The sequence below is a fragment of the Cupressus sempervirens genome, chromosome 9 (genome assembly GCF_028749045.1).
Source record: "Cupressus sempervirens isolate cs-2001-9-10 chromosome 9, ASM2874904v1, whole genome shotgun sequence".
In the NCBI taxonomy this organism is placed as follows: domain Eukaryota; kingdom Viridiplantae; phylum Streptophyta; class Pinopsida; order Cupressales; family Cupressaceae; genus Cupressus; species Cupressus sempervirens.
In genome coordinates, this window is record NC_143126.1 from 548,572,682 (window position 1) to 548,716,860 (window position 144,179).

General features: G+C 33.6%; 1 protein-coding gene across 1 annotated transcript; it reads left to right on the top strand.

Annotated features, from left to right (window-relative positions):
• The first annotated feature begins 32,464 nt into the window (after window positions 1-32,464).
• CRL (crumpled leaf) lies at window positions 32,465-119,702 on the top strand. The gene is made up of 9 exons (XM_089801008.1): window positions 32,465-32,802; window positions 45,609-45,658; window positions 53,858-53,918; window positions 54,030-54,065; window positions 67,940-67,990; window positions 112,861-112,953; window positions 117,238-117,342; window positions 119,094-119,186; window positions 119,318-119,702. Exons 1-9 carry the CDS (start codon window positions 32,623-32,625, stop codon window positions 119,462-119,464), a joined length of 816 nt encoding a protein of 271 aa, XP_089657134.1. The 5' UTR covers window positions 32,465-32,622; the 3' UTR covers window positions 119,465-119,702.
• Window positions 119,703-144,179: the final 24,477 nt, after the last annotated feature.

Sequence of the window (144,179 nt, forward strand, 5' to 3'; positions counted from 1 at the left end):
GATTTCAATGAGAACTTGATGAGTTATACTTTGATAGTATGATATTGATTTGATTGTTTTACATGATTTTATTAAGTGTTGAGATCATGAAGTGAGAAGACAAAGAGATAACTAGTTGCATTGAGCTAGTTAGTTTGGTTGGTGAATGAAGGATTAATGGTTACCGAGTTATTGCAATTGTTACCAAGCACATGTTAAGTAAGTAAAGGATGGGAAATATTAACCAAGAAAGAATAATTTTATCCAATCCTAGTGTCGATCGAGAAAATGCAGTGTTAGCCAAGAGAAGGTAAGAAAGAACACTTTGAAGAATAATTAATTTGAGGCTAACATTTGATGAAAATATGGATTTTTCAAGAAGTTTTGAAGATAAGAACAAAGTTTTTTTAAAGATCTATGGTTGGAGAAATTCAAAGATGGCCTAAAGAAGAATATTTAATGATTTGAATTAAAGCTCAAAGTTCAAGGTGAATGTGTGGTACTTGATTATCTAGATTCAATGAATCTAAACTATATGAAGATCAGACGATTGTGATTAAGTGACACATTGAGGAATCTAGTGAAGAAAATTTTTTTAAAATCTATTTAGGGGATGAATGAGATGTTAATTATTGATGATCAAGTTGTTTATTATGTCAATAGTGAAGTAGGAGAAAGAAGGATCACCGAGTAAAACTACATTATAAAGATCAAGCAAGAGAAGTGCTAACTTGATGTGTATGTGAGTGGATGATCCAAAAGGAAGAAAGAGGATGGATAAAGGACAAAGGATGACTGAAATAGAGATCTAACCAAGAAAAATGAGTTGCTAATATTAATAGATCACTTGTTGTTACTCTTTAATCATTATAGCAAAAAATCTCTTAACCGAGTGGATGTAACAATCTTAATTAGAAATCCATTTGTATAGTAGCATTAATTTGAATATTTTTAAGTCCTTTAGAAAAGGCCACTCTAAATAATGAGGAGTGATTATGTCTAGACAATATTTGGTGTAAATCCTATAACAAGGTCACATTTAACAATGTGTATGTAACCGTTAACAAGGTTGGCTCCTAACGAAGTTCACTTCAAAAGAGTGAAATTATTGGGTTGTTAGTCCTAGGTGGGTTTTCCCTTAGCAAGATTTCCATTTTATGTGTCAATACATAAGAATTATTTGGTTGAATGTCACTTCATGTTTCTTATTTCATGTTGCAACTCAGTATATACATGAAGTTTACTATGTTCTCAATATAAGAAGTTAATTGTCTTTTAGTAATAAATGATTAAGTTGTTATTGAGAAGTTTGATCTATTTACCAAACTTTGTACTGAGAAGGTAGAATTTTAAAGTTTCAAAAAGTGTTTGAAGGACATGTATGATAACAAGTGATAGATGGTTTAACCCCCCCCCAATGATCTAACAAGCTCTCCCTAAAACTATACTTCTTAATTTAAAAAAAAAAAAAAATCAAAAGTATTTTTGAATCATCCCCTTATATCGACCTCATATAGCCTTATATATTCATAATCTTGAAATAATACATATATTTCACACATTATAATACATATCCCCCTTTTTTTAATAGACTAATGCCAAAAATGGAACTATTATACATGATATATATACAATTTGTCAAACAAAACTTTATGTGAACTCTTTGCACTTTCTAGGGTGGTTTTCCATGCTTCTCTCAATGCTTCTAGTGCTATGTGTTGTGAATATATTTGTGAGAAAATATCTATCATGTGTTTAGCCACAAAAAATTCCCATGTTACTATGAGTTCTCTAGCTTTCTTAACATTCTTTTGTATGAGTTCCAAATGAGGTATGGTGAGTGTCTGAAACTTACTTATTTCTCTTCTTATCTTGTCCTTTTCTTTCCTCAAATCTAGTTGTAAGCTGATAGAACTCTTTATCTTCTTATTATAAACTTGGAATGACCAAGGTTCCTCAGATAACTTATCAACACTTTTCTTCAAATCCTCTTCAATATTTTTTAACTTATCTAAAATATCTTATATAAAAGGAACATCACATAATTGTTGGAATTACTTGATTATCTCCTTGAGTGTATTTTCAAACTCAGTAACAATACTATCAAGTTTATTCTTTTGAACTAAAATAGACTCATTTAGCCTCACCATAATATTTTGTTCCATTCTTTTCTCTATTTCCTGCATCAAATTTTTAGTAGCATCAACATCAGGTGCATTCACTTTCTCTACAAGTGTTCCTAATTGATCAATCATTGGTTATTTTTCATTCATTGGTGCATCTAGAACAATTTGTAGTAAGATGTCTTTTACATCTAATAACAGTTTCTTATGTTTTACTTCTTGTCTCAATTTTCCCTGTGAAAATTCTCTTTATACTAATTCTCCATATTCATCATAGCATCAAGATCTAATTTTGTAGGATCACAAACTAGAACTAGATTTCTTCATCTAATGTTACTTGATCTCTTCTCCTTCTTTTCTTTTTCTTCTTATCTTGGGATGTGACAGAGCATGTACTTGGGGATATCTTTGTTTGCATTGGAGCTTTTTTCTCCTCAAATTTCTTGTGTTACTCATCATTTGAAGGTTTATCCTCCTTTATTTCACTAACCTTTTGTTTCTTAGGGGCCTCAGTGCCTACAACTCGCTTATTATTTTCCTCTTGCTAAGGTTATTCCTTGGTATGTTTCTCTGGAATTTCTTTTGCATTCTCCTTTTACTTCTCTTTTTCTTTCTCTTTACTTTTCTCAATGTCCTGGGTAGATGAGCATGTTCCTATAGTAGATGTTTTTGTTGCATTTTTAGTAATTTCATCTTTACTTTGATCGATCACAGCATTTTATTTAGTTGTTTGCTCAGTAGCTTTTGGCTTGTCATTCTTATCTTTGTCTTTGGGTTGCTTAGTTTGTTTTTTTGTATTATCTTCATAAGTTGGAACATTAGTGCAAGAGAATCAATAGAAATATTTAAATTTTTAGTTGTTGTTGTAGGGGTTGTATATGCAGGAACTTGTTATAGAATTTTTTCTTCCTTCATTAGTTGTACAATGGCTAACTCGACAACTGGTGTTTCCTTAGGTGGTTTATCAATACTATCCATGATATCGTGATCCTTATTTACATTTTCATCTGGACCATTAACAATAATATCTACAATTTTAACCTTCTCTTAAGTTCCCTTTACCATCTGTGGTATGTTATCAATCACTTTGTTTATTGTGTCCTCGATGTCCTCACTATCTAATTGTATGTGTTCTTGTTGTTCAACATTTAATGCATCATCTTTTCCTTATTCCTCATCCAAGTGATAAATCATTTTCCATAGTTTTTCACTTTCTTCCTCAAATTATTGTGTCATTCCCATCATAATTCTCAATGATCAAGTTTTTTTCATAAATCTTCCCCTATATTTCTTTAATGGTTCATCAACTTCAAGTATTCTAAGGTTTCACATAGTCACTATTGGTGACCTTTCTCTCAACTGTCTCTTGGTATCTACAACATATCTCCATATTCCAAAAAATTATACAAATCATCAGAAATGTGGTTGGCGATTTCAATGGGTACATAACGATTTGTATACATTGTTTCAATTATAGATTCTTCAATTTTCATCTAATCTTAACCATTTAACTTGTGAAATTTTAAAACGTGCATTAAACCAAAACCTCCATATTTTTGTATAGATTCTTCAAGTTCATCAATGGTCTTTGGCACAAAGTTCTTCACAAGTCTAGATTGATCCTCATTTGATTCAATTTTCTTGTTATCATCACCTTTCACAGTCATTTGTTTCTTTGGTGGCTTGGTAACTAGTTCTTGAACATTTTTCCTTTTTTGATATGTCTAAGTTTTCTTCTTCTCGAGTTGTGTTTCCTTTTCTTTTCCTCTCTTGAAATGGGGTATAGATGTTGTGGCAACTCTATTCCTAGAATGAGTAACTTTAGGACTCTATGGTTTTATGACTTGTGTTTTCTTACCCTTCTTTGGTTTAGGTTCCTCAGCCTCTATTTAGTCCTCAAATTTTTCTTTACTCACTTCTTCCTCATTACCTTCTCTTTCCGCTTCAACTAACTAATCTTTATCATCATCAAATTTCTCCTCTAGTCTTCTTGTAATTTTCTTAGACTTTTTATTCATTTTAAGAACTAAGATTTCAAGTTATATCCTTTTCTTACCCTCCTTGAATGTACCAAACTATTTTTCTTTTTGATCTATTGGTTGTTCAAGAAAGAATTTAATGCTATGAGTAGCTTGGTCAATGTCAAGTTCATAGCCCTTTGGTTCTAACCATGATGTCCTTAGTTCTACAATTTTAATCAGGCATGGGTTAGTGCCTACTAAGAAAAAAATTGTCTTTTTAGCCCTCAACTAATTGTGGAGGAACTCCAAACCTCTGATGTATTCTAGACTTTAATTGTTCAAAGTATTTGTTCATCACTTTGTCAAAGTTCTCACCCAAACTATTGATAATCATTAATTTGAGAAATGATAGGCCTCTTAGTATTCCAATTAAATTCTCCTATTATAGCAAATAAATTATGTAAGTAAAAGAAGATACATACCAATAATGATCTATACTTTAGTGTATTGGTCTTTACAACTTGGATGTTCTTCATAGTATCTTCAAATTATTTTAGAAATAGCTTGACAAGATCAATCTTGAAACCTTTCTTCACAATTTTTTATGCTAAATCCACAACACCACATGGTAAAATGTTAGGTCTGATTGATTGGAATAGTTAATAGGATATAACACATGTAGCAAGCTTTGTCTCATGATCACTGATAGTTGATACTTGGAGGCTTTCACCATCCCAAGTTGCATCAGTGTGCTTCTTTGTCTTTTCCCTTGGTGCATCTCTCATTCCTTTGACTTTCATGGTAATAGGGTAGCCAGTAACCATATACATCATGTCTCTAGTGATATTTATAGGATCTTCTAGCCACATTGAATTCTCATGAACTCTACAAGTATAATTTTGATCCACTCATCTTTAAGTACCTTTGGAAAGTATAGGGCATGAGTTAATCTCTTGGTTTCTACGTTCTTATGCTCATCCTTTAATTCCCTTTTTATGCATAGTGCCATGTAAGATTCTTAACCCATATTTACAAATTTCTCCAATCTTATAGTGAATGTATCACCTAATCTCACAAACCAATAAAACCCTTAGAGGAAATTATGACAGTGGTCCTATCTCATCTATTTTGGTTGTAACTTCTAGATACAATATTTTATAGGTTAGCTCTTCACCAAATTTTATTTTACAACCTTGGATGACTTCAATAGTGTAGAGATGGATTCATTTTTTATAATTTTATAATTAGGGCTTCTTTGAGTAATACTTAAACTTCTCAGGAACATTTAAATCCTTAAACCAAATCACTCAGCTAGCTCAAATCTCTGACAAATTCACTAGTTTCATCCCAGATTTTAATTGCTCACACAAATCACTTGAAATCACTTAGAAAAAAATCTTGTATGCAAGGTGAACAATGAAGATTTGAATGCCCTATTTATAGGAAAAATTACTTTGTAGGCTAGGTAGGGTGCAATAAATGCCACTACTCAACCTTGGTTGGATACCAACCAACTTCCTTATCGACCTTAAAATTCTTGCTCAATTCATGATACATAACCACTGACTATCTAACTTACTCAGTTGAGCTTACTCATCATACTAACTTTCAATGATAAGTGAGTTATCTCATTACATCTTTACATATGCTAATTTGTATATCATTCCATGATTATAAAGAACTGATAAATGACCTAAAAATTCAAATGTAGTTCCCACACACACCTATATGGTCTAGTTTGTGATTGTGGAGTCACCCAATCCATAGGATGAGGTGTCATTGATTAATCTAGTTTTTGTTCCACTATCTTTTATCTTTCTTCTCCATGTCTTGTTCATCTAGTTATGAATATCATCAACACTTGATTTACCCTTTCCTTTGGTGTCTTCATCATTAGGTGCACATGCTCAGTACCTACAATTCTTGCTCAAGTGACCAACTTGATGTCAATGAAAACATGTCATGCCATAATTATTCCAAGTATTCAATCTTCCTCTCATGTGATTTTATGCAATGTGATCGTATCATCGACAGACTATACATGTAATCCTTGTGTTGTAATTATAGCTAACACTGTTCCCTTGTCTGTTGGTATCCACTTGTACTTTTTTGTGATCTACAATCTTTTGATTTGTGTTCATACTTAGTACATGTTTAACAATAACCATTAGACATTCTTTGGAGTCTTATTGAATTTAGATTTGCGATTGAATTCTTGATGACCATAATTGTTGTAGTTATAGCAATATCTATCAAATTTAGGAGTAACAAATGACTTTATAACCTTTCTCTAGTATACATTTTCTGTGTGATCTAGTTTTCCACAATGATAGCATGTTGGATTTTTAGGTTTCACAATGGTATACACATTTCTCTATTCTTCTTTCTTTGATGACTCTCCTTTCTTAGTTGTAGAGTGCTTGGTAAAGCCTAGTCCACTAGTATATGTTGGTCTTCTTTGATTTCTCAATTACTCATCCAATTTTCTTATACTTTCCTTAGATATATTGAGTCTTTCATTTTTTTATTTTTCATCTTTCATCGCATCCATCACTTTTTCATTTTCAAACCTTAATCCAACAATCTATTCTACTTTCCTTTTAATCGTATGATTAACATCAAGTAATTGATTTGTCATATCATAATATTTTGTGTCACCCTCTAATTTTCCACATATTTTTCAACCATTCTTGCACTCATCTATATTTTCTAATCTTCTTTCATTCTCTTATCATCTTTATCTATTCTCTTTTTTTCTCTAGGACTTCACACATTCTTACCAAGTGAGATTCTTGTTTCTTTTTCAATGATTTGATCTACTCGGTTAGGGTTTGGTTTTGTTCCATCATATCTGATATAGTAGCTTCAACTTCATCAGACAAGCTTCCCTTTACTTTTTTAGCAATTTTGTCAACCTAATCTTGAGTATCATTCAATTGTAGTACTAGTTCCTTCCTCTTGTTTTCTGAATATGTTAGCTTCTTTGTCTATTCACCTACCTGATCTTTTGCAACTTTCAGTTCCATGTTCAAATTCTCAATCACTTTTTTTACCTTTATATTTCCATATCTTTGGATTTTTTCTATCAAGTGGTTAGACTTATAAATAAGAGAACTAAGCTATGATACAAACTATTGGAAAGTTAAGAAATTGAGGGGGGGGTTGAATTTGTGCCTTCTAAAACTTTAACCCTCAAAACTAATTCAACCTTTAAACATTAGATCTTACTTTACATGCACTGACTTAATAACTTATTATTGAATGAAAGTAAATAAGTAATCTACTTTAGCCATAAATACATCACATGCATGACATATTTGACACATCATTTTGGTCATGCATAAACCCTTAGTTAGAGGGAAACTATGATTGGGATGGTACCAACAATCCTTCACTAATACAACATAAAGGTTAATTAGTTAGATGATGCAAGAGCATCCTTGTGTTATTGGGAATCTTGCATCACCCATGTGTGTGTGTGTGTGTGTGTGTGTGTGTGTGTGTGTATGTACATATACATGTATATGTACATATTGGGATGGTACCAACAATCCTTCGCTAATACAACATAAAGGTTAATTAGTTAGATGATGCAAGAGCATCCTTGTGTTATTGGGAATCTTGCATCACCCAAATATATATATATATATATATATATATATATATATATATATATATATATATATGTATGTATGTATGTATGTATGTATGTATGTATGTATGTATATGTACACACACACACACACACACACACACATATATATATATACACACACATGTATATATATACATACATACATATATATATGTATGTATGTATATATGTATATATATAGATATACATACATATATATATACATATGTATATATGTACATATACATATAGATATACATACATACATATATATATATATATATGTACATATACATATATATATATATATATATATATATATATATATATATATATATATATATATATATATATGTATATGTACATATATATATATATATGTATGTATGTACATATATATGTATGTATATCTATATATATGTAGGTACATATATATATAGTTTTATAGCTATTTGTTTGATGGTTTGTATTGGTAAACTCTTGTTGCTTATTTCTAGATTCTATAGTATTGGATTTATTTCGGAACATATAATGGAACATCTTTCTAAGTACACATAATCCTATGTGACATCTGTCAGAAGTTGTGTCATCTTGTCGGGTGTTTTTTTTCCCTTTTTTTCTCTCTGTGTGATGCCAGATATTTAATTTGGTGCAGTTCTATATTTAAGAGTCAGCTTGCGCACTTTTATATCTAGGTAGTTAGTTAACATGTGGACCTATACCTGAGGCCACATAAGGTTATTTGATGTATTATGTATTTGGTCATTAATTCATTAAGGGTTTGTCTGATAATGTAATACATGTTTCCTATTATTAGAGATTGTGAACTCAAAGCTGACCTGGGTGTTCTGATGGCTATTTATATAATGTCCCTAAGTCTTAGGAAGGGGATGAAAGTATTAAGAAGTAGTATCATCAAGGAGATACTTAGAGGAAGCTTGGATAGAAAACCTTAGTCTATAATCTATAACTATATGTAACGCCCCACTTGGAAACCCAAAATAAATAAACCTCATATGTTACAAAGTTTACTAAACTATTTTTTAAAAAAATATTTAAACAACATCAAAGAAATAGCAATGCGGAAGCAATATATACATACACATCAAGAACACATAATCAATTACAAATATAGTTTCAATTCCTTGAGGATTCCTTAATGTTGAGTCACATTTAAGAAAGTTCATAATAATTAGTTTAAGTCTCAAGTACAATGTCATGATCACAAGAAAATAAAAGATACATCATCACATAAGAAAATGTATAAGTGCAACTAATAATATAAAAGCATGTCTAATTAATAGCATCCACTGCACACGTCATAGGGTATGTGAAAATAGACACAAGTACATCGATATACAATACAATATCCCGTAGGATCTCAAAACACATGATACATAAATACATCAAATGACTAGAAGTTTTCAAGATAAGAGGAAGAATGTTAATGGTACCATTGTATCAAGGAGCATCCAACATCTGTCAATCTGAGGGGACCCAAATGGTAAGAATACACTACCTCTCAACCACGTGGTCATCTAACTAGGTCCCACTCCCACTGTGTAGGAGAGATAATGTACAATCCACACATAGATGATCAAATCATTAAATAATTCTAGGCAAGGAATCCTAATAGCCAAAATTACATCAAAAGTAACACAAACTACTCAAGAAGAAGAAATAATCAAAATTGAAAGGACACTCATTCCAATACTAACATCTCATACCAAGTCAACATACAAATGTCAAGACCAAAAATATACAACCACCTTGAAATTGATGTCAAGTGTCACAAGCACAATGACCAACAGATAACAACTGTCATCAATAAAAGTAAACTATCAATCACTAACTCCAATAATAAAAACACCACTAATGAATAACTGATCATTCATTAATAAAAGTCAACTGTCAATAATAAATGACATCCAATCAATGAGTAACAACTCACAATAAATATATCATCAAAAGTAATATTCAACAAGTACACCACTAGAGGCAAATATAAGAAAACCATGAAGGAGACTCAGGCTACATACTATGGAGTACCATCACATGAGCCAACTCTAAGGTTACCTTGGTAGTTTCTCAAGACCTCGACCCCCTAGTGACTTTATGCAAAACCAAAATACCCTCTTCTGATGATGAGAAAACTAGTCATACCTCTCAAGGTATTATCTTCATCTCATCCTTAGTCTATACAAGCACTAAAGGCATGGACGAGGAAAAATCTCTAACTTATCTTTTTAATGTATCTCAAGGAAAGGGCTAGGAAAGATATTTTAATTATTATGTTATCACTTGTTACACAACTTACAATGAGTTACCCTGGCAGCCACTTTGGGCCTCGGCTCCCATTGCAAGCCACTCCCATAGACATGCACCTAGACTATCTTCCCAAAAATCACAAACCACAATAGTCTCCCATACCACAAAAGTAATATTGATCAAATTTGGTTCCTTAACAGGCAACCCAAAAAATAACATTGGTTCTTGAAACTCAAGTTCTTATAAATGCTCAATAGCATAAAGCTCATTAAACATAAATCTCAATTCAAATCATAAAGTTTATCACGACATTTAGTCATATAATCATAAAAGAAATCTCAAAAATGCCTCTAGTTCACATTCTAACTTGGCCAACTAAACAACCCACAAAGAAAAACCATCATGAAAATAAACATCACAAGACTATAAATAGAATATTAGAAAACACATAGTTTTCAGCCACATGATTTAATTCCACCAATTTTTCTTATTTAATTTGGGTCATAAAGATGTGTTTAGAAATAAAGAATATACATGTTAATATAAATTGTTATGCTAATATACTTATTTAAAACAATAATTATTTAAATATCTAATATTTTTGTGCATATAAAATATCATGCAACATTATCATGTTATTAATTTAAATAATCTTAAATCATAAATGATTTAATTATTAACATAAATGTATATTATTAGATTAAATATTAATATCAATTTCATTTATGAAATATTAATTTGACTTCTATTTAAGTCCAATATTAACATTTACTTTTCCTTTAATTCATAATGCAACTAGAGATAAAAATATAAATTTAATTTAAATATTTATAATTTCTCTCAAAAAGTCAAATAGTTATTAACTAAATGATTGCAAAGTGAACTCTACCACAACTTCTTTTAAAATATAATACAATTATAAATAAATGTTTATTAACTTCCCTCTCGCATTAATAATTATAAAATCATTTATATGCAACTAAGAATTTAATTAGACTTAAATAATCACTAATACTAACATTCACTTTAACTAAAGGAATAATATTTATTTAATTTTAGAAATTAATAAATTTTAATTCATTTATTTAAATAAATAAATCTGAAAATTAAATTATATTTTTATAAAATAAAAATAAACATGCAATTAGTATTTTTGCATGTCTTTGATCTCTCAAATCATGTAACCATACTATATTTAATTTTCTATTTTTAGCATATTTGCTTTCACATGCAACCATACTAATATAGCTTTCTATTTTTAGCATAATTGTTTTCACATGCATGTAACCATACTATACTTAATTTTCTATTTTTAGTATATTTGTTTTCACATGCATGTAACCATACTATACATAGCTTCTATTTTTAGCATATTTGTTTTCACATGCATGCATAAGTTTAGTTACAACATGTTTTTCTCTCAATTAATTTTTTTCCTTTTTTAATAAATATTGCAATTAAATTATTTTAGATGTAAGAAGAATATTTATCTATATTTAAAAAATTCATGATAGTCACATAGTTCTAATGACAAATTTAAAGTTGAAATCTTAACTATTAAATTTATTATTTTCTTCCAATTTTCAATAATCAAAATTTTTGTTATATTAGAAAGGGGTTTATAAGAATATAGTCACAATAATTTTCTACATCTTTTTTATAATTTTTCTCAGTCAAATTTTCTTGATTAATAAGTTTTTCTTTTTCAAAATCTACAACATAATTCTTTATTCAACAATGAATACAGTAAATTAATAAGCAACATGCAAACACCTAGGAAGACATGAAGTAGACAAATCTTTCACTAAAATTTTACAATGGGTTTTCAAACCCTACTTCAAAACCACAACTAAAATCTAAGACAATCTGTGAATGCATGAAGATTCAAACCCTCTAAAATTTTCAACAATTCTTTCGATCCAATTGTGAATTTTCGCTCTGAAAACCTCAAAACCACAGCTAAAATCTGAAACAATTTGTGAATGCATGCAAATCCCAAAACCTCTAAAACTCTCAATAATTATTTTGATCCAATTCCAAATTTCGCTCTCCAAAACCTGTGTAATTGCAAAATGAGCTCTAGATCTAAAATAAAGAGTTCTCCCCTAAATTGGGGCTCTTATTGTGCAATCACGAGAGGGAACTCATTGATCAATTAATGTTTATTACTTTTTTACCTTTTACCTTTTCATGCACAACTCGTTTAGATAATTAATTACAAAATATCTTAATTTAAATAATTAGCTTTCTCTCTTTAATTAATTTTCAAAGCATTTTTAATAATATATTTATTAATTTAATTAATAACATTATTTAGAGTTTATTATTAAAATAAAACTCCTAAATAATTATCATTAAATTAAATACATATAATTACAGCACAATTAGAACTATAACTTTATCTTTAAATTTCATTCTTTTATATTTTATTTTCCTCTAGTTTATTAATCAATACAAGCACTAATTAAAGCATAGTTTATTATTTAAATTAATAATAATAATCAAAGCTCATTGTTTAAATGCAACTCTAATTTAATTATTATTAAATAAATAATTACAATAAAACAAAATGAAATCTTTAATATTTTAATATTTTAATTCTCTTTTTGTCCAACTTCTTAAATTAGGCTTTTAAATTGAATCTTTTAAACTGAAGTACATATTTAATTAATTAATACTTAATTAAATATCATCATATTCTAATTTCTCTTTAACCAATTTTCTAAATTTAAACTTCTAAATTTAGATTAATACTTTTAAATTAAAGCACATATTTAATTAGTTTTTTAATCAACTAAATAATCTCATACTTTAATATTTTCTTTTTAATCAAATAATATTTAATAATTTTCAATATTATATGATTAAATTAAATATTATAATTAAATAATTTACCAAACAAATCACATAGAAAAATCCACATAAAAGCAACATTACCAAAACAGACCAAAGCTCAAAATCAAACAACACAGACAAATATAAACTCACGAGTTTTAAAAAGGGTGAAAAGTCAGTTACGAGTCCTCCTTGCAAGACAAGTATTTAGGCTATGGCTGGGATTGGACCTAAATATTATCTCCCCATTCTTACCATTGAGTTATTGTGAAAGGGCATGCTCATCCTAGCAATCCATAGAAGTCGATGTCCGATACTTATATTTTGCATAAAAGATGAGCATGCACATGCATATAAATATATCTAAACTAAACAATCAATGGCAGGGAGTGGTATATCATGTAGATCCCAACTAGTAGGTGACTACAATTCCCTCCCTTAACCACATCAAACATGAAAAACAAAAAGATAAACAGATACACACACCATACACATGCAAGTATGAGGTAAGTATCTTAATAATTATAAGTCAAACATCAAATGCTCAGATAATATAATGCATCGTTACAAATATGAAGTAATTCTCATTAAAGCATCATCTGACATTGCTATGAAAGAAATCATATTTATTAACTATGAATCATTAAAGCATCATTAATGCACCAGTAACCATAATCATTAAACAACACATGAAATATAGTCAACTAATTAATCATCATTAATATATCTCTAGTCCAAGTTATGAAATAATATCCTTGAAACTAACACATCCATGAAATAGACATAAAAGAGTTTGGTAAATATAATGGAAAAGCAAACTATAGGTGGGGACTACACTATATTTGGTGGTAAAAAAGAAGGCCTTATAGCCTGGCATATAGTATATTTTATCATGTGAGTTGTGCTATCATCAATGGAATGTATGGTGAACATTGGATGTAGTTAAATCTTTGTTGTCAATAAAGTGGTTTCTTACAATTATATCTTGTGTATTTCGATTGTGTCGTATTTTTTAGGAGTTTGGTCATCTCCTTTAGAGATACACCTGCCTTGTACTACATCAAGTGGTATTAGAGCTAAAGGTTGTTTGATCTCATCATTAAAGCTTCATTGGATCTTATAGGAGTTAGTTTTTTTATCTAGTTGTTGATTTGGTTGTTTAAGAAAAGATTTATCTTACTAGCAACTTATTAGAAGTGTTTGGATTTGATAGTTGTTGATATGACCTTGGTTAAGCTTGGAGAGCTTGTGAAGACTTGAATCCTTGATTGTGAGGTAACAGATTGAAGTTCTAACTCACAACAGTAGAGGACCTGTTCAAGTTTTGTTTTCTTGTTACAAACTTGTTGATCCTTGTTGGCGTGTAGATCATCAAAGTTTGAGGTAGTTGCACCTTGTTGAAAGTCAAAATATCACCTAAAAGAATGAACCCTAAGAGGTTGGAGAATATGTTTGAAGAATTCAAGGCTGAGATGAGGAATGCAATTTGAAATGTCTTGAATGGCTTGAAAAGGAACCCTGAAGATGAACAAGAATATGTTGAGCTCAAGATTTTGAAGTACTTGAAGTAGAGATCACTACAAAAGAAGAAAAATTGTTTAAAGCTATAGGACAAATGGGTTATAGTAAAAAAGTAGAAGTTACAAATTATTATGGTTCTTTAGATCCTTATGAATTAATAGATTACATTAATGAACTGGAGGATTGTTTTGAGCTTTAAAAAATATTGTAGATTTACAAAGAGTTAGGCGAGCACAAACTAAGTTGAAAGGTTATGTTTCCTTATGGTGGAAAGAACTACAAAAGGATAAAGAAGATAATGATGAACCTAAGATTACTAGATGGGAACCCATGGTTTCTAGATTTAAGGCTAAGTTTACTCCTAAAGACTATGAACTTAAATTATTTAAGAAATCATAGAATTTGAAATACAAATATATGTCTACGAAAACTTATATTGAAGAATTTTATGAGAAACAAATCAAATCTAGACATCATGAATATTCTAACGAGAAATTTGAAAGGTATGTTAATGGTTTGAAATTAAATATTAAGGATGAATTTAGTATGTTGAAACATAGCTTAGTTGAAGATGCTTATCAGTATATATTAAAAGTTGAAGAAAAGCTAGGAAGAAAGCAAGGTAAGAAAGTTACTAAAGTTGATAAGGGTGAACAACTTGCTTTTGAAAAGAAATTTATTTCTAGAGGTAGTTGTTTTAAATGTTGTAAGGATGAATACCAAGATTTTGAATTTCCTAATGTGAAAGTTGACAAACATAATTTGGTAGCACAAGATGAACAAAAAGTGGAATCTTCTGATGTTGATTTAGCTTCACCAAAGTTGGAGAATCTCTTTTGATGAGGAGAATAATGTTGGAAAGGCATAAAGTTGAACTAGTTAAAAGAAGAAACTTATTTAAAACTATTTGTAAGTCTGGAGGTAAATGCTATAAAGTTATTATGGATGGAGGTAGTACTAATAATATTGTTTCTGAAGAAATGGTTAGGAAACTTGGTTGAAAATATTGAAACATCATACCCCTTATGGTTTCAGTTGGTTTTAAGATGATCATTGGGTGCAGGTTAGAGAACAACATCTTATTAATTCCAGTGTTGGGCCTTTTAAGGATGAAATCTTATGTTATGTAGTAGACACGAGTTCTTGTCATGTTTTATTTAGAAGACCCTAACAGTTTGGTAGAGGAGTTGTACATAAATTCAAAAAGAATATTGTTATAGTTGAAAGGAATGGTAAGAAACTTGTTTTACTTCCTTTTAAGGATGAATAAGTTATCAAAGAAAAGAATCTAAGCATTTTCAAGACTTTCAGTTTGGAGGTAACAAAACCTATGATTAAGGTGGTTAGTGAAGAAAAATAGTTTGTTTGAAGTTACCTAATCTTATGGTTAAGATAAGAGAGGTAAGAGAAAGAAATTTACTAATCACATGAAGATATGTAGCAGGTATGATTCATTTAATCCTGGAAGTTGTTGAGATTATTGATGACATAGTTGGTTGCAATAGTAAGTCTAGACATACTTCTATGTTGATTGATGAAGATAATTTGTGGATTAAACTTGAGCATGGGATTTATGTTTTAAATCCTTTCATATATTTATAAGTCCTTATGGAACATCTCTTTGTCACCTTGGGTTTTTTATGCATGAGCATCCTTGGCCTATTGGAAATCTTGCATCACCCAAAAATATGTTTGTTGTTTTTCATTTTACAGTTATATATCTAATTGTTTGTATCAAAAAACTCTTGTTGGTTGTTTCCACATTTTTCATTCTTGGCTTCATATTGGGGACATATCATGGATCATCACCCTAAGTGTGCATAATCCTATGTAACATTTGGCAAAAGTTATGTGTCATCTTCTTGGGTGTTGTTTTTCTTTATTGCTCTTAATGCAATGCCTAATATTTAATTTGGAACGATTCTATATTCAAGAGTTAGCTTATGTTCTCTTATATATCAATAGTTAGTTAACATGTGGACCTATAGTTGATGTCATGTAAGGTTATTGTTTTATTATGTATAAGGTCATTATTCATTGAGGGTCATTCGTATAATATAATACACATCCTATTATTGGAGATTGTGAACTCAAAGCTGACCTATGAGTCTTGTTGGCTATATATGTAATGTCCTTGAGTCTTAGGAAGGGGATGGAAGTATCAAGAAGTAGTATCATCAAAGAGATACTTAGAGGAAGCTTGGATAGCAAACTTTGGTCTGTAATCTAAAACTGTAATTGGTCGTAACTAGGAAGGCCTTACGACCTAGCATATATTATATTTTATCATGTGATTTGTGTCATCAATAGTGGAATGTATGGTGAACATTATATGTAATTGAATCTCTATTTTTAATAAAGTGGTTTCTTGCAATTATATCTTGTGTACTTCTATTTTTTTGTATTTTTTGGGGGCTTGATCATCTCCTTTGGAGGTACACCTACCTTGTGCTACATCAATACAAAAGTATCACTTCTGGTGATTTACCCTATTAGGAGTAATATAGTAAGACCTACTAAATTCTACCTTGTGAAAGGTTTCACAACACTCTTGAATCATGTACTCAATTAAGAGATTTATAATATTAGGATTGTTAAGGCCTACCTTAGACTAGGGATTTAAGAATACAAAACAATAATAACAATGTATTGAACAATTGACCTGGAATAATGCATCTACCTCAATGTTGTGTCAGATCCTTTATGTTATGTCCAGTCACATCATCTTTCTCAATTTGATTTTACCAACATTACTTTCCTTTTCTTCTTGGTAACATTATCTATCTTATCTATGTTCTTCACTCATTTCTTTCTTCACACGTGCATCATCAATCTCTTTCACAATCCATCCTTATATATAGAAACATTTTACTTAACCTAATTAGGGTTTTAGATCCTTCTAGAATGCTCAAATAGTTAGATTTACAATCTATATACATTCCCATTTACCAATAAACATTGTTTTATTTTCATTACCTTACACTTGGCCTTGGGATCCAAAAAAATCATGTACTAGTCCCAATACATCTCACTTATTCTTCTTCTCGATCTTCATAAATTATTTCGTTTCTTAGTAGGAATCAATTAGATATTATTTTGTGAATTTACAAATTCTTTTGTTCATCTTGTGTCACTCGGTAGCAATATTGATCTAATCAATTAATATGTTGTCCCTCAAGTAACAATATTCACTCGATGACATACTTTTCTCAGTAATCCCTGTGCTCAATTACATACACTACTTGGTATCCATATGTGTTTGGTAGTTTTATTCTTATTCTGTGTCTATCTCTATTTGCTAATAAGGTTCATCAACTTGAGTCTTCACTTCATCATGACTTATCATTTGCACTAATGACATCACTTGATGCATCTAGGAGTAACATGACTTGTATCATAGGAGGATACTCTTATCCCTTTGGCTACCTCTCCCTACTCTCATCCTAACTCCACCTCTAACTTTGATATGATTTTCATGTATCACCACCACCATTGTTACCTTTGCAATGTCCTTGTGCTAGCCCAACACCCTCAACCACTATCCTCCTCTTTTATCAATGTGGTCCCTCCTTCTCTTCTTCCAAGAACAAAGATATCTCATCTAATGTTATAAGCTATGAGAAGGGATGATCTATCATGTACCACTCATAGACTGATAGTCATACCAAGATTAATCACATCTTTCACCATGGTCTATGCCTAAAATGGTTTCAAATAACAACATGGTTTCCCTCTCCTTCTACTCCTCATACATCCTAGAAAATTTAGTAGTACCTTGGGGTATCCCTTGAGAATGACTAAACTATCAAAGCACACAAGTGATAACCTATATCTTTATGATATATAGAGTTCATCCAATGATCCATCTCATCTAAAAATAATACCCTAAATGTCTCTCATCATCCCACTAATCACAATCCAAGTTGGATCTCTATATAAATACCTCTTGTGTATCCAAATCATGTAGCCAATACTCTAGCTTTCCTATCTTAGGTCAAGACTAGATTGAATCATACAAAAAATATAAGGATTTAATGTGTCTTTGAATCTCATAAAAATAGGTCAATAATGGTGATGTTCTCCCATGCCCATACATGGAGTAATGCTACTCTTGCTAATAATAAAGTTGCCCCATCATAGACAAATTGATGCAAATTATAATAGAGTGAGCTGGTACACAGACTCCCCAAGAAAATTGTGTCCCCTCATCAACCATCTATCATAGGGTCCTACCCCATCTAACTGCAAATTCATGATACCTTTTGTCTAGGCATATATAACCTCCAATAAAACCATGCACAAATGATAATGGATCATATCACTTGACTATGTCCTCCCACTTAATCTTAGTGTACTATATATCATTACCACCAAACACCTCTCTACACTACCAATTTACCATAATGATCATATCACACTAACTCATCCATGATTGATAATTTGAGGATGGGGAACATATCCTCTAATGTCATTCTTGATAATTTTTGTCATCCTTTAGTCCATTACAAAAAAATGATTCATGGGTTAGGTTATGTTTGTTGTCAACACAGGAAATGTTGTATGTTTTCAACATATTCTTAGGTGCTTGGAAACATTGTGTGTTTTCAGTATCATAGGAGTTTGTTTTATTGTAAGAACACTTTATTTCTCCTTTGACATTCATAGGCAAAAATTATGATGTGTTTTCAACTTTTTGCATGGTCGCAAGTTAATCCGAGGAGATAGAAAATCTTGGTGCAATGATGCAAAAGTTGAAATTGTTGTGGGTATTTTACCTTTTGCATGATCCCATATCATTTGGAAAGAATGAATTTATTGGTGTGATGGTGTGCATGCCAAAAATATTGTGTCTTTTTGCCTACATTAATTTTTTTCTAGTGACTATACTAAGACCTGAGAGTTGAATACTTATTGTTGAATTGTTTTTTTGGGCTCTTACACACGACACAAATGCTTTTCCTTCCTATGTTACCACTTGGAGAGGGTATGAGCATACTTTTTTTGATTGGAAGGGAATTTATTGACCCATTTTATATTATTTCATGGATTAGATATGCATGAAATAAAATTTTGTTAGATTTATTCTACTTGGGCTATTTTTCCCTTCTGCAAAATTCCTTCATTTCTGATTGTTTCTTATCATTTCACAATCAAATGTGCACTAAAAATCATATTTTATTTGATACTTCTTGACTTGAAAGTATGTAACTTAACTCCAGTGTGGTTGGAGTTTGAAATTAAACTGAGTTATGTTTGATCTCTTTAAAAGGTCATTTTGCACATATTTTTTGGGTTCTTTTTCGGTTCTTTGTAGTAGGATTTAAGCTTCAGGTATATGTAATTTCTTTATGCCTTGCAGAAATAAAGATTGTAGTTTTACCTTTCCCCACATTCAATTATATGTGCATGTCTATTGCCTTGTGCTGAATGTTTCTTTTGTCTTCCTAGTTTATATGTTGTGTCAAATTTGCTCATGAATCTTATATTGTGAAAGTTACTTTTCCTTGTATTATTTCATTAGTTATGACCTATATGTGAGTCTTAGGATGGTTAAATATAGTTGATATTTGTGTATTTGATTTTTTAATTGATGTATAGCATATTCATAGGTAGAGAAAGTAATCAAATTTCAATCCAGTGCATCACCTTTCCCTTTCAATATTTAAATTTCATCAATCCTTCTCCCTTTTCCCTCAAAGTTATATTTAGGTGCATCTTGATTGTAAGGAAGATGACATTCTCCAAAAATTCAACCTCAAAGTGCAAGTCCCACACTTGGAGATTTTTTCCATATTACAAAAGGTTTCTTGAGGGTCATACCTCAAGCATGGGTGCAAAATTTTGTGTCAACAATTTTTGGCACGCTTGGGGCTACATAGTTTCAGCTATATAAGTCTGTTGATTAGCTAGTTTGAGATATTTATTCATTGAGAGTATGGGTGTTTTCTTGGTTACATTATCCTTTATAAGTATTGGGTCAAACACCATGGTAACTCTAAGTGTGAATCTACTAGTTTTGTACAGACAAAGTGCTAGTGTGTGTAAAGATCATCTTTAATCTTTTGTGTTTTCCAAGTTTTCTATAATTTTGAAACTTTTATGAAGATCTAATATGGACCCATTTAATATTAATTCCTATTGTGCCACACACCCCCCCCCCCCCCCCCCCCTTGCCAACCACTCCATATCATGAAAATACTATTCCTCAACCCTCATGCTATCAACCTCAGCCTTAACCTAGTGTTGCCTCATGTTTCCCTGCTAAGTCTTCTAAGACCTTGTCCTACACGAATGTAACTAATCTAGTGGTCAAGTAACTCCTTGACCATATTGATATAGGCCTTTATTTTATAGATAAAGTAATATTAATTGATCCTACTTATTGTCCATTTCTAGATATAGATAGTGAAGCTTACACTTTATTGAGTGTCATATGTTCACCTCGATCAAGGAGCTGTCTAAAGAGAAGGAGTAGTGTAAGCATTATCTTCATTTTTGTGGGATGGTATATAAGGCATATAACATTATTAATGAGGTTCACCAAGCCTATCTCAAGTTGCAGCAAATGGAATTTGAACAGGGTCAATATGAATAAGAGTATTCTTGTCGAGCTTGTCCTCAACAAAAAGAGTTAGATTATTAGGCTCTCTTTCACTCTCTAGAGTGGGAGGTGAGAAAGGTATAGTTTGATGAGGACCTTACAAGAAGGTTAGCTATTTCAAAAGAAGAGATAAGGCTCAAGTTTTCTCAAATGCAAGTAGCTAAATCAAAAGAGCCTCTAATAAGAAAATTTGCTAGCATCAAACAGAGTAGCCCTCTCATTTTGCAAAATTCCACACAAGAGCCTAAGGCCCACACACAAGACACATTTCCATATCCACTATTTAAAGAAGAACCACCCAAATGTAAGCTTTCTAGCTTCAGATGGAGTGAGCCTCCCCAAATTTCCATTCTAGGCTACAAGGATCTTTGACCTACAAGTCCTTAGCTTGATGTTGAGTGACTGCTAAAGGAGAAAAAGGAAAAAAAGGAGGATAAATTGTTTCCTATCTTAGAGGAACCAAAGATAGTTGGTCAAGCTTCAGATGGTGAAGAAATAACATACCTATTGTAAGAAAAAAGAAGAGAAAAGCCACTGGTTGTAGCATGAAGACAAGAAAGAGCACAGGGAAGAATAGAAGATGGATGTAAAGTATGAGTTGGAAGATAACATTTATAGCACCATAATGGATTTCTTCTAAAGGCTCAACATCATACTAGTAGCTCCAAGGAGATGGCTCATGAGAAACAAGAAGAAGAGGTGGAGATTATTTCTTTATAAGAAAAAGAGGAGTCACTTTAAACCAACATGATACCATAATTACAGAGCACAACAAAACAATCAAGGCTGATTACTTAGACCAAGTACCATCAAAAGGATGCCCCATAAGGCATCTAGCTCTACGTAAAATCAACTTGTTGCCCCTGGTCATGCATATTTCAAAGCATGAGGATGATTTTCACAAAGAGGAGCAAGTGTTTCTTGCTAAAAATTATAATGTTCTAGTATTGGAGAGCTTCTTTGTTCTCAACATTGGGAAGGTATTACTAAGTGCAACAATATGTTTTTCATGCTTGCTAATCTATTTAGTTGTCTACATGCATGAAAGGAACACGAAATTAGTAAGGAAGGGTAGCTACATCAACAAGCCAATTAATGAATTTGTTTAAATTCTTTTGTTGTAATTTTTTCTACATAGTAGGTTAGATATTTCTAACTTTCCAAGAAGTGCACGAGCATAATTATTTCCTTCCTAGAGATAGCAAATTTTGATGTTTTTCCAGGTTGTAGATTGTAGATTGTATATTGTGACATAGATGTGCATCATATTTTTGATGCTAATGAGTCTGTCCAATGGATTTCTTCAAGATTATTGATCATATGCTTAGCAAACAAGCATCCCCTTTCAGTTGCTAGAAATGTTGACATTTTTTTTCACCCTTTATCCCATTACGAAAAACTAATTCATGGGCTAATTTCTATCTTTTATCGACACATGAAGTGTTGTGTGTTTTCAACATATTCTCATTTGCTAAAAAATAATGCATGTTTTCAGTGTCGTAGGAGTTTGGCTTATAGTAGGAACACTTTATTGCTCCTTCGATGTTTGTAAATTGAAATTATGGCATGTTTTTTACTTTTTCACATGGTCACAAGTCAATATGAGGAGATAGAAAATTTTTGTGTGCTTTCAACCTTTTTGCATGATCGTGTATCATTTGGAAAAAAGGAATTTCTTGGTGTGATGGTACACAGACCAAAAATGTTGTCTATTTTTATGCTTTCTTTAATTTTTTCCAGTAACTTTTATAAGACCTGAGAGATGAATATTTATTATTGAACTACTTTTTTGGGTTTTTACACATGACACAAATGTTTTTTCTTCCTATGTTGCCACTTGTAGAGGGTATAGGCATGATTTTCTTGATAGTAGGGACATTTATTGACCTATTTTCTATCATTTCATGGATAAGATATGCAGGAAACTAGATTTTATCTGATTTATTCTATGTGGGCTATCTTTTCCTTCTACAGAGTTTCTTCATCTCTTGTTGCTACTTATCATTTCATGATCAAATATACATACATAATTAGATTTTATCTGATATTTCTTGACTTACAAGTCTATAACTTAACTCTAATGTTTTGGAGTTTAAACTTCAATGTTGTAACTAAGTTATGTCTGATTTCTTTAAAAGGCAGTTTTGTACATATTATCTACATTGTTCTCTAGGAGTTCTTCTCCAATTCTTTGCAATATCATTTGTACTCTATATATGCAATTTATTTATGCCTTGCAATAATAGAAATTTCAATTTTACCTTTTTTTCACATTCAGTTGTATGTGCATGTTTATTGCCTTGTGTTGAATGCTCCTGTTGTCTTCCTAGATTATATGTGTCGAATTTTCTCATGAATGCTACATTGTGAAAATTACTTTTCCTTGTATCATTTCATTAGTTATGACATATTTGTGAGACTTAGGGCAATTAGATAGAGTTGAGATTTTTGTAAATTTGGGTTTTTTTATTGATGCAGATCACAATCCTAGGCAAAGAGAGTAAGCAAATTTCAATCAGGTTCATCACCTTTCCCTTTCAACAATAAATTTCATACAATCCTTCTCCCTTTTCCTCAAAGTTGTAGTTAGGTGCATCTTGATTATAACGAAGCTAACCTTCTCTTGAGATTCAATCTCAAAGCACAAGTCCCACACTTAGAGGTTGTTTCCATATTACATAAGGCTGCTTGAGGGTCATACCTCAAGCATGGGTGCAAGCTTTTGTGTCAGCAATCATCATCATCTCTATTATAGCTAGGTGAAATGTATTGGTCTCTAAATGCCACATCTTTGTTGATGTGGTGAGCATCCCTAGGTTCACCCTAATCTTGGGCATGTATATGGCATATTTAACCTAACGCATCTTATCATGATCCCGTCCATCTTTGATAATGCCAATCTAGGACTCTATGTAGGAGTGTACCTCTCCCATGACATCTATTGGGTAAACTATTTAATCAATCTTAAAGTGCTATTTATCTATCTATCTTAAATATATGTTAATTCATATAAATTACATAATCTATCAGATGATTATATCAATTATCTAACTTAGTTGGTTAACTAAATAAATCAATTTCTTAAACATAAGACAAAAATAAAATAGATCTAATTTGATTATATTGACATATAATCTATCAATCACAAGTAATTTATCATATATACCTATCATTTTATATTATATGTTCAAATTTTCATCATACATGTGGAGATAACCCAAATGCACAACAAGTATCTATGTGCTAGTTTACAAAGTATATGTACATGCAATCTAAAACCGAATCATACATGGACATATATAACTTATTACTATGTCATAGTGCATAACTATGCATTTTATTTTGACTACTGGGATACCTAATTTTAACCTATGAAAAATTACAAAAAATTACCAAAAATCACTAAGAAAAACATGCTAAATCTATCAAAACACATATTGGGATCGACAAACTTACAAACTATCCATAGTCGGTTGGCCTATGATATTGACATATGTTCTTGAAATGATGGTTGTACAACAAAAATGACACCTCTCTAACTAATAGATTCCTTTCATTCTCAGTAATCACCAAATGCTAAGTGCACAAATGATACCCATTTGACACTTTCTTAAAATTTATAGCCCATGGTTACCTAATTGATTGCGTGAGTTGACCTTACACCTTGTTGAGTTTCCACAACCCCTTTTCTCTCTACATTTCCTCCAACATACATTGTTCTTTATCACGAGATTGCTTGAAAAAAAGAAAAAGGAAAAAAGAAAAATCTACCAATCAATCTCTTGAGAAGGAATGCTAATGCCTTATTTACCAGGGTAGTGGCAAGGTGTTCAAACTATTGTTTTCTTTGAAACAATGTAACACATGCATTATTTCAAAGTGAGGAAGAATGATTACTCTAAAAATTGGCTTGATAAACAATTAAATATTAATTTTTTATTTATTTTTAATTACTAAATAAATTATTTAGTTTATTTAGCTAATTCACTTAGCCCATTCTTCTAATCCCAAGTCTTCTATTTACTCCTATCAAGTAATTTACTTAAATTAGCTAATATCTCTCTCACAACATGACTAAATTATCTTAGTCCATGTTAGAATCTGATAAGATTAATAACCCAGAAAACTAGTGCAAAGAGTAAATATCTAAACTATGAATGCAAATGATACAAAATCAAAATAGCATCATAGAGTTAGTCTCCAAGAGAGTAATGCAAATGCTGGAAGCAAAATAGCATTAAGAGGATACAAAAACAAGAGATGTAAATACAAGCCAGGTAGCATGCTTATATAGGCTAGGAAGAGGGAGGAGGTGGCAACACCAACCAATGAGGAGCAACCATCTATTGGACTAAAGATAACAAAGTATCTTCCCAAGATAGCTAATGGATGCTCACATGTAGGAAGGTGACACCTCACAACCATTCACCTAATAAGACATGCTTTATTAACCTAAGCAAGATTATTAAAAGTGTAGGAAAAACCTATCAAAATAGGAAAAATAAAAAACTACACTAACACCCCCCCATAAGCGAAGCTTAGGTGGATGTAGAAATGGGTCCTGGCAAGTCAAGCCTGATGAGGTACCCATGTACATAAAATTCCCCCAAAAGAGAGAGAAAAGAGACTCCCCAAAGAAAATTAGGACTCCAAGTGAGTGGAAGCGCCCCCCCCAAAAGATGAAGCATCCCATACCCCCAGCAAAGCTTGCAAATTTTGTCTAGTAGATCCACTTACATCGAACACTTTTTCTTCCCTTAGAAAAAGGGACAAGTTCCCAAGTGTGGTTCCTCATCAAGGAACTATACTCTTCCTGCATAGCTGTATCCCACTCAGAAATACCAAAAGCCTCATGAAAGGACTGTGGATTTGAGGCAGTAGCAATGAAGATATGTAGAGCATCCTGGAATTGTGAACGAGTCTGCTTGGTGTCTGATGGATCCCCAACCCAATCACCTGCAAACTGCAAGGTCTATCTAGCCCAAAGTGGACCAGAAGATGGAGAATCTAGAGGAGAATCATCAACCTGTGAATGATGACTAGGAGAGGAAGGAGGTGAGCCCTCTGAATCACTCTCTGCATCAAAAGTGGAGGTAGAAGACTGCTCAAGTGAATCTGACCCATCAGAAGATCTATCATGTATTCCAAGTGACTCTAATGTCAAAGTAGAAGGCAAGCCTGTGACCATGCTCTGCTGGTTAAGCTGATGCAAGTAGTGAAAGTTAAGATGGCCAAACCGCTCATGCCATAATCTGCTCACATCATTAAAGTGAGTGAGCAAAACAGTCAAAGGAGGATCAGGAACAATGTGAGAAAACATATAGAGTCGTGATTGATGATCTGCTCTCCCAACTGCAACTGTAGAATCATTGTGCAACTCACATATCTCCACTAAACTAGGAGTGAACTCAACCCACTTGCCTAAACTTGTGTGAGTGATCTGGTGTACCGATTGGAGATTAGTTGACAATGAGGGTACATAAGGAACATCATGGAATGTACCATCCCCCACATCAATAGACCCTCTCCCACACACCTCAACAAGAGTGTTAACACCCATCAAAATAGAAGGCATAGTACACGGCTCCAAGGATGCAAGTTCTTCCTTAGATGAAGCCATTTGGTGTGAAGCACCCGAATCAAGAACCCAAGTGGATGGTGAGGAAGCAACTGCAAAAAGGGCCTTGCCCTTTCCTTTCCCCTTGTTGTTTTCTTTTTCCTTGTTAGACCCTTCATTAGAACTTTGTTTGATAGACTCAGGAACATTGATATTATTCTTCTCAAGAATGTATGTCAAGTGATCAAGTTGTTTCTGCAAACATTTATGTTCATCATGACCAGGTCTTTTACAATAATCACAGTTGACCTTTTCTTTCTTAGGCTTATCGCCCTTGGAAGATGGTGTATCAATAGTTGCTTTTGAAGAAACCGGCATCTGATCCTTCTTATCCTCGCTATTCTTTTGTTTCTTGTCCTTATTATTGTTGTTACTACTTTGTCCTTGTTGTTCTTTTGTGCCTTGGTTGGCAGCCAAGGCATGTGACTTAGAGGACTTAAGAATGCCCATCTGGATTAGCTCGTCCTGTTCTCGAGTGAGATTGACAGCAAAATCATCTAAAGATGGCATGGTGAATTAAGTACCAAGTGCACCCTTAGTAGCACAGAAGGTAGAGACAAACACAAAATATTCTGAACTTAGCTTAGAGAGAATACTAAGAATCAGTTGTTCATCTTTCTTTTCAATTCCACATTGTTTTAACTGCAGCCTTAGTGATTTCAATTTGGTGAAGAAATCTTGGCTTGTTGAGGTGTGTGGGAGAGGGTCTATTGATGTGGGGGTGGTACATTCCATGATGTTCCTTATGTACCCTCATTGTCAACTAATCTCCAATCGGTACACCAAATCACTCACACAAGTTTAGGCAAGTGGGTTAACACCCATCAAAATAGAAGGCATAGTACACGGCTCCAAGGATGCAAGTTCTTCCTTAGATGAAGCCATTTGGTGTGAAGCACCCGAATCAAGAACCCAAGTGGATGGTGAGGAAGCAACTGCAAAAAGGGCCTTGCCCTTTCCTTTCCCCTTGTTGTTTTCATTTTCCTTGTTAGACCCTTCATTAGAACTTTGTTTGATAGACTCAGGAACACTGATATTATTCTTCTCAAGAATGTATGTCAAGTGATCAAGTTGTTTCTGCAAACATTTATGTTCATCATGACCAGGTCTTTTACAATAAGCACATTTGACCTTTTCTTTCTTAGGCTTATCGCCCTTGGAAGATGGTGTATCAATAGTTGCTTTTGAAGAAACCGACATCTGATCCTTCTTCTCCTCGCTATTCTTTTGTTTCTTGTCCTTATTATTGTTGTTACTACTTTGTCCTTGTTGTTCTTTTGTGCCTTGGTTGGCAGCCAAGGCATGTGACTTAGAGGACTTAAGAATGCCCATCTGGATTAGCTTGTCCTGTTCTCGAGTGAGATTGACAGCAAAATCATCTAAAGATGGCATGGCGAATTAAGTACCAAGTGCACCCTTAGTAGCATAGAAGGTAGAGACAAACACAAAATATTTTGAACTTAGCTTAGAGAGAATACTAAGAATCATTTGTTCATCTTTCTTTTCAATTCCACATTGTTTTAACTGCAGCCTTAGTGATTTCAATTTGGTGAAGAAATCTTGGCTTGTTGAGGTGTGTGGGAGAGGGTCTGTTGATGTGGGGGGGGGGTACATTCCATGATGTTCCTTATGTACCCTCATTGTCAACTAATCTCCAATCGGTACACCAGATCACTCACACAAGTTTAGGCAAGTGGGTTAACACCCATCAAAATAGAAGGCATAGTACACGGCTCCAAGGATGCAGGTTCTTCCTTAGATGAAGCCATTTGGTGTGAAGCACCCGAATCAAGACCCCAAGTGGATGGTGAGGAAGCAACTACAAAAAGGGCCTTGCACTTTCCTTTCCCCTTGTTGTTTTCTTTTTCCTTATTAGACCCTTCATTAGAACTTTGTTTGATAGACTCAGGAACACTAATATTATTCTTCTCAAGAATGTATGTCAAGTGATCAAGTTGTTTCTGCAAACATTTATGTTCATCATGACCAGGTCTTTTACAATAAGAACATTTGACCTTTTCTTTCTTAGGCTTATCGCCCTTGGAAGATGGTGTATCAATAGTTGCTTTTGAAGAAACCGGCATTTGATCCTTCTTCTCCTCGCTATTCTTTTGTTTCTTGTCCTTACTATTGTTGTTACTACTTTGTCCTTGTTGTTCTTTTGTGCCTTGGTTGGCAGCCAAGGCATGTGACTTAGAGGACTTAAGAATGCCCATCTAGATTAGCTTGTCCTATTCTCGAGTGAGATTGACAGCAAAATCATCTAAAGATGGCATGGTGAATTGAGTACCAAGTGCACCCTTAGTAGCATAGAAGGTAGAGACAAACACAAAATATTCTGAACTTAGCTTAGAGAGAATACTAAGAATCAGTTGTTCATCTTTCTTTTCAATTCCACATTGTTTTAATTGCAGCCTTAGTGATTTCAATTTGGTGAAGAAATCTTGGATTGTGTTGAAATTGCCTGGACTCAAACTTATTAATTCATTTTCCAACATATGACCCCTCATTGAATCTTGTGTGCCAAATAGTGTTTCTAGCTTTGTCCATACTTCATATGGTGTATCCAAAGACTCAATGTGAAATAGCAAGTCAGGAGAAAGAGACAAACATAATGTTCCAAATGCCTCATCACATTTGTTAAACCACTTAGGCTTATCTTCATCTTTAGCAGGTTCAGTTTCAAGTGCCATAGTTATCCTATTTAATCTAGCTTTCCTTAAGTGAATTGTCATGCGTGATTTCCACTCAAAATAATTGTATGGAGTTAGTATGGGCATATTTGTTTGATCCATGATGAAGAAATGCAGAGAAGAAATGCTAGAAAGAAGAGAACCCAGCCACGACAATGCCCCCCCCTTTTTACTCAATCAAAGAACCCCCCCAAAGAAATATGATTTGGCACTTTATTTTAGTGCATTTACAACTACCACTAGAAAGAAATACTTAGTGGTCTTGATTTCAATGCATTACAAACCCTCATGAAGAGCATATGCTAAAAGTGAAACTTGGGCACAATAATCAAAGAAACAAATAGCACCACTGCGATCTACTCGAAAAATCATGCACTTTCAAAAAAAGAATCGCCTTGATACGAGATCGTATGAGAAAGTTATGATCCTCTGAAGTTTCCAAAACGAGAACTATGCATAGTCACGGTTGAGAATCTGCAATTTCTGAAGAATTTATGCATGAAAATCAAAAAACAACTCTACTAGTGGATAGAGCACAAAAAAATAGCCAAGTTCATAACAAGAATCATCAAAATCGGAGTCCGTATGAGCAAGAATGAGACATTTGAAAATTGTGTTCAAATCTGCGACTGCCAATGGAGAGGGGTATGGCTGTAGCTTTGCATGCTTGATTCTGCAAAATATACAGCTTGCATGCAAAATCTAAAAGATACCTAGATGGTTTTTCGAGGCTGCGAACAAAACCCAGAAAGAGATTTTCTTGTTGATGTATAGAAGATGCTGCTGTAGTGTAAATTAGATGCCTTTAATAGTAAAAAATGGCTCCAAAAATTAAAAAATGACCCCAACAACCAAAATATGACATGCAAATGCTGGATCAGCTTCCTAGGTCTATTAATGGCATGCTGGAACCTACAATACTGATTGAAAACTCCAAATATGCAAGTTGGTTGTCAGATTTGAGATTGAAACCCCCGAGAAAAATCGTTTTTGTCAAAACTTTTCAGATTCTTAGGATCATCCAAAGATGCAAAAGAAGAGCATACTTCGTTTTTCAAAAAAACTACAATAAAGTTTATTTGCCCCCCCCGAATCTCTCAAATAAGGAAACTAAAATCTACTCTTGCACATAGAAAAGCTCTGATACCATGTTAGAATCTGAGAAGATTAATAACCCAGAAAACTAGTGCAAAGAGTAAATATCTAAACTATAAATGCAAATGATACAAAATCAAAATAGCATCATAGAGTTAGTCTCCAAGAGAGTAATGCAAATGCTGGAAGCAAAATAGCATTAAGAGGATACAAAAACAAGAGATGTAAATACAAGCCAGGTAGCATGCTTATATAGGCTAGGAAGAGGGAGGAGGTGGCAACACCAACCAATGAGGAGCAACCATCTATTGGACTAAAGATAGCAAAGTATCTTCCCAAGATAGCTAATGGATGCTCACATGTAGGAAGGTGACACCTCACAACCATTCACCTAATAAGACATGCTTTATTAACCTAAGCGAGATTACTAAAAGTGTAGGAAAAACCTATCAAAATAGGAAAAATAAAAAACTACACTAACAGTCCACCTCACTTTACACCTCACCTAATGCCAGGATAATACTTTATGTCATTTATTAAATAACCTATTTATCCTCAACCACAAGTCTTATTCCTAAGAGGTCAAAAAGGGGTATGCCAACTTGTGAGACTTGGTCTCATGACCCCATGTCCTCAAAAGACTTAGTCCATGCCACCTTGCTTGTCTATTAGTGGCTTGTCTAACCACCTTATATAGTCAAGGATGTCTCATAAGGACACTTTTTCCTAGAGTCCTATTGAGCAAAAGGTCCTTCCTCTTTTCTCTCAAGGATCATTGAGAGACACTTGACGCGTGCCTTTCCTTCCCTTATCACCCTCGTTTCCATTGTAGGAGGAACATTCCTCCTATTCTTGCTCTCACATTATAGCTAATCCATCATTTCTCTTAACTTCTTCAACCAAGTCAATCCTAGCCATATGACTGTCCACCTTTCAATCTCAATGGTAGTATCTTGCCACATGGACTTGAGACATCCAAAAAACTATAAAAGGAGCACCACTTCCACCATTTCAAGCTAATTAACAATTGTAGAGAACTTAACATTTTGTGATTTTGAGCATTCTAGCAAACATTTTGTGAGCATTTTGAGAGCATTATCATAGTTTTAGCTACATCACAATCATAACATTTTAGAATCTTGGCTTCACCATTACCATATTTGCATCATCCATGTTAGGCATTGTAGGAATTTTACCTAGTTTACATCATATAGTCCACTATTTCCACACTTTGAAAGCATCTTGTAAGGGTGATTGAAGATTTGAGAGCTCAAACAAGAATTGAAAGGTAGGGGAACAATAAAGTCAAGCTAAACAGAGTAAGTGGAGGTAAATATTGTGTTTTTATTTGATTTTCTCTATTATACTTCACTATGTGTGCATCTTAATATAAGGTTTTTGGCTAATTAGTAGTTTAGGATTTCAATTCTATAGAAAGTAAAACAATCAACATACTGAATTAAGCTTGTATATTATCACCATCAAAAAGTTTATATAGAAACAAATATCATTATAACACACTTGAGGACAATTCCCATCCTCGTTGATATATTATGGATCGATGGAAGGAAAACAAAATAGAAAAAATAATACATATCTTTTGAACATCTAAGAAGATTGAACACAAAATATAAGTCACGACCAAAACAACCAACAAATAACAATGTTAAAAAATAATTAATTAGATAAACTATTTATTAAATTTCCTTTAATCTTTGAACATTGAAAATATTATATTATGTTTAAGATAAACACTGAATTAAATGAGAGAAAACACAATGATAAAATTTTATCATTTTACAATGTAAAATAAAACAAATAATATAAATATAATTACGAGATTCTAATTAAATATAATTTTTTTAAATTATATTTATAAAGCATAAATTAATATAATTATAACTAGACATTACTAGTAGAGAATAGAAAAAGTATTTATAGGCCGAGAAAGCTCTTCTCAATATAGGCTTATGGCCTACATTAAGAAATCATTAAAAAATCATTCATTCATTCAATATAAGAGAAAGCACAGTAGTAAAGAAAAGGGCATAGACGTGTGAAATGGGAAGTTGGTCTTCATTCTGGCCACGAATTATTTCTAGATACTAATAAGATTGTCAAATATTTTATACAAATCATATGCAATGGGCTAGGAAAGCTGATCGCGAAAGCAGAGGAGATTGCAGGGGATCAAATAATGCGAACAGGAGAAAAGGCTTCGGAAAGGCGAATCTGATGAAATGATAAGGTACTCAATTGAATATTCCGGTTGCAGTGAGAAGAAACATTAGATATATGGGAATGGGTGAGCATAGTAATGCCCCAGGGAGCTCAAGTGGGAGGAGCACAGCCAGAGATTGGTTCATCAAGACAATTTGTCTCGTGGGAGGAGTTCTTCTGGTCAGAAAACTCACAAAGAAAACAACCAGATGGGAACATGCCAGAATTGTTGCAGAAGCTCTCAGCGGGGAGAAGGTTCTAACAAAATCTTTAATTTTCTTGCATGCGCTTTTAAATAGAATTTGGTTCCTCTGGCTTTTAATCATCTTGTTGTATATAAAATATTCAATGATTGCTTGCCTGGGATTGTGTGCGGGAAAGACACTACTTGTGTTCCGTAATGATTCCTTCTTTTGTTCTGGTAAAGGTAGTTTGTAGGTCATATGGTTTTAGCCAAGATGACCTTAATTATGGAAGACTGTAAGGGAATCGATTTCATTTGTCTTACATATTGTATTCGACACCTATAGGCTACATCCATCTTGAATCGTCTCATCTTAGTGTCCAATTTATTTTATTTTATGAATAAATTCTCTCCTTTACTTTAGCGTAAGAGGATGTTCCAAACAAAGCTGAGTGAGACGAGGAACTTAATTACATCTGTAAACTTCCTCACTCTATAATGACATGCACTTTTCAACAGGATCAGAATTTTATGAGTGCCCTCTATGAGCATTGCACTACTACCTCTTGAAGTTGTTGCTTTCTTATACCCTTCTTAGGATCCAGGTTTTTGGTAGAACAAATAAAAATTACACCATTAAAACATTCAACAAAATTTACTGCTGTTTTCGGAAAAAAATGGTTATAAAAGACTGCCTTCTCGCTCCTTCAATTTTTTAAGTGTATCAATTGCTATATTATCTTCAGGCTGTCTTTTGGGCATCAAGTTGGCTTCTTGATAAGTCTGCCTGGCAGTGGTCAGTGCTAAATCTAAAGTTTGGGCACTTGCTTTGTAATGGGCTATTGTTACAGAATGGTGGATAAGTAAGGAATAAACAGTGATAATAAATCACAAAAATTGTAAAAACCACCCCTTAGTTACTAGTACTACTAATTTTTTTATCAACCACCAACTTAATCAACCCAGCATCTTCCAACTATCGTAGACATGTTGACTTCTAAACATTCCAAACTATGGTTGTGAGGACAGCTTTATGTCACCACTTGTTTACACTCAAATATGGTGGGCTTCCTCTGTTAGGGTCATCCTTAGAGTCAAACCTAAATCTTGCGAATTCATTCATAATGACGTCCTTACTTTTCCTGTTTTTTTTGGACTTAGAATTTTTGTAGTACATACATCAATGTTAGAGAGAGTTCATCTTCTCCTCTTGTACGGGATCTTTGATCTCTTTTTGAATGCGGACTGTTAATTAAATTTATGCTTTAAAATTAGTTTGCACTAGAATGAGAACAGCACATTTAGTTAAATGATGCTTCCAGACCAATCAATACCAATTATCAGTTTACAAGTACACATTCATATGGTGGTCATATCATTTAATAAAATCAAATTGACATAGTGACTGGATCTAACATGCATCATTTATATATAAGGTGAGTAGCCGCATACACAGATCGCAAGTACAACAGTGATAGGTCAAGTTTATATCACATATATCTAGTGTGAATGATCCACACAATGCATCACATGCACACATAAAGAACACTTGACGCCATGGAAGAGGGCGCAACCTACTATATTCATCATCCTAGTACTTAGTTTACTAATAAATAAGCCCGCAAACATACTTCATTTGTAAAAAGAATGTTGGTGCATTCCATAGTACACCATGATGCCCATGCTTTTTCCAAATCCATCACTATTTATGACGACAATCAAGCATCACATATTAGCCTGTAACAATCCTTAATCTCTGCAAGTGAATGCCAACTAGTCCTTAAACTACTATAGTAGCTCTATGCCAAGTAGTCCTTAAGATACAATAGTAGCACTAGGCATTTTTCATTGGCATGGTACAATGATGGCATGCTGCTGCTGCTGTATAAGACTTGGTTCTGACATGTGGGGGTCTTATAGCCATGTAGAGATAGTCTACATATCATGAGGGTTTACATGTGTTGGTTAAGCAGACCTAGATCAAGTGATTCAAGAGTTTATACATAGAGTCCTTGAAGTTTGGAGTTGAATTTTATGAACATATGAGAATCACATTGAAACTGCATGAGATGACTTCTATTCAATATGCACACATAAACAAAGACCAACTATAAAGTAGTCAAATCTGTTGATGCATAATAGCTTCGGTCAGATACAAGGATGACTGATTGTATTGATTATATTTATATGTGCATGTATGTATGTATATCAGTTAACTATGTGAACTGACATACATGCATACATACACACTTACACAGTTCTCATGCTCAATTAGAATTATGATATTATCATTCATATACCTTGGAGACAAGCAATTATCCCTGCATTCAATCGAAACTATATATACCAAATTAAGTATACTGAAATCTGCATTGACAGATTATAATACTATTCTTCATCTCTTGTTATAGATCGAATGATTATCTCATGCATAATATTGATCAAGTAATGATTGGACATTTTCACATTGAGTCATAATTGAACCGAGTGAATGATCCATTCATGTTTATGCAGATTGGCGATCCTTCCTAATAGTATTTGTTTATTGCAAATCATACCCGATTAGCATCGGGACTCTTGGAGAAGTTATTAGGAGTCTTTGTGTCTCTTTGTGAATGGACATATCATGAGAAGACATGTCCCATAAGACACTTATAAATGCCCACCAATGTCCAAGAGTTAAGCATTGAAGTTGATGAATACTTTCTCAAGTACAGATCGGTGATTTCAGAATTGAAGACAAAATCAAATATTCAGATTTGAACATATAGATTGCATTGCCATTGTAATTCAGATTCATTCTAGAACCAGTCCAATCATTCTACAATGTGCAAATTGCTAGTACTATACCAGTCTGATAAGAAATTTAATATACACTCACAAAATCCATTAGTTCATTCGAACTTTTAGCTAGAACACTATTCATAAACACATTCTCTATAAGAAAAATAGAAGGGCAAAATATGAAACCTTAATAATACTTATATTTCTTGTATGTAGGTGGCATAGACAATCCCAAGGAATGGCATTCTAAGTTCAAGATGAAATCAAGCACATAGCTAGAACAAGTAGCCATTTGTACTTGATAAACATCATCTGTGCCTATACATCATAATGATCCTTAGTCAATAATTTTTCATATGACAGCAATATGTTGACAAATCAACCCTTCACAAATTCATAGTACATTACCCAGTTTCCAACATTATATTACCAGAAAACAATTAGACACAACCACAATAAAGACACAAGCCCTTTAAACAAAATGAAAAATCCTCACGATTTAGAGAAGCAATACTTCCTTGACAGGGCCTACATACTAGTAGACACATAAGAGCTTAATAAAACTAAATACTTTGATCACTGTGATACTTAAGTAGTCAAAATACATAATTGCTGGGCAGGCATAAAAATGCACAACTTTCTTGTTTCTCTATGAAATTAATTTTTTTAGTTAAAATGTTTGAGAAAGTTTTGAAAGGAAAGTAATTAAACCCATAGAGGGACTAAAAAGATCAATCAAGATGGAAGTCCAGTTTTTAATTTTATTTTCTAGTACCAGCCAAATGTTCAGGGCTGTGGCGAAGCTTGCAAATAGTTAACACATTGAAGTACAGTAGGGTACTTGCGCAATTTATGTATCACCTTTGTTTTTTTCGATAGGTAATATTATGATTTTGTATTGATATTAAAGAGAGGAATTACAATGTTGCCATGTGCAAAGTTTGGCCAAAGACCTTACTAACATATATCTACCTATCCCCAAGGCCATACATATTTGTTTATACAAAATAAACAGAGTATTAATACCTTGCCACGAACACTATCTGCTCAAACCCAGTAAACCACCCAAAAAGAAGACATACAGGTGCCCAAAGATTTGACGCCGTCCACCACCATCAACATCCTGTGGCTAGTCCTTGAACCAACGAGCTGCCTCCTCTTATGTGAAGATTGGATGGATCGATCGTCCGACACAGATGTTGGTCTTGGCGTCCATGCAGAACTTGGCAACGCTTCCTGCTGCTATCTCCCTCCTCTTCTAACAATGAAGCATCCACTCACATGCCTTTTACCGTGGATTCACCCCCTTCCTTCTAATTCTTCCTCACGAGTTGATATTGCAACGGCTGTCCTGGAGCTAACACACTCTTACGCAGTGTTGCCTTTTTGAAACCACGCTTATCCTCAGCCGACACCCAAATCCTCCCCTGCAGGAAGTCCACTATCTTCCTCCATCCTTGCTTTGCCTTGGGGACGTGGACCCCTTTTGGACTCGCCGAAGACCACACTACCAGGGGTTGTACAAAAGACTCCCCGCCTCCAATCAATCTCCATGACGCTTGTCCCATCTCTATGCCCACACCCAACACAGCATGTTCCACTATCTCTTCCAACCCTAGCAGACACTGTTGGTCGACACAAGTTGCCATGACCCGACATATTTCCTCCTTTGATTTGCTCACCATTAGTGCCAGCGCCCCAAAAAGGGAGGCTACATCCAAATTGAGTGCTGCTTCCAGTAATCGTCCAAGTATTCCAAACCATACATCTGTTGTATGCCCTCCAAGAAATCCGGATCATCGAACATGAAAATGTTCTTCAAACGCAGGACTGTAATCTTTCCTTTGTAAGTTTGTGTCTGGTTCTCTGATCCTTGTGCAAAATTCGCCGCCATATCTACCTCCCTTTCATAAAACTCTGTGTATTGTCGTCTTTCCTCCTTATATTAACTTGCTTCGAACACACTGGAAGCAAGCACATGACGGGGTGCCAAAACATGATTTCACAATTTGACATGCACTGGAGATTGTGATCTTTACATACTGTAAATTGATGAATGCCATCAGGGGATGGAGTCATGATGAAAGTTGCATTCCCCAAATAATCAGCAAGGATGTTGTATTTTTAATTTTGGCCTCTTAGTACAAACTTTCTCTCTTCAATCTAAAACGAGAAGTCTAAGGTCTTCATATATTTCATTTTGAATCCCCAAAGCTGCAATCGCACCCATATTGGCCAGCTTGGCCGCCACCCTATTTGCCTCTCGGTAAGTATGTGAAACCTTAAAATCTTCAAATTCCATTCACAATCCTCTGATCTGCTGAATTTATTTGTTGAGATGCCACGCTTCCAACTTCCCTTTCTTAATTCCATTAATGATTATCTCCGAGTCCCCTTCAAGATGGACTCTTTGAATGCCTAGTTTAGCTCCTAAAACTAGAGCCTCTTTTGCTGCACAACATTCTGCCACATTATTCATACCATCGCTCAGTCGTTTGGCCATGAAGGCTAGAGTATTGCCCTTATGATCTCTCGCTATACAACCACACCCCAAGACCCATTCCCTCTAGCAGCCCCGTCAAAGTTTATTTTAAGCCATCCTTCCTCTAGTGGTGTCCAACATACCTCTTCCCTATTCAGATTAGGATTAGCCCTACCAAGCCCATTAACAAGATGTATCACCTTTGTTATTTTTGATTGTCTTGTCTTAATCTACAACTTTTTCAATCATGTGACAGGATACCAAGATGATCACACCATTTTTAAAACAGTACAACTCAATTTGAGGTCATGCTTCTACCTTATTCTAACTGTTTTGGAATTCAACTGATAGGCTTGCATTGGATAAATCAAAAACTTCTCACTATTGCTTTCTTAATGGAATCATTCATTGGCTACATCAAGTTTATACTGATATATAGGTGTGATAAACATCTTCTTTTTACCATGCATCATAAGTAATACCATCTCTGCCCATGCAAAATGTGATGTAATCATGCATCTAATATATAATAACAATTCTTATATAAAATCCTATGACTGAAGATTGTGAACATGGTGCAATGTAATTTGAGTTCACAAAGCGATAAAGAGTCATGGCCATACTGTGATTAGGGATGAAACAACCCTATATTGACTCAGGTCTTTGGTTATTAATAATACTGTATACATTCAACATACACTAACAAAAGTCAATTCAACTTTGAATAACTTATCTAACTAGTATTGGAACTTGTTTGAGTAAGGAAATAAATAATATTTCATCAATACTCTGTAGTTGTCATGCCCCTCCCATGATGCATCTCCACCGCACCCGAAAGAGAGTAGAATATTAAAAACATGCTGTATGTTGATAAACAGAAAATAGTCTTATCAATAGACTTCACTGTTTTCTATTTCCTAAACCGATCACTACACGAGTCTTTTCCCTAATTGATAATTTATGAGGTTAACAAACTACTCAACTAGATCAGATTCCGAAGGGCACACAATGATAAGGCATGAGGTCAAATGGTAAGAGGCATCCATGACATTGGAAGAGACAAAATGTTTTGGTGTCAGAGTAACTGAGATGTCTATTCATTTCCCTCAAAGGATATTTGAGGGGGATCTTTATTTGGAGGAAGGCATCAAAGAAGAGAGGATTCTCATACACATATATATCTGAGTATAAGCACCAGATCAGTTAGCTATAAGGAAAAAGTATTTGGTATGCAATAGGCATAATTTTATTATGCATCTATATTCCTTAATATATCTTTTTCCAAGATGTTAATAAACTTTGTAAATGTATTACGTTTCATTAATTAATAAACAAGTTTATCTATTCTTTATGTCTTAAAATGTTTCTGTCCAATTTTAATGAATTGCAAAGAAATGCTTTTTAAGAACATGAACAAAATATTTGCTCATTATTGTGATTAATTCAAAATTAAGAATTCCAAGCTGAAAGCAGAGTGAAGCAAAATACAATAATGAACTTATTGATCAGACTATGAACAGTAATGTGTACCTATTGCAGGGTTCATGGTTTATAATATAGTTACGTTGGAAGTCATGGATGTCAATAAACAGTGATAGGATGTGAATTTGTGTGTCGGATTGAAGAAAGTTCCCGTGGATAGAATGTTGGTCTGTGTAGGTATCTCTGCTTCTGAGACTTGATAATCATGGTAGCAGTATTGTTGCAATAGTGGTCTCTGAGAATCTGCATGAAATTTGATATTTGCGATAGTACTGATGCTCCATTTGCTGTCTCTGAGTAATGGTTGTTACAATTACTAATGCCGATTTGACTGTATTCTTCCACAGTGAAAGCTTCTGCCTTTGGCATTATAATATCCAGGTATTGTAGGGAATTCTATCTTGATTTACAACTCTTAGACATCAGCAATGCCTGATGGTGATTATGCGCTTCTACCCCACAACCAACCAATTCTCGATTCTGAGAACCAATGTGATGGAGACTTGTTAATGATGTGATGGTGGTGTTCCATTATTGTGATCCTTGCCTTTGTGCATCACACACCTGCCACAAACTGAAATTATTACTAGAGAAGCAATCATAGGGACCTCACTGTTTGAGGTGGCAGATTATTGTTGGTTATTTTGGAAGAATCACAATTCATAATTGTATCTCTTGTCTTTGGGCTCGAATAGTCTGGATCCCATTGAGTATTCAAATACAACTCAGTCGTAATCCTATAAATATTGTCTCAAAAGGGGGTCTCACGAATTTGGGCACTTGGCAAACTGGAGTGAGGAATCACTCCCATTGAAAATGTGATTGCTTCTCTAGTTAGCAACTCTTTGGTGAAAAGATGACAAACATAGAAGTCTTCAATGCCCTCCTTACATTCCATGCCTGACCAGCGAATATGGTAACTTAGTAATTTATATAAATGATCAACTAGCTATAGCCTAGATAGCTTTCCTACTTCTCAATGTGTGACAGAGTTAGGCCAACCATGGTCAGTTGGAAGGTATGTTGATTTTGCATCTGGATCTGCTTATGCTACATGCTTTGGATCTTGACTTGGTGCTGCTATGTCTGCCATTGGAGTCTTAACGCTCACCTTTCCAATTTGCCTGGAAGCTCTCGATCTGGAATAGACTGAGCGCAGGTATTAAAATTAGAAATATAAATGTAATTGGATGGTGGTCAATACACATCTGAAATAACAAATACCATTGAACAGTAATGTGTGACACATAATAACCGCTGAACAAAAAGACTGTTGAACAGAAATATTAATTTATAATGACCATTGAATAGAAAGATTGATTTTCATTGTTAAGCATCAACTCCCAAGCACCTCTACCTCCGCATCAGGAGGCATCTGCTTCCACATCCAACTTCCAAGTAAGCGCATCAGTATCGAAGCTTATACAAACAATTACATAAGATCTTTCCAAAACATAAACAATTGAGAACTAATGATTTTGAATGGAGTCTTAACGCTCACCCTTCCAATTTGCCTGGAAGCTCTCAATCTGGAATAGACTGAGCGCAGGTATTAAAATTAGAAATATAAACATAATTGGATGGTGGTCAATACACATCTGAAATAACAAATACCTTTGAACAGTAACATGCGTGACACATAATAACCGCTGAACGAAAAGACTGTTGAACAGAAATATTAATTTATAATGACCATTGAGTAGAAAGATTGATTTTTATTGTTAAGCATCAACTCCCAAGCACACCTCTGCCTCCGCATCAGGAGGCATCCGCTTCCACATCCGACTTCCAAGTAAGCGCATCAGTATCGAAGCTTATACAAGCAATTACATAAGATCTTTCCAAAACATAAACAATTGAGAACTAATGATTTTGAATAGAAAGATACTAAACACTGATTGACTTCATAATAGAAAGTTACTATAAACTAACTAAACAACTTAAATGACCATTATAAGCTAAATATTACTATATTAATAATTACTTCAATAAATATGCCTATGTACTATGCATGATGCAGCATTTCTTTTTTGACTCTATTAATTGTGTCTCATTCTATAATTGTGAGTCAATCTATCAGATGAATTATAGAATCAGTGAATTGTTATTCTATTTAATCTTTTAAATTCGAGCTTCTTTTGGATGGTTTATTTATTTATAGGTATTTTCATTTAATTGTATTTTAAAAATTCAAATGTAAATTGCTTATATGAATTTAATGGCTCATGTAGTCTCCAAATGTAACAAGCTATTTTTCCCTTCTCTAATTAAACAATTAAATATAAATAAAATATGCATTACTATTCATATTCACATGAATGAAAGACAATTATAACAACTACTTTGCATATTCATTTGAAAGAGTTTAAGGGATTAACTGAATTCTGGTTAAGCAAAAGAAATAACTTAATTAACTGCTTGCAAAATTAACATCTATCTAAACATAACTTCAGCTGAAATTGAAAATACATAAAGGTAAAATACCCGAGGAAAGAAGATAACATGAATGCAGATCCTTCTGTATTGTGCAAGTCTTGGCTTCTTGTAGAGAGGAAAAGCATTATCAAGGGCTTAACCTTGCAAGCGTGGATACTTGAGTATCTCCACACAATCTCAACTAAGAAAGACCCTCTCTACGTGGGATTAGGCATGGGACACCCTTGTCATGCCAGTGAGCATCCTGGTGTATGAGTGTCAGCTAGGCTATGGAGTCCTTCCCATCAACCCATCTATCTAACTGCTAGCAACCTTGAGCTCTAGTGATCACAACAAGCATGCCACTAAACCTACCCTGGCCAGGGATTTACATGGAATCTATGTGCACAATCACCCACTACTCGACTTGACAACAAGAATAGTACCATTTGATTACCATGAGTTGACTCAGTTTATATTTATTTGTTTAAGTTCATCAATTTCTTATTTTGTTTCTGATTTCTTCTCTGGTCTTGCAAGCATAACCCACTAATAATTTGATATCAGCCCACACTCTTCATCTTGACCTTGTTGTTAACTTTGATGAATCTCATTGTGGCTGTCTATATCCTTGAACAATCTTTGTTTATCACAGTGAAATACTTTCTGCCCAACTTGGGCTTAAGACAGACATTTATATAAAATAATCATGATATTTTATAACAGTTCCCTTAAATCTCTTAATGTGCCTTCTCTTATCTCAGAGGCATATGGAAGATGCCCCTATATAAGTATTGCATGGATTTGGGGATCCTTCCAAATTGATTAAGTTTTGAAAGAATAATCATAATAGTATGCAAAAAATAACTCAAACCCTTATGCATGTTTTATACAAACAAACTTATGTAAACAAGATAGTCAATTTGGAGCTAGTCTATCTGGCTCTCTATATTAATGTTTCTTTTAGATTTCCAAAATAGAAATTCAGAGCGTTATAATATAACGAAAATGGAAAAGGAAACGTACAAAGAATGCATGACCTGGTAGAGGTATTATCATCCTAATAGCTAGTGAAAATTGGAATGCCTACTATGGCTCCTTGCCTGTAGATTTTCACAATCGCTGGTACAAATAAATCGCAGTTGAGAAACAAAGGCTGTTATGTATGCAATCACAAATGTGAATCCATGACACTGTAGGTGCAATCACATAAGAGAACCAATGTTATATGGAGTGCAATCTCAAGTACGAATTTCGACACTGTATGTGCAAATCGCAAGAGATGACAAAATTAATATGGAATAGTATCACAAATAGGGAGCACAACACTATTAATGAAATCTGCAGATGGCAAATGAAATTTCTAAAAAACAAATGCGAATGTAATAACTGATATAGAATGAAATCACTGGTATGAATGTAGCTTCATAAAAAGAGATTGTCTTCTTGTTTCAAAAGCATGCTCATTTACGAGCAAGATAGGGAAAGGTGGCAACATCATGAGTTACGTTCAAGAGCCATTAAAAGGCCGACAAGACATATGGCTAATTCAACCATAATAAATAGGCCATTGGAAATATAGAGGGTTGATGACATGAATTAATAATATTAAAAACATTGTCAAGGTCGGAAATAATAATGAATTTACTCTCAATGTGTTAACATAAGGACACCATCTTGTATCTACCTATACTTGTATATGCATGTACACATACACACACATATATGTAATATTCTAAGCATATGTATCTTGTGTGTACACCATATTTTAAGTAGGCATATATGTTCATGTACGTCTTATTTGAATTTACACATATATACATATATATGTATGTGCATGTATAAGTAGATATAGGTACCATGGTATTGTTATATTGAGACATGTCTGATATTACAGGAAGTTCTGAGATCATCTGAATTTATAGAGGTAACAATTTATTCTTAGTTTGATTTTATGCTTAATAATTTCCTTTATTATTTAATTATATATATTGCCCTAGTTAGCTCATGGTGATCACTTGGTATACCCTTGCTTGCCTAGTCCAGTTTTCCCTTGACCAAGGTGGTTTAGGACCAATACCTGCTAGCTCAGTCATAGGTGGTGCCCTCATGCCCTTTCCTTTTTCGGCAATGCTTTCCCCCTTCGGCGTGTTCCTGCAAAAGAAGTTATTCAAGGTTATCACATATATCCCAACTGTTTAATCAAAATCAAATAGTCATAGTAGCTAAACCACTTGCCATTCATATAACATCATAGCGGAAACCATTATTTCAATTTCTCATGAAACATAACGATTAACCAACTCTTCAATTTCACATGAAATCATAGTGAACAACTAACACTTCATTTTCACATGTAATAAAAAATAAATAACAATTTAACGAACCAACTCAATACTGTTTGAAGTCTCAATGGCTATAATGGCATTTTAATTAAGCAAAGATTGGGATGTAGTCCAAGGGGTTTAGCTTGGTCGAAGCAATGAGTTCTCATTGTGGATACCCTAGTTCGAATCCCAAGAGGGACATCTTTGTGGAATCCTAAGTTGTGACTCTTGGTCTTCTATGGTTTTATTCGTCTCATTTGTAAAAAGTGGATTCTAAGTTGTGACTCTTGGTCTTCCAATTATTGTTTCTAGTGTGATTGCTTGAAAGGAGCTTGAATAAGTTGTAATTGTTGCTCTTAAGGAGCACCTGATATGTAAACGATCTTAATATTAAAGATTTGGGATGTAAAACCAAAATCTAGAATCTTTTTGCAGTTTCAAAAAACTATCCTCCCATCCACATTCTTCCATCCCCAAAAATAAAAAATGCAATTGTAAATAGACCTGCCTATTAGGCTCAATGCTATATATTTTTAAATTGCATTTCTAATGACCAGAACCTTTTTGCAAAGCTCAGAAATGGAGTAGTGAAAGACCTTTTATAATCAGCTCTTACTTGTCTTTGGAATCAGAGGGGGACTTGAAGTGTGCTAAAGTGTGTTGGAAAAGGCAATACCAGTCTAGTTGGAGGTAGGGAACTTTGTTCAGGATCAAAGTTTTGTTATGGTTAACACTCCACAAAGACAAGTTTTGAAAAGTTGGTGTTGCAGATTTTGTATGCAGTCTTTGGAGTAGAAAGGAAACTTTCAACATACTTTTTTAGATGCCTTTTTGCCAAATCTTTTTGGCTGTTATTTCAAGTTGACATTAATCTTCTATTCAGTTCCCCCTTTTTTGGAGATATTTCCTTTATGGGTCACTTGGATGATTAGGGACACAATTTGGATAACTGTTATTGGATGCAAGTCAAGTTGTAAGGCTTTTTAGAACCTCTTCCCTTAGTGTTATGGAGACGAGTAGGATTTGACTATGCATATGAATGTTAAATTCAAGTGTCTCCAAAAAGATATTGAATCAAACTTTTCTTCGGGCACAAGCTCAGATGTTAGCTTTTCTGGATTTCTTGGGGAGAATTTTTCTTTACAAGACTGCTGTTAGATTGATTTAACCTTTTTGTTTCTTCTAGTAGTATAAGATATATTTTTCACAAAAATGCAGTTTCATAAGAATTAATTAAATCAAATAATCTCATTGTGGCCAATATGAACTTGTAAAGAAAGCTACCATTGGCTTAATTTTCAGCACTTCAATAGTAAAAATCTAAGATTTTCCCTGCATTTTTAAGCATTTTGATAATTGTAACATATTCTGTCTTTTTCTTTGGCAGTTCTCCAGTGAACAAGCTTCTCGTGATCCCATGAATTACTTCAACATAAGGTATGCTTTTCCCCGTAATAGGTTACTTCCCTTTATGTTTTTTGTTTATATTGAAATGAGTACATTAAATTACTTATCTATTTCCATGGGAGAGCACAAAAGATCAAACTCCAGTGTACATCATGACTCAAGTTATATATTAAAGATACTATCTACAGCAAAGTGTATAGTAATTATGTAACCCTAGAAAGCATAAGTTTAGCTGATTTGCTCAGAGGCATACAACACAGTTTTCAAGAAATTGATTAGCTCCATTTGCAGTAATGCTTCATAATGTTTTTATATAAATGTTTGCATAGATTATTATTTGCGTAGAGTATTGTACAATTATTAGGATCCATTTGAGCTGGCCCCTTCTTCCTCTCTCTCCATCCATCTCCCATCTGTTCTTTGTTTGGAATCTTTCAGTTGACAACAATCCAACCAGGCCTAAATTACAAGAAAATTTCAGAGCTTCTGCTTAGGAATTAAATGACCTTTTCTCAGTCAAGAGTAATCACATTCAGAATCATGTGTAGAATGCATTAAATGGAAGCCATAACCAACCATTACACATCCGTCATCAAGAGGTTTTTAAATAATGCACTTGTTTCTGGATTCAATTGTGTAAGAATATTTAACGTCGACATTTCGGATCACACCCTGTGATCCTATTAAGATAATATCTTATACTTTCTATAATAGTCAACTACTTGTCTGTAGTCTGTCTTTCAGTCTAGATAGGAATGTTTCCTATCCCGTCTCTTTTTTCTTCAGTCCAGATAGGAATGTTTCCTATCCTGTCTCTAGTTTTGTTTCTAATTCCGTCTTCAGTCTACATTGTTTCTTTTAGAAACAACGTCCTTGTAATTCTTTATAAGGAACACATTTGTTCCTCTGTTAATCAATCAATCATCTGGAAATCCGTTAATCTGCCAACTCTTCTTGAATCTTGTAACATGGTATCAGAGCTATTACTTAAATTTTTTCGAAAAAAATTATAATTTCTTCGTGAAATTATTTGTTTAAATTTTTTCAAAATTATTTCTGTTGAATTTCTCTAAAACCTGCTTAGGGTTTTCGGCCTAGAGAAATTCCCGAACTCGGGTCTGCCTGTGTTTGTTCAGCACACTCTAGCCCCATTCGTCCATGCACATCGATCCTTGAAGAAAAATCTGCCATCGCTTATCAAGAAATTTGAAGTTTTTTCAAGCTTTTTTCAGCTAGGGCCGTTTTTTTCGAAACCCTAATTTTTGGGGTCAAAAAAATATTTTATTTGCAAATTCTTAGTGGGTTTTTCGAGAGCTCAACTGGGTTGTCGTCCGTTTGTTCTGGGTGCCTCAATTTTCGAGCTAGCGGATCCAGAAAACGACAGTAGATTCCTTCTGGGTTTTTCGAGCTCTCTTCTGGGTCATTCTCTGATTCTTTTGGGTCTTTCGTATTTTTGCCTTGAAGAACGTGCCTTCACAGATTTTCACAGTTTTTCATTGAAAAACGTGCCATGGCATCTCTGACAAATATTCTGCTCGAAAATAATTCCAAATTCAATGGTCGCAATTATGGAACCTGGAAGTAGCGCATCATCGCAATCTTCGAATATCGAAACACTGATTAACTTGTTTTGGGTGTTAGGCAGCGTCTGACTTCTCCGGGTCCTGATCAAGGCGAAGCTGCATTTTTCGCCTTCTGAATCTGTTTCTGTTTTTTATGGGTTTGTTGATTTTCTCCTCAAAAATCATTTCAAGTTGTTTGTAATACGCAAGGTTGTGTGAGATTCTGGGTTTGTTGATTTTCTCCTCAAAAGTCATTTCAAGTTGTCTGTAATATGCAAGGTTGTGTGAGATTCTGGGTTTTACCGTTTTTTCCACAAAAATGAAGTTTTGTAAATGCAACCTATTTTGAGTCATAGCACTCTTCTGGCAAAGCTTCTTGGTTTCAACATTCTGTAGATCCAGGGAGGTCTCAATTATCCCAGAATGTTCCGCCATTCGTATGTTGACCATTAAGGGAGGGTATTAAGATAATATCTTATACTTTCTATAATAGTCAACTACTTGGCTGTAGTCCGTCTTTCAGTCTAGATAGGAATGTTTCCTATCCCGTCTTTTTTTTCTTCAGTTCAAATAGGAATGTTTCCTATCCTGTCTCTAGTTTTGCTTCTAATTCCGTCTTCAGTCTACGTTGTTTCTTTTAGAAACAACGTCCTTGTAATTCTTTATAAGGAACACATTTGTTCCTCTGTTAATCAATCAATCATCCGGAAATCCGTTAATCTGCCAACTCTTCTTGAATCTTGTAACAGATCCATCATTCTTTTCGTGCTAGTCTCTTGCATCCTCTTGATGGGTCATAGAGTGTGATCGGAAACATTAATATTAAAAATTCTCACACAATCAAATCCAGAAATAAGAACATTATTTTGATGGATTGTGGAAATCTGATAGCTTTAGGTTTTCAAAATTTAGTTGATATATTGTATGATTAATATTGTTATATTTAGAATTTCCAAAATAATGTATTTAAATCTATATTTATCTATGTTCCCCCGAGTTTCCGAGATGGGGACGATGGGGGGCAGTGGGACAGGTTTCTGGGACAACAAATTGTTTTTCTGATTTTGGCGATGAGGGACTGGGGGGAATGGCAAATGGAGACAGCTATATAAATATAGGAAAATTTTAAAATATACATTGAAACTTGCAAATATACATACCATTCATATGAAACTAAGCACAAAGCATGTCATTTAAACATTATAGAACCTTAACATACACCATTTGAATGCCATCTATGAAATAATAACCAATTCAATACTCAATAATACAATATGTATTAAAATTTAACTCTAGTCTTTTATGCATTCATAAAACAGTTTAAATTGTCAATAAGCTTATCAATATGCAAACAAAAAGTCTAAGTTTAATAGTGAGAAATATCATAGAAATCTAAAAATCTAAATATGCCCAAAGGCTAGAGGGCTGCCATAAAATCTCATCATGATGTTCAAGTTCAACTTTATAGTGCCATAAATATATTTCAATTCTATTTTTGATCTAGTACTTATTAGCTCTCAATTTTAAAATTTGTTTTAACCATCATGTTTTATATTTGTTAATAACAACTGAGTAGATTACCTATCATAAATTTCTAGTGAAGCCCCTTTACATATTCAATCATGTCAATAAAATAAGGTTTCAACATTAAAATTTTTTTTTTTGTGCTTCAACGTTGGGGATGCCTATCTGTCCTTGTTATGGTTGGGTGACGTTTGTGATGTCTCTGGTGTACTGGGGACAACCGTCCCCCATTTTTTCTATCACATACCCCTATTTTTGAGATGTCTCCTGCAATTTTTGAAATTTTGGGACGTGGGGGGATGTCCCATACTTGTCTGCCCATCTCGGGGATGTTCTCATTTCTAAAACTTGGTGTTTTTGGGCTGGGACGCTTCCCTGAGTTATGTAGATATTTATATAATAATTTTATAATAAATTTAAAGAAATAAAATTATTTACATCAATGATTTTTATGTATTAGCAATCATTAATATTTAAAATATAAATATCATATATTTAATAAACACATTTCTAATATAATCTAATAAATATATATTCTCAAATGATTCAATAAATATGTATATTATTTTTTTTTGAAGAAAGGATCTTTTTTCAACTATCCAAGGAAAGACGAGTGCCTATCCCAAGCCTTCTATCTTTTCCCAGCTCAAGTGCCCCTAAGAACGGAGTAAGGCAATCTATGCCCCTTGCCTTCTCTCCTTTTAAGTTCTCTTCTCCATTGGCCTAAATATATTTCTAGCCTCTAGCTAAAAGTAAAGGTCCCAAAGATCTTACTTTATAGTTGGTTAGGAGAGTGGAAAGTTTGAAACTTCCTATCTAGTTGAAAGCCATTATTGTATTGTATATAATAAATAATTATGTATAGGATTAAGTATATTAAGTATTGATTTAGCTAACTATGCTATACAATTTAATAAAACATAAATATTTAATTATTGAAATGTATATCAAATAAATAATAATATTAATACTTTTTAAATTACTAACTATAAAAAATAATATATAGTCAATGGGCCCTTGGTCTATTGGCGAAGCTGAAAGGTTCTTGAAAGGGTCTACTGGCCACCATGTCTTATGTCTTACATCCCAAGCATTTCTCTACTAAATGCAATGGACAATACCCTCAACACATGGGACATTATTCTCTAGATCCTTATTGAAATTTCCATGCGCCCCCTATAAATTGTAGTGTACCTAGTAAACTTTTTAACGTCAATGTCCTCCGTTGCCATGTGGGCTTGGGGGAGACTAGGCCTCGTGATCTTGTGCTTTACCATAGGAAGCTCTTGCCAATCAAGCTAGGCCCCTAACATTTTGGCACTTGTTTTTTCTTCTAGATCAATAAGAAGTTGAAGCCGAAGCCAAAGCCACATTATAAAGAAATAGCAAAAGAAACTACCTTGATTTTCTTTTTACTCACTTCTATCAGTCTTGGCCTTCCACAATACAATCTCTAACCTATAATCTTGCAATCAAAATTGTTGTATTGTATTGGTTCTTAATGGAGTAGAATTTTAGCTTTACTTTTATCTTTCTAACAGGCTTCATTCCTATAAGCTTTTCCAGCCACAACTATTAATAAGCTCAAGTTTCATATCATTTACTATTTCTAACAAGAGGCAACTTAACTCAGCATTAGTAGGGGCTTTAAAGGCTGCCCCACAAATGGTTATGGCATCTATCGTGGCTTGCCAATAAGGAGACTTGCCACAAATAGATTATGATTAATCATTAGACAAAGCGAAGTTCAACTTCAAATTATAAATTTTAAAATTAAATTTTGAACGTAAAGCAATTAAATAAAAAAGAACCACCTGGCTACAACAAATGGAATGTTGCAAAAGTACCAAAATTTGCAATTTGTTTTCATGTAGCATTATGGACCTCCTTGTTACAACCCATGCTCAAGCAAGGGATGTGTACCAGGAGTAGTGCTTGTCACAAAGTAACTGCCCAACTTCGATTTCCACACTCTAGGGCCAAGTGTAATAGTGTCACTAGAAGGAGCAGCAGTAGAAGCACTAGCACTAGCACTAGGATGAAAGGGAGGCATGGAAGAACCCTCTCCAATGCAACTTACAGATGTAAATGCGGTTGCCACTGCGGATGAATGAGAGCCAATTGCATTTATCTCTTCTTGTTGCCTGTTTTTAGTTTCCTTATGTTCTGCATGTTTTTCCAACCGAGCATAACAAAAACCAAGGTTGCATGGGTGCATGTACCCAAACCCCTAGGATGCGTACCCAAGTGTACCCACGTACCCAAGTATTGGGTACACGTACCCACATACTGAGTACTTAGTGGAGAGCATCATAGCTGAGGACCTTGATTACGATTTCTGATTTTTGCTACATTTTTTTGTTTGCATATCAGTTTGTCATTTATCAAGCTGAATTCAATACATAATAAGTTTGAAACTTTGATACAATACTGATTAACAGTAAACTTTATTACTGTTCAAGTCAGATGTTTATCATTTGTAATATGTCATTGTTATATGATTTATGATCTTCTTCTTCATGATTAAAATTTGCTTTCTCTGCTATGCATGCAAACATTTAGCATATATTTTTATTACAAACATATTGCAAATTTGAACCTGGAAACAATATTATACATCTGCAAACTTTATCACTGTTCTTGTTTTGGACAACAATTGTCATGACTCAATTTTTTCAGATTTACTAGAAATATAAAATTATATTAAAAAACAGTTTGATGTACCCAATTACCCCGTCCCCTATTTTTAAAAATAGTCACACGTACCCAAAGTGTCCAAGTTCCACCATCCCCATGCAACTTTGACAAAAACCAATTGCCTCAGGTCAGTATCATTGCCAGGTATGCTGACAATATGGTATTTAAACCTATTGATGCCACCATGAAAAATATCTTTGCAAAATATGCATTTTGTTTGAATTTTTGGTCTACCAAGAAAGTCTTCACTATATTTCCAAGATTTGCACTTTGGAAGAATTGGGAAGAATTAATGTTTTCAAAACTTGAAGGCTACTGCAATAAGACAAAATTACAAATTTATGCATTGTATAATGTATTTTAGAAAAATCGGCAAAATATATGTTTACATTTTTTCTTAAAAAATCAAAGGTTTGCTATTGTTCTGCTTCTCTCATTAAGTATGCAATTTACATTTTAATTAAAACATTCAAGATTTGGAAAGGTAAACTTAATTTTTTTTTTAAAATGGAAGTTATAGACATACAAAAAAACCAACAAAGTCTACAATATTTAACACATAACTCTTTCAAATAAGTTGAGAAGCCTTACCTTGGATTCCTTGATGCTCTCAATGCAAACTTGTGACCTCCCCAATGTGACTTGTGGTCTCCTTGATGCTCTTCTTCTCTGCTGGTTGCAGACCTATGGCTTCCCTTTTTTCTTCCTCACTCTCAGTTTTCCTCTCTTCATCTCATAACAAGCAATTATAAATCCTTATAGGGAAAATTAGAAGGCATATGCAAAAAAGAAAGAGGAAAAAGTAAGTGTTTAAAAAAAAATAAAATTTACTGGCAATCCCTGGCTTCCGCAACGTGGGTCATGACCCACAGACCCAGTGGGTCATGGCATGACCCGCTTTCTCTGTGAGCCTTGCAGGTGATGGCTCATGACCCGCCGAGTCATTTGGCCGGGTCATGAAACCCTGTCAGAGCTAACCCGGCTTGCAGGCAGTTAATACCCGAATAACTTGCCGTAGGTTGGAGAACATGATACTAATAGATTTTTTCCCTGATCTTATCTATCTTCGTACTGCTTTATGATATTCATATTTCAAAATCAAATTTCATTATTAATAAGAAATTAGCTTGCCTTGTTTGAGCCATGATCTTCAATTTACCATTATTCCTCAAATTTATGAATGCACATTTAGACAATTTCTTGGGTTTAGTGGGAAGTATAATATATCTCCTAGGCTTGACATTTATGAAGGCATATACTCCTGCAATGTATATTTATATCGCAAGTTGTGCTAAGATAGCATCCAACGATGGCAATGGCTAGTAGTTGAGTCTTTTCAAACAATGTTTTTCTATTTGCTCTCCACATGTTAATGCCTCATTAATTCTATTCGAGTCCACTTATGACTATATCACATTTACAATGTCAATACAATGCCACATTTCCACAATCCATATATAATTGCCGTTGTTTCTGAATTAGACCGTGTGCGAGTTTTTTAATCAGTGTTTCAGATCACACACCATGTTCTATCATCAAGATAATAGAAAGCTGAGAGAGATAAAATATGAGAAGTTATAGATGGGGATTGAATCAAAAGGAGAGGGAGAGGGGTGTAGTATGAAGCTCCAAACAAAGGGGTATAAATAGAAAAATATAAGATAAAGATAAAATTGGGAATTATTTTGAAAAAATAATTCAAAGGAGGGAAGAAGAAGAGGAAGAAGCAAAAGCAGAAGGATACTAAAGTAAAACAGGAGAGGATAAAAACCAATTTAAAACTAAGTAAAACAGAAGAGAAGATAAAAACCAATTTAAAACTAAGTAAAACAGAAGAGAAGATAAAAACCAATTTAGAACTAACTTTAAAACCAGAATAAGAACCTGAATATTAATTAAAACACCAAATACTATAGGAATAAACATAAAAGAAAGTAAGATAATTTGAAGCTATATTTCCAATTATGGAAAAGGAACTTGGAAATATATATAATGCAAATCCCCAAGAAAAAGTGTAGGGATAGCATTAAAGGTATAGGTGTCAGTGTATCAACAACACTAATCCGTTTGCTACAATTAGACTTTGTTTACTCGTGGCCAATGACTATTCTTTTCAAATTATCATTTGTTCAAAATGGATCTCTAGCATTACACAACCTTTTGTTAGCTCTGATCTTAGTAAGCCTTATTTATTGGTGAAAAGAATAATTTTTACAAGTTAAAACTTAAATTAGGGCACTCTTTAGATATACGTTCCCTTTTTTATTAATGCATCATCTAGATCAACCAAATTGTAAAAGGCTTTGGAAGTCGGTTTTGTTAAGATAGTAATTGAGTTGTAGAGAATTGTTTCCATGCATGTTGATTTTGAGTTCATAAGAATTCTATGAACACAAAACCGATTGCTTTTATGTTGTCAATAAACTAGTGGTATGTTTTGTGGTAGGATGCTTACATGTCCTGCCACTACGATGACTGATGGATCAAGGGTTCTATATTTTGAGCAGGTAATTTTTACTTTTCTACAAGTTTAAGCAATTTAAAGTTATTTGACACTTCTATTGATGATAAACAGGTTTTGTAATTTCTAATATGTTGCTTGGTGTGATCACTTCTAGGCATTTTGGAGGACTCCAGAGAAGCCCTACCGTCAAGTATGATATCTTTAACTGCATTGATAATTTGAATATATTTTTGATAACATTGTTTGTGCATCACTACTTTTTAATTAAATTAAATAGCAGATTCAAGGCTAGCTTTGAAGAAAAATATAATTGCTTGATTATTTAATAGTTGACTTATTTCAACTTTCCATAGAAGCTATCTTCTAGCATTTTATTTGAGCTGTGATTGAACAAATGAATTAAACTTTGAACCAGCACTTTGATACATACAATACCTAAAGTGCATTCAATATTACCTATCAGTTTCTAAGTTTTCCTTTTTTTTTCTTCTAGCACTAGAACGGGAATTGAGAAATATGTGATAATTTTTATGTGTGCTACATCAAATTTCTATAATTGTAAGGAAAGGAAATCAAAATACATGGGTGGTCAATAGTCATTAGTTGGATCTCTAATTCCTACCACTTTATTGCTTCTTTTTATAAATGGATGTCTGATCAATGTCTGAAGATGCATACTGAACAAAATGGGTGGCAAACTTGCCATGGTGATGTGAGTGTGAGTTTGCAAGTCAATTGCCAGAATCGCTGAAGGTGACTGTTCAACTCTCAACTATGGCCATTTTCTGGCACAAAAACCAATCACATTGGGGTTACATTGTGATATTCACATTTTTATCTCAACAGTTATGGGTTTTTCTTTATCTGCATTGATGCTTTTTATGATGGTGGTGCCAAATACCTATAACTGAAATGTTATTACGGTGACATGATGCTAATTGATGTGCCTGATACGTATGTCAGGTTATATTATATGACAATGCATGTGACATATTTTGTGGCTATGTGGTTTGATAGGATTGCATGATAGGCACTTGTTTTTCATCCCCAAAGGCTCTTTAGTTAAGGATACAGAGTTGGTAAGCAGAAAATATAGAGTTTGATATGCTTGCAGCTACTTAAGATATTTATAATATAATCTTGGGTCAGACACATTTCCTCTTTATTGGAAATGACAGATTAATGAATCGGTGTAAGAATTTCTTAGACTTTATATCATTGTTGTGCATGGTTGAGATTGGCCTTTATGAATTTCTCCCCTGATGTTCAATGTTCAATGATGGATCTACCCAAACATGCTAGGAGAAAGGAGGGAAGGTCAATTTTGGCAGTTAAACAGAAGAACAGATGAGGATCCCAACTTGACTATGGGCTGCATCTTTTTGTAAACCTGTGTTTGGAGATATAAATTCTTATATTTCTATTCCATATCACATACTTTGTATTTCTATTTTTATACATGTTCAATATGTAATTATTTACATATTCTTTTTCCATACCTACATAGAGTTGGCTCTTCTTTGGCTTTCTCATTCATCCATTTTAGATTTTTTTTGCATGTTTGAAAGTTCTGCAATTAAGTCACAGAGCTCCCCAATAATGGGTATTTCTATGAAATAAATAATTGTATGGCAATAACAAAATCACTAGCTTGTCCTAGCAGTGCCTTTACAGACCCATTCAATCAACCTGCATTGATCTATATACCGATGCATGAATCAAAATGAGGCTGAAGTGATATATTTAGTAAAAGGCTATCAAACAGATGTTGCTATAAAATGAATTTTTTTGATAGATGAATGTGAGTCTAAATTGTTATTGATTGAACAAATGGAGGTAAGTGTAATGTGTCCTTTTGAGGAGTAGTTCAAGATGAACCATTTAGCCTAATTAGTTTCCATAGGTTAATTTTGGGCTACACTAGGGATTAATCATTAAATTGATTAATTAAGTAAAGTTGTCCAATAAAGAAAATTTTACGAATGATTAAATTTTGTAAATTGATTTGAGGGACATAAAAGAGGAGTATATAAAGTTACATTATATAGGTATTTTGATGAAATATTTTGAAGAAGGTTGAAAAAGCTGCTTGAGAATGTTAAAGGGAAATACGAAAAGAGGATTGGCAAATTATATTTTTATGGTTTATATCCGTTAATCAAGTTTATTAATGTTTTAAGATATTATTGTTCATGTTTACTTGGTTACTGGATTCGCCTGGAACAAGCTGGATTCAGATTTGGATCTGATTCGGATCCTGATTCAGGCGTAGGTTCATGAGGATCCGGGCAAGGTCCATGATCCTGCTTGTGGATCTATTGAGATCTCCAGCCCACAATTCCAGGTGGATCCATAGGTAGGATCACAGACCATATCCAGATCCCGCTCGAATATGGGCAACTGCTCAAGTATCATGCAAGAATCCAGGAGCAAGGGTGGGTAAAAAGTGGGCCCAACTTGCAAATTTTGGATTTTTTAATTGTTTTTTCCTCCAAACCCTAAAAATGACCCTTTTATTCAACATATAAATACATTTCATCTCACATTTGCTCTCTCTCATAGTTGCAAGTTTAAAGTGAAGTGCTTTGATTTGAAGGAGATCGATTGTGGAGCTGTAAATACCTTGCAAGAAGTGATTAACATATTCATTTCAACCTTTTTCATTAGTTCTTTCATAGATTATTGATTTATTTCAAGTTTTTCAACACTTATTAATGTTTTCAAGTTTTTGTATAAGTGTTGAAGCATGGTTTTCTTTCATTTTTTCCTAGATTACAAGTCATACAATGAGAAGTGAAGGCTCAGTAGGTGGGTCGAGATCACCAAAATTCAAAATTGATAAGGCTTCTCCTTTATGGAGACACACAATGAGGACTTCACAATGTCTTGGGGGGTGGTTCATACATATGGAAGTGTAATTATTGCCATGTACAATATATACAAACTACTGTACCCAAGTGGAAGGACATTTTTTGGGTCTTGGGGGTCAAGTAATTAACATGTGTGAGGGTAGTGGGGAAGTTAAGAATGGATTACCAGCTGCACAAATAGCATCTTTAGCAAAAGAGAGAGACGATGCAGATAGAGCACTTGCAAAAGGAAAACTTAGTGCTTCCAAACCAAAAAATAAACCAACACCACCATTTGATCAACCAAGCACAAGGTCACATCCTTTTTTGCCTATGTCATCTACAGATGATTAAGCTACAAAACCAACTCTTCTCACTTGTAAGAGAGGCCCATTAGATAGGGCATCCCAAAATGAATTGAGGGATATTGCTGATCATAAAGTGGGACGTTGTTTATTTGCAAATGGTGTTCCATTTAATTTAGTGAGATCACCTTATTGGAGGGAGATGGTGCAAGCAATAAATGAAGCACCTTTTGGTTATAGAGCACCTGGTTATGAAAAGTTGCGCACCACCATATTACATAATAAGAGGAAAAATTTAGAGGTGCAAATTTAACCAATAAGAGATTCTTGGGTTCAAATTGGTGTCTATTATTTCAGACGGATGGAAAGATTGTAAAAACTGCTTAGTGATCAATGTTATTACTGTATGCCCCAAGGGGGCAATTTTCGTGAAGGCAATTGATTTTGAAGGGCAAGTCAAAGATGCAAAATTTATTTCCCGCATTCTCATTGATGCCATAGAGTCAGTGGGTCTTGATTATTTTGTCCAAGTGGTCATGGACAATGCAAAAGTATGTAGGGCTGCAAGTTTAATTGTAGAGTCTAGAAATGACCTCATCTTTTGGACACTGTGCATTGTCCACTCTCGATTTTGTGATGAAAGCAATTGGCACTTAAATAGATTGGGTGAAATGGGTATATAAGGAGGCTTAAGAGATTCAAATGTTTGTGACAAATCACCACATGTCACAAGCAATTTCAGGAGTTTCTCAAACTTGGAATTATTGAAGGTAAACATTTAAATTTAAAATTAAATTTATATATATTGGATTACAGAGTATTGTTTTTTGTGTTCCCTACATTAACATATTTTAATTTTATTACTAACTTGAGTTAAAAAATTTCTTAAGTTGCTGAAACCCGCTTTGCCTCTCACGCAATTGTCTTGAGACGACATGTGAAGGTAAAGGATTCATTGACACAAATTGCCATTAGCTCCCATTGGGGCATTTGGAAGAATTACAATACAACAAGGGCTCAAAAAGTGAAATCAATGATACTATCTGTAGATGATGATTGGTGGGGTCGTGTAGATTATGTGTTGGAATTCATCAATCCAATCATGGCAATACTTTGCTTTCGGTCATTGATGAGCCATACCTCGAGAATATTAATGATTCCATGGACACTATGTTGGAAAAAATTAAAATGGTAAGTTCTACATTCTTCTACCATTGTTTATTTGAGAGATATTTGGATTCAAAGATTTAAATTGACATAATCTCTAATGATATTTATTATTCATATCTCATATCCCAAGCTGTACATGAGAGGGAGAATAATTGTGAGGAAACCTTTTACAAAAGGGTGAAAGCGATCTTGTTCCATTCATACCTTTGCACCTCCTTGCATATGCTCTATCCCAGAGGTATTGTAGTACTTATCAAATGTTTGTGCTTATGTTATCCATTATTTGTGCTATCGATATTTGATAATGTTGAATCGTATTACGTTATCCCCTCATTACTGTAGTGCAAAAGTACTTCGACTTCCAAGTAGAGTGGCACCATTTAGAGATGTGGAGGTTGCAAATAAATATAAGGGGCACTAGCTAAAATCTTCCAAGATTCGGGCGAATGTGAGGAATGAATTTGTTGCCTTCATCTCAAGAAATGATTTCTACCTTATTGCTATAGTAGACCAAAGCATGATGGATGCCATTAGATGGTGGCATCGTCACGGGCAAGACTTCATGTACCTCCAACTTCTTGCCATAAAGATCCTATCCCAAGTAAGTTTGTAAAATTTAACATGTAAACTTAAATTCTTAAAGTTAACACTCTCGATTCCTTGAATTTATCTTGATTCTTGTATTCTTTTAATTTCTCTCTAGGTTGCGAGCTCTTTTGCAGTTGAAAGCCGTTTAGGTTTGTGGATCTCAGCAATCATAGTTAGCCTTCCTTTGACTATAGACTGAAATGAATGGAGGTAATATATGTTTGATGTTATTATATTTGCTTAATTATAAACCCGACAACCATTAGTCCAATAACATGTAATGAGGCATGAATAATATATATATCTGCCCATAACAAATGGAGCCCGATCATAATGAATTTTGCCGATAAACATGATCTCAGTGATGCTGATAATACATATGTTGTTTCATGGACATATGCATATATATGTGTGTGTGTGTGTGTGTGTGTGTAAATAAATATATATACACACATATATATGCACATATCCCTGTGATATAAGGTATCAACAGTATTTTCAGTATATCAAGTAATTCATGTTTTGCTTCCTCTGACGCTAAACATTAACGCTTCCTCTTTAGCTAGGGAGAAGAAAAACATCAATAAGTCAGAATCATCATATAATCAACACAATATGAACAGTACATGGTATATCCAATGATCTCTACTTGTACTTAAGCAACGTCTAGAGATGTCCATGATACACATATAATCTCAAGAGTATTAATCTCCAGAATATCAACATATGATATTCATTAATTACTCAAACTAGGGTAAGATATCCCATTTGATATCAAGAGTCTTGATCTCCCAGAATATCGACATCCGATATTCATTAAGTACTAAAAAACAAGGTTTCATATCAAGAGTATTGGCCTCCCAGAATATTGACATCCGATATTCACCAAGTACTCCAAAATCATTTAGATATCACATTTGATATCTAGAGTATTGGCCTCCCAGAATATTAATGATATTCACCACTTACTCAAACCGTTTTAGACATCACATTTGACATCAAGAGTATTGGCCTCCCAGAATATCAATGATATTCACCACTTACTCAAAACGTTTAAGATATCACGTTTGACATCAAGAGTATTGGCCTCCCAAAATATCAATGATATTCACCAAGTACTCTAAGAGTAATGGCCTCCCAGAATGCTGAGATACAAGACATTCACCATTTACTCAATTTATTAGATCTCATAATACAAGTTGATTGTAAAATCGTCACCTTACAACAACTTCTCCCAAATACAAGTGATAATCATTTGGAAGTCGTCACCTCCTTATGATATACACAAGGGATAGGCCCAAACATAGTCACATGGTCACAGTCCTCTTGACTGTGACAACTTATTAATCATTAGAGAAGCCATCTCAGCATGGTCTACTCCCTCTTAATCAATAAGATAAGGTTTACTGAGGTTAACAAAATATCATCCTCATTCTCCCACTGAATGATAAATAAGACTCCTCATTTAATTCCCTCTTCCTGTAGTACATTTCAAAACAGAAAGGTCAAAGCACATAGCTTATATGAGAAGCAAATATTACATATAAAATTATGGTAATTTATTTCATATTCTAAGACTCTATCATAGAATTATAACAACTAAATTTACTTTTGAGAAGTATTTAACATTTATTTGCATTACATGAAAATAATAAAGAACTCCCTCTTAATATTTTTCTCATGTTAAGGATACTTAGAAATTCCTTTTAGAATGGTTGTTTCTCTGACTCTATATCATAATCATTGACTTTGACGAAAGCTGCTTGGTGTTTCAATCTATCAGGACATTTAAAGGCAGAGTGGCCATATTTGTCACATCTAAAGCATTGCATCTTAGAGTAATCCACATGCCTTCTTTTCCTTTTGAAATTTTGTTTCTTCTTTTTATCAACATGAGTTGAAAGAACATGAAGATCACTTCCAATTGAAGTATCATCTTGTAATATTAACATACTTTCCTCTTGAATACAATCATCTTTTAGTTGACCAAGCTTGGGAAGTTTGGATCGAGCACATACTCCTTGATGGAAGGTTTTCCATGATTGTGGCAATCCTCTTAGAGCTATCATGGTTAATTACTTTTCATCATAAACGTGACCATTTTTAGAGAGCTGGTTCCTTAGTTCAATTATCCTCATGAAATAGGATGCAATAGTTTCTCCTTTGTTCATCTTAATGTTGGAGACACTGTCTTTCAAATTTAGGGTTCTCATTGTATTGTTTATCTCAAACATTTCTTCAAGTGTTTGGAGCATTTCGTGTGCAGTCTCTAGTTCAGAAATAATAGGGAGTAGATGATCCTTAACTCCATCAACAATCAATTTCATGGCTCTAGCATTGTCTTTTTTCCCACTTATTCAATTCATCATTTCCTTTTTTTACTTGGTCAGATTTTTCAATGAATTGTTTGAGATCATTATCTTTTAAGGTTACCTTCATTTGTAATTTCCATGTTGTATAATTTGAGTCGCCTTCAAGTCTATCTTCAACTTTGATACCACTAACCATTTTGATTGGTAAAGATTTTTAGTGCACAAAATAAATGAATAAATCTAATCAAGATCTACCTTCAAGCTGTTTAGGCTTTATAGAAGGAACCTGGCTCTGATACCATGTTAAGGTTTGTGGATCTCAGTGATCACAGTTAGCCTTCCTTTGACTGTAGACTGAAATGAATGGAGGTAATATATGCTTGATGTTATTATATTTGCTTAATTATAAATCTGACAACCATTAGTCCGATAACATGTAATGAGGCATGAATAATATATATATCTGCCCAAAACAAATGGAGCCCGATCATAATGAATTCTGCCGATAAACATGATCTTAGTGATGCGGATAATACATATGTTGTTTCATGGACGTATGCATATATATATATATATATATATATATATATATATATATATGTATATGTATGTGTGTGTGTGTGTGTACGTATATTAATACACACACACACACACACACACACACACACACATATATGCATATATCCTTGTGATATAAGGTATCAACAGTATTTTCAGTATATCAAGTAATTCATGTTTTGCTTCTTCTGATGCTAAACATTAACAAAAGGAATTGGAGTACTTACCCCTTTATCCACTCAGTCAAACATAACCAGTTGGCTGCAAAAAAAGTAGAAGACCTTATGTTCATTTACAACAATTTGCGTTGGCAGGGAAGGATCCCAAGTACAAGAGGAAGTACAAGAAGCTTTGGGATGTAGAACCTGAGACTCCTAATTTAGATATGACCATCCAGGATCTTGCTAGAGCCACTTTAGCTGATGTGGATGATGAGGAGAACTATGGATTTACAATCCCCACTACTAGTAGTGGAACCAGTTTGGGTTCCTCTACTGATGTAGATATGGCACTTGCAGCTCATTAGTTGGCACTTGCAACTCATCAGTACCCTTTTGATGCGGATCTTCTTGAAAATCCATCAGATGATTGAAATAAAAAACTTTAGTCTTGACTCTTTTTTGAGTGAATCATTTTATAAACTTTAAGTCTAATAATCTATATTTTGAATTTTCATAATTTCATCTTGTAATTCAGTAATTCAATATGAATGTGTTGATTTTCTTTATAATCATTAAAATGGATCAATGATCAAGTGTACTAGATTCATAGATCCATACTAGAACCGTAGATTCATACTATGAAATGATTTAGTTTTAGAATTATGTATATTTCTCTCATTTTTTAGTGTGGGTGTATATATATTCATGAATCCTCCACGAAAGCTAATTGGGAAAAAAAATTGTGAATCAACGGATCCAATCCACATGCCCAAATCGGAGTCATATCCCGAATTGGCAACTAAGCATGTTTGTAAACACTCTGAGAGGTTTATCATATATTGTTAATGCTTGTAGTCTTAAAGTAATGAGTAGACCATATAAAATTTAATATTTGTTTATGTGATGTAATTTATATCAAAAAGTCCAAGTTGAGCAACATTTGGAAATATCATACAATGAAAGGTCATTCCAAGCTATAAAAGCGTGTATTATGATCTCTTATTGATATGGTGCCCCTCACTCTTTGACATATAGACTCAATTTCCTTATAGATAGCCTCAAGGTTTGGTTTGTTTATATTACATAGATATGCCAATGGATTCCAAGGACAAGTCTTTTGGAGATGATGAATTAGTTTTTGGGTACAATAAGGGTAATTCCTCTATGCCCAAGAAACCCCCCAAAAAGAAGCCTCATCTAGAGTGTTCTAATGGGTCCTTCTCTCAAGAAGAGAATTCTTCATCTAAGAAGAGAAGAAAACCTTTGCACATTGGTAAATGTGGTTATAAGAAGAAACATGAAACTGAGGGGTAAGGGAAAGGTCTACTTGAGGAAGAGGAGTCGGGGGGATGTTAGGGTTGAAGAAGATGAGTAGGAGGAATTTGAAGCTAACTACCCTTTGCAACATGTTCAAGGAGCTGATGTGGTGTTTGAAGAATAGGTTGGGGAGGATCATTACAATCATGAGGATGATGATTTTTTTGGGTAGAATGAGGATTGGGTTAAGGACACGATTGCTTTGACCAAGGATGGTTAGGGAAGACAAGGAATTATTTCCTCTTTGAAATCAACATTATCCATGAGAAGGTCATGATTTTTTAAATTAGGAAATAGGTGCTGGTCCTAAGAGGAGTAAGGAGGATAATTCTAAGATGTTATACATGTTAATGTCTAGCGTCAGAAGAAGCAAAACATGAATATCATATGCTACCACTGTTTGCTTTGCATCACAGAGAAATAAGCATTTGTATTTTCTTACTGATATCTGCTATACATTACAGAGATATAAATATGCTACCACTGTCTGATATGCATCACAGAGACATATGCATACATACATATATTCATACTGATGTATGCATGCATATACGTATACATATATCTCTGTCATACATCTGAAATATTGACAGTAAAATGTGCATGATGTTGACCAACTTATATTGGTCGGGCTTCATATTATCAGCGACTGATTATATTGCTTGTGTCGGGTTTCATACCCCGTGCCTTGCCTTTGTTATGATTATTATCGGGCCCTTGTGTTGTTATCGGGCAAGGCATATAAAACAAATTCTGGGCAGTTATTATGTTAACTAACATGCCTGCATGTCCCTACGTGGCTTTTGGGCCACGTAGAGACATGACTCTTCGGAGTCACGTCTCTCACCATTTATATATATGTGCTCATTCACCGCTGCAGAGAAAGGATTGATTCAAGGCTTCTGAGTACCTGCAGATAAATATATCAGTATTATTTATTATTGTTATCACCTTCACCTTTTGTTATACAGTGATCAGGAGCTTTAACCATTGCTGAAGGAGGAAGATTGTTAAAGGTTTTGCTGCAAATCACAGTCAAAGATAAGTACTTATATTCTGCTTGATTTAATTCAGAACTTATCTACAAGCATTATTTGTAATTGTTTATCTATCAGAGATCCACTATACTTAACAATACATCTTAGAGAAGGTGGCCACATACATTAAGGTCCTCAGAAATGACTCTGAAGCCAAGATTAAGAAATTGGATGATACTATCCACAATATGCACCAAAAGTTTGAGATTGTAGTCAAGGTGAGTCAGTCTTTAATGCTTGTGTAGGGTACCTAGACAAATAAGGATGTCTTTTGAGGTGCATTGATGTAATAAGGTCCAATAGTGATCAATTTGTTATTGCAATTATGGTATAAGGCCTATTGAGCCAATTGATTGCTTGTAAGGTCATAGGTCCTTGATGGTCAAATGTGGTAAAAAATCATGCTAGACATCTAGTAAGGAGTCTAATGTTGTCTAAGGCCTAAGTAGGTCATTTGTAACTTGTTGGGATGTTTCTAACCAGGTTTGCATAAGGAAGACTCCAAATGTTGTAAAAGTGCAATGTTGACAACATTGACAAAACATGCAATTAGGTCTCCCAATGGCTAGTTGGTGTGAATTTCAGTTTGGGTCAGTTGAGGGGGATGTCTAAAGTTGTTATAAGATCAGAATGGTTGAATGCTGATGTAACTTGGTGAATTGAGAAAGAATAACGAGATTGTGTTGCTGTTCCATTGTGTTGCAAATGCGATCTTTCCTATTGTCTAGGCTCATAAATTAACTCTGTAATGCTTTTGGTCAGATATAAACTGGTGAAGAAACAAGTGAGATCCAATCAGATTTCCAAAACTAGTCTGAAACCCTCATAAATCCTAAGGTTTTGGACAAAAATATTAATTTCGTAACATTTCACCGTGAGATTGTGCCAATTTCTTGGGAAATGTTAGGTTTTCTAATGTACAATAACATATGTAAAGTTGCAGGAGTAAGCTACATATCTTCTATTTCTAAGGTGATGCCCTAGGCTTGGCATAAGGATGTGAAAAGTGAGAAAAGAATACAATTTGTGTTGCAGAAGAAGAGATTAGATTGGTAGGTGTGAAGTAAGAGTTGATTGGGACTCCTTAAGAATGTACAAACATGCTTCAATAGTTATATTCTTTGACAAAGTCGACTGGTGAAGGTTTTCATTGAATTAGCTTTGGAAACACATATTAGGCCTTATTTGGGGGTATTCTGGTTGACCTGTTCAATGGTGGAACCTAGACACAAAATTGTGATATTTCAAAGGGGAGCCAAAACGGTATCCAAATATGCCATTAGATTGTACCCTTGTTCAAAAAGTTTGGGAGTTGTGACCAAAATGGAAGAATAAGAGGGCTAATTCTATTAGGTCTCCTAGTAGGTCAGTTTGGTGAATATCTATCCTGAGTCATCTTGGGTCTAATCTAAGGTGACATAATGGTTGCAATAGAATGTTAGAGGTATGAGAAACGCCAACAGTAATTCCAAGACATACATGGAGTAGAGATCCTGATTTTGGCAAAGGGCTAGGTTGCAATGAACCTTTAGGAAAGGTCAAGGTTTGGTGAGAGTTGCAAACTCTCAAACATTGATTAGTTTCTCAAGTTTTGGATCCCTAGGAGTTGAATCTAGGGCACCAATAAGGAAGGACAAGGCCTCTTGACAGTTTGGGGAAGGTGGAACGTAGGATGGTGCCTTGAAGAGGTCAAGGAAGAAGAGATTTTGGAAAGAAACTAAAGATAACTTAGGCCCTCTGCATCAATGCTGAATAGAGTTGAAGCATTCAAGGTTCTTAGTGATGAAATCAAGAACTTGAAGGTGTCTGCTTTAAAGAAAAGAGACTCTACTAATGGAGGAAATAATGATAATGTGAGCAAGGGTTTGAAGGATAACATGAATATTTTTGGAGCTATTAAAGAACGGTGTAATGTCACTTCCTAGATGTACGATCCTCCTACTAGGATGTGTAGCTATTCCAAGCAAGATGAGAACCAGTCTAAGATTATTAGGGAGGTGGTTGATCTTCATTTGATTAGTAAAGACTTGAAGTCAGGTCATACTCTGAAGGAGCTCAAGTAGTGTCTTTTTTGGTCAGTTTCTTATACTTTTCTTGTTTGTTTGTTGTTGGTTTGCTGTTTGTTTTCTGTTGAGTTTTTGATGCTTTTTGTTTAGGCAGCTTTTTTATTGTAAAGGGTTTCAGGGTCCCTTCAAAACCTATTTTACCTTGAATAATTTTTTTTTTTACATCTTCCTCTTTCCTAATCTAGTGAAAACTTAAGGCCAGGTTCTAATAATCACAACTAAATCTTTAAACCTGATTGTATGATAATCATTGATCAGTGATATTTTGATACTGATAAAATTAGTTGCCCAAGTTCTCGATTCTAGTCTCTAGTCCTAGACTTTCTTATTGTAATCAAATTTCTTATACAACAAAAGATTCCAATAACTAGTGGGGGTTTGGGAGTGGAGACCCTAATGGTTTTATGGACAACTACTGAGCTACACAAGGTGTTTGAGTGTGAGAAAAACCCAACAATTCATGGGGGTGTTGTTGTTTATGGATGATTGAAAAGATGAAGTAGAGAAGAAAGAAAAAACACATTTATAGAGCAAAATCATACTTGTTTTTGCACCTTTGTTGGCCCAACACTCTTTTATTCTTGTGCCGCCAGGTCTTAGTTTAGGACTTGAAAGTTTGAGCCCAAGAATCGACTAGGTTTGCTAGGACTTGGCAGTCCTTAGGATTTGTGATCCCACAAGTCCTCAATCAATGATTCTTGTGATTTCTCCTCCCAGCTTGGTCTTGAAATGAATTTTAGATTGCGATTTCGTCTAAATCTAATTTTTTTCTTTCTTAACCTTTCCTCGAGTTTGATGTTGCTGTAATTTCTATTATCCTCTTATTTTCTCTTTCTTTTGAATGCCCAAGTTTTCTTCTTTTCTTCTAGCATGTACTTTTGAGTGTTAAATTTTGGATGGTTAGAGGTTAAGTTAGGATTTATGTGGACTTATAATTATTTTAGTGCTTAGCATAAATAATTTGAAGAATTCAAAATAACAAAAATTCAATGCTAAAAGTAGCTGGAAACTTCTGTGCAGGCAAGAAATGGGTGGAACACTTCCACAATGTCATTTGAGTAAATTTTTTATCAGCTTCAGATTTAGAGCATCAAACCCCAAGGGTCTTAGAATAACAAAAGCTGGTGTCCCTCTTCATTTATTTTTAACTGGATAAAAAATGTTGTTACCTTGACATGCACACTAATGTGTTATTTTTAACAATTCAATGAGAGATAGAATTGTTTGTGACATTTTGGACACATTTTGTTTCATCACCAGACATGTCAAATAACACATTAGCTTATAAATGCTGGTTGGTGTACGTAAGTGTTTGAAGCTTCAACATCTTCCTCTTTTCTGGATGCATAATGTTTGATAGTCATTTGTTTGTAGAAAGTTACATTTTTAAAACTTTGTTGCATACAAATGTTAATACTATCTGAAATTTCTCTATTGGACAAGTGTTTATATTTATTTATATATTCAATTAGATTTCATATATTCTTCAAATGCAATGTGTCATATGAGAAATTTGTACAAATCCTTATATAATTGTGGCATTTAAAGTTTTATAGTAAATTAGAAAAAAAAAGATCTTTCAAAAAACATGGCACAAGCTTTACCAATAAAGTTTCAAATAGATTGTTAATAGTTAAAGGTTAAATGTATTGTGAAAGTGAATTTCAACATCTTTGTAATTGTTTAATTTTTTTTTTACAGAGGTTCTGCATGGTGAAGCCTTGTCCTAAAGAGTTGAAGTGTGATGTGGAGGTGAGTTGTATTTTTACAAACACCTTTTCTGGGTACAAAGCGTTATACATAACATCTTTATGTGCACATTCTTCTATAATAATGTTTTGTAGATATTGTCATTTACTTTGTCAATTTTCCCTTGAATTCTCTACACCTAATTAGAAAATAGTAGGAGCAGGATTGGAAATTGAACATGATATTCAAGGCATACAATATCGTCATAATTCATAATTATATGACCATGCAAAGTACATCACATTAAATGAAGTTAAACACTAATTTTATAAGGAAACTGTCTTATAGTGCTATTGTTGTAGGTAGCATTTTCTGTTGCACCAAAAGCTTGAACTATTAATGCCCAATACAAATGGTGAGACTTACCCGGATCCACAACATAAATCTCCAAGGAGGTGCTGACCACCAAGTCAACACTCTCAACAATCTCCCCCGCAGCACCGACTGAGCCTTCAGCTCCAACTAAAGGAAGACTCAAACCCGTGACCTAAGGGCTCTAATACCGTTTGTAGGTAGCATTTGCCGTTGCACCAAAAGCTTTAACTGTTGATGCCCGATACAAATGCTGAGACTTACCCGGATCTATGACATGAATCTCCAAGGAGGTGCTGACCACCAAGTCAACGCTCTCAACGATTATTCCATGGGAATGCCTTCCCCCTTGACTCCAAAATCCTTGTATTTCTGGGACAATGAAAATGTGGGGGAAATGATCTCATGCAGAGAAATTCCTAGGAATTTTTGAACAAATTTTCAACTATTCGAGCTCACATTCATTTTGTCAAACATTTGTGTTCAAGGCTTATTTCAAGGTTTACACTTCTTTTTGTTATTCCAATAAGATTCAATGAATATACTAACATTCTACAAAGGATCAAAATGCTGTTAAACAATACTGTTTAGTCATAATCATCCTGTATTGAAAATTACAATGCCAATTTAATTCTAATCTTAATACAATGCTGTCTACAAATTGATAAAAGAAGATATAACAGCCGATGAAGATATTAACATTTACTATGACATAGAGAAATGACTTGAAATGTCCTTAAGAACAAAAAGAGATAGTCTTCAAATCAACCCTTATAATGAGTTCAGCAATGGAAAATCACAATACACCAAATATTTGTGCCACTCTGATTGCTGTGATCTGATAAGGAAGATTATTCCAAATAACAATCAAATTGTACACTGTTAATGTCCTTTTTAGCTCTTAAACAATCAGCGCAAAAGTCCTCAACAAAACTCCATCTATGTCTAGAAAGTGGGTGGCAGTTATTGGTTTTCTGGGTCATACTTGGCAGAACCTGTAGGAGTCCTCATGCCATGCAAATGATGCTGGTTAAGTGGCCAAAAGACCACAAATTTCTGCGGTTAACTGTATGCCTGTTATTGTGCCTTACACACCTTTGGAAAACCTTCAACCTCCTCCTATTTGGTTCCACATACTATCATTTAGGTGATCAGCATTTCCATTGATTCCTACGATACAAGAACAAATGATGTTGTTGGAGTTTCATGCTGCTCACCAACAATGATTGTTAGCATGAATGCTGATGGTATTCCTTTGGGGGCGTATCCTAAGCATTGGAGAGACTGTGTACATGATTGACATGTTGCATTCATGATTGTGTTTGTCATTGATGTCAACACAGTATTGTTTCTGTGAAGATTGACAGAGTAATAGATAGAGAACGAGGTCGTACAAACTATTTATTGATAATCAGGTCAAGCGCAGTTAAGGATGTATTCTACATTGTGTTCTGATGAAGTGGACAAGTGCGCGTACAAAGAGTCGAAGACATGCAAAAGATATTCATGAATTACAGAAGACAGTAAGCAGATAGGATACTTGCTAAGTGGTTTCTGATGTTTGGATTGTATCTTTTAATAGGTATAGAATAGCGATGAGAGCAGTTAGACAGTGATAGTAGACAGCCTGATGATGACGTCGGTAAGTGCGCAAGGTCCGAAGTTGCGCGTGTGAGAAGTTGTGAAGACTGTGAGCTGACAGTATTGTACAATTGTAAAATTATTGTAATAATTTAATGAGGTCCTATTATAATTAATTGGGAAAGCCTCAAGGCTGATTGAAGGAATTATTTTGAGGATATGGTATAAAGTAAGGTTATTTTTTTTGATGTGAAGTGTGTGGTTGATGTGTGAGAAATTGTGAAGATTGTGAGCCAACAGTATTGTGTAATTGTAAAATAATTGTAATATTTTAATGAGGTCCTATTATAATTAATTGGGAAAGCCTCAAGGCTGACTCAAGGAATTATTTTGAGGACATGGTATAAAGTAAGGTTATTTTCTTTGTTTTGAAGTGTGTGGTTGATGTATGAAGTGCGAATTGTACAAGTGATATGCGAAGTTGGTGATCTAGTATTGAGATCAGAAGAGGATTGGTTTGGTCAAGATGACAGAAGAGTTCGAGATCATTCATTTCTATTATTCTGCAAGGAATAATACAAAGACCAATTGGACAATGAGTTCGGTGGTCTTGCCCCTAAAGTTGTTTGGGTAGTGGGTCCTTCTACCTTCTACAACTCCTAACAGGGTTGGAATCTCGTAACAGGGATTCAAAGTCTCCTAACAGGGACTAATATGTACTGAATGTATTTCATTGGCTCCTAACAAAGTCCATTCTCTTACAATGAACTTTTATCTTAGTGCATTTTTTTGTGGGTACCATCCCCACTGGGGTTTTCCCTCTCATCAAGGGTTTCCCTAATTAACATATCTGGTGTTATTGTTGTTGGAAATTTGGTCAGTGCTGCCCTTGGGATTCGTGACAAGAGCTTAACCGCCTTCCGTGTACTATAAATTGAGTGGTTGTATCAAGCATTGACAGATCATTCTTTTGGTGAAACGATAACCCCACTCTAACAAGTGGTATCAGAGCTTGGTCACAAGTTTGAATCCTTAGACCCTCAGGTAACGTTGAGGGGGAGATTGTTGGAAATTTGGTCAGCGCTCCCCTTGGGATTTGTGACAAGGGCTTAACCACCTCTTGTGTACTATAAGTTGAGTGGTTGTATCGAGCATTGACAGATAGGTCTTTTGGTGCAACGACAACCCCTCTTTAACAATTGTGTATGTGTATCTTCTTATGGTTGCTGGTTATATTGTTTACATGGTTATGGATGAATAAGGTTGATAAATGTTTTAATGATTGGATAAGTGATTCACTCCCCCCTCTTAGTTATCTTGGTGGACTTTACTTTCTAACAATGATGTCACATACATTTCTTGGGGTGAAAGATATGAGCTCCTCACATTGTGTTTATCATTCACTAATCAATCTATGGCCTATTCTTTTCTTGTTATGAACTGCTTCAATGCTAAACAATTGACATAACTCAAATAATTTCAAGGTGTTAAAGATTGTTGCCACGAAAGAGATCTTTATATCTATTTTTATGAATTAGAAATATGACTGTTCAGCTGAAGAAGACATTTATAACAATATTCGAGATGATATTATATGTAGAGACGTGTCATGCAAAGAGGAATGCATTTGGAAATATGAAGAGACTTGTTTTTGAAAATTGAATTGAACTTCGGTTGTGATGTGAAGAGTCTCTGAATTCTATATATTGGTGTGTATATGAATCGCATCAAGTGAAAAGCATTGTTCTCGAACATTTTTATTATCAATAAAGAGATATTTTTCTAGTGTGGTTGGTTTTTTCCCTTCAAGTTGAAGGATTTTCCCAGGATAATTTCTTGTGTCTTTTGTGCCTATTTTCTCTACTTTCGTTTACTGCTATTTATGTTTATTTCTATGCTAAACTTTAACATAATACTAGAGCCTAGTTAGATAACAACAATAAAGATGCCTCTGATGTTCTTTAATTTGTATATCTTCTCAGATTGCTTGAGTATCTTGTAGACAATTTGCAGCTAGCAGTCAAATCTTATCATTTTGATGATTACTCCTGCAATATTGGTTCCTATCTCATATCAAGTTCTCTTGTCTCTATTTTTTGATGGCTCAAATTAATTGCTCTTATTGTATCTTATTTGTATGCTTGCTAAAATCATAGATAATATTTGTCATGTGAAAGGATGTCCATTTAGTATTCCATGTTTGAAGGGTTTTCTCCATTTGTCAAGGGCACAAGTTTGGAAGGGGAGAGATTTTATATACTCATTTAGAAGGAGATACATTTACATTGTGTATTCTTTTTTGCAGAGACACGTAAAAGACTTTCAAGAGCTTGTGATCGAGGTAAATTCAGGGACAAAAGGGTGTTCAGTGGTGGTACTATTTTGATGAACTGAGAGATCGTAGGGGTTTTTAGAGAAAATTTGAGAGTGACAGAGGATGAAGAACAACAATGTTTGCGTTTGTTAGCATTTGAAGATCTGCTCACATCTTGAAGAGGCTTGGTTGCTCCTCTAGTGGTAGTTCACTAATCCACTCCTTTACACAAGCTTCTTCTCTAATGCCTCCTCCTGCTAGTGAGATAGACCTAGAAACAAAAATTGATGCACCTATTTATCTCAACATTCTCTATCTCACCACCATGTAACTCATGAATTATGCATCTTCATTTAATGAGGATTTTTAAGAATACCAACATTAAGAGGTGAAAGAAAAAAATTGATTGCAATCTTTGAACAACTGAGTGAATATAAGGCCCGTCAATGCATTAACAAAGTTTTGACGAATTTAGTGGAAATGGAGTTGCAAGAAGTACTAACTAAAGAGTCACGAGTAGGAGCGCGAGTTTGCTTATGACTCAAAGCCTTGTCAAGTTGGAGTTTAGTGAAGCTGACATTAGGTGTGCACGCATGATTGTAGGGATTCAAATGACACTGTCGGAGTAACATTCATGGGTTGTCAATGCATTAAGTTGTCTCTGAGAAGGCAACCAATGGAAGTTTCAAGCTTCATTGATAGTTCACGATGGTCCTCTTTATTTTAGTTATGCCCATTGGACTCCACATTTTCATTTGTTCTTTCTTGTAACTGATGATAGTTGGATTTATGTGCTTGAAAGTTCTTGATTGTTTGATGAAAGTGATTTGCAAGTTCCACATTCAATTTTGTTGTGCTCTCGGTGGATGATGCTGAGGAAACCTTAGCGATCTGCTGAAATTGAAATTGCAAGAGCCAATACATGAGGAAGAGTAATCCAGACAGTAGGAAGTGTTGCGAGGTCCTCTTGTAAGAGTTTTCTACTTGAATATTTCATTCTGTAACAATAGAAGCTTTACCTAACGCTATATGTAGAGAGATTTTTAGAGGGAGATGCTAGTGGAGCATGCAAATTGGCTAGGTGGAAGAAATGGATTTGAGTGTATTATGCGAAATTGAAGTAATTGTGAAATTCTGGGCTAGGGCAGAGATGGAAGAGATTTGATCTTCAAATTACAGTATGGGTGGCCCATACAAGAGGCAATACTTGAAGGATAACAATAATAGCTTCATTAGATAGGATCCTTACTCCAATTCAAGCCCCAACATTGACAACATGTCAGGTGATGGATAGATTCTTCAAAAGTGAAGGTTTGGAGGGGTAACAATTCTACAACAGATGGTGAAAATAAAAAAATAATATGTTTGTACATATTAATAACCCCAAACTTACAAATGATAAATATAAGTTTACTAGAAATGAGACTAGGACTTACCTTCTGTGAACAACCAGATAGAAACATATATGGTTTTATTGCAAACATGCAAATTAATGACCATATGACTCCCCTTGGGCCATCAAACATTGCGCTTCAAGGTTGCGAGCTGAAAAATATTGCATGGATAGTTGATGTGGTCAAGAGACCAAAGCAATGTTGCATAGCTTAGGAGCACCTTTAAAATGAAGCAGATTGGAAGGGCACATAAATTGAGAGACGGTATGGTTATCTATCTTTCTATTATGTGTGTTGTGGTGGCATTTGCAATACTGTTATGGCTTCTCAAGCACAATGGGTAACTTGATACTATAGGAAGATAATTTTTTACATATGGAAATAGGGGTGAAGAAGAATTCAATTATTATGGTATTGAAATGGAGGTTTTAAATTTCATTTTTGAGTTCTATCATACATCCAGATAATGATACCGATATCTCTATATATATCAATGGAGTTAGTTCTTTTGGGATTGTCCTATTTCATGATTGAGAATCAAGAGATGTATGATAGCAATTCAAATTCAAGGTTCTGATGTCGCTCATTAAACATAAATGAAGAATTAGGTCAGATCAGGGAAAGGGACTTTGATGAGTATAACAGAATCATAGGAAGGAGATTGCTTTCTACATTTTTAGGACCGGGCCTATTGGGTGGATATTTTGCATCTGACAGTTCTGGGTAAAAATCCAGTCGTAAAATAGGATGACCTGCCACAGCGTGTGAAACAGAGTCTCTTCTACCTTAAAGGGAAGGCTCCCCCTTCTCACCGTTCTTTGGATTAACTCAAAATTAGCAAGAAGTCGAGGGATTTTATAAAATGGCTATAATGTCCCTATTTTTAGTAGGTTCTTGCAATTGGCCAGGTTAATTCACCATCGCGACCTTCGTGAATAGACAATAATATTTAAGGGTTTTAGTTGTGTGGTTATAGGCTTTCCAACAGCCTATGGTGTGTTTTGGCTCCATTTGAGAGACTTACTATTTATAGTAAGTCAATCTATTTGTTCCGATGAGCTCAGTGGAGTCAGAGGAGTTGGAGGATGCTCTCAGTTTTTATTTCGGGCTTCCAATTTGGGCTCCAAGAATCTTGAAGGGAGCGTCTATTTATAGTAAGTCACCCCGTCAGGTTCATTCATCGTCTGTCATCATTGGGATCACTTTGGTCTTGTTAGATTTTGATTTTGATGCTTCCTCAGTTGTTTTCGCAAGATGGGTGAATTATTATTATTATTCATCTAAATACACTAAGTTTTCTATTTTTGTTACTATTGTTAGTTGGTCACCTCAGTATCATAGCTTGTTGGAACCGGGATGAAAAGTTTTAAGTCATGAGAACAAGAAACATTGGCTTTACATGTCAGAATTTGAAGTAATGGTGGAAAAGGTCATTTTTGGGCCCAAAAACAATTAATAAATTAGTTTATAATGGCACTTTATTATGTTTTAATGTTGTGTGTGGGAAGCTTCTTAAGTGAAGTTCATCTGGGAAACTTTGTGCCATTTGGAGATTATAAATATGAGCCCATTTGATGAGTAAAGCATTCGATTGATTATTTTCTTTTGTTCCCTTAAAAGAGTTTTTGAGTTGCCAATTTCTTTGCCCTTGTTGAAATATAAAGGTTTGGAATTAAGAAGTGTCTGGTAATTCACAACTAAGGTATTATGAATTAATTCTGGCTTAATTAAATTATAGTATTTCCCGACTGTTATGTACTATACCTGGGAATTTCATTGTGGCTGAAGAATTTATGATTTGGAACACCATTATCGTCTATTGTTTGTCGTGGTTAAAGAGAAATGTACTATGGCTGCTGTCCTTGTGTTTGGCAGCGATTTCAGACTTTGTGGAAGGCTGCAATCAATTATTGGGAGGCAGCAATCAAGTTTTAGGGCACCTGCGATTTTAAGCGAGGAGCATGTATTTCTGAACCTGTGAGTAAATTGGATTATTTCTTGAGAGCTGCAATCCATATTTCATTTGTTAGAAGTCAACTTCTAGGTTCATTATTGCATTCTTGTAAATTTCTAGAAGTCAATTTTAAAATTGGATATTAGTAGCATTGCCATCAATTATAGAATTACTTCTGAATTGTTTAGTGGTGTACATTTGTCCAAATTGATAAAGACTTAATCAACTAAAATTGTGAGCAGCTGGCTGTGAATTTAAAGAATTATTTATTGAGTGATAATAATTTGCCTGCGAAATGTTTGACAAAATATCAAACTGTTAATTAGCAAAAGCAAATTGATGTTTGTTAAGGATATAGCATGTTGAGGGTTTTTTACAGTGGCATCAGAGCGGTTTCTTGCCAGCCTGCAAGAATTGGGCTCAATCTTTATTTTGTTTGATGCTGACTTTGAAGATTTTCAGATCTGATTTCTAGAGTGACCAACACTTTATTTTCTCTAGCTATGGACAGAAATAGGACTGATAGTTCTAAAAGTCAAAGAAGTAATGAGGAAGTTAGCATAAAATTAAATGCCTTGTAGGAGAGTTTGGAGAAACTGAAGCTTCATCAATAGAGGTTGGTGGAGAGCTTGTTGGATCCCGCAAAACAGTTGAGAGGGCAGCGAGGTATATGGTTTCCGCTTTTAGAAGGCTGACATCGAAATTGCAGGTAAGGAAGCTTGAGTTTTCCTTGACAGGTGTCTATGATGTTGATGTATCTATATTTAGTACGATACCTGCTAGCCCCATCCATAGTGTTGATGACAGACTCATTTCACAAAGATCACTAGACGTTTCAGTACCCTTGGTGGATAGTGGCATTGAACTTCAATAGGTTGAGGCTCCTAGAGTTGTTGCAACTAGTGCAGAGACAATTGATGCAGCTGTTACTATTGACACTTTTAGCTCTCTTGAGGAGGGGATTATTATTAGATATTTGTATGTGAGTTATCGTAGTGTTGCTCCAATACAAGAGGTAGTTGCTTCCTTAGGTGGGACCAATGCATGTATGGAGTCACCCAGCTGTGATGTTGGTGATTTGTATGTTATAGTGAAGTCAGTAGATGTGGATGCAAATAGTATGGACATATCTAATGATACATTTGATGATGCTATGAGTTGCATCGAGTACGATATCCCTTGCCAGGTATCAGTTGATGACTCCGAGGAGGTTTTGGATGAGGTCCCAAGATCAGTGTTTACAGGATATATCCTTTGAGGTGGAAGCTGAGACATGTGGGGATATTGATATTGTGAGGGATTCCATTTCTTTAGATGAGGAGTTTACTGAGGTACATAGTAGTTGTATCTTGGATGTAGAGTTGTGCAAGGTCGATAACACTCATGCAATGAGTGATCTTGTGGTGGGTAGTCTTGATTTGGTTTCCTATCACAGTTAAGTCAGTGAGACAGAGCGCTTGCATAGGAGGTAGGGGTTACAAAGGCATCATGTGACTTGTCAATTAAAGGTGAGAAATAGTGACATTTCTTCAGCTCTTGAACATTATGATGCTATTCCTTAGATGCTAGGTACATTTGGTTGGGGTGCTCCTATGTTAGATGAGCACAATGTAGTAGTCTTTCCCTAGTAGAGGTTCATACGCTTCGAGAGGGTGTCAGAATCTTGAAGTATAGTTACTCCCAGTTAGTTGTTGACAGGGATTACCTTCTGGAGTGGGGTAACACCTATTATGAGACATTGTTAGGGAAAGAGGAAGAGGTAGCTGAGCTTATCTAGGAGTTTGAGGTGACTGTGGACTCTCTTCAATATACTCAGTTGGTTCTTCAAGAGTCACAGTCACAATTAGATGAGGTTACCGTGGAGTTAGAGTGGGTATAGTCGACATCAACCCTAGACCTTGTTCAGTTACATATTGTGGTTGGTGATGAGTTTGCTTCCACGGTTGGGGATGAGGGACGTGATGGTGTGGCCGACACCTCCGTCCAACATATGGGTGCAGTAGGTACAGAGGAGGTGAGAGTATCAGGGGAGACAAGCTCTCATGGTGATTTGCTTCCTTCTACCAGAAGCGGATTTATTTCTTCATTTGATATAGCTAGTACCATTAGATAGATGGTAGTGCCACATTTTTAGAGGGATCAATTGTGGGTCACAAGAGAGAAGGTTGATGCTTCCACATATAATTTCTATTGCATAGTCCTTCATGGAGTATCTATTGGAGAGTACAGATGTGAGGGAGGATTCATACAGAGTGTCTGAGGGTACTCTCATCCGAGGCTCTCGTGCTATTCAGAGGTTGGTGGAAAAGATTGTAGAGACTCTGTCTACTATGCTTCCCCATAAGGATTTTGAGGTTGGGTTTGCTGAGAGGGCTACCCAGGATCCTGCCCGACCAATAGTTCGGAGTCAAAGGTTGGAGTCATCTTCTGATTCCCAATTTGATAATGATGAGCCGTTGATGGGAGTTTGAGAGTTTTTATCGACATTACACTATGATGAGTGCTTATCATTTTTCTTTTGACCCACAGGTAGAGGATTTGGTTTCACGTCGGTGTGAGTTGGCTCTAGTTTCATGCCATCCGTATGGGATGGGTTAGCACCATCTTTTGCAGATGGGATTGATAACTGCAAATTGGACCCCTTGCAGTATCTACACACCTAGGACAATTTGGCAAAGGTTGGAGTTGGTGGTAGTGTTTTAGGTATCTATGGTTTTTACCATCTCCACAGTGCAGTTGGGTGTGAGTATCAGTTTGATGGGGACTTAGGTGTGGACAAAGTTGGTATTTCAGTTAGGTTGAGTTCTGATGAGTTGTTGCCTTCATCAGCGCCTTAGGTGAGTTTTCAAATGATTCGGATGTTGATGTTCGTTATTTGGGGGTTGGTGCTACAAGAGTTATTTGTACACAACAGGCATAGTATGTAGTTCTACCTTTGGGATCCAGGTGGATTGTGACGTCCATTTTGCTCTAGGATTGCTTGGGGACAAGCAATCTTAGGGAGGGAGAATTGTAATGTTCCCATTTTTAGCAGGTTTTTGCAGTTGGTCAGGTCAGTTCACCATTGCGACCCTTGTGAGCTGACAATAGGATTTGAGGGTTTTATTTGTGTGGTTATAGGTTTTCCAGTGGCCTATGGTGTGTTTTGGCTCAGTTTGAGGGACTTACTATTTATAGTAAGTCAATCTGTTGGTTTTGATGAGTTCAGTTGAGTCAAAGGAGTTGGAGGATGCTCTCAGTTTTTATTTCGGGCTTCCAGTTTGGGCTCTAGGAATCTTGGAGGGAGCATCTATTTATAGTAAGTCACCCCGTTAGGTTCATTCATCGTCTTTCATCATCAGGATCACTTTGGTGTTGTCAGATTTAGATTCTGATGCTTCTTCAGTTGTTTTTGCAAGACGGGTGAATTATTATTATTATTCATCTAAATACGCTGAGGTTGCTATTTTTGTTACTGTTGTTGGTTGGTCACCTCAGTATCATAGCTCGTTAGAACCGGGACGAAAAGTTTTAAATCATGGGAACAAGAAACAACGGCCTTACATGTCAAAATTTGAAGTTATGGTGGAAAAGGTCATTTTCGGAGCCAAAAGCAATAAATAAATTAGTTTACAATAACACTTTATTATGTTTTAATGGTGTGTATGGGAAGCTTCTTAAGTGAAGTTCATTTGGAAAACTTTGTGCCATTTGGAGATTATAAGTATGAGCTCATTTGATGAATAAAGCATTTGATTGATTATTTTCTTTTATTCCCTTCAAGGAGTTTTTGAGTTTGCCGATTTCTTTGCCCTTGCTGAAGTATAAGGGTTTGGAATTAAGAAGTGCTTGGTGATTTACAGTTGAGGTATTGTAAATTAATTCTTAGAATTGTCTTAATTAAATTATAGCATTTCTTGACTGTTATGTGCTGTACTTGGGAATTTCATTGTGGCTAGAGAATTTATGATTTGGAACGCCATTATTGTCTACTGTTTGGCATGGTTAAAGAGGAATTAATTGTAGTTATTGTCCCTGTCTTTGACAATTTCAGACTTTGTGGAATGCAATCAATTATTGAGGGGCAGCAATCAAGTTTTAGAGCACCTACGGTTAAGCGAGGAGCATGTATTTCTGAACCTGCAAGTAAATTGGGTTGTTTCTTGAGAGCTGCAATTTATATTTCATCTGTTAGAAGTCAACTTCCAGGTTCATTACATTCTTGTAAATTTCTAGAAGTCAATTTTAAAATTGGATATTAGTAGCATTGCCATCAATTATAGAATTACTTCTGAATTGTTTAGTGGTATTCATTTGTCCAAATTGATAAAGACTTTATCAATTAAATTGTGAGCAACTGGCTATGAATTTAAAGGATTATTTATTGACTGATAATAATTTGCCTAACAATTTTTTGACAAAATATCAAACTACTAATTAGCAAAAGCAAATTGATGTTTGTTAAGGATATAGCCTATTGAGGGTTTTTATAGTGGGTGTTACCAATATCCTTTTTTCTTATCTTTCAAGAAAGAATCCACTTACTGGTGGAGTGAGTAATGGGCAGGGTGAATCTCTAACTACACTTCTATCAAGAGCTGGAAACAGTGATACCGATAAACCTTCACTAACTCAAAGGCTAGCTGAAAATATACTGGTTTGGCTCTAAGTCCAGTTGTACTTGTATATGGAAAAACTTTACAATTAGGGCACAAAGATTCCTAAAAGTAAGAATAACTTAACTATTTTGCAAATTAAGAAAGAAGTATAAGCTACAGAAAAAACTTCTAGCTATATATTTCCACAACTGCTCCCCGTCAAAGCTTCGGCTTTGATTAGTTCTTAAGTCACAATGCTCTTTTATTGAACACACAATAATAACATGAATTAAGAAAATATGCACAGATTATAGTCAAAGCTTCTAATTTGCTCTATCATAATTGCTTTCAGTCAAAGCTTTGAATCGAATTGCTTCTTTTATTCACTTTTCTCCCAAATTCGTACTACACAATCAAAGTTATGCTTGCACAAATGTGGTAGAGCTTTCTTGCATACAGCAAAAGATGATTTTTACAATGAGGGGGCACTCCTTTATACAGGCATAGGAGTTGAGAGAAAGGTGGAAGAAAAAATGGGAGCAACTCAACCAACTTTGACCTAGTCAAACTAAAAGAAAAAATATAGGGTTACATGCAACTGTACGTGCATCTCGCATTACATTGTTTCATGTATATGCAAGTCGTATTACATGTAATTGCACATTTTCATGTAATACATTCTCTTCAATTACAAACATGAAAGAAGAAGAAGAAGAAAGATGGAAGAGAACTAAAACAATCCTAGTAATTGTACTCAAAGGCTTTGTATTTGGCGATGCTATTATAGATAATAATAGGATTGGGAGTTCCTGTATTTTGTGCTATTGCATTCACTTTGATAACCATGGTCTTGCATCTTTTGATAACCGTTGACTCTCTTTGATGATTGTTCAAGTTATCGTGAATTCTCCTTTGTAGATTGGCATTCTGGATTCTCTAACACTTTGAAAACCTTCTTGACGATGTCCGGATGTAAACTCAGAATAACTTTCCATCAGCACCTTTTAACTCTATTTTTTTTTATTCTTTTTTGAAATAAAGTGTGGCACATGAGAATGCGTGCAAATGGAGATTGCTGATTTTTAAAAAGTGACTTAGGGTTTTCAAGGCGTTATGGCATGAAAAATGATTACATGTAAGTGCAACATGTAACAAGGGATGGAAAGTGAGATAACGTGCAAATGTGGATGAAGGATGTGCTTTACATGTAAGTGTGGGTGATGGGATGAGGTGCAAAGCATGGAAAGATGCAGAAACATGGAATGTATGTATTTGCTCATGAAGGCATGAATGCATATGGAGAGGCGAAAATGGAAAATGGAAGAGGAAAATGAACTTTATAGTCATCTTTGGTGAAAAAGGTGAAGTCAAAGTATATGGAGGATGAAAATGACATCTTTTTGACTTTTCAAAAAGTGACTTTTAATCAAAATTGGACCTTTGAGATACAATTACAGTAAGGCTTTTCTTGTAATCGTGTTGTGCGAGTGGATACGGAAAGTGAGATGAGTGTGAATGGAAGTGGAAATTGGGGTTACATGCATGTGCAGATGGCGAATGAGATGGAAAACATGTAATCGCATTTGTCAAATGAGATGTGAAGTGTTGTGACATGGAAGATGGAAGTGGAATGTGACGATACTCTTGCATGAAATGGAAAGTGGAGTGAAGTGAAACATGCTCAAGTTCTTTTTTGGAAAAAAATTTGCAATATTTTCCAAAATGGAGAAAAAACCGAAATGCAAACAAGCACAAAACAAATACATGCCTTTGGCAAAAGACTCAAACATTTCAACAAGCAATTCACTTCAACATGCAAATTCGAATTTGGAATTTGGGGAAATTCCAAAAGTGTGAAAATGAGAGCTTTCATCATTTTTAAAGGCAAAATGCACTTTTCATAGTATATATATGGACAAGTGTGCAATAACAAGTCATAATATGCATGAAAATAACAAGATAAGCATGAATTGATGAGCAAGTTTGAAAATGTCTACTTACTTGGAGGTTAAAGAGCCAAAATAGCAAAGTTTTATAGACTTGAAGACCAATTCTTCCTCAAATCTGGATTTTCAAACAACTTTTTAACTTTTTCTGTACTTGCATTTAACAAAAATTAATGAGCAATGAACGGTCGAATTTGACGTGAAAGTGCCAAATACATGGTCTCCAAAGACAATATTATGCATTTAAAACTCAAAAACAATCCCTCTTGATCAAAGGTATGGGCTGGAAATGCATTTTTTTGAACAAAAACATGACACTTTAATGCAAAAATCTGGGTCATTTCTGCAAAAACGTGTCCAGAAATGCATGTTTTTGAGTCATTTATGACATGTGAATGGAAAAATGACTTCCCCAAATGCCAATACATGGATCCAAATGCAAAAAATTGACATCAAAACGCATAAAAGTGGATAAAAAGCTCAATTTAATGGGCATTGTAAGCAAAAACGTGATTCATAAAAGGCATGAAACAAAAACATTTTGGCTTTTAAACACCAAAACATGAGTCACAATGCAATGTAAAACACGTAAAAAGCCAAATCGATTCCTCTTTGGGCCAAAACTTGAGTCAAAAATGATGTATTTTGATTTTTTTTTTCCAAAAGTGTGCCCTTGGATAGAGCTTAGAAAAAATGTCTTTTAGCAAGATGAATCAATTTTTTATGTTAAAAAATCCATTGCCAAGCAAAAATGACCCTATTGGAAAAGATTTCATGCAAAACCATTAATTAAATCGCTCATAATCTTCAAAATTGGGTTCTTGGAGGCCAAAAGCATGCATTTCTTCAAAATTGGACTTTTTGGAGGTCAAGACACATTTTAAAACATGCTTTAAGCTAAAATTGGACCTTTTGAGGTCAATAGCATATTTTAAAATGTGCAAACAAGACAAATCAGACCTTTTTGGGTCAATAACATATTTTAAAATGTGCAAGCAATCAAAATCAAACTTTTTAGATGCAATTGCACATTTTAAGTTACATTTCACATTTTAGATTCAAAGACATAAAAATTTAACTTTTGATGCAGTGACATCAAAAAGGTCCACTTTAGATAACCTTTTGATGTAGTGACATTAAAAAGGTCCACCAAATTGAACTTTATATGCAGTGACATGTAAAATGTTCACTTTTGATGGAGTTTCCATGTAATTGCATATAAAATGTCCACTTTTGATAACTTAAAGTCATTTAATTCACTTAAATTTATAAAAATGTTACTAAATGGGTTATAAACAATATTTATCTATCATATTTAAAAATATAACATATAAATATCATTTAAAAAGTAACATTTAAATAAGCATTTGATTTAAAAATAAAAAATTATATTGGAACTATATAGTTATATAGTCACTTTAAGTGAAAAATTAAAAAGTAACTCAACTTAAAATTATAACATAAAGTGCACTATAGTCACTTTAAGTTAAAAATTTAAAGTTAAAATAACTTAAAAACATAATAAAAAGTGAATTTAAATTAATTTTTATCAGAAAGTGAAAGTGAAATTAAAAATATAACATCGTATTTTTAATTCGTGTTGTTGCACCAAAAAGGTCCACTTTTGAGGCACTAAAACAGACATATCTCTTGACTGACAACTCTGATTAAGCTGTAGGCTAGATCAAATCGAAGAGGAAACCGAAAGCCATGACTCGAGTAAGACCAAAAGACTAAAAAGCAATAAACACACACTCAAAAGCAAAGAAAAGGACGATGAAGGCTTAAAAAATCAAGCAAAGGCTCGATAGAAAACAAAATGAAAAAGACTTGACGAAAGCTTTTAGTAAAATGATTTGATATGCGAATTGAAATTGATCGATCGATCAACATTAAGCAATTGAATATCAAATTCAAACTTAGAGATATGCGAAACTAACATGAAAAAGTTTCGTGCTGTTACCAACATTTTGTGGTGACAAAATGTAGGACAATAGGGCCAACACAAATCATTTTGAGAGTCGTGTATTTTGACTCAATTAATGACGACATTGGTGACCTAGAATTTCCTTCCTTAATTTCTTCTTCTTAAGGTTGTGATTGAAGCAGTTCTTCAAGACTACTTTGACTAGTGGCAGTTGTAAATGATATTGTATACGACTGAAGAGGATGAAATTGGTCTGGGATTTTTCACCTTGAATTACGCAATTCGTTCTAGGATTTTTAAGTTCTATTCTATGATACATGTAACATAGCCAAGATCAAGACTATGTGAAAGAGACAAGTATTCTATGACTATATAAATGGAAATAGTTTTTTGAGCATTAATTTATAAATATCTCTCTATGATAGGTTGATTTATCTCTCTTGGTTGCAAGGTGCAACAAGAAATCAAACTTCCCAGTATAGGAAACTATGGAGTCCTGTGAAATTGTTTTAGTCTTTGTAGCCCTTTGCAAATCCCAAAAGCAACATTTGTCCAGCTGCAAGCTGACACAACAATAGGTTTATATTTGTGAAGATTCAAGGATGGTTCCAAGAGATCAGAACTTCGATCTGCAATGTGGTAGCTGTAGCTAGGCTTCTGAATGCTACCTTAGTAATTTCAGAACTTCAAGAGACAACAAGCACAAAGAGAATCAGTTTGAAATTCAAGAAGAGTAGTTTATTGCAGCACTCTTCAAGAACATACTAATCATGAATAGCCTTCCAAAAAAAAGGTTTAAGACTGCTAGGAATAACAATGACCTATAGGTTTTCTCACCTGAATATTCCATTTCCACTAACTTCTACCTTCAAGAAGTTTTACCTAGACTTAAAAAGAAAAAGGCAGTTGGGCTAGTGGTATCTGGAGGTGTCTGTTTGCAGGTCGCGTTAAGAAGTAATAACATGATTAGTGAACATGGAAACATTGTTTGCAGTCATGGGGCTGAATTTATATATATTTAGAGGGAGATCTTCAATTTTGAGGTAGGTTACGTAGGCCACATGATCCTAAATTTGCTCATTGGCTGATGAATAAATGCCTTATTCTGATTGGCCTATTTAGCACCAAGTGGCATAAGCCCACATGGCCTTTTTCTGATTGGCTCCTAGAAGCATTGAATTTTCTCATTGTTCTACTAGTTGGTGGTTTCTTCTATAAATGCTCTCTTCTCATTGTTCCACATGTCTTTGCACCTTATCTGGTTGTTATGGATTTGAATTTTCTCATTGGACCATTTTCTATTGGCACACATGGTGATGCTTAGTTGTAATTGGGTGGGCATTTAATATTTGTAGCCATGGTTATAGAAACCCTAATTAGGGCTTATGGCTTGGGACTTGATTTCAATAAATCTTTGTCATTCATTATACTTGACGCCCCTGTATAAAGGGTTTCTCACATCATTTGTAAGGGAGTTATGTTGGAGAATTGTTGCCAAAGTACAACCAAAATTGTTCTTTAATCACTGTTGGTCTTCATGGTAGATATATATGATCATTTCAGAGTATTGCATGGTTCTTTGCATCTTTCACTTAGATTAAGATTTCTTTTCATGTTAAAGTGGTGTAATTGATTGAAAGTAGTTGTGGATGTTTGCTTGATTGACTCAACAAATCTGGGTCACTAGCCTCTTGCTGATTGAAGTGTGCCTTGTGTGGTAAGTCGATGATTGAGTGTTCTTAAGTTCAACTGATTTTCAATCTCTACTTTGCATCCATTATATGGGATTAGAGAGGAGAAATTGATTTGAAAACCATTTGAGTGTCACTTAGAATCTTGCACTAGGTGGGTGGAGTCACTGATTATGCTGCATCTATTAGAGCAAGTTGATCCATGCTTTCTTTCATTCATAGTTAGAAGTAGAAGTAGAACTTGTTTGAGTTGAAGTGGAAGTTGAAGATCAAAACTATATTTTTATTGCACATTGTAAAGCCAAATCTTTTGAAACATTTGACGTTTATTGAATGAATAGCAGAAGTCCCCGAAGTGGGTGCCATAAAATGACATTATTTCACTCAACAAGTATCCAAAAATTGAAGGAATCTTGAAGTCATTTCCGTTAATGTTGTAGCTTCAGTTAATTTGATTTGATCAAGAGATAAACTGTTTTATTAAGTCATTATGGTTACTAGTTATTATCTGACAAATAATCATTAGATAATTAATATATACATATGCATACATACATACATACATACATACACATATTCTCATTCAAATCGTTTATTGCAAAAACTGATTGATATAATTATCATGCAGATCAGGTTCTTAATAAACAGCTCATCATTATTATTAAGCAGATCATATTGTAATGGAACAACACTTAGTGTTGTTATGAATCGATGGGAGTAATCCATTGGACTTGCCCATGTGGGGTCATGTCCCTATGTGACTTAGGCCACTAGAGACATGGGGCATGTCTATTTGTCTCATATAAATATTGTCAAGATCACTGCAAGTTGGAACATACAGAATACTAAACACTACTAATACAATTATATATATATATATATATATATATAAAATCTAAAAAGACATTAGATCTGATCCTATTTCCTTAATATGGTATCAGAGCCTAGTTATAGTAATACCAAGAGAAAATTTAATCTTAGAAAATCTAAAACATCATCAAAAGGAAATTTGCAATTATTTAGCATTCATGGTGAACGGAATTAGATTTGAAGATAGACTTGAGGGTGCTCTAAATTTTGTCTCATGGAAATTCAAATTAATGATGACACTTAGAGAAAAAGAGTTAGACTCATTTGTGGAAAACATTGTGCCTATACCAAAGGATGAGAATGAGAAAATTCAATGGAGAAAGAACAACATCAAAGCCTTCAAGATCCTAGTGGATGCAGTAAAGGACATATAGTTCCTGTAATATCAAAATTTGGACACGACACATGTCATGTTTACCATCTTTGAAAACATTTATGAGATAAACAATACCAGAAGGGCCCTAGCACTAAAACAACAACTGCACTATGTAAAAATGAACACGGGTGAATCCATCATGTCATATTTTATAGGAATAACTGAGTGAAGAGACCAATTATCTATAATGAAAACAAAAAATTAACGGCGCTGGCTCTCAACAGACTTCCCACATCTTGGGAATCATTCATACAAGGAATACATGCCCAATCTAAGCTTCCAATGTTTGACCATTCAAAAACTAATTGTATTCAAGAAGAATCAAGACTAATCACCGGAGGGATTGGATTAAATAGTTCTAGTGGAGAGATTCAAGTACTAAATACAAACTCTCACAAGAAAGGAAACTTTAAATGGAAGAGGGGAAAAGACAATGAGAAACACTCATTCAAAAGAAAGGACATCTCTAAGGCACAATGCTATAGATCTGACAACTATGGGCATCTCACATTAAAATGCCTAAAAAGATTCAAGAATCAAGCCTCACTAGTAGAAGTCAAGGATATAAAAAGAATGGCATTCTATTTAGCATTATCAAGTGAATTTATGACCAATAGAAATACTTGTGTCTTAGACAATGGAGCATCCGATTATATAACCGGATTCAAAGAACAGTTAGATAGTCTTGATGAAGATTCAAATGAAGCTGTCACTATTGGAGATAACTCCACCAATATAATCAAAATCTAGAGTTTCCTTACAACTGGCTGGAGTGCTACTTGTACTAGGAATCAAAAGAAATCTAGCATCTATCTCAGCCTTGGAAGACAAAGGGTATGATATCACCTTCTTGGATGGGAATGTCCTTACCTGGCCTTGAGAACTTTAACATCAAGAATGCATATACAATAGGATTTCGTGATGGATGTTTGCATAAACTATGGAATGTTAAAAACCAAGCCTTTGACTCATGATGTTTCCATTACAAATGAAATATGGCACAAAAGGATAGGACATCTTCACGTTTGTGCCCTACCTTCCATAGACAATTTGTTATAGGAGTGCCTAAATTAAATGTTACATCCCAATTTTTGACCTAACATAAAATATAGCCGTTGAGGTTCACATGAAGTCAGTTGACAGTTAATATGGTTATAATCCTATGAAATGGTAGATGGTTAGTCATTATAATTTCAAAATGAAGATAACAAGCTAGTTGATCATTTGTCACGAATCCATGGAATTGAGAAGATGGTTAACCATTATGATTAAATAATTTATTATGATAATATAATTTAACTGCGGAGAACTTCCTTGTAGGAAACACGTCGAAGGGGTGGAAGCATTTTCAGAGAAGAATTAGGTACAAGAGCATCACCATCATTGGGCAGATGGGTTGAGAACCTAGTGACTTGAAATAGGATACATCTGTGAGACTCGCATGAGCTATTTAAATAAATAAATTGAGAAACATAAAATAATTGAGTTAAAATATAAAACATATCTCAAAAGATTTTAATTTATCTTTCATCATATTATTTTAATAAATATTCATATACGTGCATATAATATAAAAATGATTTGGCACCATTATAATTTAATAATTTAATAAAGTGATGTTTACATGTACATATAAGATTATAATAATATTCAAATTATAATAACATTTGAATTATTATAATTTTCGAATTATAATTTTCCAACTCTCTTTCTATGCTTTTTATTTTAATATTCTTGCTTTTAACCAATTAACATTTGGCATGTTAAATCAAATTAATGATTGGAATTCGAATGGACTTCTTGAAACCGATGGTAGCCAAGAAGTCACGGCTAGACCTTTTAAATGGAAGTCGAGAGAGGAGTTGGGGGGAATTACCATTCCTTGTGTTCTCCATAACCCGTATTTCTTTATGCAATGTTGTTTCCAAATTCCTTTAAACCCGACTTCCTCTCAGTATCTCAGTAATTTTTACATCTGCCGGAAATTCCCTTCTTTCATTAATCTATCGATTTTTGTAAGCAGTAGTCTCGCTGAATTCACCCAGATATTAAGGATTAAGTTTTCTGGAACAGATACGTCTGTTACATCTTAAGGAGAGTAGACTTCCAATCGGATGCCCAGATCTCAAATTTCTTTATCACTACACACCCATATCAAGCCCTGTCAAATGACATTAACTTCTGCTCCTTGCTGTGCATTAATTCCGGCTAAAGAGTTGGGATCAAACATTTTGCAATTAACATCTCAACGCTATAAGAGAGGACCAAATAGAGTTTGAATCCTTCAATGCTATATCAAATACTTAACAGGTTATGAGTTTATCTTTCCAAGTTTTTAAATGCATTCTATAATAGTCGGATAGTATCAGAACTTTCTCGTGTCTATGCTCATGTTTCTTAAACTTGCTGAACGAACCTTGAAAATTATAGAGAACTTCTTCTTAATACTTTTACATCCAGTTGAGCAGTATTCCATAAAGAAAGTTTCTGAATACAATATGAATTTGTATGATTATTGCTGCTCTCAAGAATAATATGTCACAAATTCATATACATTCGCATTTCATAAATTTCTTCATTCTCTAAGTATATGACCGATTGCAGTCGGATACTCATTGCTAGGGTTGAATGAAATACAATATAAGTATTTGTAAGTCATTTTCTTCTTTCTCTGATTGCTGTCGGTTACATATTGTTAGAACTGAGAATAATGCAAAATATGTTATCATATTCATGACTCCTTCTTGATTTAAATGTCAGACTATAGCCGGCTATGCATTGTAGATTGTAATCAAGTCACAAACCATGCTATTGGTCTCTTAAAATACATAGAGCTCCTCTACAAGATTAAACAACATTCCGAATGGTAGCTGTTGATACTTAAATGAATGTGGGAACCTATTTTGAATAAGCATGCTAACATAATTTTTGAACAAGATCAAAATACTTATAGATTCTTTAACACCAAGGAATTCACTGGCAAAGAAGCCATTGAAATGGTGAAGAGGTGGAGTTAACTTGCAAAGAACCAAGAATGAAATCAGAGATGAATATCTAAGTAATGATTTATTAATAGCGCATGCATGAATCCTGTTAATTGTTTCCTCTTGTTGTCAAGTCGTATGGTGTGTTTAAAATACCAAGAAGCTCAGTAGATGATAGATGTTCCAAGTCCAATTCCGAGTAAGGAGGGCCTTTCTCATTGGAGATTGTGTGGGGAAATAAAGTTTGGTCTGAGGTTGGGTGGTTAAGCCCCTAATAGTGTTTCACCTCTCCCCAATATGTCGTACGTGCGTCAGACAGAGATAAGCTATGCATTTAATTGTTTATCGGAATCAGGTATTATCACTTTTATATATGAGAAAGTAAGATTAATTGTGTTATTTCATCATTATAGATATTTTACACCTAGATGCGAGAGATAGAGTTATGGATTGTTTTTCTTTTATATGAATATCGAATATAAGCATATTCTCTAATCTTGAATTATTGCCAGAGTTAAGAAATTGGAAGGAAATGAATGATACAGTGGTATTTGAAGTCCTGATTGATTTAGTGATAACTGGAACCCTAAATGATACAGTGGTATTGAAAGCCCTAATTGAATCAGTGGTATCGGAAGCCCTAAGTGATACAATGGTATTAGAAGCCCTAAATAATTCAATGGTAATTGATGCCCTAATTGATACTGTGGTTTGTGATGCCCTAATTTTATATAGTGGTTTTTAATAGTGATCCTCATTTGATTTTGATATAGCGGTATTGGATGGTAGTCGTTATATGACATTATTATAGTGGTATTTGTAGACTAATCTGAGTGATTGCAAAAGCCTTCTTACAATGATTTATCAGTTCAAATTTCACGGTATGTGGATTTTAATTTCTATGGTAAATTCATTAATGGTGTTTTAAGTTCTTAGTTAAGAAAAAAAATTTAATTGAATTTAACGCTAAATCTCATTCACATGAACATGACTGACATAACTGTCTTCCTATGAAATTGAAGTAATATCCGTATTCTATGAGAATGTTAATTGTTAATTTAGACCTGGGAAAATGAGATGTTACATTAAGCCCTAAACCTGATGAAATATTGTAAGGGATGTGCATTAGGTAAGAATTCTAAAGGGACTTTTCATTGTAGTGAACACAAATCTAAAAATTTACTTGAACTTATTTTCACATTGATCTATGTGGACTAATGACAGTACCCTCCTTAGGAGGCTTTTTGTACTATGTTATTTTTGTTGATGACTACTGCAAGAAAACCTTGATTTATAGTCTAAAACATTAAGAATCAAACAAAATACTAGCAAAATTTAAAAAATTTAAAGCCTTTGTTGAAGACATAATTGACAAAAGAATCAAAACTTTGAGGTTAGATAAGGGAAGAGAGTATATCTCCGAGAACTTTAAAGAATTTTGTAGTACTATTGGGATTAAAAGGGTATACAATGTTCCATAAAACCCTCAACAAAATGGGGTAGCAGAAAGGAAGAACAAGATCATAGTAGAAGCTGCTAAAGCTATGATGCATGCTTAGAACCTTTATACCTCATTTTGGACCGAAGCCTCTAATACCTTAGTTTACATACAAAACAGATGTCCTCACTCTAGTCTTCACAACATAATTTTTGAAGAAGCTTTTATTGGAAATAAGCCTAGCTTAAGTCACTTAGAATATTTGATTGCCCAGTCTATATTCACATTCCTAAGGAGAAAAGATCAAATCTAGAACCATCACAAAAGAAAGAGATATTTGTTGGATATAGTGAATCATCCAAAGTCTACATGATATATATTCTTGATCAAAAAATAATTGAATAAGCACAGATGTAGCTTTTGAAGAAGACATGGCATTTAAAATATCTAAGAACATTAGTGAGATAAATGATGAGTGGTCAAGAAATGGAAGAGGATCCTGATATTGAACTTTAGAGGGAGTTGCTTGTAGAAAATAATGAACCTATGAATTCTACTTTTGAACCTTTTGAACCTGCTAATAATAGAAAAAGACCACTCTGGTTTAGGAAAGTTATTGAAGCAAAAAACTATGCTCCACCTAAGGGTAAATTTAGAGAAAGCAAAAAATCGAGAGGTTACTCAAGTTATGTCGCTTTTATGAGTGAACTTATTTAAGTCTAAGCCTCCAAATGTTGAGGAAGCTCTAAAACATCAAACTTGGAAAAATGTCATAATCGAAGAGTATCAATTCATTTTGAAGAATGATGTATGGGACATTGTACCTAGGCCTAAAGGAAAATCAATTGTCTCATCCAAATGGCTATTTAAAATCAAACATGCATTAGATGAAAGGATTGAAAAATACAAAAGATTTTTTGCCAGAGGTTTCTCCCAAAAGGTAGGAATTGATTACGAAGAAACATTTGCCCCAGTTGCTATTTACACTTCAATAAGGACCATAATTGCTATCGCCGCCTCAAAAGGATGGAAGATACACTAGATGGATTTAAAGCTTACAATTTTGAATGGTATCATAGAAGAAGTATACTTGGAGCAACCTGAAGGTTTTATTATTCATGATAGTACTTTTCATGTTTGTAGATTGAAGAAGACTCTATATGGCCTCAAACAAGCCCCTAGAGCTTGGTATGAAAGGATAGACAATCACCTCACCAAGTTGGGATTCTCCAAAAATGAAATAGATCCTAATTTCTATTTCAAGGTCACAAATGGTGATATGTTAACTTTGTTCCTTGTGTTGATGATCTACCAGTTACAAGTGAAGATCATCTCATCCTAAAATGCAAACAAAATCTTGCTTCTAAATTTGATACGAAGGATCTAGGTCTCCTGCATTACTTCCTGGGGCTAGAAGTATGGCAAGAAGAAAATCATATCATTCTAAATCCACTATTGATATTTTAAACAGATTTGGAATGATTGATATGAAACCTATGTCAAACCCATGGAAACAAATCTACATAAACTAAAGGATGTAGCCTTTGAATTAGAATCAGTTGATCCTACTCTCAATCAACAGATAATTTGTAACTTAATATATCTGGTGAATACAAGTCCATACATTTGTTATACAACTAATGCTCTCAGTCAATTCATGTGTGAACCTAGGAAAATACACCTTGTAGCAGCAAAACACATTATGGGGTATCTATGTGGAACTCTTGGACTAGATTTAAAATATGATAATGTAGATATACATCTACATGGATATTTTAACTTAGATTGGGCTAGTACTGTTGTTGATCATAAAAGTACCTTAGGGTGTTGTTTCAACTTAGGATCTGCCATGATATTCTAGTTTAGCAAAAAGCAATCTTTAGTTGCATAGAGTTCTATAGAAGCCAAGTACATTGCAACATCCATGGGATAGTATGGTTGAGGAAACTATTAGTAGGGTTGTTTGGACAATCCTTGGACCCCACTATTATACTTTGTGATAATCATTTGAAGTTGTATAAAATTCTCAATAAATCCATTATTTCATAACAAATCAAAACACATTGAGATCCCCTGTCATTATATCAAGGACAGGGTGGAAAGAAATGTCATACAACTGACATATATTAGCATGAATGAACAATTTTCTGAGATTCTAAACAAGCCCCTCTCAAAATTAAAAGTGGAACAGTTTAGAGTTAAACTTGGTATGATAAAAATGTAATTATACTTTTGGAGGTTGAGTCTCAGTTTTAATGTTAATAGATATGTACGTATACTCTTTTCTTATCATTTGAGTTACTACATGAATATGCAGAAACATCATCAAATATGATGATCTTAACAATAGTTTAACCTACTATCATGATGGATATCATTTGGCTGATGTTAATGGAGATCATGATAGCACATAATCTCTTATGTAATTATTGAAGTTACATTACTGAGATATGACATGGTGGATACTATGAGATGTAGTATAATTGGAAACACCATGCACAAATATTTTCTCTGGTAGGCATCATGAGACTTGATGGCAATGCACATACCAAAGAAAATATAAGTATGGGGAATATCTTATGGTTGATATTCATGAATGTACCATACTTCTGATGATATCGTAAGGTAACATCTAAATGATGTATCTATGTCATTATTAGTCACACCATTTCCTAGAATATCACATTGAGATGATCTCTCTCATTTACTTGAGAGCATAGTGTGTTGATCTTATAAACAATCCTCCCTGGCTAAGAGGGAGTGTTAATGTTAGCTTTGGCTAGATTGATTTGATCTAGAGATAAATTGGTTTATTTAGTCATTATGGTTACTAGTTATTATCTATGTTTTTAATCTCTCTCTCTCTCTCTCTCTATATATATATATATATATATATATATATATATATATATATAGTCATTCTAGAATATCACATTGAGATGATATTTCTCTCATTTACTTAAGAGCACAGTGTGTTGTTCTTATAAATAATCTTCCTTGACTAAGAGGGAGTGTTAATGTTGGAGCTTGGGTTAGATTGATTTGATCAAGAGATAGACTGTTTTATTCAGTCATTATAGTTACTAGTTATTATCTCTGATTTTTAATTATTAGATAATAATACATACATACATGATGGGTAAAAACACAAACTTCTGTCACATTTTTATAAAGAAAAATGCTAACAAAAGTATTACTATTGAACTTCAATGACATAAAACTGATATTATTATTTAGAATTTGAAAATTAACTAAACTAATGAAATGTGTAGAAATTGACGAAGTTTAGTATTATTATTTTTAATGATTATTTGGAATAAGAATTGATATATTTTCCTAATTTTTAAGGATGATTTTTTAGTTGTTGAAAAACGTTGAAAATGAGGGGTCTAGTTCCCATCACAAAACTATATGGAAAGAAACATTTTTCCCTTTGATCTTAGATTATGTTATATATGACATATATAACTAGATCAATCAAAAATAAAAATTGGCTTTTGACCTATATTTTCTCTTTTATAACAATTCAAATTTCAACTCGCCTGAAATCCATAGATTTCATCTCCCACCACATTTTTCAAAACAAATATATTCTAACCAAAAGAGAAATTATATAGTTTGGAAGAGGAGTCTCTCCTCTACAACTTTATATTCTTTTTATTTATTTTTTGATAAGATTTGCTATCTTTTTCTTTTTCAAAATCAATATCTTCTCGAGTTTTAAAATACGTGCTTGAATATTTTTTAATTACAATATATTATATCTAAGTAAGACACTATAAACTCTATATGAGAATATTCTTGACTTTGAACTCTATAAAATTGTATTTATATGTTATTAAAAAAATATCATTAAAAAGAGTAAGAGTTATTGAAATGTCAGTTTTTTGAAATAATTTTATTTCTTTACTAATTGGACACAAACTATTATAAAACATGCATTTAATAGACATTTTCAATTGGGAAAGTGTGAGAACATATACAAGTTTGTCAGAACATATATAATTTAGCTAGAATGAAGTTATCTAGATCGTATGTTTGAACAACACTTATTTTTAGATAGAAATACTCAAATTTAGTCGTTTTGATAAGTCAGCTTGAAAAGTGACACAATTTTGCACTTTTACCTACATATATTCTTGCATACATACATACATACATACATACATACATATGTATATATATGTATGTATGTATGTATACATTTGTATTAAGTTAATATCATCTAATGATTATTAATCCATGTGTACTTATTGATCAATATCCAAATCTGATTGAATCGATAATCTGTATGGAACAATTGTCATTCAAATCATTTACTGCAAATACTGATTGGTATAATTCGGGTTCTTAAAAAACAGCGACCACTATTATTATACAAATCACATTGTAATGTAACGACACTTAGAATTGTTATGAACCGATGAGCGTAATCCATCAGACATGCCCCAAGTATGGCCATGCCCCTACGTGGCTTGGGTCACGTAGAGATATGTCCTTACATGGGACATGTCTGTTTGTCTCATATAAATATTTTCAAGATCACTGCAGGTTGGAACATACAGAATACTGCAGTACTAAGAGAATTGCAGCGATTTCTAACAAACACATTTGCAATTTATATTGAAAGTGATTTCAAGAATATACTTACAAGTTGGCAGCCATATAATATCCACAAAACCTGCAAGAATAATTTGGTTAATTGCATCAAGAATGTAAAGTTTCTGCAAATTCTGTTATAAAAATCAGACTTTTCTAATATCCTTTGACTGCTGTAGATAATCTTCTTTATTTCTGAATGTCGAAGGAGTTATCAGAATGTTGAATGCTGTTCTGAATTTAATTGTCTCTGCAATAAATTCGTATGGGATAGTATTGCTTGAAGGAGCAGACTTGTGATTATTGTGTGTCCTCAAACTACAATAATACCTACCCTTTATATCAAGATCATCAAGGGACATGACCTTTACTTGGTTGGCCCAAACACCACTTGAAGAAATCAGCGCCTAAAGGAATTAATTAAATGTTTAACTAACATAACAAATTGCTATGGTTAGTACAAGATGTAATTTCTTCGAAGGATTGCCGCCTATCTCATTGCCAAGTCTAGTGCATATCAAGGCTATCTTATGACATAATGTGAGAAGACTAAGGCGCGGTCTGCACTTTTCAGACCAGTATGACTATCAGGTTAATATTTAACACTCCCTCTTAACTTGATAATCATACTGAGAGAACATATTTAGCATCATCAATTACGATGAATAAGCATAGATTGATACTCTATATCTATTTGAATCTTTTGAGAAAAATGGTACCATGTAACATACGATACTGAGTCATATAACCATCTTGTGATATGACTTATCACTTTATACTAGTGATGTTAGTATTGCATGTAATGCAATACAGAGGATAAATCTTGAAGAATGATTAAGTTCTTCATTTATCCAGGTTGTGATTCATAGGAATTGGCAATCCTATATCACAACTTGATCTTGAGTTAAGATCTACCAGAACACAAGATAAAGTCTGAAGAATAAATTCTTCCTTTATCCAAGTTGTGATTCATAGACATGGAAATGCTTATGTCACAAATGATCTTGAACTCACCTAGATCTAACAGTAGTTGTATACTGTTCAATACATTATCTGAAGGATCGTCATCTCTCATAATGTCTTTAATACAAGTATTCATTACCTTAGAGATAGTCACCTCTTAAATAATGAATATAGATGGTGGAGCCCATAATAGTTAATAGCCTAACAAATAAAATTATTTCATTAATAATTTAAAGAATACAAATGAATTACAATTCAACCATACCAAGTCTTTTCCTGAAGTGATCGATCTTCACTCTAGATAGAGGTTGAGAATGTCTGTTGTCTGATCTGCAGTGCAAATGTATTCTAATTTTATAGTATTCTCGTCTACCATATCTCTTACATAATGGTAAGGAATTTCGATATGCTTGGACCTGTCATGAAAAATTGGATTCATCAAAAGCTTGATGGAACTCTAATTATCACAATGAATAATCGTAGGACTCATGGCTTTCCCAAATAATCCCACAAGTAGCTTTGTAAGCCAAACTGCTTCTCGAGAGGCCATCGCTATTGCAATGTATTCGGCTTCTATGGAACATTATGCTACTAAAGATTGCTTTTTGCATATCCAAGATATCTTTGCTGATCCTTAACTGAAACAACATTTTGAAGTACTTTTTCTAGTCTTTAACACTTCCACCCCAATCTGAGTTAGTGAATCCATGTAAATCTAAGTCAACTTTATCATATTTGAGCCTAAGATTAAGAGTGCCTTTTAAGTATCTCATAATGTGTTTGACTGCAACTAGGTGAATCTCCTCTGGCTCACAAATAAATTGACTTAAGGCATTAACAATATAACAAATATCAGGTCTTGTATTTACCAAATACATAAGGGACCCAATCATATGTCTGTGGAGAGTATAATCTATGGAAGGTGATTTTGCTGCTGCTTCTTTAAGTTTATGTAGATTAGTCTCCATTGGAGAAGACATAGACTTGCAATTCCACATTCCAAATCTCTTCAAAATATCTGATGTATATTTCCCTTGATTAAGTAATGTTGTCAGAATTCTGCCGTACTTCCGGTCCTAGGAAGTAATGAAGGAGTCCCAAGTCTTTCATCTCGAATTCTCTAATTAGATATTTCTTGCATTGATCTATGAGATGATCATCACCTGTTATTAGTAAATCATCAACATACAGTATCAGAATTACCATGTCATCTTTATCTCTTTTATAATATAAATTTGAATAGGCTTCATTTTTGGAGAATCTTAAGCCGGCGTGATACTATTAAGATAATATCTTATACTTTCTATAATAGTCAACTACTTATCTGTAGTTTGTCTTTCAGTCTAGATAGGAATGTTTCCTATCCCGTCTCTTTTTTCTTCAGTCCAGATAGGAATGTTTCCTATCCTGTCTCTAGTTTTGTTTCTAATTCCGTCTTCAGTCTCCTTGTAATTCTTTATAAGGAACACATTTGTTCCTCTGTTAATCAATGAATCATCCGGAAATCCGTTAATTTGCCAACTCTTCTTGAATCTTGTAACATGGTATCAGAGCTATTACTTAAATTTTTTCGAAAAAATTTATAATTTCTTCGTGAAATTATTTCTGTTGAATTTCTCTAAAACCCGCTTAGGGTTTTCAGCCTAGAGAAATTCTCGAACTCGGGTTTGCCTGTGTTTGTTCAGCACATTCTAGCCCCATTCGTCCATGCACATCGATCCTTGAAGAAAAATCTACCATTTTTTATCAAGAAATCTGAAGTTTTTTCAAGCTTTTTTCAGCTAGGGCCGTTTTTTTTCGAAACCCTAATTTTTGGGGTTGAAGAAATATTTTGTTTGCACATTCTTGGTGGGTTTTTCGAAAGCTCAACTGGGTTGTCGTCCGTTTTTTCTGGTTGCCTCGATTTTCGAGCCAGCAGATCTAGAAAACGACAACAGATTCTTTTTGGGTTTTTTGAGCTCTCTTCTGGGTCATTCTCTGATTCTTCTGGGTCTTTCGTATTTTTGCCTCGAAGAACGTGCCTTCACAAATTTTCACAGTTTTTCATTGAAAAACGTGCCATGGCATCTCTGACAAATATTCTGCTCAAGCATAATTCCAAATTCAATGGTCACAATTATGGAACCTGGAAGCAGCGCATCATCGCAATCTTCGAATATCGAAACACCGATCAACTTGTTCTGGGTGTTACGCAGCGTTCGACTTCTTCGGGTCCTGATCAAGGCGAAGCTGCATTTTTTGCCTTCTGAATCTGTTTCAGTTTTTATGGGTTTGTTGATTTTCTCCTCAAAAATCATTTCAAGTTGTCTGTAATACGCAAGGTTGTGTGAGATTCTGGGTTTGTTGATTTTCTCCTCAAAAGTCATTTCAAGTTGTCTGTAATACGCAAGGTTGCGTGAGATTCTGGGTTTTACCGTTTTTTCCACAAAAACGAAGTTTTGTAATTGCAACTTATTTTGAGTCATAGCACTCTTCTAGCAAAGCTTCTTGGTTTCAGCATTCTGTAGATCCAGGGAGGGTCTCAGTTATCACAGAATGTTCCGACATCCGTACGTTGACCATTAAGGGAGGGTATTAAGATAATATCTTATACTTTCTATAATAGTCAACTACTTGTCTGTAGTCTGTCTTTCAGTCTAGATAGGAATGTTTCCTATCCCGTCTCTTTTTTCTTCAGTCTAGATAGGAATGTTTCCTATCCTGTCTCTAGTTTTGTTTCTAATTCCGTCTTCAGTCTACGTTGTTTCTTTTAGAAACAACGTCCTTTTAATTCTTTATAAGGAACACATTTGTTCCTCTGTTAATCAATGAATCATCCGGAAATCCGTTAATCTGCCAACTCTTCTTGAATCTCGTAACAGATACTTATCAATTTTTTCATATCAAGCCCTTGGAGCCTACTTAAGACCATAGAGAGCTTTCTTGAGCCTACAAACAAAAACGTTAGGATTATGAGTTTCAAATCCTTCAAATTGCTCCAAATATACTTCTTCTGTAATCTTTTCATTTAGGAATGTTGTTTTTACATCTATCTGATGTACTTTCCATCCCATTGATGCTACAATGGCTAGGACTGCTCTTACAGAGGTGTATCTGGCAACAGGAGCAAAAGTTTCTTCATAATCAATCCCTTCTTTCTGAGAGAATCCTCTAGCTAGAAATCTGATTTCATTTTTCTCAATGCTACCATCAACAGATTGCTTTATTTTAAATGTTCACTTGGAAGAAACAACAGATTTCCCTTTAGGTCTTGGAACAATTTCCCAAACATCATTTTTCATAATAGATTGGTATTCTTTTGTCATAGCTTCTTTCCAAGCTGTATGTTTAATAGCATCTAAAGGATTGGTTGGTTTTGTTTTGGACAAATTATTCATGTTTGTTGTATAATAAGAAAATCTTTTGGGTCTTTTGCTTTCTTTGACTGTTCCAGAAGGTGCAGGAAAGTCTTGTGCTTCCTCAGCTGTTTTAATGGCCCAAAGTGGTCTTTTCTTAGAATTTTGAGTTTCTTCAAGATTGAGATTTTGAATTTCATCTTCAATTTCTTCCATGTTCTTCCTCTGAGACTTAAACTCAGTATTTCTTTCAGAACTAGGTAAAGGAGAGGGTTCTTCAGAACTTAGGGCCCTTTTGAATGCTAGATCTTCTTCAAAAATTACATCCCTACTATGTTCGATACTTTTTTGTCCAAGTATGAAAATCCTATATGCTTTAGATATTTCACTATACCCTACAAAAATATCTTTCCTCTTGGAGGGTTCTAACTTAGTTCTCTTTTAGAACATGGATATATATAGGGCATCCAAAAATCCTAAGATGACTTATATTGGGTTTAAGCTTAGTAAAGACTTCATTAGGAGTTTTATCTCTAAGGTAGGAGTGAGGGCTTCTGAATATAGACAGCAGTACACGAGGCTTCTACCCAAAGATAATATTCTAGATTTTGATCAAATATCATAGCTCTAACAACTTTTATAATTGTTCTATTCTTTCTTTCTACTACCTTGTTTTGTTAAGGATTATAAGGAACGGTATACTCCCTCTTAATTCATGTTTCTTTACAAAACCTTTTAAACAAATCTGAGGTGTGTTCCCCTCCATTACCAGTTCTAAGAGTTTTAATTTTATGTCTTGATAAGTTTTCAATTAACGTTTTGAATTCTTTAAATTTCTTTAGGATTTCTTTTGATTCTTTGCACTTTAAGAAGCAAATCCATGTTTTCCTAGCGGAGTCATCTATGAACAAAATATAGTACCAGAATCCTCGAAGAGAAGGAACAAACATAGGTCCACATAAATCTAAATGAATTAATTCCAAAACATTGTTGGTTTTTCTAGTGATATTATGAAATGGACTTTTGGTGTTCTTACCCAGAGCACACCTTTTGCATATGCTTGAGTGGTCTTTATTTAGTTTAGGTAAACCAATAACCATCTTCCCCATAGTTGATAAAGTTTTGAAATTTAGATGTCCTAACCTTCTGTGCCATATTTCATTTATGTCTGTAGCTTCATGAATTAAAGCTTGAATAGGTCGACTAGGTTTTGAATTTAATTCATACAAATACCCTTTTCTCTAACCAGTCAACTTTGCTTTCTTAATTGAGGAGTTCTTAGCCCAGATTATTACTTTGCCATCAATGAATGCAACATTATGTCCATCATCTTCAAGTGCTGTAATCGAGATTATATTTCTTTTTATTCCTGGTACATAGAGTACTCCTTTGAGAAGAAGAGAATTTCTTGATTTTAGTTTCAAGATGCAATTTTCAATTCCTTCGACGAAATGTGTTGAATTATCACCGATGGTGACTTCACCATTAATCTTTTCTGATATAGGGTCTAGTGCTTCTTTGTATCTAGTTATATGTCTAGATGATCCACTATCAATTACCCATGCTTTAGTTGAGACTTCATTTGATAGTGACGAATACAATGCACGATTCTCGGGATCATAGTTATCTTCTTTCCTAGTAACATTTGTACAGTTCACTTGTTTAAAATTCTCAGGGCAATTAGATCTATAGTGTCCAAATTTTTCACATTTGAAGCACTTTATTTTGGATAGATCTTTCTTAGATTTGTGATTCTTTGATTACCCCTTTTCTTCTTGAAATGCTTCTTCTTGCCTTTATAGGAGTTTGTATTAAGTACATGGAGTTCTTTCATCTTCCGTTTTCAATTTCCCTCATTTCTTTAGTTTTCTGGATTCTTCCTGAAGACAATCTTCCTTAAGTCTATTGAAGTCAGGAAGTTTTATTTCTAGCACTTACTCCTTGAGTGAAAGTTTCCCATGAATCTGGTAATCCGTCTATTGCCATTAGTGTTAGTTCCATGTCACTAATGATGGTTCCTATATTTGCAAGTTCATCTCTTAGGCTGGCAACTCTTAGGAAGTAGAAATTCATCAATTCTCCCTTCTTTGTTTGTATGTGATTTAGTTGCCTTTTTAGTGCTAGAACTCTGGTTGCAGTGTTAACCTCATATGCATTTAGTAGTGCATTCATCATAGAAAATGTTGTCTGATGTTTTGTTAGCATAGGTACGATATCATTTTTCACTCCATCTAATATGATCTGAATGACTTTCCTATTTCCTTTACTCCAGATAGATTTATGAGGTTCAACTGGGGGTTGTTTGGATGCTGAATCAACAAATTACATCATTTTCTTCAAGAAACATCATGATTATGAATTTCCAGGCTTCAAAGTGCTCTTTCCTATCAAATCTGTCCTCGGGTCTGATTGTGTATGCCATTGAAGATATGAGAATGATGCTAGATATAGATAAGGTTTGATTACTTAATTTGCAGAGCCGAGGTTCGACTACCAAAGCTCTGATACCATGTAAAGTTTCTACAAATTCTGTTATAAAAATCAGACTTTTCTAATATCCTTTGATTGCTGTAGATAATCTTCTTTATTTTTGAATGTAGAAGGAGTTATCAGAATGTTGAATGTTGTTCTAAATTTAATTGTCTCTGCAATAAATTCGTATGGGGCAGTATTGCTTGAAGGAGCAGACTTGTGATTATTCTGTGTCCTCAAACTACAATAATACCTACCCTTTATATCAAGACCAAAAGTCATGTCCCTTAAAGGGACATGACCTTTCCTAGGTCAGCCCAAACACCACTTGAAGAAATTGGTGCCTAAAGGAATTAATTAAATGTTTCACTATCATAACAAATTGTTATGGTTAGTACAAGATGTAATTTCTTCGAAGGATCTCCGCCTATCTCATTGCCAACTCTAGTGCATATAAAGGCTATCTTATGATATAATGGGAGAAGACTAAGGTGTGGCCTGCAATTCTTAGACCAGTATGACTATCAGGTTAATATTTAACAAAGAAGAAGATTCAAGTTAGTCAATCCATCACAATACACACACACACACACACAAAATTTAAAAAGGTATTAAATCTGAAGATCCTATCTCATTGCCAACTCTAGTGCATATAAAGGCTATCTTATGATATAATGGGAGAAGACTAAGGTGTGGCCTGCAATTCTTAGACCAGTATGACTATCAGGTTAATATTTAACAAAGAAGAAGATTCAAGTTAGTCAATCCATCACAATACACACACACACACACACACAAAATTTAAAAAGGTATTAAATCTGATCCTATTTCCTTAACATTTTCATTATCTTACATTGCAAGCCTAGCATAAGAGATGACCTTATTCAAGAGAGGATTGAATAATTGATATTCATTTTGAAACTTTGAGTATTTGATTATGTATGTTGTAGTGGAACAAAACTCACATCAACAAGACCCTCTAACCATCAAGCTTAGCCTATGAGGATCAATAATAGACTAATCCAATCATAACCTACATAATCTCAAAAGGGGACATTATAGTCCACCCTCCCTAAAATTGCTTGTCCCCAAGTAGTCTCAGAGATAATGTAACACCCTGGTCCAACCGCATCCCAAGGGTAGACCTATGTAATGTCCCCACTGATATCAACTAGCTTCTATAACACCAACATTGGAATAAATGATTGTACTTTGAGTATTTGCATATGTATGTTGTAGTGGAACAAAACTCACATCAACAAGACCCTCTAACCATCAAGCTTAGCCTATGAGGGTCAATAATAGACTAATCCAATCATAAACGACATAATCTCAAAAAGGGGACATTATAGTCCACCCTCCCTAAAATTGCTTGTCCCCAAGTAGTCTCAGAGATAATGTAACACCCTAGTCCACCCACATCCCAAGGGTAGACCTATGTAATGTCCCCACTCATACCAACTAGCTTCTATAACACCAACATCGGAATAAATGATTGTACTTGCTGAACCAAATCAATAGAAACAACTAGTGTTGCAAGAGGAAACAACTCAAAGGGAAGCAACTTAGAAGGTTGGCAAAGTTCACTTTCCTCAACTACATAAGTTGAATTTTCATATACACTATCTAACCCGTGCAACTGAACTATGCTTTTGAAAGAGGTCATGCACATGAGGACCAAAAGTAGAACCATAGGCACTACTCGCTGTGTAAACATTTGAAAACCCCTCAGTGAGCTCTGTTTGAAATCATGATGCACTGGTAGGTTCCCAAACATTATGAACACTCATCTCAAGAGAGTAATCGGCATCAACCTCAAAAAGTGGATTGTCATATGACCCTGCAGCATCTGTCACAACAAAGGATTGTTCATAAAGTGAACCTCACTAATGTGTTGATGTGAAATATACACCTCAGAATTTCTATAATCATGAAATGTGTCAGATGCATATTGAATGATATCATGATAAGCAACATCATGTGTGCTATTATCAGTGCACACATCAACAACGAGGGTACTACTGCTATGTACCTCATAGGATTGCTCAAAAGACACTGTAGAAACTGAAGATTTGTCAATGTCTTCACACACTTATTCCAAGGTAGCTGGATATCCATCCAAAACCAGATACTGGGACTGAGTGCCTACCAATAAATTTTGTGAATGTTTTCTAAGGTTTGATTTTTTCTCTCCATAGGATCAGTTGTATGTTGGTTACTAGCTGTTGAAAATTCATTATAAAGATTTCTAGATACTTCACCTATAGAGACCTCTTGTTTCTCCTTTTTGTTTTGTGAAGTAGACCCCTTAAAAATGGATTCCATACACCCTATTAATTTGTCTATGTTTGTCCGGTGTGAAAGCAATTCTTCCATTGTTTCCTGACTGTCATAACTTCTCCAATTCTTTCATCATGGCATTTGACTGCTCCCTGGAAATAGTCGAGTTCAATTGAACCATCAAACTATAGCTGAAACTTACCCCACAGGTTGGCAGGAAAACCCTCCTAAAAACCACTAATATGCAATCACAAGCACTAACATGCAACAATTGATACCACATATGCCACACTAATTATTGGCATGCAACCATTAAAACTAACATGCAAGTGCTGATCATTGACATGCAACCCTCATAATTGAACTTCCGAACTGCAGCTGAGACTAACTCCATAGTTTGGCAGAAAAACCCTCCCAAAAATCAGCGACATGCAATCACAAGCGCTAACATGCAACAATTGATACCACATATATCACCACTGAGCATTGACATGTAACAATTAAAACTAATGTTTAAGTGCTGATGACTAACATGCAACCTTCAGAATCAACATGCAAACATCCAGGTAGTCTCAAAACTAACATGAAAGTGAAAATCTCTGACATGCAACATAAAGTCCCTGACATGAAACTGAACATTTCTGATTAAACCCAACAGGATGGCAGGAAACCACTCTAATACCACCGTAAGAATACCAAATTCTCCTTCACATATATTTATACAAATCTTGCATGATATTGTAAATTATAACAGAAAACACATAAATCAGAAGTTCAATAGTCTGAAAAATCCGGATTTTATTTCCCACTTACACAATCAATTTTTCAATAAACAAAAGACAACCCAATACTTAAAAAGTGATTACATATCTAATTTCATCATACCCATTTTCTGATTTTTACTTTCCTAAAGTCTGATATTGAAAAAGTAGCACTAAATGGCTCCAAAAAGCAACTCAAAAATGAAATTTCCTCCTTGAAATCCATGCCAAGCTGAAAACTGCAATCACCTTTATTCAATTCACTAAACACTCTAAATCTACTTGAGTTTGGCACAAATATGACTTAAGAATGAAGCCAACACTGGTATGCAAAATTCAATGGGTCTTTCACCATTTTAAATTGCTGAAAACATTGATGAGTTGTCGCCCTCCAATGCTGATGATGTGCAAAAAACCTTGCCTGGTATACAATTCCCAAAATTTCCAAGAAAAAAATCAAAAAGCCCATATGCATAATGAATCCATTTTCACTTCAACTTTTTATAGTTCCTTCAGTAAGTTTGATTCATAAAGCTTCTCAAACAAGTCAGTTTAATGACTTATTAAATTGCTAAGAATTGACTTTATAATATCAATTTATAACCTCCTTGGTTTAGGCATCCAATTAATTTGATAACATAATGCACTTTCATAATGTCTCATGGTCCCCATTTACTTTATAATAAATTATCAATAAAGGTCACTTTATTAATAACTTAATAACATGAACTTGTGCAATTCAATTTAAATCACTGAGTCAACTGGAGGTCAACTAGTGTTTCCACTGCACATGCAACTGCCTTACTAAAAATATTAAGAGTTCATCTATATCAATCCCTTACTATAATTAGTAAATCCATGAATAGTTGATCAACAAAGATGCCATGGGACAGCACTGCAACTGATGCTGGTCTAGGTGGCCTTCCAAGTATAGAAAAGCAGGATAATGACTTACTATAAATATTAAGTGTACCAAACTGATCCAAAGGAACAACAATCCTGAACTCTCTAGTTCACCAGAGTGGGAATTGGCCTCCTCAACTGCCAAATGGGACCCTCTAACCATCAAACTTAGCCTGCTAGGGCCAATAATAGGCTAATACAATCATAAATGATTTCATGTCAAAAAGGGGACACTACATCAAACCACCACATTATTCTCAATGTCAAAATTGTGGCTTGCAGTTTACCTGCCCATTTATTTTTTCTGTCGTTCAAATCCTTGTGATGAAGGAAGAGTTTCAGGTTGTTACAAGAACCTGTTATAACCCAAAAACTTTCTAGAAACAAGTATTGTTTGAATTTGGCTAGTGCATGCAGGATGACCAACATCTCCTTGTCCTAAATGATGAAACTCTTATTTGTCTCCTTGAGCTTCCTGCTCTCAAATTCCATGGGATGCCAAAGCATCACACTCCAGACTAGGAAGGGAGAATTTCATGAACCTGTTACTTTTGTGAGTTTATCAGAACCCTCTATGCTGCATGTCTCCAAGGGAAGGCTTCTTTATTTATCAAATCTGTCAATGGGGCTGCAAGTTGTGAACACTGAAATCCCCTTCTCAAACCTTTTGTAGTAGTTGCAAAGTCCATGGTGCTTCTTTGATGTGTCAAATTTCTAGGTCTAGGCCAATCTTGTTTCACCTTGATTTTTTCTTCATCTACACCAACCCATTGAGCATTGATCTTGAATCTCAAATTTGATAATTTGGATAATTCAAATTCACACTTGAATGACTTGGTATGAAATAAATGTTGTTTAAATATGTCAAGCATCTTATCCACATGCCTCAAATGGTCCTCCCATGTCTTAATGTAAATCAGGATTTCCTTGCATGGTGGATTAAGTTCCTTAAACAGACCATGGCTGTTCCTACAGTAAGTATCATTGAGGATATGTGTGCACATACCTAATGGACATTTTTTGAATATTTAGTGAATGTCACATGACTTGACATTCAAGAGGCCATTACTCTTGATATCATGAGATGATATCTAAATGGTGGATAGCTTTTGATGAAAGATATCCTTAAAACTTGTCATTCCTGATTTTACATTGAGGTAATATTATATCTCATGTTTATCTTCCCCAGCTAAAAGGGAGTGTTGATGTTTGGTAGTTTTAGTTGGATAAACCTATGAGCATTATATATATATATATATATATATATATATATATATATATATATATATAAGTATTATTATGTGAGAGAAACTAATATAATAATGATTCATGGAAATTATATATATATATATATATAAATAAAATTTATTATTATATTAATTATATAATAATGAATAGACATGTCCCTTCAAGAGACATGTCTCTTCTTGGCTTATTCACAATATAAATACAAGGGGTCGCTGCCTTTGGAAAACACATACCAAACAAGTAGTGCTAATACATTTGCAGTGGTCCTTTAACTCCAACACATTGGCTAGATTGAATGTACCATTATTAGCCAAATGTCTATGGATCATAAGGTGCTCTTCTAAGTTATTGAGATGTTTGGGTCTCAACATAATTATCTAATGATGATGTTGCTTCTGGATTTGATTGTGTAAGTTTTTTTATCATCAATGTTTCGGATCACACTCTGTGATCCATCACCAGGATGAGAGAAGGATGTAAAAAGTATCATAGAGTGTGATCCGAAACGTTGATGATAAAAAAACTTAGACAATCAAATCCAGAAGCAACATCATTATTAGCAATGGATTGTGGAAATCTAATATTATTAAATAATTATCTAAGTTATATGTCTCTCCTTGTACGCTCCCCATTTACAAAACATCCACAATTTGACATCAGTTACAATATGAACCGATTTTTAATTTCATATTTGATTTGCAGTTATATACCCTTGTTTCTTAGTGCTATGTTCCCATTCCATTTTTTCTCCAACATTATCATATATTTCTCCTTGTACGCTCCCCATTTACAAAATATTCACAATTTTAAACACTAACCAATATACATCTAGCTTATCATAACTCACAAATAATTTCGATTGGCATAACCCTTGCACCCCCTCCGGACACAAGTGCTTGTAATCAGACTCCTCAATAATTTCATTATTTGAGTTGTTCTACCCTGATGACAGGATCTATTTCAACATCCTTCACAAACTTCTCTTGATGAAAATCAAAGTCAAGCAACCCTTAAGAATTTGAATCCTTGCTGTAGTGCTCACATATTCATGAAGTTGATGTTGTTGCAATGAAAAGATTTCAGCACAAACCTTAGGGTTCCATTCGTAGGGTTTTTCAGTAATTAAAAAATATTTTTAATATTTTGTGTATATATTGTATGACCTAATGCATCCTTTTGGAAATAAGGAAGAACAACTCCACCGGATGCGTACATATGAGCATTCTTTTTATAGGTCTAGTTTGGCATTTAAATCCCCCCCCAACATTGTTTTCATCATGTCTGTACATAAAAGATACTTTGTTGATTGAGTAGATAGTCCTTTCCGCAGTTCCAAACTGTAACATCCGGTTTTCTCAGGTCTATAACTAACATCTAACATACTCAAAGAACACAGTTATTGCTTGATTTCATAGGAAGATAGTTATATCATTCATGTTCATGTGAATAAGATTTACCGTTAAAATCAGTTAGACAAAATTTCTTAACTTAAAAACTTGAAATACCTTCAAATGAAATTATTACAGAAACTGAAAAAACTACATACTTTGGAAAACTGAGATCGAAATCAACTAGGGATGCTTGACCGTATCAATTAGGGCATCATTTACCATCGGTTCATTTAGGGCTTTTGATACCGCTATTACAAATAGGGCTTCTAATACCACTGATTCAAATAGGGTTTCCAATATCGTTGATTCAAATAGGGCTTCCGCTACCACAGATTCAAATTAGGGATTCTGCTACCACGGATTCAAATTAGGGCTTCTGCAACCATGGATTCAATTAGGGCTTCCGATACTGCTGTATCATGTAGGGTTCCAACTGTCACTCAATCAATTATGGCTTCGGATTCCTTTCCTTTCGATTACTTAACTGTGACAGTGACTCAAGATTAGAAAATATACTTATATTTGTTATTCATATATATGAAAGTAAAATGACGGTAACAATGTAATAAATCAATTTAATCTTACCTCATAAATAAAAATGATAATATCTATTTTCGATAAACAATTGAATGCATGGCTTATCTTTGTCTGACGCATGCTCTACATCTTGAGAGAGGTGAAACATTGTCAAGGGCTTGACCACCCAACCTCGAACCACAACTTGTCCCTACACAATCTCTAACGAGAAAGCCCCCCCCTACCCGGAATAGACAGGGGTCATCTTGCCATCCACTGGGTTTTCTGGTAATAAACTCACCATACGACTTGGCAGCAGGAGATCACAATAATAGGAATATGCTTGAGCTATTAACATATTAAAATGATAAACGTTGTTCTGTCATATTTGATACTGATTCATATTATTGATGATCTTTCTCTCACCTCATCACCCATCTCCTTGGCTACACAGTCAGGTGAATCCTAGGTATACGGAATTCTCAAAGTAGACAACTCTGTCAATTATTTAAGAAGATTACATACATCCAGCATTTCACAATCTATGATTACATAATTATGTTCTTTAAAGATTTCAAATTCGAATGTTTAGTTAATTCAATTAATCATAACTGAATTCTCTTCTGCATTCTTGCAGACCCTCTACACCTCCTCACCATTTTAGGCTACCATGCCGATGATTCCTAGGTGCTACGACTCATATCCACCATACACCTCTCCACCTATTATGGAATTATTGCCGGTGAATTCCTCAGTGTTAATAATATTTTGGATTTGCTCAGAAACTTGTGATAGCATGTGTAATGATGATTCATTTATACAATTAGGTTTTTGAACATTACTATTTGAATTCATAAATAATGTTTAACTACAAGGATAATTGATGAAGATCTTCAATGAACTCTATATAATGCAGGGAACCGACAGCAAGATATTATAAATTAATCTCAATCTAACAATGCATAGCCGACTATGGTCGTGTTTCCAAATCAGGAAAATAAAAACATCATTACAATGCAATATTCTTATTTTATTTTTGTTATTAATCTTCTTAAATCCAAATCATACACATATAACAGTGTTAAGGAATCTAAGAGTTATTGACATGGAAAGTACGACTAGAAAGGAATAAAGAAACATGAATTGTAACATGGCACTATGGGTGTGGTATTTTGTATTCATGCTACAGACTCAGTGATTTAAATACAAGATATCGCATGATTGCAACACAACATTAAGTTAATGGTATTCTGAACAGACTCAGCGATTTAAATACATGGTTACGCATGAGTTGTAACACAACGTATGATAGTGGTAGTCTATACCTATTACTGTCCACCACATTTCAGTCTGCAATAAATTGTCATCAGTATTTGGATAATATACAAAACAAGACATACAACTGGTATTGAAATATGAAAGAAATATAGTCATGGTTCGATGGTTTCAGTACCCAGTGCTTATGGTAATCAAAACGCACACAGGCATAGTACTATGGAAGGAAATAAAACAAGTTCAGTAGTATCTTACATGGCACTCTGTGTTTTCTTGAATCCTTGCGGCAGGAAGAATGACTCCACTCCTTGCTTAGAACCGTGGATGTGGAGACGTGGAGATAGTATGGAATAGCGGTAGAGTAGAGAATGAAATCGAAAACTATACTCAGTTCCTCCTAAAATGTAAAGGGACGAGAGCCACCGAATTAGAGAGGGAAAAAGAAGACAAACCGATACAAACATAAGACTCTAATATAAAAGAATAACTTGGCTCATCGGCTTCCAACAGTTATAAAGAAAGCCATTCAAATTCCCAAGATGACCATTTGAGTACATCAAAAATTCAAATTAAAAGATAAAATAAAAAGATTGGAAAAAGATTGTAAAACAATTTGAATTGCCAAAATATAAATCGATTAATCATGCCAAATGTTACTCAGTTAAAAATAAGAAATTATAGTTCAAATATTATAATTCCAAACATTATTATAGTTTGAACATTATTATAATCACTTATTTAACTTATTAAATTATAATGTTGTTAAATCATTTTTATATTTAAATGCACGAATATAAATTATTATCAAAATAATATGATGAAAGGTAAATTAAAATCCTTTGAGATATGTTTTAAATTTTAACTCAATTATTTTAATTAAATTAATTATTTAAATAACTCATGCGGTTCCATAGATGTACCCTGTTTCAAATCACTAGGTCCTCTACTTGTCTGCCCAGTGATGGTGATGCCCTGCCTAATTCTTTTCTGACAATGCTTCCACCCTTTCGACATGCTTCCTGCAAGGAATTTCTCCGTAATTAAGCTATAAATTACTTAATCATAAATAATCATAACAGTTAACCTTTCATCTCAATTTCATGAATTCGCAATAAACGATCAATTAACATGTCATCTTCACTTGAAATCATAACAACTATCTTACCATTTCACCAGATTATAACAAATTAAATTGCCAACTGACTTCATGTGAACCTCAATGGCTATATTTCAAGCTAGGTCAAAAATTGGGATGTAACACAAACTTCCAAGTGCGGTTCAACATTAAATAGATGATTTAGAATTTTAGACTGAAGCCATAGCATTTCTATGCAGTCCTTTTTACAAATTTTGCATAACGCTTGTTGATTGAAGAAATAAAAGGCATAGCATTAATTTTTGCTATATTCTAAATGAAAATTCTAATTTCGCTCCTTGGCTGTATAAATCATTATTTGATTAAAAACCAGAATGGCCGTGATAAAAATCTCGGTTTCTCTTTTATATGTTTAGGAAACTGTTGGCAGCCAGGAAAAAAATAGCTTAGGATTTCAGTTTATTTCAGAGCATTTGGATTTATACAAGTAGTCATTCCTATTCATTTTTCCTTTCTCAATGTATATAGGATGATTTCAAATTGACATTTAAATAGGATACAGGGTAGTGAAAGTTCATAGAACTAACTCATAAGCACTACATTTGCTTCCAGGATACCGGCAAAATAAAAAATGTGATGCATATGATGGTTTGTTTGCTGAAATGGCTAGGTTGATTCCTACGCAATAAGGGATGCTGAAGAATACCGGAATTTCTGTGACCGACCTAATAATCAACGGCCACAAGCAGGAGAAGTTGTACGGGTAAGATATTCTCTTGATGACCAGTACGAAAATATAGAGCATGCAGAGAATGAAATGACAATAATCTTTTCTTTTTAAAATAGTTCTTGGGGGATGTGTTAATAAATTAAAATACAATTGGATGTTTTGTCATTTAATCTATTTTTCAGTAGCAGTGATGAACTAGCTCAAGCAGGCTCAGGTATAAATAAAAAAATAATAGGTTTCTTAGTGATGTGATTTTACATTTTGGAAACTACAGTCTTCTGCATTTCAAGACATTGTAACTCAGAGCAGTTCAGCTAATTTATAGTCTATATGTTTTTTTTTTTCTTGCCCCAAACTTATTCTTTTCTCTTTTGCATTTAATCTAGCAGCAACCACATCTTTGTTTAGGCATACATAACATTCCTTAGTCTCCTTGAGAAGAACTGTAGACCTGAACACCCGATTCCTTGATTTGCTATAATTATGTATCTGCAGAAATACATTAATCTTTTTCTGTTAACACTTTTTAATTGTGTTGCCTATACAAATTTCCACATCATCTGCTTTTCATGATCATTTCCTAATAAGAGGTTATCCATGTTCTATGCTATGTTAATATATTCATTTTGAAATAGTAAATATAATCACCATTTATCTTTGTTTGCAATGCTGGTAATTTATAATGAGTGAGCATTCTTATGTTGAAGTGGCTTTCCAGCATCAACCAGAAACAAGTTTGTTTTATTCAATAATTTTTGGGCTTCTTGTGACATTGTCTTAGAACTCCTAAAAATAAATTCACCATGTTAAGAGTGGGTTTTGCTTGTGCTCACCTTATCTTACCCCTTAGCCTAAGTTGGAAGTCTGCATTGGCATTGAGAGAAATGTTCCAACGCATCATTTTACGGAGTTTCAAGCTCATCATAGCATCTGCATACAAGCATCTAAAGCAGTTCGAACCCAGTGAAATGATTCAGTCTTCACTACCTTATTTTTCTTATGCCTATAGGAAGACACAGCCATGAGTGGGCTTGGAGAGTGTTTAAAATGAAAATTGTGTCCAGCCATGATCAGAGGGATGTCGCTAACCTATTCAAACTTTCAAACATCCAAAAGTACCCCTCTTTGAAGAAAAACAGCAATCTTGTTATGTTTGAGGCATTTTTTGTGCATAGGCAAGGTTTGCAATTGATAGGTTATTGAAATGTCCCCCCTAATGAGGACAATAATATTTGCAAAACCAATGTTAGAATTTATATAGTAATAAATTATATTTCACTATTCTACCCTCTATCCTAACCCAACCTTAAAGACGTCTCCACATCGGGATCAATAACCCTCTTGAGGATCCTTAAATCGCCAGTTACTTCTCCATTTTCTATGAAGCGCTCCCTTTAAGGTCCTTCCTAGAAGAGACATTCTCTATCCAGGGCCCTTGACTCATATGCATATGTTAACATCTACGAAATACTCCAGCCTTATAACCATATTAAAATCTCTCTTCCCAAAGGGACTCTCTTGATCTTAAACCATTAACCATTAAGTGACGTGTATTATCCATTTCGAATTCCATCTTTACATCTACATATGTATATGTGATTCATTAATATAAATAAATTTATAAATATAATTAAACATATATAATCAATAAATATACCTTTCTTACCTTTCTCTTTTCTTGGTCCATGTGGCTCTATCCTTAGCCCCTTCAATGAATTATTCCTACTAGAGTATCTCAACTCTATATATTTTCAAAAAAAATTCTTCCTTTTCTATTTATAAGGAAAAGATAAAATATAATTTTTTGTTTCTTCTTTTCCAAGAGTCACAACTTTTCATAATAGAGATATTTTGAAAAGTCACAACACTTTATAGTTATAATCCTTTCAAAAAGTCACAACACTTCATAATTAAAATCCTTTGGAAGAGTTCCAATACTTTACAATTACAACATTTTTGAAGAGTCATAACTATTCATAATTATGACCCTTTTGAAGGTTCACATCCTTTCAATATCATTGATACCTTTTCGGAAAGTCACTCCTTATTTTCTTCATATTACTTTCCTCTTCCATTTTTCCTTTTTGAACTCCTATCTCCTCTTTTTTCAACCTCTCTAAAACAAACTCTCCTCCCTTGTATATCTTAATTTCATGGAGTCATGTCTATTTATTAAATATCTCTTGACTTTTCATTAGATTTAGTTAATTTATTTTATTCTATGTTATATTATCCATTTACTTACTTATTTGTGTTTATTATTAAATTCTATTTAGAAAGTTAATATACTTTCTATAATATTGTCTCTTGTATTTAATTTTATTTTTTTATTTATTCATTGTAATTTTATTATTTTCTAATTATTTAAAATATCATACTAAATATTATATCATTGATAATTTTCTATTTTTGCATTTTAGTATTAGATTTAATAACTGTCTTGAGGATCCTCAGATCGCGGGTTACTTCTCCATTTTCTATGAAGTGCTTCCTTTAAGGTCCTTCCTAGAAGAGACATTCTCTATCTAGGGCCCTTGACACATATGCATATGTTAACATCTACAAAATACTTCGGCCTTATAACCATATTAAGATCTCTCTTCCCAAAGGGACTCTCTTGATCTTAAGCTATTAACTATATTAAGATCACTCTCTTCCCTAAAAAGGGACCTTCTTGATCTTAAACCATTAACCATTAAGTGTGGTGTATTATCCATTTCGAATTCCATCTTTACATCTACATATTTATATGTGATTCGTTAATATAAATAAATTCATAAATATAATTAAACATATATAATCAATAAACATACCTTTCTTACCTTCCTCTTTTCTTGGTCCATGTGGCTTTATCCTTAGCCCTTTCAATGAATTATTCCTACTAGAGTATCTCAACTCTATATATTTTTTTAAAAAAAATTCTTCCTTTCCTATTTATAAGGAAAAGATAAAATATAATTTTTTGTTTCTTCTTTTCCAAGAGTCACAACTTTTCATAATAGAGATCTTTTGAAAAGTCACAACACTTTATAGTTATAGTCCTTTCAAAAAGTCACGACACTTATAATTAAAATCCTTTGGAAGAGTTCCAATACTTTATAATTACAACATTTTTGAAGAGTCATAACTATTCATAATTATGACCCTTTTGAAGGCTCACATCCTTTCAATATCATTGATATCTTTTCGGAAAGTCACTTCCTTATTTTCTTCATATTACTTTCCTCTTCCATTTTTCTTTTTTGAACTCCTATTTTCTCCTCCTCTTTTTTCAACCTCTAATACAAACTCTCCTCCCTTTTATATCTTAATTTCATGGAGTCATGTCTATTTATTAAATCTCTTTACTTTTTATTAGATTTAGTTAATTTATATTATTCTATGTTATATTATCCATTTACTTACTTATTTGTGTTTATTATTATTTATTATTAAATTCTGTTTAGAAAGTTAATATACTTTCTATAATATTATCTCTTGTATTTAATTTTATTTGTTTGTTTATTCATTGTAATTTTATTATTTTCTAATTATTTAAAATATCATACTGAATATTATTTCATTAATAATATCGATTAAATAATATTAATTTTCTATTTTTGTATTTTAGTATTAGATTTAATATAACTTTATTATCATTATTTATTTAATAACATTGTATTATTTAATTATTATTAAAATTCTATCTTAAAACAGGGATGACAGTTATCCAAAGATAAAAAGTAACTGAATTTCTTGTGGTATGGGCATGAGAATGGAGCAGACATCATTTTTTGAATGGATAGCATTAAACACAAGTATTTCTGAATATCTATTCACTTGCTCAACAAACTAGATTGAATCAGTATGTTTTATACGTTCATTTGAATGTCTGGACTTTAGAAATATTTTGCATACAAAATTTGTCGTCTGTTATGAGAATGTATTAATTAGATTTTGAAAATTTTATGAGATGATTTGACTTTTTTGACTCCTTGGCATATGTATTCTACATTTTTAAGAATGTACTTGAGCACATGTTTGTCATTTAATAATGAATACTGGTTCTATTAGATTTGTAATAGGTTATTTGCAAAATATTTTGAGCTCCTCCTAAAAGCATCAAAATTGTTAGTTGCCCAAACTTTCAAAAGTCTTAGGAGGTTATAAAGGATAGATAAGAAAATCAGGATAAATGAGAAACTATTTTTTTCCTTTTTTCCTGAGTGGGGAGCATGTTGGTGGGGGAAGGATGTGTACTTTGATTGAGTAAATAATATTAAGTAACGAGTTGGCCCTTGCTAGAGTTTTAAACAGAAATTTTAATCAAATTTGCAGGATGTTGCAGAACACCTAACTACAGTGTATCTATCACGCTGTAAGCGGGGCAAGCGTTGCCTTTATGAGGGTTCTACTCCACCTGGTGGCTTCCCCAATTCATGGGTATGTTCATTTATTAGTTTTTACAAATATAAGCCCAGGATAATTTTGATCAATTTGCAGGTTTTACTTTATTAAACATGGAGTTGAATATCTGAAGAAACTCAAATGCCATATTGGTCTATACTGTAATATTGTATTGGTCTATGCTTGTATGAATTTTATCCATTCTTGCTTTTCTATGACAAGGAGTAATATTCTTGGTTGATTTTGAATCCCTTAATGGAGTGACTCCGTATTATAATCATAATTATACTAACACTTACCTATCTTTGATCCAAAGAGACTGCTTACTAATAGTTTCCCAAACAACACATTAGGCCAGATATCAAGTTTACCATGATAGTGGTTTCAGAGGATGGAGGACCCACTCTATTAACAGAGAATGAGAAAAGCAAGCTTTGTTTCACTGTTTAGTTTGTTTGGGTACCAGAAAACATTTCCTACATTAAAGCAGAATTTCATAGTTCAGTACTTGTTCCATGCCTTATTCCTCGATCCACCTGAATCCTAGCTGATGTAGAATAAATGAGACCATCTGTTTGTGGATCCGAAGCTAAAAATATGCCTAAGGCACTTCCAATACGTTGGAAAATGCACCCACCTAAAAGTGCGAAGGTAAAACAGTCCAGTTACCCATACTGGTATAACTGAAAAAACTGTCATTGGGTTAAACCTAGAAGTCAAAGCTTTACCAATAACACATTCTTACCCCAGTAACATGGCCCTTGAGCTAAAATGAAAGCTATATGTTCTATAGATTGATAGACGAGCATAAAAAATCCTTGAGCACTAGAGTATATTTCAATTGTTCTTTCAAATGGGCACTCCAAGATTTGGAGATCTAGGAATAAATTTACTAGATTTGGGGAAAGATCTCTAAATGTATAGATTATCATTACCCCTCTCTTGGACAATTCTCTACTCTGCACAACACCTCTCTGCCTAGGGAAAGGATTGGATGCAAATTTGTGCATGGAATAATATTCTGATGTCACATCTGTGAAATTAAAGTAGCCACCAATTGTGGTGCATCATTCAGATCTGCCAGAGTTCAAAGAAGTCTAGTCTTTGACTGGTGCTGACCTCTTGAATCAAACTTCATTATGTCACCATGGATAGTCTCTGCCTGGCCCAGTTTGCAAGGAATAACAAGAGATGCCTGAACTGGTATCCCTGCCAAGGACGGGTCCATATCTGACTATGCATTATCATATTGGCCTGTGCATCTCTTGAAAGTGTCTTCTGCTAACCCTGCTGCTCCAAAACCAGCACTAACGCTGCAACCTCTCCATCACTGTTCAACCTCTCCATCACTGTTCACCGTAGAAGTACTTTCTGTACAATGAGCAGGAGAAACCATTTTGAAACCCTTAAAACCCCTATTAGTAAGTTTCAATTAAGCATAGGCTTACTGTTGTTGCTAGTAGGATTTAGCATTATAGACGTTTAGATAATTTCATGTATATGAATGCCATATGGAAATTGAGTGGACTGGGGAAAATGCATAGTTTCTTTTATGTAAATTTTAAATCAAGACCAGTACTGATATCTGTGAACGGTGAAAATGTCCAAGAAAAATTGTCAAAGTGTGATACAATTCGATGTTTAGGTGCTGATATATTATCTGAACAATTGAATTTTATAGATTAGAGGCAGGATATTATATGAAGCTTCCCAGTTGTAGATTTTATTGCCCTGATTTGTATATGTGCGAACCTCTAACTTGTGTTTGTTCTTTTAATTTTTTAAAGAATGGTGCCACCTATTGTACATCAGATGTTACAATTTACAGAAATGGAGAAGTACACTACTGGGACAGAGCCTATGATGATCAAGGGAATCAGGTAGAGCACTTGATGGAATAAGTCCTACGTAATTCTTTGAATTTTTCTTGTTATCTTTGCTTAATTATGGATTGGAAATTACAATGTTTCAAGCAGATAATCATGTTAATCCAACTACTTTATGTCAACAGGTTTGGGGTGTAAAAGAAGGCCCCTATGAATATAAGCCTGTGACAACAACAAATTCAAATGGATCTGTTCTTCCATTAGGATCTACATCTATTGCCTTAGACCAAAATTTGTATGATAAGTCATTTGTAGTGGACGATTCCGAATAAGCATTTCTTTTCTGTTGATTCTTTATAGTTTTAATGCACTTGGCAATATGGTACATCTTTGTAGGTCAGTATGTGCAAGCTTCCCATGGATTTGCTAAGCTTGGATACTTCACCTGGCTCTTTCCATAGTGTTCAATCTTTCTTCTTCTCTAAGAATCAAAATTTAAACGAAACACATAAATGTAACCATTTTGGTATTGTAAGGGGCATTATGGCATATGTATGTGCTTTTCTAATCTCTCTGATTGCACCTTTTGGTACTTCAACATTGTCTTTTCTGGTCTACAAAATTATCGATTTAGGTAACATATTGGTTTATATAATAGTACTATAGTTCACGAGACATATTAGCTCTGCAATTCTGCAAGTACGAGCATCTTAGTTTATTGCATGTTGTCTCCTTATTTATTTGGGACATCTGTTATTTATGCTTGTGAGTTGCAAGTGTCGTAGCTAGTATAAAGCTCTGAAGGCGAAGGATTACCTTGAGAAACGTGATTTAAGCAAACTCTAGAAAAGTAAAGCCTTATCCTTGCTTGTTACTAGATCTGTAAGATTACAAGTTCATTGCCTTTATAAGGTCACTAGGGACACTGAAAACATTACCAATACTATTCTTACATCTCGTTATGCTCTGCAACATGCTTCAAAGCACTTTCTCATGCTTCCTTTACATGCTACACTCTCTAGAAAAAATATATAGATCTAGTAGATTACGAGACCCTTAGTGATTAAAAATATAGAATCAACAGCAGTGAAGTAAAGGATGACTCAAATGTTGGAGAATATGTAAATTGCTATTATTTTTTGGCCGCCATCTGCAGAATCATTTACAGGCATTAGGGTGAAAACACCATGTGACACTAACAAATGGTGCACAGAAAATTGCCCCAATACAATTGGAACTACATGATGCTAACACAATTGTCACCCTGTTGCGACTGACAGTTTTGTTACTTAGCAACTTGCTCTCAATTTCTTTTTTGTTTCAAGAACCGTTGTCAGTTTTAATATGCACAAGGTGCCATGTCACCTTAAAAGTCTTATAACTACAGTAGAAACATGTGCTATGTTGCTCCTTACTTTTGTTTTTTTGTCCTTGATGCAATAGCACTAACTAGGCACATCATACCTTTGATGATCATCATACTTCCAGTGATATGCTCACATTGCTACACTAACTAGGCTCATGTGCATATCTTTGATGATCATCATACTTCCAGTGATATGCTTACATTGCTACACTAACTAGGCTGATGTACATAGTCATATTTGCAGTGATATTGAACATATTTGTTGATGGGACTTGTATCACATTAATTGATGCATTCAGAAATGTGATTTAGATATGATAAGGATGTTGCCTAATCAGTTTATATGACATGTTCATTATATTCAAATTCACTAAATTTCATTTTATTTGCATGGTCACTATGTGCGACTCGGAGGTATTGGTAAAGAGACCACAATGTTTGATTAAAATCACTCAAGTATTCCTTGAGCAATGAATTTGTTTAATTTTCAAATCAAGATAAAAAAAGAATCATATAACTTTCTTTATGGCAACCCTTTTGGCCATCATTGCTTAATGTGAAGGAAATTGTTTTCAAGTGTTTATTTGGCACAACATTCAGTGTCAAACTGGTTCAAATGTCATCGACATTTAAAATGGGTTTAATAGCATTGATTAACATGCCTTCATTATCAGCATGTTTAATTTATAGCTTGATGCTTGGTGTATTCATTTCATTCTTTTGGTAAAAGTAACCTTGAGCTCTTTCCAAGCTAGGGCAACCCATGGGGCTAGGGCATCACTTATAAGCTAAGTTACCAATTTGGATGTAAATGTAGGAAGCTGATATTTCCAATGATATTGAACATATTTGTTCAAAGGAGCTAGAGTCAAACTTGGAGACGATGAAGTTGTAAGTAAAATCTTGAGAACTCTTACACCTAGACATGCAATTGAAGTTTCTACTATTTAAGAGTTAAAGTCTCTTAGTCTTGATAAGGTTACATTGGATTAATTAGTTGGAAAGTTATTTGCATTTGAATTGAGTAACTTTGATAATAGTTTATTTGTGGTTGAAATTAGTTTTCATGCTGCCCTAACCCTTGGTTCATCTAGAAAAGGAAAGTTTGTTGTTCATAGTTTAGGTGATTATGATTGTTTGTTGCTTGAAGAGAAAGAGTTGGAAGACCTCGAGGCTTTAGTGGCTAAGAGGTTTCCCAAAGGAAAAGAAAGTTATAAAGGCAAAAGTCTCCTTGCTTGTTGGACTTGTAGACAGATTGGTCATCTTGCTCACAAATGCCCTAACAAAGACGGGCAATGACAATGAGAAGAAAGACAAGTACAAGAAATTCAAGAACTATAAGGGGAAAAAAGAAAGAAAGCATGCTACATAGTGTTTGTTGTAGTGAAAGAATATCCCTCAATCGATGATGTTGAAGACAATGAAGAGAAAGGGTTAAATCTCACACATGAACAATAATGATGACTGGATCATTGACATTGGATGCATACACCATATGACTAGAGATAGGAACAAGGTCATTAGAGTGAAAGAATTGGATGGAACAATCAAATTTGGAACTGGTTCTCCATGTGCTATAAGAAGTAAAGGTTTTATTACTTTCAATGACAGTATTACCTGCGATGATGTCTATTGGGTAGATGGTTTGAAGTATAACTTTTTTAATGTATCTCAGTTGAATAGCAAAGGTCTAAAATTTGAGTTCAGTAATGGTAAGTGCAAGATATTAGGAAAGTTTGGTGATTTGATTGCTACTAGTGAACAAACAAGAGGCAATTTTTCAAATTGGATACTTCAGTTGGACATTGTTTAATTGCAAAAGTAAAGGAATGTTGGCTGTGGCACAAGAGGTTTTGTCATGCGAAATTCAACAATCTGGTTAATGTTAGCAAAAGAAAATGTTTTAGAGGTATACCTACGCTAGTCAAACCTAAGAATGCAATATGCAAAGAATGTTATTTGGCAAAGATGACAAGTTGAAGCTTCACTAGTTAAAAAAATCCATTCTTAAGAGAATATCCTAGATTTGGTACATACTGATTTATGTGGACCTATTGATCCTGTGAGCTACTATGGTGATAAGTATTTCATACTATTTGTTTATGACTATTCAAGGATGATGTTAGTCATGTTTTTAAAAGTTAAATCTAATGCTTTTTATATGTTCAAGATGTATAAGGAATGAGTTGAAAAGGAAATAGATAAAACTCTTAAATGTCTTAGATATGATACATGAGGTGAATTTACTCCACAAGTTCAATCCATACTATGATGAACATGGAATCAAGAGACAATTAACACCTAGAACACCATAGAAAAATGGAATTGTAGAAAACAGGAATAAATCCATTGTGGAATGTGCAAGACCATTGTTGAAATAGGAGTGACACAACAATTTTGGAGAGAGGTAGTAAGTATTGTAGTTTTGATGTAGGAGCAACTTGGGTCAATGATCAATCTAGCATCAACCAAAAACATTTCTTGAAGTAGTCGTCCTTCATGAAGTAGTCGTTGTTGCTTGGAGTTTTAAGTTGTGCACAATCAATATCTTGTTGTGGACCTCTTCTAGATCCTTGTCCTAAGAGTGCAAAGTTATGTGTCGTGTGTTTAGAGTTTTGGATCATTTTCTCTAGTCGTTGTTTCCTATGATTTCATCTAGCGTGGTGTGATATTTCTTTAGGTGTGGTTTCCTATGATGATGTGGCATCTTGCGTGGTTGGGAGCCGAATCCTTGACCGTGTTTGGGCCTATCTTTAAGAGCACGTGAACAATTGATGCACATTGCTTGAGTTATGGTTTACATCTCCAAGGACGGACCTATATTGTAATTAAATGTCTGACTAACTGACTTGTGGTCTAATTGGCTATATAAAGACTTGGATTTGTTGTAGGAAAAAGAGTTATGGGAAGTGGGAAGTAGTAGGAAGATATGATGGAAGGAGGCAATCTTTGAGCTCTATACTTGTAATTCTTTGTATTGGTCGTAACTCAGAAGGCCTCACAATCGACATATTGGATGTTCTTACATACATTTTATCATGCTAGTTGTGTCATCAATCAGTAAATCTATGAATCGTATTGTTACATACATTTTATCATGCTAGCTATAGTTTTGTGTTTGCTTTGGTGTGTACTCTTGGGAAGCTGTTAGGTGATTGGTTCTAATCTCTGATTGACTTCCTATCCCTACCAACCTTGTGTCAGGTGGTATCAGAGAAAGTTTTTTTTTTCCTTGTGAGTTTTGGGATTGTGGATAAGCTTGATTGGATTGGTTGTAGGGTGGCAGATTTGGAATTTGGCCTATAACTTGCAAATGGTTATGATCTTGCAGTTATTATTGCCAAGATGGTTCGAGGTAGAGCAAATGCAGATAATGATATAATGGATATGTTGAAGCAAATTGTAGGGAAACTTGAAGCTGTTGAGACAACCTAAAGAAAAGGTGTACATCTTGAGGATGTTAGTGATGATGAAAAAGAAGTACCTAATCCCAATCCTGAACCTTAGAGAGAACAAGATGAGGGAAGGCTTCTGAGATTTTTGTCTAGTGCTAACTCTGGACTTGTTGAAGTTGCTTTCTATAATGGAAGACTTAAGATTAATTCTATATTGAATTGGATCTCTGAGATGGATAAGTACTTTGAGTATGAAAGTACCCCTGATAATAAGAAACTTAAGAGAACATTCACCAAGTTGAAGGGTTATGCTTTACTTTGGTGGGATCATTGAAAGATGAAAAAAAGGAACAGAAAAGATCAAGACATGGGCAAAGATGATTGGCAAGATGAAGAAGTTCCTTCCTTTAGATTACAAGGTTAATATGTTGAGGAGAATGCATATTTGAGATAGAAGGACATGATTGTGAAAGAATTACACAAATTGGATATCAGGACTGGACATGTGGATGATGAAGTTGAGAAAGTGGCTAGATACCTGAATTACTTGAGGAAATCAGTTCAAGATGAGATTAGCTATGTTAAGATGGATAGTGTGGAAGAAGCATATTAGTATGCCTTGAAAGATGAAAAAAGATTGATAAAGAAATATGATTAAAGACAAAGAGGAAGAGGTGGAAAACTTCAAAGAAGTAGAGGTAGAACCTATGGAGAAAGTAGTAGATTTGACAATGCAATGCAATTTAAAGGGGAGGTCTAATGGAAAGAACTTGTTGGTAAATGAGGTAATTGCACTAGAGGTAAAGAAAAGATCAAGACATGGGCAAAGATGATTGGCAAGATGAAGAAATTCCTACCTATAGCTTACTAGGTTAATTTGCTGAGGAGACTACATAATCTGAGATAGAAGGACATGACTGTGAAAGAATACATTGAGGAATTCTACAAATTGGATTTCAGAACTGGAAATGTGGATGATGAAGTTGAGAAAGTGGCTATAATCTATTCAAGATGAGACTAGCTATGTTAAGATGGATAGTGTGAAAGAAGCATATTAGTATGCCTCAAAAGTTGAAAAAAAATATTGGCAAAGAAACATGATCAAAGAGAAAGAGGAAGAGGTGGAAGATTTCAAATAAGCAGGGGTAGAACCTGTGGAGAACGTAGTATATTTGACAATGCAATGCAAAATAAAGGGAAGGTTGAATGGAAAGAAGAACTTGTTGTTAAAGGTAATTGCACTCGGGGTAGCTATACAAGTTACTCTAGGAATAACAATGGCGGTAAGAAAGAAGAGAGGTCTTGGGCACTTGTTTCAAGTATGGTGAAGGACACAGAGCCTTTGAATGTAGTGGTTATGGTAAGAAGATTGGAATTAGCAGCAGAAATGCTTTGGCTTGTTAAGTAGTTGTTGAATCGTCTAATGAACATGAACATGGTGAGAATTTGATGTTGAGAAGAATCTTGTGGAATGAGGAGATTGATGAAGAACCTATTTTGGTGGGATCATTTGCATATTGAAAGATAGAAAAGAAGGAAAGAAAATATCAACACATGGGCAAAGATGATTGACAAGATGAAGAAGTTCCTTCCTATAGATTACCAAGTTAATCTATTGAGGAGAATGCATAATTTGAGATAGAAGGAGATGACTATGAAAGCATGCACTAAGGAATTCTACAAATTGGATACTAGATCTGGACGTGTGGATAATGAAGTTGAGAATGCAATGCAAGATAAAGGGAAGGCTGAATGGAAAGAACTTGTTGGCACTAGAGGTAAAGAAAAGATCAAGACATGGGCAAAGATGATTGGCCAGATGAAGAAGTTCCTACCTGTAGATTAATAGGTTAATTTGTTGAGGAAAATGCATAATTTGAGATAGGACATGACTGTGAAAGAATACATTGAGGAATTCTACAAATTGGATATCAAAACTGGACATGTGGATGATGAAGTTGAGAAAGTGGCTAGATACTTGAATTGCTTGAGGAAATCAATGCAAGATGAGATTAGCTATGTTAAGATGGATAGTGTGGAAGAAGCATATTAGTATCTCTTGAAATCTGAAAAAAAATTGGCAAAGAAACATGATCAAAGACAAAGAGGAAGAGGTGGCAAATTTCAAGGAAGTAGAGGTAGAACATATGGAGAAAGTAGTAGATTTGACAATGCAATGCAAGATAAAGGGAAGGTTGAATGGAAAGAAGAACTTGTTGGTAAAATAGGTAATTAAAGTAAAGGTAGCTATACTAGTTACCTTAGGAATAACAATGGTGGTAAGAGAGAAAAGAGGTCTTGATTTAAGGGCACTTGTTTCAAGTGTGGTGAAGGACATAGAGCCTTTGAATGTAGTACTTCTGATAAGAAGAATTGAGGTAGCAGCATAAATACTTTAGCTTGTGAAGAAGTTGTTGAATCATCTAATGAACATGAGCATGGTGATAATTTGATGTTGAGAAGAATCTTGTGGAATGAGGAAATTGATGAAGAACCTATTTTGAGGGTTTATTCAAGACTAAGTGTAAAATTGGTGGAAAATGTTGCAAAGTAATCATTGATGGTAGAAATTCAAATAATTTGGCATCAGAGGAGTTGGTTAACAAGTTACAGTTGTAGAGGTTGTGACATCCTAAGCCTTATCATGTTTCTTTGATCCAAAAGCAACATAAGTTACTAGTAAGTGAGAAATGTCTTGTAAAATTCAAAGTTGGAAATTATAATGATGAAGTCTTGTGTGATATTATGCCTATGAATTATCGTCATATTTTATTGGGTAGACCTTGGCAGTATGATAGACAATCTTTACATGATGGTAGATTGAATTGGTATAATATTTTGGCTAATGGGAAGAAACAAGTTTTGTTGCCTTTGGTAGAAAATTCTGATGAGAATCATTGTACATCAATAAGAGTATGTTTGGTTGAAGGAAATCAATTTGTTAAAAATATAAAGGAGCATAATGTTTGTTTTTCCTTGATTCCTAGGAAGATTGAGAAACAAGATGAACTTAAGCATGCACCTAAAATTGAATCTTTGTTGGATGAATTTCAAAATATTATTTCTGATAATGTACTTGATGGTTTACCTCATGCAAGAAGTATTATTTATTGTATGGATCTAATACCTAGAGTTAGTTTTCCTAATAAAGCACCACATAGGCTAACACATGTTGAAAATGTTGAATTGAATAGACAAGTGCAAGAGATGCTTGAGAAGGATCTGATTAGAGAAAGTTTGAGTCCTTATGTTATACCTGTTGTATTGACACCTTTGAAAAATGGAGAATGCATATTGACTCTAGATCTATTAACAAGCTAATGTTGAAGTATATATTTCCCTTGCCTAGGATGGATGACATAATGGATTGTTTGAGTGGTGTAAAGTATTTTACAGAAACTGATTTGAAAAGTGACTATCATCATATTAGAATTGAAGAAGGAGATGAATGTAAATACTCTTTTAAGACAAATGAAGGTTTGTATGAGTAGTTGATTATGCTTTTTGGTTTAACTAATGCACCTAGTACTTTCATGAGAATGAAAAATGAGGTTTTGAAGAAATTTTTGGATAAGTTTGTGATTGTATATCTTGGTGACATTTTGATATTCGTTAAGACTAAGGAATAACACCTTGATCATATTAGACAAGTATTGTAGAGATCGAAAGAAGAAAATTTGTTGATTAATTAAAAAAAAAAAATTATTCTTGAAGGAAGAAATTGTGTATCTTTGTTATGTTATTTCACCTAATGGTTTGAAGATGGATCTTGGAAAGGTAAAAGTTATTCTTGATTGGCCTACACCTGAGAATGTTGCCAAAGTTAGATCATTTCATGGATTGGCAAGTTTTTATAGGTAGTTCATCAAAAATTTCAGTTCGGTATGTAACACTATGACAAAAACTTTGAGAGGAGATAAAAATGATTTCGATAAGACACATGGAGCACATAAGAGCTTTCAAACATTGAAATGAAGGGTAGCAAAATTGCCTACACTTGCTTTGCCTGATTTCAGTAAAGTTTTTCAATTTGATTATGATGCTAGTGGAAGTGTCATTGGAGTTGTTTTGAATCAAGAAGGGAGACCTTATCTTTCTATAGTGAGAAGTTGAATGATTCTAAGAAAAACTCTTTAGTTTATGATCAAGAGTTCTATGCTATTGATCAAGCTTTGAAGAACTGGAGACATTATTTGATGCGTAAAGATTTTGTATTATACATAGACCATAAAGATTTATGTATTTGAGAAGTCAGAATAAGTAGAATCAAAGACACATGAAGTGGGTAGAGTCTTTTCCGATATTTCCTTTGAATTGAAACATAAGATTGGACAATCAAACAAGTTGTTGATGCTTTGAGTAGAAGAAGGAATTTGTTAACATAAATGAGAATTGAGGTACTTGATTTTGATGGTTTGAAACATTTGTATGAAATAGATCCTAATTTTGTAGAACCTCGAAAAGATTGTAAGAATCAAATGATGAGTCAACAAGATAAGTGGATTGATTATTTCATTCAAGAAGACATGTTGTTCAAAGGAATTCAATTGTGCATACCTAGAGGATCTAAGAGAGATAACGTCATGAAGGAGAAACATAGTGGAGGACTTGCTAGATATTAAGGAATTGATAAAACAATGAAGATGATTTTTGATAGGAATTTTTTGCCTTAGATTTATAAGGATGTGTAGCAGATGGTTAAAAGTTGCACAATTTGTCGAACAACAAAAGGAACTAGTCAGAATTTGGGATTGTATTCATTATTGTCTGTTCCAAATAAACCTTGGGAAGATATCAATATGGGCTTTGTTCTTAGTTTACCTAGAACTTAGAGAGGTAATGATTCTATTCTGATAGTAGATGATAGAGTTTTTAAAATGACTTATTTCATAGCTTGTAAGAAGACATCTAATGCAATACATGTGGCTGAATTATTATTTAAGGAGATAGTAAGATTGCATGGATTGCCTAAAACTATTGTTTTAGATATATATACTAAGTTTACTGGTTATTTCTGGAGGGCACTTTGGAAGAAATTGGACATAGAGTTGAAGTTTAGTTCTACATTTCATCCACAGACATATGGAAAAAGTAAAGTTGTGAATAGAAGTTTGGGTAACTTGTTGAGATATTTGGTTGGGATCAATGGAAATTTGGTTTTAGCACAAGCAGAATTCACATATAACAATTATGTGAATAGAAGTACCAAGAAGACACCTTTTTAATTGTTAATGGATTGAATCCTAAAGGAACTATTGAATTAAGATATTTGAATGTTGAGATCAAGAGAAGTGATGAAGTAGAGGAATTTGTGGATTTCATAAAGACTTTTCATTAGGTAGTTAAGAAAAATTTAGAGGATAGTAATCTTGAATACAAATAGAGAGCAGATAAAGGAAGGCATAAATCTTTTGAGGTTGGAGATGAAGTGATGGTTCATTTGAAGAAAAACATATTTCCATTTTGTACCTAGTAAGTTGAAGATGAAGAAGTTTGGTCCTTGTCAGATTCTAAGGAAGATTGATAATGGAGATGTTTTTGAAGTTGAATTACCCGAAGATATGGATATTTCACCTATATTCAATATTACAAACATCTTTTAGTATTTTGAGGTGGATGAGGAATTAAAAGATAACCTGGATTATCCCAAGAAGAAGATTGAACATTGAGAAGGTTTTGGATAGCAAAGTAAGAGTACTAGAGGAAAATGCTACATCAAATACCTTGTTCAGTGGAAAGATAAACTAGTTGAAGATAACTCATGGATAACACAAGCTGAGGTGCATCTTTATAATCTAGGTTAGAGCATCAGGGTTTCCTGATAAGGACATCAGTTCTTTACTTACCCAAGGTGTCTGATGCAGGAGCATCTTGTGTCAATGAGCAATCTTGCATCAATGAAAAACATTTCTTAATTTATGTACCAATCTACTAGTCGTAAAATAATCGTTGATGCTTGGAGTTTTGAGATTTGTGGGGTTGACATCTTGTTGTGGACCTATTCTAGATCCTTTCCCTAAGAGAACATTAGTTCATATGTCGTGTGCTTCGAGTTCTAGAACATTTTCTCCAATTAGTGTTTCCTATGATTTCATCTAGTGTGACATGTTATTTCTTTTGGTGCAGTTTCCTATGATGATGTGGGATCTTGCGCAGTTGAGAATCAACTCCTTGATTGTGTTTGGACCTATCTTTAAGAGTGTGTGTACAATTGATGCCCTTTGCTCAACTTATCGTTTACACCTCCAAGGAAGGACTTATATTGTAATTAAATGCTTGACTAGCCAACTTGTGGTCTAGCTAGCTATATAAATAAAGACTTGGATTTGTTGTAAGAAATAAAGTTAAGGGATGTGGGAAGTAGTAGGAAGAAAAATGGAAGGAGACCTTTGAGCTCTGTACTTGTAATTATTCGTATTGGTCGCAACCTAGAAGACCTCACAGATGGGCATATTGTATGTTATTACATATATTTTATCATGCTAGTTGTGTGATCAATCAGTAAATCTATGAATCGTCTATCTTTGTGCTACAATTTCGTGTTTTCTTCCATGTGTTCTCTTGGCAAGTTGTTATGTGATTGTTTCTAATCTCTTATTGTCTTCCTATCCCTACTAGCCTTGCGTCAATTTTACACATTGAGCAATGTACAACTCAATAAGGGTACAGACGGTGTTATGGTCATATACTTAATGTTAGTTATTTGAAGATATTTGGAAGTAAGTGCTATGTCAAGAAAGATGAAATGAATGGAAAGTTTGATACTGAAGGAGACAAAGGCATATTCCTTGGTTACTCTTCAAAAAATAAAGCTTACAAATGCTTGAATAATATGACTAATAAGATAATTGAAAGTGAAAATGTAAAAATTGATGAATATTGAGAGAAGAATGAATAAAATAGTAAGAAGAAACCTGAAGGTTACAATGAGCTTGTCTATTATGAATAACTGGAACTTGAAATTGTACCATAGGTGAATGTAGGAGCAATCAATGATCAACCAATGAATGACAATCAAGATGAAACTAATATCAAGATGAAGGAAATTATAATGTTGAACAAGTAACCACATGACATGTAAGGATTAATCACAACTTATCTAAACTCATTGATTTCTTTGATGCAACATGTTTTTTTATCAAAGGTTAAACCTAATATGGTAAAGGATGCATTAAAGGATAATGATTGAATGAAAGAAATGAAAGAAGAGATTGATCAAATTGAGAAGAACAAAACATAGTTTTTGTTACCTAGACTCAATGACAAAAATGTGAAAGGTACTAAGTAGATTTTTAAGAATAAGCTAAATGAGAAAGGAGAGGTAATAAGGAACAAAGTGAGATTAGTATGCAAAAGTTATGCTCAAGAGGAAGGACTTGATCATGATGAGACTTTCACACCTGTTGCAAGATTGGAAGGAGTTAGAATATTGTTGGCATATGCAACATACAAATGATTCAAAGTCTATCAAATTGACGTGAAATCTTCTTTTTTGAATGGAATACTCGAAGAGGTATGTATAGAGCAACTTGGAGGATTTTTTGCAAAGAAAGGTAAGAACATGGTTTGTGAATTGCATAAAGCATTATATGAATTGAAACAAGCACTAAGAGCATGGTATGAAAGACTTCATACCTATCTGATTCAAATTGGATTCATAGGAATAAGTGACAATAGTAATGTGTATCTTAAAGCTAAAAATGGGGATCAGATACAAATGTCTAAAATCTTTGTTGATGATATAACCATTGGTGGAAATGAAACAATGAGTAGATCATTTGAAAATAGATTGGGAAAGGAGTTTGAGATGTGTATGATAGGAGAAATCAAATTCTTCATGGAACTTCAAGTTCAACAAATGAAGAAAGGTATTTATATCAGTCAATCAAAGTACATCAAGGAGATTCTGAAGATAATTGGTATGGAAGACTCAAAGTCAATTGGTACACCTATGATGACATGTTACAAACTATTTGAGGAGGATGATTCAAAAGAGATAAATGAAACATTACACAGACCAATTATAGGTAAGTTAGAATATTTTGTTCATAGTAGACTAGACATAGCACATGCAATTGACATAGTTGCTAGATTTTTATCAAATCCAAAGGATTCTCATATGACAGTAGTGAAGAGAATACTTAGATATCTTAAAGGAACAAATGACTGTGGCTTATGGTATGCAAAAGAAGAATATTTCAATTTGAATGTGTATATAGATGCTAATTAGGTTGGTGATATTGATGACATAAAAAGTACCAGTGGAGGAACTTTCTTTCATGGAGGAAAATTAGTTTCATGGACAAACAAGATATAAAACTATATTTCACAAACTACAGCTAAAGTTGAGTATATTGCTGCAGCTATCAATTTTTATAAAGTAATTTCAAAAATATTTCAACACAAATGCTATAAATATTTCAAAGAGCCCAGTGATACATAAAAAAATAAAGCATATTGCTATAAATATTTTTTCTGAGAGAACAAGTACAAGAGAAAGAAGTGAGACTAGAATACATTCTTACAAAATAATAAGTCATAGATATATTTCCCAAGCCACTACCAAAGGATAGTTTTGAATATCTTGAAGGTAGATTAGGGGTGATTTCCCTATCCACAATAAACTAGAAGACGTGTAGATTGCATCAATTCATATGCACAAAATAGAAGACCATAAGCGTGAATTGATGTACAGGGTGACTACTCCACTGAGGGAGAAGTCTTAACAGTAGAGGATGGAAAAGAAGGTCATGCCATAGTAGGTTAAGAGTAATCAAAAGGTCACTAATGAAGAAAATGTAGAAAGTTTACATAATTAGTTACCTTTGGCATTGATGTCAAAGGGGTAGAAGAAGTAATAGATAAAAAGTAAGGTTGATGTCCAAATAGAGTAAGCAAGCATGGAAAAAATTGAAAGATAAGCACAAGTAGGAAGATAATATTAGTGATTAGTGTATTTCCATCAGCAAATGAAGATCATAGATAGAGTACCAAATCATGGGGAGTATACATAGAATAGTGAGAAAAAGCGTTTCCACTTCTATCTACAACAATAAAATATCACAAAGTGTTGTCATCAATGTTAGAGGGGGATATATTTGGAATAAATGATTAGGTAATGAAGATATTGTTGGCATAACTAATTTGGCAATGGAGTAATGATGTGTTTATTAACATAACTCATGTCGAGGAAACATCATAAGGAGAGTACTGGATATTGATGAAGATGAATTAGTGAAGATTGGAACAATATTTGAGAATAAGTAAGTGAGTTATATTGTTGTCATTGATGTCAACTATTGACCAAGGATTTTAACAAGTTACCACATATTCATTGGAGCAAAGAACAAGTTGCAATGAGAATTAAGTGTTGCTATCCTACAAAATGAAGGTTAAGTGTTAGGTTATGATGCTAATTTTATGATAGCACCCATTTAAGTAAATAATTAAGTTATGATTGATAAAATAAAAATGGGAAACTATTAGGAAAATCAATAATGCACGGTTAAAAGATTTAAATGTTTCTTCAATTTTATGAGGAATTAGTTGGATATATTGTTGAACATTATTCATGATGATGTCAAGATGATATGGATAAGATAAAACCATATAATGTTTATAGATAAAGATGTTTTGACTATTTGGAAGTGATGTTGACATGAAAATATAAATAGGTAAACAAAGGTCTTATTGGTAAATAATTTTATGTTATCGGTAAACTAGAAGTGAATGGGTGAACTGGATGAACCAATACAAAGGATGAATAGGTAAATAGGTGAATAGGTAAACAATATAGGCTTATTGGTATAATAAGATTTGAATTGTTATTGGGATCAATGATTAGATTTGGGCAGTTGGAAGGATGACGCATGATTTGTAGAAGAAATTGACAACAAAGATATCAAGGTAAAACATTGGAGGGATATTCTTTAAGAAGTTTCTACATGGTCAAAATGAATTATGAAGATGGAACAATTTCCAAGGTGAAGATCAAATTCGAGTTGACACAATCAGGATAAAACTTAGAATTAATTATTAGATTCGTCTTGATAAAGCTAGATCATTGGATTTAGGTTTAGGGTTTATGATTGAGACAAATTTTACTTCAGGTTAAAGAAAGAAAGAACATATTGTTGGTTGCAAGTGGAATGCGAAGTTGGACAAGGTTATGATCACAAAGGAAATTAAAAAATAGAGTGTGTTCTAGTGTTGTATTACAAAGTTAACTGGATTTGATCTAGCAATGGTAATGTAGATTATAGATCATTTATTATTCGTTACACTGGCAATTATAGCATAAAAATCCATTAATCAAGTGGGTCCTAATAGGTCCCATTGTAAAATCTTCTAGCTAGGTGATATTCTCAAAAAATGTGTTTAAAACTCTCTTAAAAAGGTTACTCCTAGCAATGTATAGACTTTGATGGGTCTTGAGGAAACTCCCTTAATTGGGTAACATCTCACAATTTTGTTGTAACCTTTAACTAGTAAAGATCCTAACAGAGCATATTCTAGAAGAGTACATAACTTGTGAGCATCATTCTCACACCACAATTTTTACCCTAATCAGTTTTTCATGAGATATATTTGGTGTTATACTTGTGTGGATGATCTTTATGTGTTTCATGTTACTTTAAAGTTTACTTTACCTATTATATTGATTCAAACTTTAAGAGGTTAAAAGATTAAGCAATTTGATGATAAGTTTATTTGGGTAATAGTTTAATTTTGATTTGGTGATTATTGATTCAAGCCCCACCCCTCTCAATGATTAATCCTATTCTTACAAAAAACCTCATGAAAATTGATACCTTCTTTTTGAGAATATCCTTTTTCTACTAGTCTTGCCTTGTACATTTCAATTTTATCATCAACACCCTTCTTCAATTTGTAGACCCACTTGCAACCAACAACTTTCCTACACTTTTTGAGTTCTACCAAGTCCCATGTCTTGTTATTCTCTAAGGAATTCATTTCTTCTTTCATTTTTTTTTCCTGTTTAGTATTATTCGCTTCTTGTTGATAATAACTTGATTCCCCATCAGTAGAAATCAAATAAATAGATTAAACAAAACCATCATACATTTTAGGAGGATTTTTGACTTGAGTAGATCTCCTTAGAGATGGTTGTGTTATTTCTATAGTTTCCTATATGTTTTCTAAATCTACACCTACTTCAAAAGAATTTTCTTTCATCATACATTTTAGGAGGATTCTTGACTTGAGTATTAGGATGAGTTTCCAACTAAACTTGTTGGTGTTGTGGTACTTGTTCCTATTCCAAATCATTTTTGACAAACTATGTTTTGTTAGAGAGAATTCATCATATACTTCATGTCTTTTAATGATGACTTTGTGGGTAGTAGGATCCCATAATCTATTCCATTAACTCTATCAACATAACCAACAAAGGAGTATTTCTTGATTTGGGGTCTAACTTAGAACATCGGTTCTTAGAAACAAGAGCATTAGCATCCCAGCCAAAAAATTAGATTTGAAAAATCACATTAATGACCTATCCATACCTCTTTAGGAATCTTGCAATCTATTGCAACTGATGTTGACCAATTTACTAGATGTCATGTTGTATCAACTAATTCTTCTCATGACTCTTGCTTTAATTTGGCATTATTAAGTTTGCTTCTTTCTCTCTCTCTCTCTTAGAGAGTCCTATTCATGAGCTCAACAACACTATTTTACCGAGCAGTGTAAAAAATGGTTTTATAACTTACGATCCTAACTTCCTTGCAATAATTTCAAACTGTGGTATGAATATTAGGATTTAACTGTTTGATTTTGAGTCAAACTCGATGACCCATGTTTCATGAGTAGCGATTCAACATGAATCCATCTCTCATGAGAATAAATGGAACACTTAGCACTCATTGGATCTAGGTGATGCTCACAGGGGTGAGGCACCGGGACTTCCCGGGAGGTCACCCATCCCAATACTACTCTAGCCTGAGCGCGCTCAACTACGGAGTTTCCTCCATAGTTAAACCCAAAGCTTGCAACCCCATTTGCAAAAAACCTTCACCAAGTGTTGTGCCTTATGAACCATTCATTAGAAAGCCCGTTAAGCTCATTAATTGATAAGTAGGAGATAATTTCCATAGGTAGTCAAATTGTGATATGAATATCAGGATTTAACTGTGTGATTTTGAGTCAAACTCGATGACCCATGTTTCATGAGTAGTGATTCAACATGAATCCATCTCTCATGAGAATAAATGGAACACTTAGCACTCATTGGATCTAGGTGATGCTCACAGGGGTGAGGCACCGGGACTTCCCGGGAGGTCACCCATCCCAGTACTACTCCAGCCTGAGTGCGCTTAACTACGGAGTTTCCTCCATAGTTAAACCCAAAGCTTGCAACAAATGGGGTTGCAAGCTTTGGGTTTAACTATGGAGGAAACTCCGTAGTTAAGCGCGCTCAGGCTGGAGTAGTACTGGGATGGGTGACCTCCCGGGAAGTCCCGGTGCCTCACCCCTATGAGCATCACCTAGATCCAATGAGTGCTAAGTGTTCCATTTATTCTCATGAGAGATGGATTCATGTTGAGTCACTACTCATGAAACATGGGTCATCGAGTTTGACTCAAAATCACACAGTTAAATCCTGATATTCATATCACAATTTGACTAGTTTTGGAAATTATCTCCTACTTATCAAATAATTTCAAACTCTAAAGATGTAAACTTTCGACCATTATTTGTTCCTAAACGCTTGATTGATCTACCAATACTCTTTTCAACCAAAACTCTAAAAAATATTAATACACCAAACACATCAACACACCGTTGAGCATTCTTTGGGCATACATTAAAAGTTAAAGAAGTCTTCTCAACTTGTGTCCTTCAAGAAATTTATGAGGCTGATGAAATAAGAAAAATGTAAGAGGACCAAGAATTTCTAGTCTACTAATAAGAGGATAAAATAAGAATGAGCCATGTTTGTAGATTTAGTCAAGTGCTTAAGATATTGAAAGAAACATTGAATGTTTATTTGTTGCAATATGTAGTGTTGGTACACATAATTTCACCCTCATAAAATAAGTTATTTAAAATTGGAGTTATTTCATCACGCAAAGACAATTTTCACCATCTCATATGCATGTGGTGAGTTTAGATTATAGACCAAGCACTGGAGATGATGGATTCTCATTAGTCTATGATTGCATATTTATTCCAGTATACTATTGTAGAAGGTAAAGCTTGGAACAATGTTTCATGTGGTGAGTCTTTGGCAAACATCTCTAGTGTAACTCTGCTCAAGAAGGAATGAAACAGAACAAAACAAATTAAATTTTGTGGCATGAAAGACTTCAATTCTTTGGCTTGAGATTAAGGTCATGTGAACAATTCACACAATTCTATTGAAGAGAGACTTAAGACTAGCATGACTAGCATTGTTTTTAGTTGGCAGTATATTTTTTTGTGTACAAACTTGGTTCAATAGATGCAATGTTTTATTCTACAATATTACAAGGTAACAAATATAAAAAAAGTTGTTTCTTGTTTAATAACTTCATAGTGAAATCTTTATATTAACTCTCATTTGCAAGGGGGAGGATATTCTATATATGTTAGATTCAAGTTCAAGTGAGTTCCAGGTTCAAGTTCAAGTGAATGCAATTTCAGATTCAAGATCAAGTGAGTTCTAGGTTCAAGTTCAAATGAAGGGCAATTACAGTAACTAATTATATACCATTTTCAAACAAGTTTATTGCACTTAATGTGTGCTATTATCAAAATGTTGTGTGTACAAAACAATTCATAACACCCAATGTGTGCTCTTAGCAAATTATAATACAAACAAACAAGTCTGTAACGCCCAATGTGTGTTATTCTAGTGCACCCAATGTGTGCTATGTTCAGTAATTATGCACCCAAAGTATGTCAATTCAAAAGGGACAAAATAAGTCTCAAACTGAGACCTGTCAAAGCAATAGGATCATTATATAAATTTAAAGTCCAACAATGGACAACATGCTAAAGTATAAAAGTTTGAACCTTGCAAGTTCAAACGGATTATCATGTCACAAGTACAAGATTTCAAAAGATGATTCAGATCAACTAGCAAATGTTTCTAGTTGAGTTCTGAGTTCATAATACTCCTAATTTCATGTAACCCTTTCCGATTAAGGGGGGATGTTAACTTATCAATCATTAGGGTTATAGAATTAGATTATAAATTTTAGTTTTGGTAGTTATTAAATAGCAGTTGAGCTGCTATATGACTACTTTTATTTATGTGATGAATCTTGTTGAACAAAATACAATAAAGTTTGGCTTATGTTCTAAATATTTTCCATTATATCCGATTTCTAGACCTAACAAATTTTCCATCCAATGTATTTTGCAATCTCTATTGTATTAACAAATCACATGTCTTGAGCTTCCATAGCTCAAAATTATTTTTTCCATTAAATTTACCCACCTCAAATCTTGCATTTGAATCATTTTTCATTTGATGATGCAAAATCAACACCAAACCCTAACATGACTACTACAAAAAGAAATCTCTTTGATGCCACTTGTTATGAAGCAAAAGCATTGACCCAAAAATATTAAATTTACATTACAAGTTGCATTCATGCAACTAGATATAAATATCAAGAAAATAATAGAACAATAAAAAATACACATATATATGTGATAAAACTTTGACAATATGTCAAGGAAACATCCACAGGGCAAGTATTGGTAATCTTGTTGCTTAGAGGAAAAATAATTATAACTGCAAATGTCACAATTTCTACTGCAATATTTTTCTTAAAATATTATGATATGTCTTCCAAGAGAAGAAAGATATATAAACTCTTGAAGATAAAAACCTCCTCTCAACATGGAATAAAACCCAATTTATTCCTTCAAAAAAATTAGGAAGTTTTCTTTTGAAAGTAAAAAGCAAATTTTCTAAAATAAGAGAAAGTTTTTTTTCCCAATCTTGTTTTTTCAGTTTTTCTTTTTGTTGTCATTATTTAACAAAAAGATACCTAGATGTTATTTAATGGAATTAAATAGATAGATGGTTGACATGCATAAATAGATGTGCATGAATGGTTTGATAGAATACTTTATGCATACAAAATGGAAAAAATGGAAAAATGCCCGCACTTATTAGACAAAATGCTCGAGCATGGACCTTGCAAGGAAAATTCTCGTAAAAAGGTCTAAAAAGAATGGTGAATTATCATACATGGTATGTAAAAGGATAAAAAAAATTGCATAGAATTATCAAATTGCAGAATGTATTAGTGATATTGTTTGGGTATATACTTTTGGTGCTTAGTGAAGATATGAGTGCAATGTTAAAATAAACTAAAAGATAAAGGAAAAATTCAATGAATTCCATGAAGTGGGGTGAGATATAAAACCATTGTCAAAATACATGTGAAAAGATAGGAATAAAGCCTATTGGACATAATGTCTTTGAGATGATTGCTCAAAATAAAGAAATAAATGTGAAGCCTAACTGGTTGCTCAACATTACAAGTGACCTATCAGATATATATATATATATATATATATATATATATATATATATATATATATATATATATATATATATATATATATATATATATATATATATATATATATATATATAAAAGAAAAGTATTAACAAATCAAAGAAACATGAAATATAGATTCAAAAAGGAGAGGCACATGGACTGTGTGACAAATAAATTAATAAAAGGAAAATAGAGTAGAGAAGGTAGATAAGGAGATTAGAAGAAATTAGACAATCAATAATCAAATCAGTTTATTTTAGACATTTATGGAATTTTGAGCTAGAGAAAAAAATTAGAAGAAAGATGTAGACCATCAATATCTTATTAAATAATATTGAATTTGAAAGTATGATTGGACAAGAGGTGTATCATCCTAGATCTTGAATTTTAGGGGAATTTAACTACAATTTGGTTTTTCTTGTTTGTTGGGCAGATCAAGTGGAAGATTTAAACATATAATTGGGCATAATCTTAGAACTTTCTAATTTGTTGATTTTGGAATCAACACCTACATTGGAATATGCCAAAAATATTTTTCAAATGGGGTTCAACACTCATTAAAGTATTTGAAGGGTTTTATTTTTCCTCCTATAGTAGCACAAATTTTACAAACCATGTCTTGTGAACCATGCACTCAATTTACAATCATAACCACTTTTCATAAATCTCTCAACATTATCTAATACTCATATTGTGAAACACCATCTCAAAATTTTTAAGACCTTCAAAGACGAGTTTAAAGTTTTTGTACTACCTTGTCAATATAGAAAATTCATTATCTTTGAAATTGAACTTGATCTTGCCACAAAACTTCATCAACATGCTTAAATATCCAAAATAAACCTCCATGAGGTAATTGGAATAATTCATGTTCAAATTAATATCTTACTAAAAATATTAAAAGTATGAAAATAAGTAACCCTAACCAAAACATCCTTTATTGAAAAACTAGACAATATTTTTTGGTGATGCGAGATTGTTCTTATACCCTAGTGTAGGATCTTGGATTAGTTGAATATCAAGATCTAAATGCATCTTCAAACATAATTAATTTGAAAAGGATACATGATATATTCAAGAGTCTACTTAGAAGATGATCGCAAAAATTGAATTCTTATTAGTGATTATGAGATTTTCAATTGAAATAAATAGCTTCAATCTTCCAATGATGCTTAATGGTTTATATACTGCTTTCAAGCATTGAGTAAACCTTCACCCTTATATTAGATTCTAAGACTTCAAAGATAAAAAAAACTAATCATGCATAATGTTTACATTCATTTTGAAAATAAAGGAACAATAATAATATGCTTTTACTCTTTTCAAATTTAACTTGAAAAATAAGGTTTCTCACAACTATATTCTTAATATGAAGAAATCAACTTGAAGTTCCTAAAAATGTATCCAAATTCAATGCTTAGACTTTGTATAGAAAATTGACCAATGTTGACAAAACTTAGTCTGAATACTTTATCAATGGAAATTTTACCAATTATTCATAGACAATCTAGTTTACTTTAAACTTATATTTATATAAATATAATAATTCAACCTAAACTATACATAGATTCAGTTTAGATTCAAAAACACATTTCTTTGGATTTAGAAATTATCACAATCCTAATATATATTAAAAAAATCTAAATTTAGGAATTCCAAAACAATATAATGAAATGCTTCTACAAATATTGATTTAAGTAAGAAACTGAATTTTTGAAATGATATTCCAATTCTTTTAATAAATATTAAGAGATTCTAATTTTTTTCATAATAATAAAATAACATAAGTTAACTTGATAATTTATAGGATAAGAAAACATTATTCCAAGTCACCTCCTCAATGTTCAACTAAAATCAAATTTCTATAATAATATATATTAATATCATAGTTCATTTATTTTTTAATATCTAAATTCTTGATATTTATACAACTAGATCAAACAATAACTTGGTAAAAAGAGACTTGCCAATGTACTGTGTTTATTATATAGTATAATTATATGATTAATTAGAGAATGACATTAACTAAACTAAATAATCTTATCATGAGATCAACATGAAAGAATATATTTCCTATCATCTATGTTATACATGTAGACAAGAGATTCCTCTGCACACCATTCTTATGCAAAAACAAAACAAAAAAGTTTATGGAAGGTAGATAATCAATAAGATTTATCGTCACAACTATTATGATCAGAAAAATATATGAATGTTATTATTTTACTTACTAATAAGCACTTTCTTATAGTACCGTGTATAAATAGGTTATAGTATTTTAATGTTTCTCTAGAGAACTAGATAGACATCCCTCCCTATCTAAACACAAGGATTTCCTCTCTTTCCTTCAACTAGTATATTTAAATGGATTACTTCCTTAACTTTTCCAACATGTCAACTTTTCCTTCCATTTAGAAGCACAATTCATATCATTGGTATTAAACATTGTAGTGATTCTACATATCATATGTCTATAGACTGTAGTAGTCAAGTCCCCAAGATTTTAGAACTCACACTTATAATGCAACTATCAAGAAGATGAAGAGTTAAATGTACTCTAAAAATAATATCTTTTCAATTCTCTTAACAAAGATTTTTTTTCTGCATCAAGGGATGAAAGTACTAGAAACAAGATATTCTTCACTCATCAATTTGCAATTCATTGAGCTTGTCCTTAATAGGTACATTATAGACAGGGGTTATTTACAACAAGAAAAAGCTACATCAAGTTGTGTACAATATATGATATTTATTCATACTCACTTCTATAATTAAATTCAATGAGAGAGAAGGTTACATTAATACTCTTCCTCAAGATCATTCACAAAGATAATGATAGTTACCATATCAAGAGCTTCCCTTGGATCACTTATATTAGGGAGACAATCCTAGATTCAATGCATAAACACATCCTCTATCGTTGGTTGCACAAAGGATTCTATATAAATTCATATTGTGATCCATAATAAAAAATTCATTCTTTTCACATCAATTAACATTTTTCATGCAATTCGTACTCTTCAACCAAAACACAAATATCTTAAATAAAAAGTAGTGTAAACCACAACAAGAATTATAAATTTTGCATAAGATTTTGACCATCCTTAAGTGCATCTCTTATTTTTCCAATATTGTGTTGTATACATACAATCTATTTATGTTAGACTTTAGAATTGGGATGAATAAATATAATCTATCTAAATCCTCACTCACAATAGGAAATACCATACCCACATCAAAAGTTTATATCTCTAATTAAGATTGCTAGAAAAACCTTTACAAATTTCATCCAATACTTGAAATCTTAGTATCATTATACTAAACATGTTGTATTATTAAAAAAATTACGCTAAAGGAATTTTAAATAGTACCTAGTACAAGCACTTCTTTTTTTATGGAAATGATCCACTTCTTTAATTAGCAACATTATTTTCGATCATACACACTTCATCACTATCTACTAATTTACATTATAGTTTGCATATAGGGATCAAATTCTCTAGATAAGGACATGTAGTTACAATATGCATATACTTTTTGGAACTATAAGGCACATATCAACCTTTTCACCTTATGAAAGCATGCATACTTAGGACTACAAGTCAAACAAAATCTTTTCCAACACACTCTAGAAATTCACTAGTTCTTGTATAGGAATTTGGTTATTTTATAACTAAATCCATTCTTTCTCTTGTTGACTAGAGTCAAGATAAAATTAATAGTTTAAAATATTTTTCAAAGTGTATATTTTTACTAAGGGAAAATAAGGTTTTGAGGAGACCTGAAACCCCTTACAAGTAGAATTAAAAGGGATCTAGAACCCAACTAGAATGAATTGCTTCTGTAGATATTTGAATAATAGTCTAGCATCTCATAGTAGACAAACAAATTACAACCTAGAAGAAAGCAACAAATGAGAAGGTAGTTCCCTGAGAAAGTCTAGCACATAAGGTCCACAACATAACATGAAAGATATGAATTTTTGAGGCTCCCCAAACCATAACTATGGTTTTAGCATGACTCCCAAACCATAATAATAAATTGTATATTATTACAAAATTATACAACATTAAAAAATGTATTTTATTACAAAATTAATATCCTAATAAATTAATTGTCATTAAAGATTATGAGTGGGTGGAGAAACCAACAATACTATTCCATAAGGTTACAATAGAAAAAAATGTATGGGGTTATATCCTTTTGGAAAAAGACTCCATCATTAAAAAGAGGATTTAGAATGTTTAAAACTTCAAGAATAAAATGTGTATACAATACTCCTATTCTAGTCAATCTAATAGAATTTAGTCAACACTTTGCCTATTAAATAATATAATAAAACTAATGTTGCACACTTCCAATTTACAAAAGAATAGAAGAGTTATAATTTTTCAAACAATTTTACCATAAAACCATATTAAAATATAGAAAACTCAACTTACAAAATGAAGAGTGTTTTTGGATAATAATAAGAATAGTTCTTATATTATACATGAATAGAAACAATAATCTCTACAAAAATAATGGGTGACAAATTGGACTTGTAACTCTTGCTTGTCTTTATAATAGGATCAATAACCAAACATGATACTTAGAATAAAAGTGGATTATCCTAATTGAGTAGTTTTTTTCATTTGTGAAGATTTGTTTAAACATCATACTTGGAAGCTTACTTGAAATGAGACTACACTAAATATGCACTAAGAAATAGCTTTGGCCATGTTGTAGGAAACTTTTTTTTGAAAATTAAATCTATTTTATAGCT

Excerpts from the sequence above, each read along its gene's own strand:
- CRL (XM_089801008.1), top strand. The coding sequence starts at position 32,623 with ATGGGAATGGGTGAGCATAGTAATGCCCCAGGGAGCTCAAGTGGGAGG. Across the intron at positions 53,919-54,029 it reads GGGTTCTATATTTTGAGCAG|GCATTTTGGAGGACTCCAGA; the intron begins GTAATTTTTACT and ends GATCACTTCTAG. Across the intron at positions 117,343-119,093 it reads GTGGCTTCCCCAATTCATGG|AATGGTGCCACCTATTGTAC; the intron begins GTATGTTCATTT and ends AATTTTTTAAAG.